General features: G+C 43.6%; 1 protein-coding gene across 1 annotated transcript; it reads right to left on the reverse strand.

Moving 5' to 3' along the window:
* Window positions 1-48,855: 48,855 nt before the first annotated feature.
* Window positions 48,856-90,031, reverse strand: LOC117438252 (uncharacterized protein C18orf25-like). The gene is made up of 4 exons (XM_034073771.1): window positions 89,235-90,031; window positions 71,312-71,494; window positions 61,300-61,426; window positions 48,856-49,568 (listed from the first exon to the last, which is right to left on the reverse strand). The coding sequence occupies exons 1-4, from the start codon at window positions 89,953-89,955 to the stop codon at window positions 49,382-49,384; spliced, it is 1,218 nt and encodes a 405-aa protein (XP_033929662.1). The 5' UTR covers window positions 89,956-90,031; the 3' UTR covers window positions 48,856-49,381.
* Window positions 90,032-144,179: the final 54,148 nt, after the last annotated feature.

Genomic DNA, 144,179 nt, shown 5'->3' on the forward strand with positions numbered 1-144,179 from the left:
ATAATTGCAAGGATTTTCCGTTGCTGTAATGTTGTAAAATGACAAGGGTGGAGCATGTGTAAACTGTTGATCTTTGTCAGTGTTGTGGTAATGATATTTTGACTTTGGTGTTGGGATTTTTTTTTAGAATCGTTCAGTTGGGACCTACAACAATCATTCCATGCAACTGCCAATGCACTTCAGGGCTAACCAAAATTGGAACAGTTTTGGTAGAAGGGGGGCTGTAGAGGTGGCTTCTGTGAGAGACGTCAGAAACTGCCCCCATGTCAGACAGAGCCAGTTCCAGCCAGCTCCAAAACTGACCCACCAGAGGCCAAAGCTGAGCCAATTAGCAATGTTAGGTAGCACCTCTGTGATAACATATTCAAGAAGAAGTAAAAAACACTACACAGCGGATGTAAGGTAGAAGAGTATGAAAAATGTGAGTGCAACAACTCTGCAGACACCAAAGTCAGTGAAGGAGAGGGAGAAGGCGCTCCAGGTGCTAGAGCTGATTCCTCTGCAGCCCATGGAGAAGACCATCGTGACACAGGTTGTCCCCATGCAGCCCATGGATGTGCATAGTGGAGTAGACATCTAGCCTGCAGCCCATAGCAGGAACTACAGCCCATGTTAGAGAATTTTGTGAAGGACTGCATACTATGAGAGGAATCCCATACTGGAGCAGGGGAAAAGTATGAGGAGAAAGGGGCAGTGGAGACAATGCTGTAGGAACTGACCAGAAGTCCCATACCCCATCCCCTTTATGCTGTTCAGAGTGGGAGGGAAGAGGCAGTACTACTGTAAAAGTCAGTCAGAGAAACTTCCTAAGACTCAATTTGGAGTTTTAGAAAGCAGGCATTCTTTACTGCAGCACTGGGAGCACATGCAAATCATTTTGCAAAGGTGACCACACCCGATACTTGCTATAGTGGCTATATATTGAAACAAGGGGGACACAAAACCACAAAATGGAATATATAAACCTTTAGAATTAGTTTTAAGCAATGTTAAGTTTGATGGCTTTGTAACAGTAGCAATGGAAAATTACTGAGGTGCATGGTACACAGAAAAAAAATAGAGTACAGCTAGAGAACATACTGGCACAAGATAAATCGTTATAGTTTATGTAGTTTTAAGAAAAACAGTCTAGAAGAACAGGACACAGGGATAAGGAGTATCTGGGAATGGCAGGTGTCCAGGATCAACTAACTGATAAGTAGGAGGATAGGAGGATTATTATGTCTCTGGTGCTAACGAACCAATTAGACTGGTATAAGCATCTACTGCGCATGCCTCAAAGGCTGCCAGAAGTGATGAAGATTGTTGGAAGAAGTAAACGACCCTCAGAGAACACCACCACATTTTTGTACGCATGCGGGGAACTTTCTGGAAAATAATGTAATCCATACATAGCTTCATGAATATGTATGTATGCCCAGGGACTACATAAGGATGGCTTGTGTAGCAATAGAGAGACACTCGTTAGGAGGAGCTATCCCCCGTGTCTCCCGGCACCACAATAAAGAATACCTGCTTGTCAGCTTGAAAACTTTGTTGGCACGTTTGTTCCTGGAGTTTTCTCCGAATCAATATTTAGCAGACTCATGCATACTCATAGCATCCTAATTACACATGCACTTTCTTGCTGAGTGGGGGTCTTTGGTGGTCTTCGATAGTCTTCCTCACTGTATTTACTGAATGACCTCAATGCCTGTACATGCTTGCAAGGTCCTAGTGCCATGTTTAGAAGCTGGTATGTCCTTGCTTCTATTCTGTTCCAGTTTTGCTCCATGCTGGGTGCCACCCTGCTATCTTGAAGGCTGGCATCCTTGGTCTTATTTACTATCTTCCCAGTTGTTATCAGTCCCATGATGTTCCTTCCATCAGACGAACATTCCTTTCTCTCTATGTGTTAGTAAGTTAGAACAGTTTGGCCTATTCTACTACGTTAAAGGCACACACACTATTGTTAGTTTAAGACTTCAGGTTACACCAGAAGAGCGGAGAGTGAAGTTGAGCTTGTAAGCTTCTCTTCCCTTGTTATTTCTCTTATCATTATTATTAGTCATAGCAGTAGTGAATTGTGTTATACCTTAGTTACTGGACCGTTCTTATCTCAACACATGGGAGTGACAGTGCCTTGTGACAGGCAGAAGCTAATGTGCTCACCCATGTGACCCAAGTTTCTGGGAAAATTCAGGAAAGCAGATAGTTCTCCACGGAAATTGAATGGTTCGTGGTATAAAAGCTTGTATGGAAGATTTTGAGTAGTCTGTAATCTGTCTCTTCTGAAAAACATAATTTTGCTGTTGGTTCAGAAGATTAAATGGCATATTTTAATGTCCTGGTTAGCTTAAATTCTGGCAAGTATTTTATAACCTAGTTAGGTGCTACCTGGACCTTAAGAAGTATGAAAAAGCACACTTTCTTAAGCATTAGGTTACAACTTGATCTTTCAATGTAGGGCCATGTATTTTTGAGTAGTGAAAGACTGTGCTGGTAAAGGAGCCATGATGATTTTTGTTTGCAATATGTTAATGTTAGTTTTAATACCTAAAGCTAAACTTAGTAAGTGGTGACACATGATAATTTGAAAGCAGATCAGGTCAATTGAGATCAATGGTATGTGATAGCACTTTGAGCATACCTGCATAATAATAATGGTGGAAGAAGAGTCTTCATTATAACATAGAGTTATAATGGAGATGAGGGTGTTTGGGTTTTTTTTTTTTGTTGTGTGGGGTTTTTTGTTGTTTCTTTTTGTTTGTTTAAATCTGAAATTTAATGTTGCATCTATTGACTGCTGTATGGCTGCAAAACTGCAGTTTGTTGAGAGCTATACTGGAATAAGTGCAAGTTTCCTTTGTAGAACTGAAACAAAAATATAAATAGTTGCAGTCTTGTGAGCACAAGCAGGCAAGCAGATTAATTTTACTCATTTCTCCTACTCTTGATTTATTTTGATCCCAGGAGTTTATATCATAGAATCATAGAAGAGTTAGGGTTGGAAAGGACCTTAAGATCATCTAGTTCCAACCCCCCTGCCATAGGCAGGGACACCATGTCACCCAAGGCTTCGTCCAACCTGGCCTTGAACACTGCCAGGGATGGAGCATTCACAGCCTCCCTGGGCAGCCCATTCCAGTACCTCACCACCCTAACAGTAAAGAATTTCTTCCTTATATCTAATCTAAACCTCCCCTGTTTAAGTTTTAAACCATTACCCCTTGTCCTGTCACTGCAGTCCCTAATGAATAGTCCCTCACCAGCATCCCTATAGGCTCTCTTCAGATACTGGAAGGCTGCTATGAGGTTTCCACACAGCCTTCTCTTCTCCCGGCTGAACAGCTCCAACTTTCTCAGCCTGTCTTCATAGGGGAGGTGCTCCAGTCCCCTGATCATCCTCGTGGCCCTCCTCTGGACTTGTTCTAACAGTTCCATGTCCTTTTTATGTTGAGGACACCAGAACTGCACACAATACTTCCAAGTGAGATCTCACAAGAGCAGAGTAGAGGGACAGGATCACCTCTTTTGACCTGCTGGTCACGCTTCTTTTGATGCAGCCCAGAATATGGTTGGCTTTCTGGACTGTAAGCGCACACTTCTGGCTCATGTTCATTTTCTCATCGACCAACACCCCCAAGTCCTTCTCCACAGGACTGCACTGAAATTCCTCTTTGCCCAACCTGTAGGTGTGCCTGGGATTGCTCCGACCCAGGTGTAGGACCTTGCACTTGTCATGGTTAAACTTCATGAGGTTGGCATCAGCCCACCTCACAAGTGTGTCAAGGTCCCTCTGGATGGCAAAAGATATGTAAGGAAGACAAATTCTGCTGTCAATTACAGTTGTCATAATGTTGAAATATATGTTTATGTCTTGTAGTGTGGCTTTAAGTTATAGAAAATATTTCTTTATATTAGGTTTAATTAGCATTTGTTGTGGTTTAAACCAAATCCTCACAGTACTCTCACTCACTCCCCCCCTTGCTCCCCCAGCTCCCGGAGAGTTAGGAAGGAGAATCCAAAGAATGTAGCCCCCACGGGTTGAGATAAGAACGGTTTAATTGCTAAGGCACAACACAAATCACTACTGCCATTACTACTACAAATAATAATGATAAAGCCAATAACAAGCTAAAAGAATACAACACCCCACCAGCCACCGACCCGTAACTCACTCCACCCTGCCCGGCCGAGCACCACGTGCTCCCTCCTCCATTTCCCTCCAGAGCTCCACCCTTCCAGCTCCCTCTTCCAGTTGCATCCTGGGCATCACGTGCTATGGTATGGAATACCTCATTGGCTAGCCTGGGTCAGGTGTCCTGTCTCTCCTTCCTCCCGGCCTCCCCTCCTCCCTGGCAGAGCACGTGCTCAGAAAAGGCCCTGAACAAAAACACCCTCAAATCATGCTCGCTATCAAGCAACTGTTCCCAACCCAAAAGTCAAAACACAGCACTGCACCAGCTACAAGGAGAAAAATGACTGCTACTGCTCAAACCATGACAGCATTTAGTGTATTTGAGTTCTCATGAGTATCAGTAGACAAATATCCCTTATTGTGGCTGCCCATAAAGAGGAAGTCAGTAATATAGAGTTTTCACTAAGATGTCTCCAAGTGCCATAGGCAGTACTTGACTAAATCTAAATTTTTGAAGAGCAAGCTTAATATTCTTGAGTGTCCTCAATTTGTAGTGGATAGATTGACTGCTGTATATCAGTTTTATTGCCATTGGGAACTAATGATTTGGTTACGTAGCTTTTTTTCTCCTAGCTGTGTTTTTCAGGGGTTGACTATCAGTGAAGGTAAATTATTTTTATTTTGAACTCTTGCAGTTGATGGCAGAGATGAGGATTAAAGTTACCTGGTTTTGGGAGGTGCAAATGTCTGTCTATATCTTTAAAACAAAAGAATAAACTGGCTTTTGAAAATATGTAGGATGTATAAATGAATGTATTCAACATTTTAAAATTTTATTTTTCTTGAAAGAGTATCATCTGGTCTAAGTTATTTCAGAAATGCTTTTTGATCATCTGTATTGAGGGCCTGTTGTACACATGCTGATGGCAGCTAATATTCAGCATTGGGCTTCATATGTAATTTAAGCAGAGTTAAAGATCATTTTAGGAGAAGTTTCTATAATAATATAAAATACAGTTTTAAAGTGACTGTTGCCCATAGTTCACTGATTTTTCTGTTCTGTTTAACAAATGTGTTGTGAAAGTATAAACTGCTACTATTAGCATTAGCATCAGAATGAATCGAGTTCAACATTATTGGAAAAAGTGGAGTAGTTCTTTTGGAGTCTGTAAAGATACAATATGCTAATTACTAGAGTTATTTAGTAGACCCAAACTTGGTCTTGTTTATTCTACCTATCTAGCTGTAGTTTTTGTGGTATGTTGTTGTTTTGAGGGCTTTTGTTTGGTTTTGGGGGTTGGGGTTTGTCCTGGGTTTAGCAGTAGCACTCAATTTTTCTTCTTAGTGGCTGGTGCAATGCTGTGTTTTGACTTTCAGACTGGGAACAACACTAATAACACCAATATTTTTAGTTGTTGCTAAGTAATAATTACTCTGATCAAGGACTTCCTCAGTCTCATGCTCTGCCAGGGAGAAGTGGAGGCTGGGGGGAAGCAAAGACAGAACACCTGACCCAAGCTAGCCAAACAGGTATTCCATACCACAGCATGTATTGCCCAGGGAGGTAACTGGCAGTTACCTGGAAGGGCATGCTCTCTTCTGGTGGTATCATATTCTCTTCCCTTGTTATTTCTCTTATCATTATTATTATTGGTCGTAGCAGTAGTGATTTGTGTTATACCTTAGTTACTGGACCGTTCTTATCTCAACACATGGGAGTTACATTTTACATTATTTCCATTCTCCTCCCCATCCCTCCGGGTCCAGGGTAGGGGGGGGTGGTGTGAGAGAGAGAGACTGTGTGCCTGTGTTTATACCTTGACAGGGTTGTTTTTATTTATTTATTTTTATTGTATACCCTTGTCGTAGTTTAAGCCCTGTCAGCAAGTCAGCCATGCAGTTGCTCTCTCACCATCCCCCACCCCCCCCCCCCCACGCTTCGTGTCCTCCACCTACTCCCAGAGGGATGGGGAGGGGAATCATAAGGATGCAACTCCCACGAGTTGAGATAAGAACAGTTTAGTCACTAAGGTATAACACAAATCACTACTGCTACCACCAGTAATAATAATGATAAAGGAAATAACAAGGGAAAAGAATACAACACCTCACTACCCACCGACTGATAACTAGCCTGACTGAGCACTGACCGATACCTCGTCCAACTCCCCCGTCTACTAGCCCTTCCGGGTAACTCTCAGTTATATCCTGGGCATGACGTCCTGTGGTATGGAATACTTCTTTATTCAGTTTGGGTCAGGTGTCCTGTCTCTGCTTCCTCCCAACTTTCCCTCCTCCCTGGCAGAGCATGAGGCTCAGAAAGTCCTTGGTCAGAGTAAACATGTGAGCAGTAACTAAAAACATCGGTGTTCTCAGCACTGTTCCCAAGCCGAAAGTCAAAAACCCAGCACTGCACCAGCTACTAAGAAGGAGAAAAATGACTGCTACTGCTGAACCCAGGACAACCCTATAAGTGCTTAGAGGTTGGTAATAAAGCTTTTGTTGTCCATTGAATTCAATTTGGTCATAAATTTAATTCATTTTCCCCTGGTGTCTCCTGCCCATGATAGTTCTTGGTGAGTGATTGCCATGTCCTCTCAACCCACAAGCTTTATATTTATGACAAAGGGGAGAGAGAGCAGCTTGGTGGGTACCTGGCAGCCAGCCAAGATTAGCCACAACAATCCCTTTTGCTAAAGGACTAAAAAAAAAAAACAAAACCAACCAAAAAAACCCAACAACAACAAAACAAACAATCCCCCTCCAAAAACAATTAAACCAAAACTTCAAGCAAAACAAAAAACCTAAACCAAAATAAAACCAAACAAAAAAAAAAAAACAACAAAAAATACCCACACCCAAACACTAGACCATCTTCATGAAAGGGAAAGAGCTCTACCCTACACAGTTCTGATATTTGCATTTCATGTAGAGGTACTATTGTAAATTGGAACAGGATCTCCCCTATGTGAAACACATTGGGAAAAGGCACAAGGCACTTCATATCTGCAACTGCATCAGGAAGTAACCCTTTTATTAAGGCATGTATGGAGAGGAAGAGAGAGAGACTGTGCTGAAATACTTATCCTAAGTAATAGTTATTTATTCATGGAGCAGACTTCCATATTCCCAACATCCTTACAGGACCTTCTTCAGCACGGCAAGATCCCATACCTGCTGCTTCTCCATCTGTAAGAAATGGGGAGGAGAATCCAAAGAATGTAGATCCCACGGGTTGAGATAGAAAAGTTTAATAACTAAGGTATAACACAAATCACTACTGCTACTACCAATAATAATAATAACGATAAAGGAAATAACAAGGGAAGAGAATACGACACCTCACCACCCGCCAACCAATAACTCACCCACCCCACATGACCAAGCACTAACCGATACCTCCTCCAATCCCCCAGAGCACTAGCCCTTACGGGTAACTCTCGGTTACATCCTGGGTATGACGTGCTATGGTATGGAATACCTCTTTGGCTAGTTTGGATCAGGTGTCCTGTCTCTGCTTCCTGCCCTCCTCCTCTCTGGCAGAGCATGAGACTCACAAAGTCCTTGCCCAGACCAAACCCTTGAGCAGTAACTACAAACATAGGTGCTTTCAGCACCATTCCCAGGCTGAATGTCAAAATACAGCACTGTCCCAGCTACCAAAACTGAGAAAAAATCTGCTACTGCTGAACCCAGGACACGGGCCAAAAATAATTTACCCATATGTTGCCAGTTTAAGTCCATCTGAGCCACTTCAATCTTAGCAGCTTTATCTACTTGTTGGTTGTTCTGGTGGTCCTCAGTGGCCCAGTTCTTGGGTACATGAGCATCTACATGGTGCACCTTCACCACTAGCTTCTGCACCCGGGCAGTTATATTTTGCCACAGTGCAGCAGCACAGATGGGTTTACCTCTGCGCTGCCAGTTGCTCTGCTTCCATTGCTGCAACCACCCCCACAGGGCATTTGCCACCATCCATGAGTCAGTATAAAGTACTGGACACTTTTCTTGTTCAGCAATGGCCAAGGCCAGCTGGATGGCTTTCAACTCTGCAAACTGACTCGATTCACCCTCTCCTTCAGCAGTTTCTCAATTTGTCATTGAGGACTCCATACAGCTTCCTTCTGTTCTTGATGCTTTCCCATAATACAGCAGGACCCATCAGTAAACTAGGAATATTGCTTTTCATTTTCTGACAATTTATTATATTGAGGGGCCACTTCAGCCCGAATCACCTCCTCCTCTGGTAACGTGCCAAAATCTTTGCCCTCTGGCCAGTCCATGATTACTTCTAGAATTCCTGGACGATTGGGATTTCCTGTTCTAGCTCGTTGTGTAACTAGTGCACCCCGTTAGTCCATGTAGCATCAGTTGCATGATGTGTAGAGGAGACCCTACCTTTGAACATCCAGCCCAGCACTGGCAAGCGGGGTGCCAAAAGGAGCTGTGCTTCAGTGCCAATCACTTCTAAAGCAGCTTGAACCCCTTCATAGGCTGTCAGTATCACTTTCTCTGTAGGAGTGTTGCTGGCCTTAGAGCCTCTGTATCCCTAAATCTAAAAGCCTAGGGGTCGACCTCCAATATCCCCTGGAGCTTTCTGCCAGAGGCTCTGGGTAGGACCATTCACCCCTGCTGGGGTGCAATGTATATCTTTGACATCTGGCCTGGTCTGGAATGGTCCATGTCCTACTCCAAGAACTATCTCTCGTTTAACTTACTCAAAGGCTTGTTGTTGTTCAGGGCCCCATTTAAAATAATTTTTCTTCTGGGTCACATGACAGAGAGTGCTTACAATCAAACAGTAATTCGGAATGTATATTATCCAGAACCCCACAGCACCCAAGAAAGCTTGTGTTTCTTTCTTTTTAGTTGGTGGAGACATTCCTGTTATCTTGCTGATCACATCTGTGGGGATCTGGTGACATCCATCTTGTCATTTTATTCCCCAAAATTGAATCTCCTGTTCAGGTCCCTTGACCTTACTCCGTTTTATGGCAAAATCGGCTTACAGCAGGATTTGGATTATTTTCCTCCATTTCTCAAAAACTTCTTCCACTGTATCACCCCACACAATAATGTCATCAATGTATTGCAGGTGTTCTGGAGCTTGCCCCTGTTCCAGTGCAGTCTAGATCAGTCCATGGCAGATGGTAGGGCTGTGTTTCCACCCCTGGGGCAGTCGGTTCCAAGTGTACTGGACACCCCTCCAAGCAAAAGTGAACTGTGGCCTGCACTCTGCTGCCAAAGGAATTGAGAAAAATGCATTGGCAATATCAGTTGTGGCATTCCACTTGGCTGCCTTTGACTCCAGTTCATACTGAAGGTCTACCATGTCCAGTATGGCAGCACTCAATGGTGGTGTGACGTTGCTTAGGCCATGATAGTCTACTGTTAAGCTCCACTCTCTGTTAGACTTTCTCACTGGCTGTATGGGGCTATTAAAGGCTGAGCGGGTCCTCCCAATCAATCCTTGATTCTCCAGTCTATGGATCTGCTTTTGGATGGGAATCAGGGAGTCTCGGTTTGTGCGATATTGCCGCTGGTGCACTGTTCTGTTTGCGATTGGCACTTGTTGTTCTTCTGCTTATTCTTCTTCTTCTTCCTCTGATTCACATAATAATAACTCCTGATCAGATGCTGTCCTGGACAGTGAATGCATTGCTTCTTCATCTCGCTTCTTCATCTTTCTCATCTCTTTTTTGCTTTTCCCCTTGCATACAGGGGAAACCGATATTGGCACGAATTGTTCCTCTGGTTTAGCTGCAATGATTATCACTGTGGTTGGACTGGCTGCAGTATCTGTTGTCAGGGTTTGGGTAGCTGCAGTACTTGTCGATGGGGATGGTGTAGCTGCTGTGCTTGGAACTGGATTAGCTGCTCTTTCTGTTGTAGTCAAGGTTTGAGTAGCTGCTGCACATGTCACTGGGTCTGGTGTAGCTGCTGTGCTTGGAGCTGGAGTAGCTGCACTGTCTGTTGTGGTTGGAGTTTGAGTAGCTACTGTACTTATCACTAGGGCTGGTGTAGTTGCTGTATTTGGAGTTGGAGTACCTCCGTTGTCTGTTGCTTTGCCATCAGATCCAGAGACATTTTTTTGCCCTTTGAAATTGCTGGATGGTGTTGAACAGAACTCTGTAAACATAGGCCAAGCCCCAGCATGTTGCCATGATTTGTCCCTCTCTGGTATTACCAGGATGACAACACACCTCATTTAAATGTTTTAGTAATTTTTCTGGATTTTGCACTTGTTCAGTGGTGAAGTTCCAAAGCACTGGAAGGGACCACTGGCCTAGATACCTGCCCAAACTATCTCACACCCCCTGCCACTCATGACTCTCCAACCTCGGGGAAAATCTCTTGGTCCTCCTATATCATTGTGTAAACCTAGACAAGACCCAAACCCAGACAATGAATGCTTACCACAAATACAATTAGACAAACTCTGATCATATCTGACGTTATCTCAACCCTTTGTGTCCAATGTGGGGCACCAAAAGGAACTGTTGTGGTTTAATCCCAGCCGGAAACCCAGAACTGCACAGCTGCTCTCTCACTCCCCCCATTCCTCCCCCCGCTCCCGGAGGGATGGGGAGGAGAATCGAAGGAACATAATTCCCACGGGCTGAGATAAGAACTGTCCAGTAAGTAAGGTATAACACAAACCTACAACTGCTACCACCATTAAAAATAATGATAAGGGAAATGACAAGGGAAGAGAATGCAACCCATCACCATCAGCCAACCAATACCCTGCCTGACCTGAGCAGTGTTCTCAGGCTGAAAGTGAAAACTGCAGCACTGCACCAGCTACTAAGCAGGAGAAAAATGGCTGTTACTGATGAACCCAGGACAGTGTGGCACTGTCGTGGTTTAAACCTAGCTGGTAACTAAATACAACTCAGCCACTTGCTCACCCTGCACCCTTTCCCCCCACTCTTGTCATTATTCTCAGACTAAAGCCAAAACACAGCACTGCACCAGCTACTAGGAAGTAAAATAACTGTTACAGCTGAAACCAGGACAGTATCCACCCCTTATTCCATACTATTTACATCATGCTCAGGTCCAACACTTTCCAACATACTGTCATGTATTCTGTGTGTGTGTATATATATACACACACACACATGCATGGATATCATTCATTAGTCAATGGACTTTCCCTATGAAGCTGTTGAATTAATTCAGCCCATGATGTTGGGCTTCATCAGGATTGCAACAGTCCCTCAGGGCAGGAGAAATGGTGTGTGCCATTGCATTGTTGACTGCTGATATCGGTTCTGATTTCATCACTGCTGAGCTTGTCTGGTTTCATCAAAATTCATTCTATGATAGGGTGACTCTCAAAAGGAAGTCGGGTTTAGTCAATGGTGGTATGAGGGCAGTACAAGGAGGCTCCCACTGCTGCTACTGGCTTTTTTTCACAACTTAATTCTCTGCTGATGATCATGACAGCAAGCATTTTCTTTTCAAACCCAGAGTGGCGATGATGGCCGTATAGATGATGGACTATAGAAGTGTTATATAGCAGGCAACAGCATATAATTGAGTTCATTGGCTGTTTTTGCTCAAAATTAAATCCCCTCGAGGCAAACATGGGACTTCCCCATCCTCTGGCATTACCCACTGTTGTGGTTTAAGCCCAGATGGTAACTCGCCCAACATGGGGCACAAAGGGTTAAGATAATGACAGATCTAACCAGAGTGTGTCTAATCGTATTTGTGATAAGCATTCATTGTTTCGGATTAATAATCACTAGTCACAATGCTGATTTATTTGCTCTCAGAGTTGTTGTGCTTGCTCTCAGTGTTTCAGCATGTCATACCTGTATGTACAGCCAGTATTTGCTGTGTTAGTGTTTATCGGCTGGGGGACCTGGGCTAAGGTTCTTGTTTCGCTGTACTTTATGGTAATGACTTATAGTACAATAGATCATGAAACTGGTCTGGCTTGCATTCCTAGTGCTGTCATCACCTCTATACTTGGGAGGTATATAATGGAATTGTTTAGCAGTTGCACATCTTTTTTTTCTCCTTGGGTGGTCAGCTTATGAAGGAGACATTCCCTCAACCCTCTGCTCCCCTACCAGGCTATTTAGAGTGGGAGTAGATTCTGGAAGAGTTAAGGATCCCAAATATGTTTCAATGCACTTGAAATCACCCTGCTCCTCTTGCTGTGAACCAGCTTGTTGCTGCATATGCTCGCTATGTTTTGCCTACGGCGTAACACCATGAGAATGCCCGATCATGTCTGATCATGGAAGCTAAGCAGTGTCCTGGTCGGGTCTTGTCTAGGGTTAAATGATGAGAGAGGACGCCTACAACACTGGAGCGGAGCAGGGGAAGATCAGCGTCCAGGAGCCTCACTTCAGAGCAACAAGAGCCACCGAGGAGGGAGCCTCAAGTCCTCGACTTGCCCAGGAGCCGGCAGCTTACGCGAGCAGCTGACTCACTGGGGGTGGAGCCAGGAGGAGTGGCACCAACTGTGAGTGGTTAAAAACCTGCCCAGGGAGTGCGGCAAACAGAGTGGGTAGAGGCAGGTCGCGTGGGCAGGTGAGCGGGATGGCTGCCTGATAAAGAGGACTCACCTGGAGTGCAGGAGGAGGAAGATCATGGTCACAACACGATCAAAAGATGTAGTAAGGAATAATGCGGGTATCCAGACTGAGCCTTCCTGCAGACATGCGGCAGTGCAGGGCTCTGGCTGCAGCGAATGCCTGAGCCTGACACTTGTATTGGAGGGAGTCAGTGACACCGCTTGTGTGCGCTGTGAGCAAATAAATGGTCTGCTCAGGCAGGTGGTTGAACGTAGGGAGGAGATAGAAAGGTTGAGAGCCATCAGAGAACATGAAAGTGAAATAGATTGGTGGAGCCACGCCATAAGACAAGGGCAGAGGGAAGTGGTTGAACAAGTGATGGATCCCCTTCCCTCCTACCATCAGAGAGAAGGAGAGAACTTAAGGGACAAGGATGTATGGAGGGAGGTCCCAGTTGCCCTTGAATAATAGGTATGAGGTCTTGGATCTACAGGGCCAGGTAAATGGAGATGGAGGGGTAAATATATCTAGTGAGTCACCTAGGGCTTTTCACTCACCCCCATGCCTTAGAACTTCCCCAACCAAGAAGAAAAGAAGAGTAATTCCCCCCTTCTGAGGGGAACAGAAAGGCCCATTTGTCGACCAGATCCATCTCACAGGGAAGTCTGCAGACTACCTGGGGCTCAGATTAGAGATGTTAAAAGGAAACTCTGATCTGGTGAAGCCCTCTGACTACTATCTGCTGTTGGTTTTTCAGGTTGGCAGTGATGAAATTATTACAAGGAGGGCAAGGGCAATGAAGAGAGACTTCAGGGCCTTGGACTGGCTGGTTAAAGGGTCTGGAGTGCAAGTGGTGTTTGCTTCCATACCTGTTACAAGCAAGGGTGAAGAGATAGAATCATAGAATCATAGAATAGTTAGGGTTGGAAAGAACCTCAAGATCATCTAGTTCCAACACACCTGCCATGGGCAGGGACACCTCACACTAGACCATATCACCCAAGGCTTCATCCAACCAGGTCTTGAACACTGACAGGGATGGAGCATTAATACCTCCCTGGGCAAACCATTCCAGTACCTCACCACCCTAACAGTAAAGAATTTCTTCCTTATATCCAATCTAAACTTCCCTGTTTAAGTTTCAACCCATTACCCCTTGTCCTATCACTACAGTCCCTAGTGAACAGTCCTTCCCCAGCATCCTTATAGGCCCCCTTCAGATACTGGAAAGCTGCTATGAGGTCTCCATGCAGCCTTCTCTTCAGGCTGAACAGCCCCAACTTCCTCAGCCTGTCTTCGTATGGGAGGTGCTCCAGTCCCCTGATCATCCTTGTGGCCCTCCTCTGGACTTGTTCTAATAGTTCCATGTCCTTTTTATGTGGAGGACATCAGAACTGCACACAATACTGCAAGTGAGGTCTACCAAGAGCAGAGTACAGGGGTAGGATCACCTCCTCTAACCTGCTGGTCACGCTTCTTTTGATGCAGCCCAGAATACGGTTGGCTTTCAGGGCTGTAAGCGCACGCTGCTGGCTCATGTTCATTTTCTCATTGACTAACACCCCCAAGTCCTTCTCCACAGGGCTGCTCTGAGTTTCCTTTTAGCCCAACCTGTAGCTGTGCCTGGGATTGCTCCGACCCAGGTGTAGGACATTACACTTGTCATGGTTAAACTTCATGAGGTTGGCATCAGCCCACCTCACAAGTATGTCAAGGTCCCTCTGGATGGCATTCCTTCCCTCTAGCGTATCAATCGAACCACACAGCTTGGTGTCATCGGCAAACTTGCTGAGGGCACACTCAATCCCATTGTCCATGTCAGCGACAAAGATATTAAACAAGAGCGGTCCCAACACCAATCCCTGAGGAACACCACTCGTCTCCAGCCGGACTTTGAACCCTTGACCACAACTCTCTGAGCGCCACCATCCAACCAGTTCTTTATCCACCGAGTGGACCACCTATCAAATTGATGTCTTCCCAATTTATAGACAAGGATGTCTTGTTGGACTGTGTCGAATGCTTTGCACAAGTCCAGGTAGATGACGGCAACTGCTCTATCCCTGTCCATAATTTTTGTAGCCCTGTCATAGAAGGCCACCAAATTGGTCAGGCAGGATTTCCTCCTAGTAAAGCCGTGCTGGCTGTCACCAAGCACCTTGTTGTTTTTCATGTGCCCTAGCATGCCTTCCAGGAGAATCTGCTCCCAGATTTTGCCAGGCACAGAGGTGAGACTGACTGGTCAGTAATTTCCCATGTCATCCATTTTCCCCTTCTTGAAAATGGGGGTTATATTTCCCTTTTTCCAGTCATCAGGAACTTCACTTGACTGCCATGTTTTTTCAAATATGATGGCCAGTGGCTTTGCAACTTCATGACAAGTTACAGAAACTGCTGAAGGAGAGGGTGATTCAAGTCAGTTTGCAGAGGTGAAAGCCACTTTCCTGAGTTCAGCAGTAGCAGTCATTTTTTTCTCCTTGGTAGCTGGTGCAGTGCTGTGTTCTTGACTTTCGGCCTGGGAAGGGTGCTGATAGCACCGATGTTTTTAGTTACTGCTCAAATGTTTGGTCTGGCCAAGGACTTTGCGAGTCTCATGCTCTGTCAGGGAGGAGGGAAGTTGAGAGGAAGCAAAGACAGAACACCTGACCCAAACTAGCCAAAGAGGTATTCCGTACCATAGCACGTCATGCCCAGGGTGTTACTGGCAGTTTCCCGGAAAGGCTAGTTCTCTGGGGCTTGGACTAGTTATCAGTTGGTGCTCGGTTGTGCAGAGTGGTGTGAGTTATAGGTTGGTGGGTGGTGAGATGCCTTGTTCTCTTCATTTGCCATTTTTTTTCATTATTATTATTATTATTATTATTGGTAGTAGCATTAGTGATTTGTGTTATACTTTAGTTATTAAGCTGTTCTTATCTCAACCCGTGGGAGCTACATTCTTTTGATTCTCCTTCCCAACTCTATGTGACTTAGGGGAGGAAGGGGGGAAGTGAGTGATCGAACTGCGTGGCTGGGTTTAAACCACGACAGCCTCCCAGCTGGCGTTGAACACTGCTGAATGAGAAAGTGGTCAGTACTTTATACTTACCCATGAATGGTGGCAAATTCCCTGTGGGGGTGGTTGCAGCAGTGGAAGCAGAGCAACTGGCAACTCAGGGGGAAACCCATCTGGGTTGCTGCACAGTGGCAAAATATAGCTACCCAGGACCTTGAGATTTTGCAATCCCACAAATGGATTGGGTTTTACCTGAAGCAGGAATAACCCAGTCTTTTTTCTGCAGCAGATTTTTTATGTGCACCACATGAACTTTATACCCCTCTACAGCATGTAAAAGTTCTGATTGGGCTGGGCCAACCCTGTTGGGAAATCCCCTAGTGTTGAATAATCAGGTAACTTTTGCTAAATGTGTATCCCAGTTTTTGAAATTCCCACTACCTATTGCTCTCAGTGTATTTTTTAAATGCCCAATTTGTACCGTTTGATTTTCCCAGAGGCTGGTGCATGACAGGGGATGTGATATACCCCCTCAATGCCATGTTTTTTTGCCCAAGTGTCTATGAGGTTATTCCAGAAATTAGTAGTGCTGAAAGAAAAAATTCTCTCTGTGGTGTCACGTTGCCGTAAGACTTGTTTCTCAAGGCCCAGGATAGTGTTCTGGGCAGTGGTGTGGGGCAAATCATATGTTTTCAGCCATCCAGTGGTTGCTTCCACCACACACTTGGTGCTTGCCTCTGCAGGTTGGTGGGTGGGTTATTGTCATAGGTTCAGCAGTAGCTCATGCTCTGCCAGGGAGGAGGGAGAGATAGGGCGCCTGGTCTGGGCTAGTCGGGGAGGTATTCCATACCACAGCACGTCCTGCTCGGGGAGGGGACTGGAAGCTGGCCAGGAGGGAAGGAGTTAACACGCCGGGCTGGGCTCGGGGAGGCAACTGGATGCTGGCTAGGAGGGGAGGGGGGAGCTCTCTCTCTCTTCCGGGCTGGCCTCGTGGCGGCGGGTGGTATCGTATTCTCTCCCCCTGTTTGTCTCTTCTAACATTGATTTGTTATTGGTACCGGTAGTTATTTCTGTTATACTTTGATTGCTGGACTGATTTTACCTCGATCCGTGGGAGTTGTATTCCTCAGGCTCTCCTTCCCATCCCTCCGGGAGTGGGAAAGTGAGGGGGAGAGGGGAAACAAAGGGGGAACTGTGCAGTTTTATTTTAAACCACGACAGTTTTTGGCGCCCAGCGTGGGGCACAAACCCACGAAATAACAACAAATCTGACAGGATTTATAGTCATTTGTCACAATGCTGTTTTATTGTCTCTCACAGTTTTTTCTCTTGATCTCACCGTTTCAGGATTTTACCAATTACTTTTCATATATATTAGCTGTGTTAGTGTTTATCAAGTATGGGGTTTGGGCTAAGGTTCTGGTCTCATTGTACTTTATGTTAATGACTTGTAATACTATAGAAGCATTGATCATGAAACGGATTTGGTTTATGCTCCCAGTATGGTCACCAACTTTATATTTTGGGAGGTATATAATAGAAGTGCTTAGGATTTTCACATCTTTTTTCTCCTTCTCGGGTGGTCAACCTGTGAAGGAGACATTCTGCTATCCTCCCAGTGTTCTCTCCAGATGGTCTACAACATCATTTGAGGGTTTTGAAGTTTTTGAATGGCCTTTTAATACTGTTGAGACTTGTATGCTGATTGTGATGGGGATCACCATAGTAGCACGCATACAGTGTGTTTTGCTCACAGTTATTTAATCTGATTTCAAGAGTTAAGCGGAGTCAGGTCTGATCCGGTACTGGGGTTAAACGACGAAATAGGAGGACCAGGAGATCTTCCCAGAGGCTGGACAGTCATGAGTGGCAGGGTATGTGGGATAGTTTGGGCAAGCATCTAGGTCAGTGGGCCCCTCCAGTACTTTGGAATTTTACTCCTGAACAAGTGAAGAATCCAGAAGAATTAGTAAAACAGCTAAATGAGGTGTGTTGTCGTCCTGGCCATACCAGAGGTGGACAAAATACAGCAACGTGCTGGGGCTTGGCCTATGCTTATAGGGCCTCAATCGACATTATCCAACACCTTCAAAGGGAAAAAAATGCCCCTGGATCTGAGAGCAACACAGAAGTCAGCGCAGCTGTTCCAACTCCAAGTACAGCAGCTACACCATCCCCAGCAGCAAGTACAGTTGCTACCCAAACTTCAGCTGTGACAGACAGTGCAGCTACCCCAGTAACGAGTACAGCGGCTATTCAGCCCTCGACTGTGACAGATAGTGCAGCTACCCCAGCAACAAGTACAGTTGCTACTCAAACTACAGTGATAATCACTGCAGCTGAACTAGAGGACCAATTCCTACCAATATCGGTTGCTCCTGTACACAAGAGAAAAACCAGAAAGGAGGCAAGAAGGAAGAGGCAGAATGAAGAAACTATGCATCCACTACCTGGTCTAGTATCTGATCAGGGGTCATTATCACACGACGAAGAAGAAGAGGTGACTTCTCACATTGGAAAACTGTCGTGGTTTAAACTAAATCTGCACAGTTCCCCCTTTGTTTCCCCTCCCCCCCCTCACTTTCCCACTCCCGGAGGGATGGGAAGGAGAGCCGGAGGAATACAACTCCCACGGATCGAGGTAAAATCAGTCCAGCAATCAAGGTATAACAGAAATAACTACCGGTACCAATAACAAATCAATGTTAGAGGAGACAAACAGGGGGAGAGAATACGATACCACCCGCCGCCACGAGGCCAGCCCGGAAGAGAGAGAGAGCTCCCCCCTCCCCTCCTAGCCAGCATCCAGTTCCCTCTCCAAGCCCAGCCCCGGAGGAGAGAGTTAACCCCTCCCCTCCCGGCCAGCTTCCAGTCCCCTCCCCGAGCAGGACGTGCTGTGGTATGGAATACCTCCCCGACTAGCCCAGACCAGGCGCCCTATCTCTCCCTCCTCCCTGGCAGAGCATGAGCTACTGCTGAACCCATGAAAGTTATTAATCTGCCAAGCCTCCCCATATTTGTACTTCAGCCATTGTCCTGTGTACCAGAGAGGCTTTAATTGCTTGGCTTGTCTAACTGCAATACACACTTCACATTTGTGAATAACCTGGGGAATAGTGTCCATGGTCAAGTCCACCCCTCGATCATGAGCCCATATATATGTCACATTTCCACCTTGATTACCTTGGGTACATGAGCATCTACGTGGCGTACCCTCACCACCACTTTCTGCACCTGAACAGTGATATCTTGGCACAGTGCAGCAGCCCAGAGGGGTTTACCTCTGCGTTGCCAGTTGCCCTGCTTCCACTGCTGCAACCACCCTCACAGGGCATTTGCCACCATCCACGAGCCTGTGTAAAGTACCGGCCATTTTTCTAGTTCAGCAATGGCCAAGGCCAGCTGGATGGCTTTCACCTCTGCAAACTGACTCAACTTGCCTTGTCCTTCAGCAGATTCTGTAACTTCTCGCTGGGGTCTCCATACATCTCTGATGCTTTCCCACAGTATGGCAGGACACATCAGTAAACACGGTGTATTGCTTCTCACTTTCCGACAGTTTATTATATGGTGAGGCTTCTTCAGCACGCATCAACCCCCCTTCTGGTGTCATTCTGAAATCTTTTCCCTCTGGCCAGTCCATGATGACTACTAGGATTCTTGGGCTACTGGCATTTCCTATTCACGTTCATTGTGTGATTAGTGCATCAATGATGAAAAGGCCAAGATTGTCTTCAAACTCCTGGAGTTGATGAATCACTTAATTCATTGTTGGTGATATAACACAAAACTACTGCTACTACTACCACCAATAATAATAATAATAATGGAAATAACAAAAGGAGATAATATAAAAATGAAAAGATGAAAATGAAAAGGAAACAATATATGCAAGTGATGCAGAATACAATTGCTCACCACCCACTGACATCAGGCCTGACCTGAGCAGTGATCCATCCCTTCCAGGTATCTCCCCCCCATTTATATACTGGGCATGATGTGCTGTGGTATGGAATACCCCATTGGCTAGTTTGGGTCAAGTATCCTGTCTCTGCTTCCTCCTGTCTTCTTGTACCCCTCCTCACTGGCAGAGCATGAGACTGAACAGACCTTGCTTGGGGTAAGCATTACTTAGCAACAACTAAAAACTTTGGTGTGTTATCAGCATTGTTCTCAGACTAAGGTCAAAAACACAACCCTGCACCAGCTACTAAGGAGAAAAAAACTGTTACAGCTGAACCCCGGAGAGACCACTATTGCAACTACTCAAACTTGAGATAATGGGAAGTGCTGACGCAGGAGTCTCGGACAACGCAGAGACGATCAATATGATCAAACAATTGCCAAACATTATTAGATATAGTGCTCTTCTTGTACCCTTACACCCTTATGTAACAGCATTGGATACTGAGCTATAATTGGTTAGTCTAGAGGTTACAATTGAAACAAGGGGAACACAAAATCACAAAATGGAATTTATAAACCTTTAGAATTAGTTTTAAGCAATGTTAAGTTCAATGGCTTTGTAACAGTAGCAGTGGAAAATTACTGAGGTGCATAATACATAGAAAAAATAGAGTACAGATAGAGAACATACTGGCACAAGATAAATCGTTATAGTTGATGTGGTCTTATGAAAAACAGTCTAGAAAAACAGGATGCAGGGATAAGGAGTATCTGGGAATAGCAGGTGTCCAGGATAGGCTACGGGTAAACTCACTGATAAGTAGGAGGATAGGAGGATTATTATGTCGCTGTTGCTAACGAACCAATTAAACTGGTATAAGCATCTACTGCGCGTGCTTCAAAGGCTGCCAGAAGTGATGAAGATTGTTGGAAGAACTAAACGACCCTCAGAGACCACCACCACAATTCTGTACGCATGCAGGGAGCTTTCTGAAAAATGATGTAATCCATACGTAGCCTCATGAATATGTATGTATGCCCAGGGACTATATAAGGATGGCTTGTGTAGCAATAGGGAGACACATGTTAGAAGGAGTTATCCCCTGTGTCTCCCGGCGCCGCAATAAGGAATACCTGCTTGTCAGCTTGAAAACTTTGTTGGCAAGTTTGTTCCTGGAGTTTTCTCCGAATCACTATCGTTTACAAAGCTAATGTTTACAGATTGTTATAATTGTGATTAAATACCTTACTCTAAAAATACAGTGGGAAACTACAACCTTGGCAGAGATCATTCTCTGCACGTTTTCAGTGGAAAATTACAGAGGCCTAACAAGACAATTGAAGTTGCTTATGCCTGCCAAAAATCTTCTTACTTTACAGTAATAAGGCTCAGGGTATCGGGATCACTCACTACATGGCCTTGGCTCTTTAAGAATTCCCACAAATCCCCCTTCTTGTTTTTGAGTGATCCAGATACCTTTTACAGCTTTTTCTATAATACGTTGTATACAAGGAATAATCATTAAAAGTAGGATTAAAAATGTTAGTAACATTAAAACATCTTTGATAATATCTTTAATGCAACACGTGATTCCTTAAAGCAGAAGCATTGTGATGCAAAAGGAATGTGAAACAGCTGCAGAAATTAACTGCTTAGGTGACAGCTAAAAACTTTCTTGCACAAAAGGTTAAACTGCTACCTGTTAAAACTTTTACATGAACCTGACAACAAAAAATATACAGAACACTGCCTGCCCTCATCGCACACACACACACACCTATGGGATCCCACGAGCACACTCCGCACAACTACAGTATTTGAAACACAAAATCCAGACAATCATTGCTCCCACTACATGGTCCCACATACAGAACGTGGCACAAGGACCCTGTAAAGACTATCAGGAAACCAGCTCAGAGAAGCATCATCGCAGTGTGAGGTGGCAGGCTCAACCTTAGCAGGTGTCCCCGCAGAGGCTCTGCCTCCCTCACATCGCATGAGGCTTGAGCTTTTATACTGACCAAAATGCACGCTTGTTCCAACACAGGTAGCCAGCCTATGTCAGAAGAAGTTGCCAGCAATATCTATATAGGTTTCCAAGGGTTGATAGAAACATGGACATACTTATATTTACCAACTTCTAGTACATGAGTGTCACAGGGACTGTATCAAAGGAGTTGTATATGGTGTCCCAAGTCCACGGTCTGACACATTCTGCCCAGTACCCCTGATAAGAGCATACAGGAGACCTTTCCATCCCGGGTGGGAAGCATACACACCAGCACACACACCATGGGAAACCATGCAATAAATCTGCATCCCCCACCCGTCTCACTTCTCCCTTTACAGTCGCCCATTTATCAGGAGGATCTGGGGGATATAAATTAGGCTTCTTTTCCGGATGAATAGGCTCCAGGTCAAAAGGACTATCCAGGTCCGAATCGGCATTATCAGGTGTCAGAATCTCAGTATCAACAACAGCAAACTGATGAACGTGCACAGGCTCCTTCACGGTGTCAACAGGACCCGGGTCAAAAGGATCATCTTCATCCCCATTCTCAGTCTTCACTGCTGCAGTGGCAACTGGCGGAGGTTCAGGGGGGGGGGGGGGGGGGGGGGGGGGTGTGTGCTGGTCTCCATGATGTCATTTTTTGACTTTAACATCTCTAAAACAGTTCTCCAAATGACTAACAAATTTTTCACAGTATCATTGCCTTCTGTGGCTGCATTCCACAGTTTAACTCCTGCCTCATTCCACAAAGAGATCTCAAGTCTGGTAGGCTCATCAGTCTCTGGGTAATGCATCTTCAACCATTTCAGCATTAACTTTAAGTCTGCCTCTTTAAAGGTTGCTCCCTTCACCTTAAGAAGGACTGAAAACATCCATAAATCAGAGGCTTCTTGCTTAGTAATTTTCTCCCAAGTCTCGAGATTAAAAGCTTTGCTGACTCCCACAATTAACTCCTTACTCCAGAGCAACAGCCTTTTTAGCATAGGCTCCATTCCGAGGCTTCTACCTCTGAGTACGTTCCCGTTACTGACCTTGTCCCACAGCATCTGTCCTATACATTCCCATTCAGAAACTTCAAAAGCTGCCTGCACAGTGAGCAGAAGACCACGGTCTCGGTACCATTTTAACAGCCTTTGTAAGCAGCACTATCGTATTCTAGTCCTCTCTTAGAGAGAAAATATTGGAGGAGCTCCATTACTGCCTGTTCATCTTTGGATAGCGAGTGCCCCATCTCCTTCCCGGCCGCTCACCTGATCAGGGCGAGATCGCAACTTAGCAGCTAGCTGACTTACGCAGAGCCGGGGCAGCACTGATTTTGGCTGGCTCCTACCCCCTTGTTCCTGATCGGACTTCTAACCCTCTGTGAAGTTTATTGATCTGAGGGTCCCTTGTTTGGGCGCCACTTGTCAACGCAGGAGTCCCGGACAACGCAGAGACGATCAATATGATCAAGCGATTGCCAAAGTTTATTCAGATACAGTGCTCTTCTTATACCATTACACCCTTATGTAATAGCCTTGGATACTGAGCTATAATTGGTTAGTCTAGAGGTTACTATCGTTTACAGAGCTAATGTTTACAGCCTGTTATAACTGTGATTAAATACCTTACTCTAAAAATACAGTGGGAAATTACAACCTTGGCAGAGATCATTCTCTGCTCGTTTTCAGTGGAAAATTACAGAGGCCTAACAAGACAATTGACCTGGCTTATGCCTGCCAAGAATCTTCTTACTTTACAGTAATAAGGCTCAGGGTATCGGGATCGCTCACTACATGGCCTTGGCTCTTTAAAAATTCCCACAGGGGAGCACAAAATTACAAAATGGAATATATAAACCTTTAGAATTAGTTTTAAGAAATGTTAAGTTCAATGGCTTTGTAACATTAACAACCGAAAATTACTGAGGTGCATGATACGCAGAAAAAAAAAGGTAGAGTACAGCTAGAGAACATACTGAGAATTCCTGTACAAGATAAATAGTTATAGTTGACATAGTTTTAAGAAAAACAGTATAGAAGAACAAGACACAGGGATAAGGAGTATCTGGGAATGGCAGGTGTCCAGGATGGGCTACAGTTAAACCAACTGATAAGTAGGAAGACAGGAGGATTATTATGTCTCTGGTCCTAACAAACCAATTAAGCTGGTATAAGCATTTAATGTGCATGCTTCAAGAGCTGCCAGAAGTGATGAAGATTGTTGGAAGAAGTAAACAACCCTCAGAGACCACCACCACAATTCTGTACGCATGTGGGGAGCTTTCTGGAAAGTGATGTAATCCATACGTAGCCTCATTAATATGTATGTATGCCCAGGGACTGTATGAGGATGGCTTGTGTAGCAATAGGGGGACACACATCAGGAAGAGTTATCCCCCGTGTCTCCCGGCGCCGCAATAAGGAATACCTGCTTGTCAGCTTGAAACTTTGTTGGCAAGTTTGTTCCTGGAGTTTTCTCCAAATCAAACCCCATCAAGCATGACAACCACTCACATCCCAGCAATGGGTGATATAACTGAACCAGAGAACCAACCCCTGTTGGTAAACAGTTGCCTCTATACACAAGAGGAAAGGCAAATGAAAAGAAAAGCATGTCAGTCAGGTGATGTTCCTGATGACTGGAAAAAGGGAAATATAACCCCCATTTACAAGAAGGGGAAAATGGATGACATGGGAAATTACTGACCAGTCAGTCTCACCTCTGTGCCTGACAAAATCTGGGAGCAAATTCTCCTGGAAGGCATGCTAGGGCACATGAAAAACAACAAGGTGCTTGGTGACAGCCAGCACGGCTTTACTAGGAGGAAATCCTGCCTGACCAATTTGGTGGCCTTCTATGACAGGGCTACAAAAATTATGGACAGGGATAGAGCAGTTGCCGTCATCTACTTGGACTTGTGCAAAGCATTCGACACAGTCCAACAAGACATCCTTGTCTATAAATTGGGAAGACATCAATTTGATAGGTGGTCCACTCGGTGGATAAAGAACTGGTTGGATGGTGGCGCTCAGAGAGTTGTGGTCAAGGGTTCAAAGTCCGGCTGGAGATGAGTGGTGTTCCTCAGGGATTGGTGTTGGGACCGCTCTTGTTTAACATCTTTGTCGCTGACATGGACAATGGGATTGAGTGTGCCCTCAGCAAGTTTGCTGATGGCACCAAGCTGTGTGGTTCGATTGATACGCTGGAGGGAAGGAATGCCATCCAGAGGGACCTTGACATACTTATGAGGTGGGCTGATGCCAACCTCATGAAGTTTAACCATGACAAGTGTAATGTCCTACACCTGGGTCGGAGCAATCCCAGGCACAGCTACAGGTTGGGCAAAAAGGAAACTCAGAGCAGCCCTGTGGAGAAGGACTTGGGGGTGTTAGTCAATGAGAAAATGAACATGAGCCAGCAGCGTGCGCTTACAGCCCTGAAAGCCAACCGTATTCTGGGCTGCATCAAAAGAAGCGTGACCAGCAGGTTAGAGGAGGTGATCCTACCCCTGTACTCTGCTCTTGGTAGACCTCACTTGCAGTATTGTGTGCAGTTCTGATGTCCTCCACATAAAAAGGACATGGAACTATTAGAACAAGTCCAGAGGAGGGCCACGAGGATGATCAGGGGACTGGAGCACCTCCCATACGAAGACGGGCTGAGGAAGTTGGGGCTGTTCAGCCTGGAGAAGAGAAGGCTGCGTGGAGACCTCATAGACATAATACTCAATTCCAGTATTTGAAGGGGGACTACAGGGATGCTGGTGAGGGACTGTTCATTGGGGCCTGTAGTGATAGGACAAATGGTAATGGGTTGAAACTTAAGCAGCAGAGGTTTAGATTGGATATAAGGAAGAAATTCTTTACTGTTAGGGTGGTGAGGTACTGAAATGGGTTGGCCAGGGAGGTAGTGAATGCTCCATCCCTGGCGGTGTTCAAGATCACGTTGGATGAAGCCTTGGGTGATATGGTCTAGTGTGATTTGTCCCTGCCCATGGCAGGTATCTTGGAACTAGACGATCTTAAGGTCCTTTCCAGCCCTAACTATTCTATGATTCTATGATTCTATGAAAACTCATTAAGTGAAGGAAGGTGAAGGGCCGTTACTCCAACTAGAGGAACTATTACAAGAAACAGGAAGAAGCCGTATAAGAGGTAACTTCTCAGTCCCTGTCTTTAACTGAGCTGTGGGATATGCGAAAACACTTTGCCCATCATCCAGGTGAGCAAATTATCACCTGGATGCTCCGAAGCTGGGACAACAGGCCAACAGTCTCTAATTAGAGGTTAGGGAAGCCAAGCAGAAGGGATCATTTGCTAGGGAAAGGGGAATATACAATGGGACTGCAAAAAAGTAATGAATCCTCAGCCTCAGGAAGCAGCCCCTGCTAGGTGTGAAGAAAATATATCCCATCAAAGAAGATGTTTTATGTCGCCCAGGCATGTTGACCATGATGGAGAAAGGCCTCCAGTACCTGAGGAAATTAGCTTTTCTAGAGATGATTTATTGTAAGTCAGACATGAAGCAGCCACCCATAAATCCAGACAAAGTCGAATGTACACAGCCCATGTGGTGGAAATTTACACAGAGTGCGCCATCATTATATGCACGCTCATTTACATAAATGACCTGGAGTGTGGGCAGCAGCACCAACAGTGGATGAAGGGAATTGTCAACTCTGAGAGTTCAAAGACATTGTCCTGGTTTGAGCAGTAGCAGTCGTTTTTCTCCTTCTTGGTAGCTGGTGCAGTGCTGTGTTTTGACTTTCGGGCTGAGAACGGTTGCTGATAGCAAGCATGTTTTGAGTTACTGCTCAAATGTTTGGTTTGTCCAAGGCCTTTTCTGAGTTCATGCACTGCCAGGGAGGAGGGGAGGCCAGGAGGAAGGAGAGACAGGGCACCTGACCCAGGCTAGCCAAAGAGGTATTCCATACCATAGCACGTCATACCCAGGATGTAACCGGGAGAAACCAGGAAGGGCTGGAGCTCTGGGGGGATGGAGGAGGTATCGGTCGGTGCTCGGTCGGGCAGGGTGGGGTAAGTTATGGGTCGGTGGCTGGTGAGGTGTTGTATTCTCTTCACTTCTTATTGGCTTTATCATTATTATTTGTAGTAGTAATGGCAGTAGTGATTTGTGTTGTGCCTTAGCTATTAAACTGTGCTTATCCAACCCATGGGGGCTACATTCTTTGGATTCTCCTTCCTAACTCTCTGGGAGTTGGGGGAGCAAGGGGGGGAGTGAGTGAACGAGCTGTGCTGACTTGGTTTAAACCACGACAGACATTCTCATCCCTTTCATCATTTCAGCTGTGGAAAAACTCCTGACTCAGGAATTCACAAAACTGAGAGACTATCTAACAGAATCACAGAATCCCAAGGGTTGGAAGGGACCTCAAAAGATCATCTAGTCCAATCCCCCTGCAAGAGCAGGGAAACCTAGAGTACATCCCACAGGAACTTGTCCAGGCGGGCCTCGAATATCTCCAATGTAGGAGACTCCACAACCCCCCTGGGCAACCTGTTCCAGTGCTCTGTCACTCTCACAGTAAAGAAGTTATTCCCGATGTTCACATGCAACCTCCCATGTTCCAGTTTACACACACTGCCCCTTGTGCTATCACTGGATATCATTGAAAAACACCTAGCTCCATCATCCTGACACCCACCCTCTATATTTTTGTAAACACTGATGAGGTCACCCCTCAGTCTCCTTTTCTCCAAGCTAAAGAGACCCAGCTTCCTCAGACTCTCCTCATAAAGGAGATGTTCCACTCCCTTAATCATCTTTGTGGCTCTGCGCTGGACTCTTTCAAGCAATTCCCTGTCCTTCTTGAACTGAGGGGCTCAGAACTGGATGCAATACTCCAGATGCGGCTTCGCCAAGGCAGAGTAGAGGGGGAGGAGAACCTCTCTTGCCCTACTAACCACAACCTTTCTAATACACCCTAGGATGCCATTGGCCTTCTTTGGCCACAAGGGCACATTGCTGGCTCATGGTTATCCTCCTCTCCACCAGGACCTGCAGGTCCCTTTCCCCTTCACTCCTTTCCAGCAGGTCAACCCCCAACCTGTACTGGTACATGGAGTTGTTCTTCCCCAGATGCAAGGCTCTACACTTGCCCTTGTTTAATTTCATCAAGTTTCTCCCCGCCCAACTCTCCAGCCTGTCCAGGTCTCACTGAATAGCAACACAGCCTTCTGGTGCATCAGCCACTCCTCCCAGTTTAGTGTCATCAGCAAACTTGCTGAGGGTACACTCAGTTTCCTCATCCAGGTCGTTGATGAAAATATTAAACAGCACCAGTATATCCAGCTCCCCATGTGTAATAACCCATGTCTCAACTCTTAACTGAAGGCGCCCTATTGCCTGAGAGAGAAGATAGAGGAGGTACACGCCATGGATTACCCTATGGTTTTACCTGAGGGATGATGAAGAAGACATGAGAAAGTGGGATGGAAAACCTATTTCAATTCCGGAGAAATGGGTGTATGATTTGGAGAACAACAGTCAAGTATGATCTTCCCAAGAAAGCTGCTACTTCAGTTTTAGGTGAGCAGCTTCCCATGTTGGGTGGAAATTATGATTTTACTCCACCTCCTGTGATCAGTGTACCCTAATGTATTTACACATTTACCAAACGCCACCTGGTTGGTCAACCCTAGGGGATCTGCCAACAGGGTTGACCCAGACAAATCAGAAATTTTACGTACTATAGAGGGGGATAAAGTTCCTACGGTGCACATAAAGAATTTGTTAGGGAAGACAGTTTGGGTTATTCCCGCTTCAGGTAAAGGCAAACCCACTCATGGGATTTCTTTTGCTCAGGGACCTGGATATACTTGGCGGGTAATGTGGTAGGGAAGTCTGGTGTGTACATCTAGGGGTTTTAATTTGGGGGAAAAACAGACAGTGAGCTCAAGTACATGCTGTTGCCTGCTATATAACACTTCTATAGCCCATCAGCTAGATGCCCATCTCCACCACTCTGGCCTTTGAAAAGAAAATATGTGCCGTCATGATCACTAGTGGAGAACAAACGCCTGTGAAAAGCCAGCAGCAGCAACAGAACTGTCCTCACGTCACCATTGACTCACCCTGATTTCCCTCTGATCATCACCTCCACAAAGAATGAACTTTGATGAAAGCAGACGAGCTCAGCAGTGACCAGACAAGATATGAAGGTTGCTCAGAATCCTCTAGGACTGTGGTGTGTGGGGAGATGGATGCTGTGCAAAAGCTGCATCCTTAGAAGGGATTCTGCAGAATGTGATAGACAGTGGCCACTCATTGCTGTGACCTGCACATCCCCTTGTTATAAATTGAGACCACAACGGATCATAATCCAATTAGAATTTTATTAATTATTGCAAGTAGAATATGAGCAAAGCCAGCGCTGGACGACAGGGGAGTCTGCGCTCCGCCAACTGCCATACTGAGCAGTTCAAACAGCCCTCCCTTATACATCTTTTACTTCCGTGTTCATGACGTAGTTGAGGTACTCTGCGCATGCTTCAGCTGTTGCTAGGGGGTCGACCTCTGCCTCCCGGTGGTCGGTGAGGCCGAAGTAAGAAGTCTTCCTCCTTTGTCCCATAGTTGACCCTTCATTTATGTCCTTATATGGAGTGGTTTGTCTTATTTCTGCCAGTTCCTGGAACATCTTGCAAGCCAGTTTCTGTAACATCTTGTGGTCATCTTATGTTTGCATAAACGGTTTCTGGTTTAATTGGTGTAAGCGATTGCAGTTATCTTATCTTGCATAAGCTGTGTCCGTTAACTGTGTGCATAAGCAATGTCATATCTTCTGTTGTCTAACATTTATATTGGGCTTAACATATATATACCTAACATATATCTTAATAAACAATACCTTATTCTTTAGTTTTTCACAATCCCCCCTTTTTCTTTTTATCCTATTATTGTTTATTAGATGCTGCTTTCATTCTCAGCACTGCAAATAAACCTTTTTCCACAGTCCCAACATTTATCAGAACACTCACAGGGTAATACCTCACAATTACAATCAGTGTAGCCCCTACGTGGCATAATACATTCACAACAATCTTCATCCTCATCAATAGATACACTTTTATAATTTGCCCCAGACCTCGTAGTTAAAATAAGCAGTTTAGCTATGTCAAATCGTTCCCTAATAAAGTGTAAAATATAGCATAATATACAAGGCCCAAATATAAGTCCCAAAATCAACATGATAAGTGGTCCTGCTAAAGTGGACAACAAAGTGGTTAGCCAAGGTGAAACATTAAATCAGTTTTCATACCATGACCTGCCCATCTCACGATCTTTCTTACGTTGATCTAACCTTTTCCGGAGTTCAGACATGGTGTCCTGGACTACTCCCGTATGGTCAGTAAAAGAACAACATTCTTCATTGAGAGCTACACATAACCCTCCTTCTTTTAAGAACAATAGATCTAATCCTAAACAGCAATCACTAAGATTAAATTTTCCACAGACCACTCCTTCTTGAGCCAACAGGTAACCTAAAACCACACAATTCTGATATATTGCAGTTTTCATTTTAGTATTTTTCTTTGCAATTAATCCTAATGCAGTTTCTGTTTTATTTACTACTATTTCTACCACAGCTTGTGACCTTATAATTCTATTCAACATACATATAGGAGTTCTGTATCCCCAGGATGCATCTTCGGTCCAAGTTGTCAAATCATAATAGATTATTCATTCAGATGGCCACTCATTGTCTTTCCATTTTGTAGCTCTCTTTTATATTGCTTCCTCCTTAATAAGAAAAAACTAGGTCTGATCATTCCTAATATACATGAACCTGTCAAATTTTGGGGTAAAAATGCAAAAGTTATTTTACCACAGATTCAATAATATCCATTTGGAGTAGGCCAACTGTTTGGTATGTTAGTTCCATTAGTCCAGTTACTGAATTGGTGATTTATTTCTATGGGATTTCCCCATCTTCCCCAGTCTTTCTTTGCTCTCTTCCACATATAACCCCCTTCACAAAGTAAATTTCCTATTGGTTTTACACCATTTTCTAAATTTTGCCAACAACTTTTTCAGATTATACCCGTTTGCAAGATCCATTGTTGTCTCCTTTTGTTTCCTTTTCGATTTTTCCAGATTGTAGGGTCGCTTATATTACTCTCCATTGCCTCCTAGGCCCATCTCTTTCCCTGGTTAGTTCCCCTACAAACATAGCAGTTAGTTACATTCAATGCTTTAGCTATATTTTCAGCAAGATTTACAAAGAGATTTTTAGCAACTGTGAGAATTTCATATTGGACTCCAGTTTTTTTGATCTCAATACTAATAATCACACCTGGGTCTTCCTCAGTTCCATATATTTTAAGTCCAATTTTAGTTACTTGCTTCTGTTTCCAATTTTTTTTTTTCAAATCTATGACAGTTAAATTTATTGGATTGCAGACATGGGTTGTACAGTTATTGTTTGTTTGTATTTTTGCTATTGAAGCTTGTAAAGTCTTACATTGATAATCACATCCCCAGCCTGCAGTATCCCAGCATACACAAGACCATCCTTTTCTTCCACAGAGGTGTGATGACTGATACCTAGCTGTTTGATTAGGTACATAATCAGGATTTATATGACATTGGTATCCACCTGGGTAAATATATTTTGGTTGGCTACTGTAGTACTGCCTCCATTCTAGACTTCCACAATTAGTATCTAAATCCTCATCTATAATATCACATGCATCAAAAATCATTGGCAGTGAGGTACTCAAATTGGTTATAACTTCACTTATTCCAATTAATCTCCCTTCTTCTGAATTTGTTCTCATTTCTACCCCAATACAAGGTTGGAAGTTCCTTTGGATCATAACACACAGTTTTGCTTGTTTTTCCTGACACAATTCATACTGGGTTTGATTATATATGAACCTGCCTATCTTTGTTCCTTTGCATTCATAAACAGTGTGATAGACCAAGGTTTTAGAGGTTATTCTCCCTCATCTAGTTGTGGTAATACATTCAACTACAGTTGTTGTGAATGTTTTTAAAAGCCACGGCACTTTCCCATATGGTTCCTATCAGAACCGACACCAAAAGAGGTCCAGTCAGGATCATAGTGCTCAGCGGTCACAGCCCGAGGGGTTGCAGCCCTCGGCAGACCTTTTCAGCTGCAGCACCGATTCCCTCCGGTCTTGCCCTCTCTGGTAGGTTAAAGGTATATTCCCCGTCGGCTACTATGGCAGTAGTATTTGACCCACAACAACTGTTCCAACGAAGTGGTAATTTCACACTGAATGCAAAAAGAACTGTAATTGATTTCTCAAAAATTGTTCATGGTCTCTCCTATGAGTAATAATATGCTTCAAACAATTGGGACACTTGGCTCTAATATACAGATTGCAGTGTTTGTATATAGGAGGGCATGGACTAATACTGGCCCTTATCCTATGTTTTTTTAAAATAATTTCAACTATATCTTCATTTCTCATATAAGATTTACAGGAGTCAATATGAATTCTCTCAGTTACTTATCCAAGTCCTCTAGAGGGTCAGCTTGGCGTCTCTGGGTTCACTCACAACTTTCCATTCTTTTATGGGTCCTTTTACTCGAGACCCGTGTGTCCACCTTTTTTTCAGCAGCTCTTATCGCCGTTTCTGTAGTTAAAAGAACAAGAAATGGTCCCTCCCAACGAGGGGATAAACTCTCTTCTTTTCAGCTTTTATGTCATTCTAGTTCTAATTCATTCACTGCAGCCGCCCCATTGTACTCCCCTCCAGGGCAGTCTCACTTCCAGGGTCCAGACTCCCCATAGCACACACACCAATCTGGTTCCACAGAAGAGCCTACTCCCCCACTTCTGCTCAACATTCCTTCTCCACCAGTTTTAAAGCAACCGCTTTCTTTTTATCCACTTCCCATGTTTCCTCCTTTACTCCCAGTCCACATTTATCCAAGAACCCTTCAGTCCCATCTATCAACATGTCTGTTTTCATTTGTTTGCCTATCCCGGCACCCATCCCATGCTCAAACACAGGAGCTGCTCGAGCTCCCTCCTTTTAACATCTTAACTTAACATCTTTCCCTAGTATCACAATCTGAACAACATCTCTTCAGCTTTTAGTTTTTCCTGTCCTTTTCCAAAGCTAAAATTAAGGGATCAGGAAGAGGTATATTAATTTTGCACTCTGTCATATTTGCATACATTACTTCATTCCATTTTCCTTGTCACCTCAAAAACAACATTAATTATAACAATGTATAATAATTCAAAGTTCCATTTTAGGTCATTTTTCCTGATCTTCTAAAGTGTATGAAGGTCAGCATTGGTTACAATATTTTACCAACGTTTTCTTGTTTACAGAGGCCCCAGAAGACCCTCTCAGTTCTTTCCAATGTGCCAAAATGTAACCCAATGGGCTTTTCTTCAGAATTTCCTTGTCTTGACCGGCTCCCATTTCAGCCAATCTTTTACAGATCTCTATAGCTTCTCTTTCCCAGTGCTCTGCAAATGCACTTATGAAAATGAGAGCACCTACACACAAGTTGTATGATATTCTTAAGGGGGTCAGTACAATAATATCTCTGGGTTCTGAAGATCAGCTCCCCTGTTGTTAGATCATAGTTTCGGTTACAGCAAAATTTCCTTTACAATCATGCCTCTTCAAATTTTCTTTGATACTTTTTTTTTTCTACAAACCCTTTCCCAGTTTTTCTTTTTAACCTCCCAGAGGATCCTCCAGAACTTTTGTGGCTTTTTCCACAAAATAATAATTTTATTTCTGTTCTCAGAGAATTACGGATTGGGTATCTATAATTTAATGGCTGTACACACACAAGAAGATGCACAGGACATAAAAAAAGCAGCGAGGGGCAGCCGGACACTCCCCCTCCGCCCTTTTCTAAGCTGCTCACAGACAGGACACACACAGGGTTACACGGAAAGGACAGCGGGAGGGCAGCCAGGCCCCCCGCTCACAGACAGGACACACAGGTCCAAAAAAATATAGACGCTTCGTCCGTCTCCGGCCGCTCTCCTCGCGGAGACACGGAACCGCGGATTGGGACTCCACACTCGCTTCGTAGCTATGCTACGTCTCAGTCACACAGAAACACAAAGTTACACATGGGATCCCCCACTCACACTATGGTTCCGCTTACTTTCCTCACGGTTCTCAGAATTTGAGATACAGCAGAAACCTGGTGGGTTCGCTTACCCTTCACCTGCCCGCCTAGCAGGTTCGTCCTGGCTCCCAAAACTTGGGATACAGTGAAAACCCGGGCTTACCCGATCTGCCTATACATATGTATTATCTATCCCCGCTTCGTATTATAATGAGCCAGAAGGTCCTTTGCACTTGCGCAGTGCCCCTTCTGATCATGGGCAGGGGTCTCAGGATGAAGTAAATGAGTCTCCCTCTTCTTAACCTTTACACCTTTTAATCTTCAGACATGGACTTAGGGTTAGTCCGCGCCCAGTCTGCTTCTCCAGCCGCTTATCAATAGGACCAAACATCTGTGCTTTTGTCATGGTCTTAAGGCTTGATCGCCCAGTCTGCCTCTCCCTGGCTTATCAGCAGGACCTTTCATCTGCTTTTGTCAGTAGAATTAGCATCTGCTTCTTCCCCTCCAGCAGTAATCAATGCCTTGGCAAGATGGCAATGGCAGTTATTTAGGACAGACAATACTTTTGTTTAAGCAAAGGAATTCCTTTAACTCCCTTGTACAATTTCTCTGTATTACCCCCCTGTACATTGGTTACCCGTGTATCAGTTCCCCCTTTTTTTATAAAGTGAGTAAATTCTTTTACTCTATTATTTATGACAGACCTATCCATGTTACCTGGAGAAGGCCTTGGTTAAGTATATCTCTGAACCATCCAGTAACTCCTTATCCAATCCACTTCCAACAATTTTAAGCTTTTGCATATTCTCCTGCAGTTTTCCCGGCTTAGTATGGATTGATTCAGAATGGTCAGATTACTTTCATGCAGCACATACCTTTGAAATCCTCAAAACCTTTTCTACAAGACACCCACTGCGTCTTGCAGGACCCTAACCACAAGATGCCCACTGCCTCCTGTGATTGTAAACCATAGGACGCCCGCTGCCTCTTGTGCATAAAACCTTTTTGTACAAGACACCCACTGTGTCTTGCAGGACCCAAATATCGGGTCGAATTTTTTTCTTTTGCCCATACTTCCATACAGTAATGGACCATTTTTTTTTCCTTACTTTTTTTTTTTTTCCTTCCTGGGACGGCTGAATGTCCCAGTACTTTATCATTAACCCCAGGGGACCGTCCGGTGGTGCATCCGGTGGGCTGCTCCCTGCTTTATTCTTAGGATCTCTCCTTGGATCCTTTCCTGGGTTATAATTACGACTCTTACTTTGACCCATTGTCTTACTCCGGGGACCTCTGTCTGGGCCCCGGGGACTGGGACCTCTACCTGGGACCCGTCTTCCCTCCCCATATCTTAGTACAATATTCTATCATTTTTTTGCTTATCTTTCCCTAGGGTTCCAGGGAAATCTCTCCAATTATCTAAGATATATGCCAGAAGGGTATTCATGTGAGTCGAAGGCTTGCTGCCCTTCGCCCCCCATCTTCTGGAATATCCACAAATATACACTCACTCGCTCCCCCTTGTTCCTGGCCCAGTCCCTCGCGGGAGATGGAAAACGCAGTACTTAAGGGTCCACACTCGGTTGGTTCAGTATATCGAACCTCTCATTCGTTATATTCCAGGAAACCCAATCCCGCCCGAACAGCAAACCTGCGAACAACTTCGCAATATACTTACGCGTCCTGAGTCTTCGTCCGGACTCCCGTGCACAGAATTTTTATGGGATTTTACCGGTTTTTCCTTTGCTCATTATTCTAGAATTTAGGTTCGTCAGTAAGGTTGAGGTAGGCTGTTGGTCGCGGGGCCGTGGACTGTCTCGGGGCGCCTCCCCGGAGGACCAAAGCCCACCGTTCCTTATCCGAGTCACGGCACCAGAAATTGTTATAAATTGAGACCACAACGGATCATAATCCAATTAGAATTTTATTAATTATTGCAAGTAGAATATGAGCAAAGCCAGCGCTGGACGACAGGGGAGTCTGCGCTCCGCCAACTGCCGTACTGAGCAGTTCAAACAGCCCTCCCTTATACATCTTTTACTTCCGTGTTCATGACGTAGTTGAGGTACTCTGCGCATGCTTCAGCTGTTGCTAGGGGGTCGACCTCTGCCTCCCGGTGGTCGGTGAGGCCGAAGTAAGAAGTCTTCCTCCTTTGTCCCATAGTTGACCCTTCATTTATGTCCTTATATGGAGTGGTTTGTCTTATTTCTGCCAGTTCCTGGAACATCTTGCAAGCCAGTTTCTGTAACACCTTGTGGTGATTCGGAGAAAACTCCAGGAACAAACTTGCCAACAAAGTTTTCAAGCTGACAAGCAGGTATTCTTTATTGCGGCGCCGGGAGACACGGGGGATAACTCCTCCTAACGTGTGTCTCCCTATTACTATACAAGCCATCCTTATATAGTCCCTGGGCATACATACATATTCATGAGGCTACGTATGGATTACATCATTTTCCAGAAAGCTCCCCGCATGCGTACAGAATTGTGGTGGTGGTCTCTGAGGGTCGTTTACTTCTTCCAACAATCTTCATCACTTCTGGCAGCCTTTGAAGCACGCGCAGTAGATGCTCATACCAGTTTAATTGGTTCACTAGCACCAGAGACATAATAATCCCCCTATCCTCCTACTTATCAGTTAGTTTACCCACAGCCTATCCTGGACACCTGCTATTCCCAGATACTCCTTATCCCTGTGTCCTGTTTTTCTAGACTGTTTTTCTTAAGACCACATCAACTATAACGATTTATCTTGTGCCAGTATGTTCTCTATCTGTACTCTATTTTTTCTATGTATTATGCACCTCAGTAATTTTCCACTGCTACTATTACAAAGCCATTGAACTTAACATTGCTTAAAACTAATTCTAAAGGTTTATAAATTCCATTTTGTGATTTTCTGTTCCCCTTGTTTCAATTCCCCCCTTTTTCTGTCCTTTTGCAAATTCTTTTGCAACTTCTTATATATTACCATTACCATCAAAAGTCCTTTGAAATAATTTCCCACTTCTACTCGGTGCTTGATTTCATTCCTTTTCCAATCTTCATAATTTATCATAGATAGGTTACAACACCAGAGGGAACATTGTATCATACCACAAGTAAACAATATTAAAATAATTAACATCCATATTCTTGCAATCAGTTGCCTCCACCAGGAGAGATTAGGTAACCATGTAGTTAACTTTTTCCATATTTCTTCAAAACCATAAGAGGTGTCATCCATGGCCGTCCCATGAAATATCTTAGTTTGTTTCCAAATTTCCTCCAGATATGTTTCAATTCTGCCACTTTGGTCTATGTAGGAACAACAACTTTCATTGATTATGGAACAAACTCCTCCTTGTGATGCCAATAACATGTCTGGAGCCATTCGGTTTTATACCACTTTAGATAGTCTCGTTATGTTTTGTTGTTCTGCCTGCATTATATCAATATCTTTACTTTCCATTTCCTCTATGGTTGCTGAGATATTTACAACTGCCTTCTCTAATTCACTTACTCCCAAAGATGGAATTAGCCCTCTCACAAAACTATGAAATGCAGTGTGCCGTTCAATAATAGGGTTAAACCTTTGCTTAATCTGTTTAACAAAACTTCTAATCCAGGTTCCGGAAGGATACCTGTTGATAATAGTAAAATTGGGTATTATAGCACCTAAGGTGCATGCCCCCTTCCAGTTGGGGGTAAAGTTTTATAAGCATTTTCTCCACATAACCAATACCATCCTTTCCCTTTAGGAACGGGCCACCACTGAACTACGATACCATCTATATTAATAGTGTAATTGCAAATTAAATGGTGACCTACATCTGTGGCATTTAAGCAAGTATAGTCTCCTACCCTGGTTCCTGGTGTAATACATCTTTGTGCACAGGTGTAATATTTATTACCTGGATTAGGATTAACTATTCCAAATTTTAACCTTTCACTTGAATACAAATTGCTAGTGTTCACCCACAGATTTGTCCATGAAACAGTGTTAGGAATTGGAACTCCAATTAATGGGAGTTCCAGGCTTTCTCTTGATTTAGGCAACTGTGCACACACCCGACAGTCACTACGATTAAAACTTCAGTAACATTTTGCATTAATTTCAGGTATAAATTCTGGTCTCAAGCTTATGCACCAGTTATCATATGAGTCCAAATTATCACTGACGCAATTTCATATGTAGGAGTACTGAAGGTTCCATCTGCCACGTCTTCTCTGGTTCTGGTGCTTTCTTTATTCTTGAATAATGTATCCAAGCAGGTTGTTCCTTTATCTTCACTGCTGTAAAGGTGGTCAGTAATATCTGGTACAGTCCACTCCAGCTGTCCTGTAGAGGATCTCCTGAAAAATTCTTAACATAAACCCAGTCTCCAGATCTGAAAGGGTGAATCGAATAATCCAAATCTCTTGCTCTTGTCCCTGCTACTCTCTTATTTATCTCCTCCAATTCCTTTCCCAGATTGACCAAAAACTGTCAGAGATAGCCTTCTGCCACTTCCTGATGACTTTCTCCTTTAAACTGGGACTGTTATGGTCTTCCACATAGAATTTCAAATGGGCTAACCTCTTCTTTCAATCAGATGGTTTATCTTTTCTATGTGCCCACTGGCCCGAAGCCTGTATGGAACATATACTTGCCAATCAATCTCCAATTTTTGCTAATTTCTTGTAACAAGTTTGCACTAAACTGCAAATCTCGGTTGGAAGAAATTGCTGCTGGTACTCCAAAGCAAGGTATTATCTCATTAAATAATGTTTTAATCAGTTGTCTTGCATTATTTATCCTACAAGGGAATGCTTCTGGCCAGCCAGAAAAAGTATCTGTTAACACCAACAAATATCGATAACCCCCTTTTCTTGATAATTCAGAAAAATCTATTTGCCACTGCTGTCCCAGGCAACTTCCTCTCACAATTGTCCCAATTTGATTTCTATTTTCAGTTTAATGCTTATTCTTAAGACATAGCTGACATTGTTTTGTCACTGATTGAACTGTGTTGTATAAATTTCTTCCTACAATGTGTTTGTCTAAATATTTATATAAAGAGTTGCTACCCCAATGAGTTTTATTATGTTCTCCCTGAACTAACTTCCAGAGTTGGTTATAGGAGATTACAATTTGCCCATCAGGTATCTGAACCCAGTCCTCTTTATTTTCCTGTCCTTTTAGATCCTCAATCAATTTTTATCCTCTTTTGAATACCTAGGTTTAGATTTTTCAATTGTTAGTTTGCCATCACGGATTAAGGACATGATTTGTGATTGTTCAACTGCTCGTTTGGCTTCAGAATTGGCCAAATTATTTCCAATTTCCTGATCAGAGTCACCTTGTTGATGTCCTTTACAGTATATAACAGCTACTTCTTCAGGTAGCTGAACAGCCTCCAGTAATTGTAGAATTTCTGCAGCACGTTTGTTCAAAAGTCCTCATTCTTTTCAGATAGCACCATGTACATAATCAGTTCAAATATTTATCCTTTTGTCTTTAGCCAATTCCAGGGCTCTCATTAATGCTATTATTTCTGCCTTCTGGGCAGAAGTGTTCGAGGGTAAAGGTTTAGCCCCTGTTACCTGTGAAGTGGTGTTAATGGCATATCCTGCCTTTCGTTTACCATTCTTCATGAAGCTACTACCATCAGTAAACGAAGAATCAGCATCTTCCAGAGGTTTTTCTTTCAAGTCTGGTTGGCTCAAATATACAGTCTCTATGGTGGCCAAGCAGTCTTGTGTTAGTGGTTCTGTCAATTGTTCCTGCAAAAGGATGCTGGATTGACAACGTTAGTGACCACACTTTCTATATCATCTTGTTCCACAAGGGTGGCCTGGTATTTAAAAAAAACATGGAGATAACCAGTGGGCTACTTTCCGTTCCAGGACTGCTGATACAACATGGGACATTAGCACAGTAATTTTTGTCCCAAGGTGAATTTGTGAGCTTCTTCAATATTCATGACAACGGCTGCCACAGCCCTTGGGCATCTGGGCCATCCTTTGCTCGCTTCATCCAGCTGTTTTGAAAAACATGTCACTGCCCTTCTGTAGGGTCCTAGTTTTCGAGCAAGGACCCCCCAAAGCTATTCCCTGTTCTTCATAGGAATATAGCCAAAGTTACATCCAGAAGTCACAGAGCTGCAGCTCTCATTAGCTCTGTTTTTAAATTTCTAAAAGTACCCTGTGCTGAATTAGTCCATTCTAAAGAGGGAGGGTTTCCCTTCAACAGTTCATATAGTGGTCTTACCAGAACACTGTAATCATGGATCCAAAGTCTGCACCATCCAGTCATTCCCAGTAATGTCCGGAGGTCCTTGGCGGTTGATGGTCGTGGAGTCTGACAGATGGCTTCTTTTCTAGAAGCCCCAAGTTCTCTCTGTCCTCCTGTTATTTCATATCCTAGGTAGGAAACTAGGGTTTGGATTAGTTGGGCCTTTTGTCTGGATACCCAATAACCATTCAGTCCCAGAAAAGTTAATAATTCCACTGTCCACTGGATACATTCTTCCTTTATTTCTGTAGCAATTAATAGGTCATCCACATATTGTAACAGAGTCCCCATCTGAGCAGGTGTCTTCCATGATCCTAGTTCTCGTGCTGATTTCCAGAAATGGCTGGACTGTTTTAAACCCTTTAGGTAATACTGTCCAAGTTAATTGAGTTTCCCTTCCTGTGTCAGTATTTTCCCATTCAAAAGCAAATAAATTTTATCTTTCTTTGGCCAATGGTAAGCAAAAGAAAGCATCCTTTAAATCCAAGATGGCAAAACATTTCTGATTATTATTCAATTTAGTCAATAAATCATACAAATTAGCTACTACTGGACAAATATCCTCTGCAGTTTTGTTGACTGCTCTGAGATCTTGAATCAATCTGCAACTTTTATCATCCTATTTCTTTACTGTCCAGAATATTATATTCCAATTCACATTCAATTAATAATATATATTTTAAAATTTATCAATGACTTTTTTTTAAATTCCCTTTGATCTTCTAATTTTCAGGGATATTGTTTTATTCTAATTGGGCAGGCCCCCCTTTTTATTTCCACTTTAACAGGCAAAGCATTTTTCACCTTACCTGGAATTTCAGATGCCCATACTCCCAGATATACCTGATTAAGGATTTCTTCTATTTCAGGGAGGTTCTCCTGTTTGCTTTTCTGTTTAATTAAAGATAAACTCAAAACTGCAATTAACTGTTTGTTTTTAACTCTAAATTCCATTCTGCCTTCTTTAAATGTTGCTTCTCACCCTAAGAAATATTTCAGAGAATTTGGCATGCATCAAAATTTATTCATTCCTATTTTTTTTCCCAATTTGTACTTTAAGGGTTTCAGAAAGAATGCCTCGGGTTGGTTGTGAGTTGTTTTTTTTTTTTCTGTTTCTCTTGGTGGCCAGTAGCTCCCACATATGTAACAAATTCATTTCTCTCAGATTTAACACCAAATCAGTTGCTCCTCTATCCACTAAAATTCCACTTTATTTCCTTTAGTTTCTACTTTTAATTTAACCAGTGGATCTGCTAGGGTAGATTCCCCAGGTCCCTGTCAGTCTGGTTCCAATTCAGTCGCTGGAGCCACACCATGGCACTACCCCCCCCCCAAGGGCAGTCTCGCTTCCAGCGTCCGAACTCTCCCCCCGCAGTTTCAAAGCAACCACCACAGCCGTGGCTATAGCACAACCCAGCTTTTTCTTTTCTACCTGTTCCCGATTCCTATACGCTCTCCATGCTTCCTCCTGTCCACATTTATTCAACAGCCCCTCAGTCCCCTCCGTAAACATGTCTTTTCCCACTTGTTTGCCTGCCCCAGCACCCATCCCACGCTCAAACACAGGAGCTGCGCGAGCTCCCCCCTCCTTTCCCCCTTGGTTTTCCTTTTTTTTCCTCACAGCTGCTCACCCTGCTCTGCAGATGCCTCTGCAACAGCACTGCTGCTTTAACCCTTTCTGAACTCGGAATGTGCAACTGCCGCTTGGTGCCAGGGACAGTGATCTCTCACTCCTTACGAATATCAGAGAGGAGAGATGCAGAGGGTGCTCCTCGGAGGTACCTGTGATAGATAATTTTACAGCCTATTTCCTGATTACTGTTTTTTAACTTCAAACATCTTTCCCCAGTATCACAGGCCGAACAACATCTCTCCATCTTAACTTTCAGTTTTTCCCTGTCCTTTTCCAAAGCCATATTAATTTTGCATTGCATCTGTCACTCCACGTGTTCTCTTAAAGTGAAAAACATACCGGCATACATTACTTCATGCTGTTTTCCTTGCAGCCTCAAAACAACATTAATTGTAACAATGTAATATAGTTCAGGTTCCATTTTTAGGCCATTTTTCCTGATCCTCCAAAGTATACAAAGGCCACCATCGGTTACAAAATTTTTCAAAACAGATGGACAACATTTTCTTATTTACTGAGCCCCCAGGAGACCCTCCCAGTTCTTTCCAGTGTGCCAAAATGCACCCTAAAGGACTCTTTTGCATGATCTCTTCACTCTGCTGATTTTCCATTATCGATCTCTCACTCACACACACTAGGGATCCCACAGACACACTCCACACAGTTACAACAATTGAAACAGACAGAGACTAAAATTCTACCAAACAAACACAGTTAATAACACAGTTATAATATCCTGTCACCAATACCAAAATCACAAGACCAAAATCCTTAATGTCACAAGACACAACAAGATCCAAAACCATTTCCACGAGACACACCCTGCATCTTGCAGGACCCAAACCACAAGAAGCCCCCTGCTTCTTGAGGGTGTATACCAGTAAAATCCAAAACCTTTTCTACAAGACGCCCACTGCATCTTGCAGGACCCAAACCACAAGAAGCCCCCTGCTTCTTGTGGGTGTATACCAAACGGACGCTAGCAGCCGGGTATACGCCTTTACCTACGAGATTTCTTATCTCGATTTACGGAAGGCTTCCAAACCTTGCGTACCCTTACCAAACCAACCCAATTACCAATGCAGTCTTTATGCAAGATGCCCCCTGCACCTTACAGACTATAGAAAAGAAAAGAATACCTTTTATGAAGATGGTCCTTGTCTGCTCCCACAGTGATCCGAATGAGTCGAGGGGTCCCTCCGGGAAAAACTCCCGAGGGCCCTAGGGAGCCCTGTCCTCAGCGGGTCCTGCAGCCGAGCAGAGAGAGTCCCATCTGGGGTGCCAGATTGATTCGGAGAAAACTCCAGGAACAAACTTGCCAACAAAGTTTTCAAGCTGACAAGCAGGTATTCTTTATTGCGGCGCCGGGAGACACGGGGGATAACTCCTCCTAACGTGTGTCTCCCTATTACTATACAAGCCATCCTTATATAGTCCCTGGGCATACATACATATTCATGAGGCTACGTATGGATTACATCATTTTCCAGAAAGCTCCCCGCATGCGTACAGAATTGTGGTGGTGGTCTCTGAGGGTCGTTTACTTCTTCCAACAATCTTCATCACTTCTGGCAGCCTTTGAAGCACGCGCAGTAGATGCTCATACCAGTTTAATTGGTTCACTAGCACCAGAGACATAATAATCCCCCTATCCTCCTACTTATCAGTTAGTTTACCCACAGCCTATCCTGGACACCTGCTATTCCCAGATACTCCTTATCCCTGTGTCCTGTTTTTCTAGACTGTTTTTCTTAAGACCACATCAACTATAACGATTTATCTTGTGCCAGTATGTTCTCTATCTGTACTCTATTTTTTCTATGTATTATGCACCTCAGTAATTTTCCACTGCTACTATTACAAAGCCATTGAACTTAACATTGCTTAAAACTAATTCTAAAGGTTTATAAATTCCATTTTGTGATTTTCTGTTCCCCTTGTTTCAGTGGTCATCTTATGTTTGCATAAACGGTTTCTGGTTTAATTGGTGTAAGCGATTGCGGTTATCTTATCTTGCATAAGCTGTGTCCGTTAACTGTGTGCATAAGCAATTTCATATCTTCTGTTGTCTAACCTTTATATTGGGCTTAACATATATATACCTAACATATATCTTAATAAACAATACCTTATTCTTTAGTTTTTCACACCCTCATATCACCTACCAGCTTTGCAGGGAGAAGTGGTGCTCCTGTCCTGGTCTGGGAGATAAAAGCAAGCTTTTGTGGTTAGGAAATCACATTAACATTCTGGACATTCATAATTAAACACATTTACAGCACAGAACAGTGCTGAATTTGAGCAGCTGTAACCCATTCCCAGAGCTTAAGGTTGTATTTTGGAGATGTGACAAACAACAGCACATTTAAAGAAAGTGGAAAAAAATTACAAACATATTGATATTGTTTAAATAACACACTATTTTATTTTGTCTTAAAATAGATTAACCTTTATGCTACAGACTTGTTTCAAAACAGAGAAGTTCTCATCTTGCACCAAAAATATATATATATTTATATAACATTCTTTTATTTTTATTTTTTCTCCAAAGATCATTAAATACTAAATGGAAAATAAGAACTAAGTACAGTGCCTAGAAGAAACATATTTTTTAACTAGATTAACACTTTTAAAACGTTCACATTCTAAGCAGTGTTTTATCTTCTCTTCAGAAGATTCCAAGTTCACACTCCAGCAATTTCAGGAAATGTTAAACTGTGAAGGGCTTGAGCCAATGCACACTGAAGCCAAGGGAAAGCCTGGCATCAACATCAATGGGCTCTGGATCAGCCAAGTGCATTGGTTCTTAGCCATACGATGGCTAACATTTCTTTCTTGCTGGGAAGAGCAAAAGTGTCCAGGCACCTTTTGTTCTCAACATGTAGCATTTTAAATAAAATAACCTGTATCGGACTACAGTACATGATTTTTTTTTAAACAAACACAGTGCACAACTGGAGGAAGTTTGGTTACAATGCAGTCATTTATATATATACATAGAAGTCACATCATATACAAACTAAAAAAGTTTTTCATAGGAGGAGTACAAATGGGTCCCTACAACTTTTTTCAAAACTGATCTTCGACAGAAATTATGAAACTGGAAAAAGCAGCCACACCAAGTAATTGTTCCAGTGTTACCTATACAGAATGTGTGCTAGCCCACTAAAACAAGCTGTGTGATTAAAACACAAGGAGAAAAGATCAACAGCTGCTACTGATACAGTGCCCCAATGGTACAGGACTTTTCCCTACTGCAATGTAAATGGGCTCCATCCACATGCCACTCCCTCCCTCCACCCCCAGAGCAAGAAATCAGACACTAAAAGCACGATATACATTTTCTGGCCATGCAATACATTTACATGTAATTACATGCAATTACATGCAATTACATGTTTTAGAAAGCTTGAAATTGGAATATTAATCCCTTACCTAGTTGTTCTTAAAGTGCAGCCATAGAATCACAGACTGGTTAGGGTTGGAAAGGACCTTAAGATAATCTAGTTCCAACACACCTGCCATGGGCAGGGAAACCTTACACTAAACCAAGACTGTCCAACCTGGCGCTGAACATTGCCAGGGATGGAGCATTCACAACTTCCTTTGTGAACCCATTCCAGTGCTTCACCAGCCTTACAGAAAAGAACTTCTTCCTTAAACGTAACGTGAATTTCCCCTGTTTAAGTTTGAATCCATTACCTCTTGTCATATCACGACAGTCCCTAATGAAGAGTCCCTCTCCAGCACCCTTAATAGGCCCCCTTCAGATACTGGAAGGCTGCTATGAGGTCTCCACGCAGCCTTCTCTTCTCCAGGCTGAACAGGCCCAACTTTCTCAGCCTGTTTTTGTATGGGAGGTGCTCCAGCCCCCTTATCATCCTTGTGGCCTGGACTTGCTTCAATAGCTCTATGTCCTTCTTATACTTGGGATGCTACAACTGTATACAGAACTCCAAGTGAAGTCACACAAGAATAGAGGTGCAGAATCACGTCCTTTGACCTGCTGGTCATGCTTTTTATGCAGCCTAGGACACAATTGGCTTTCTGAGCTATGAGCAAACACTGAAGCTGGCTCAGGTACAATTTCTCATCGATCAACACCCCTAAGTCCTTCTTCACAGGGATCCTCTAAATGTCTTCTACACACAACCTGTAGCTGTGCCTGGGATTGCGCCGACCCACGTGTAGGACCTTGCACTTGGCTTGGTTAAACTTCATAAGGCTGGCATCTGCCCATCTCACAAGGGTGTCAAGGTCCTGCTGGATGGCATTCCTTCCCTCCAGCATATCAACAGAACCACATAGTTTAGCAACATCAGCAAACTTGCTGAGGGCACACTCAATTCCACTGTCCGTGTCGCTGACAAAGATGTTGAGCAAGACCAGTCCCAACACTGATCCCTGAGGGATACAACTCATCACTGATCTCCAACTGGACATAGAGCCATTGACCACAACTCTTTGAGTGCAGCTATCCAGCTAATTCTTTATCCACCGAGTAGTCTATCCATCAAATTTATGTCTCTTCAATTTAGAGACAAGGATGTCATACAGGACAGTGTCGAACACTTTGCACAAGTCCAGGTAGATGACATTGACTGCTTTGCCCCTGTCTATCAGCTCTGTAGCCCAAACTACAGAGCTGCTAAAGTGCTTTACCAGCCAAGGGTTTTGGCAGTTTTTTGTGTTTTGGTTTTTTTTTTTTTGGGGGGGGGGGTTTGGGTTTTTTTTAGTTTGTTTTTTTTTTTTGTTGGGGTTTTTTTGTTTTGATTTTTACAAGCAAAATGTTTCTTCTCTTTCTTTCTCCTACTCCAGGCAAGACTCAGATATAGAATCATAGAATAGTTAGGGTTGGAAAAGACCTTAAGATCATCTAGTTCCAACCACCCTCACACTAAACCATATCACCCAAGGCTTCGTTCAACCTGGCCTTGAACACTGACAGGGATGGAGCATTCACAACCTCCCTGGGGAACCCATTCCAGTACCTCACCATCCTAACAGTAAAGAATATCTTCCTTATATCCAATCTAAACCTCTGTTGTTTAAGTTTCAACCCATTACCCCTTGTCCTATCACTACAGTCCCTAATGAATAGTCTCTCTCCAGCATCCCTATAGGTCCCCTTCAAATACTGGCAGGCTGCTATGAGGTCTCCACGCAGCCTTCTCTTCTCCAGGCTGAACAGCCCCAACTTTCACAGCCTGTTTTTGTATGGGAGGTGCTCCTGTCCCCCGACCATCCTTGTGGCCCTCCTCTGGACTTGTTCTAACAGTTCCATTTCCTTTTTATGTTGAGGGCACCAGAACTGTACACAATACTGCAAGTGAGGTCTACCAAGAGCAGAAGGGCAAGATCACCTCCTTTGACCTGCTGGTCACACTTCTTTTGATGCAGCCCAGAATACTGTTGGCTTTCTGGGCTGCAAGTGCACACTGCTAGCTCATGTTCATTTTCTCATCGACCAGCACCCCCAAGTCTTTCTCCAGAGGGCTGCTCTGAGTTTCCTTTTTGCCCAACCTGTAGGTGTGCCTGGGATTGCTCCAACCCAGGTGTAGGACCTTGCACTTGTCATGGTTAAACTTCATGAGGTTGGCATCAGCCCACCTCAAAAGCGTGTGAAGATCCCTCTGAAGGGCATTCCTTCCCTCTAGCGTATCAACAGAACCACACAGCTTGGTGTCATCGGCAAACTTGCTGAGGGCATGCTCAATCCCATTGTCCATGTCAGCAACAAAGATGTTAAACAAGACCAATCCCAACACCATTCCCTGAGGGACACCACTTGTTACTGGTTTCCAGCCGGATATTGAACCCGTGACCACAACACTTTGCGTGCAGCCATCCAGCCAGTTCTTTATCCACCAAGTGTTCCACCTATCAAATTGATGTCTCTCCAACTTATAGACAAGGATGTCATGTGGGACAGTGTTGAATGCTTTGCACAAGTCTGGGTAAATGACATCAACTGCTTTATCCCTGTCCATCAGTTCCGTAGCCCCATCATAGAAGGCCACCAAATTGGTCAGGCAGGATTTCCCCTTATTGAAGCCATGTTGGCTGTCACAAAGCACCTTGTTGTTTTTCATGTGCCCTAGCATGCCTTCCAAGAGAATCTGCTCCCAGATTTTGCCAGGCACAGAGTTGAGACTGACTGGTCTGTAATTCCCTGCTTCATCCATTTTCCCCTTCTTGAAAATGGGGGTTATATTTCCCTTTTCCCAGTTGTCGGGAACTTCACCGGACTGCCATGATTTTTCAAATATGATGGCCAGTGGCTTTGCAACTTCACTCACCAGCTCCTTCAGGACCCGCAGATGGATTTCATGTGGTCCCATGGACTTGTGTACATTTAGGTTCTTAAGATGGTCTCGAACCAGTTCCTCTCCTACTGTGGGCCCAAGGTCTAGATTTTCACAGTCCCTGTGTCTGCATTCCAAGACTTTGGTGGTGCAGTCAGAGCCTTTGCCAGTGAATACCGAGGCAAAGAAGTAATTTAGAACCTCAGCCTTCTCCAAGTCCAGGGTAGGCAGTTCTCCCAAAAGCTTCCAGAGGGGGCCTACGTTGTCCCTAGTCTGTTTTTTAGCCACTACATACCTATAAAATCCCTTCCTGTTATCTTTAACATCCCTAGCCAAGTTTAGCTCCAATTGGGCCTTAGCTTTCCTAACCTGGTCCCTAACATCCTGGACCACATCCCTGTATTCATCCCAGGCTGCTTGTCCTTGCTTCCACCTTTTATAAGCCTCTTTTTTCCTGTGAATTTTTCTCTGCAGATCCTTATCCATCCAAGGGGGTCTCCTGGCCCTCCTGCTGCACTTCCTTCTAGTTGGGATGCAACACTCCTGAGCTTGTAGCAGGTGATCCTTGAATGTTAACCAAGAGTCTTGGGCCCCCCTGCCTTCTAGGGCTATATCCCATGGAACCTTGCTAAGCAGGTTCCTGAAGAGGCGAAAGTCTCTTGACTGGACTCTTGAAGTCCAGGGCAGTGAGCTTGCTTCATGCTCTTCTCACTGTCCTGAGGACCTAGAATTCAACCATTCCGTGATCACTGCATCCAAGACTTCCCTGGAACGTCACATTTTTAGATAAAGTTGACCTATATTTAAAAAGGAGAGGGATGCTAGGCCTTTTTATTATTTTCCTGTGTTTTTTGTGATAATCAGCTGCTACTAAGTCACTACTACTATTATGTTAAACCATAACAAGCTTTAGGAAATGATCAGTGAAGCACAGTAGTTAAGTAGACAGAAGACTCAGCACTGAAGGACTGTAAGCTATAAATGATACTGAAAATTAAAATCCTTTAATTAAAAGCTGCTCAGTGCATATGTTATGGTCCATTTGCATTTAAGACAATTCTTCCTGCTGGTAACATAAACAATCAGCTTGGGTATGAATACTCTTGGCCCAGTTTTTGTAAGTGTGGAATACCCCCAGTTCCACTGAAATCAGTGAGGACACAGCTTTTCTCAAAATGCTCACACAGCAAAACACTAACTTCTAACAACAAACCCAATACTGATAAATATGTTCTTAAGTTGGAGGTGGGAAAGGGTGGGAAGACATAAATTTGCACAGTTATTTTTTACAGATTAACATGCATAAGTTAGTAAAACTGTAGATGTATTTTAAATTTGGTGCTATTGGGTTTTAATTCTAGGAGGAATCACTCTTTGAAAAGGAAAAACCATTTTAAATTATATTGAAATTATACTACATTCATATGGAAATTAAAAACTTCATGAGTTTGAGTTTTTAATACCAGGAGCAGGGCTTCTGAAGCTGAAGCTTAACAATGAACTTCTGTGCCACAAAGCAGAGGAGTAGACAGAAACACAGTGACACTGCATTACAGTAGATATTTGTATCTGGTATCCTCATCGAAAGTGAGATCTACTTCTGGGGGTGAAGACCAGTTCTGCTGGGGAGTCACAGCTGTCCATGATTGCGTTTGCTGAGTGTTAATGTACTCTGAGCCTGAGCCATGCTTCCAGGAAGATGCACTCTGAATCACACCTCCCCTGGGATGCACACACCTGCAGCAAGGAAAAAACCACAAAGGATTAAAGCTACGATTTAATTCAGGCACAAGAATCTTAGCTGCAGTGTTTTATCAGTTAGGCATCTTATTAACATGTCCCTCTCCAAAATGTAATCCTCATGGATTTTCCATTTGTAAAGTCCATGACATCTTAAATACCCAGTAAACAAAGCTGAAACTAAACTCAAACTTGGGGGTGGGGTGGTGGTGATTAAATTAATTTTTAAGTACTGAATGTTATCAGTGGGTGTAAAGTGATATGCCACACAAAATATGTGCATGGATCCCAAAGATCTTGAAGAAGTCTGCCCCATCATATGTAGTACTATGCATTATTCAGAAGCATGGTTTCCTGATAGCAGTTTTACCCATTGGACTTTAAAAAAGAAAAAAATTTTACGTGAGGCTTGATGAGATAAAGAGAAAAGCTATCTTTCTATATGAAATTAAACCACTGTTAAAATAAGGGTATAATGATACTTTCATTACAATAATTACAAAAGAGCTCTTGTAATTACATTATTATAGCCATTACATATGATTTTTCTTTGGTCTTAACTAAAAATTACAAACATGCTGGGAAATGCTCACTAATAATGAGTACAACCCCACTTCAGCTTTCAGTGATTATAGTCAATGAGACTAAATCATGATAAGCATGCATTTAAGTGCCTTGCTGGACTGAGGTACATACCTACTTATTTGCACGGTATTTTTACCTATTATGTTCATAATAGCTATGAGACAATTTAATTATAAGCTAATAATAACTATACAAAAAAATAAAGATAGATTAATCTTTTATATGATTTAGTGATAAGAATTTACTGGAGTCTTTCAAATGATCACTCCATTTCCAGCTGGTAAATCTTAAACAAGTGGTAGTAAAACCCTACTGCTCCAAAAATTATTTTGCTCTTGTAAGCACTGGTGGTGGCTGTAGCTGCTCCTGGCTCTATATATAAATATATGTTTGGGTGCTGGGATAACCTTTCCTTGTTTCTTTGTGAAGGCACATGTACTGTATTTCAGGAACGCAGGTTTTATGTAATGGTCAAACATCCTAGACATTTACATTTATTTGTTTTAATTTAAGATAGTGCAAATTATTTTCTCCAGATCTACATAGGTTACGCCCATCTCTCTTGGCTGTGGTTAGAGTTTCATGAAATAGTATTAAAAATCTCACACTCTGAGCTCTAACTTCTCTGAATATGTCTCATTTCCTTCTCAGATATGCTATTTAGTTTTGGATGTGATTGTTCAGAATGAACACCAACCCAGGTGTAGGACCTTGCACTTGGCATGGATAAACTTCATAAGGTTGGCATCGGCCCACCTCACAAGCGTGTCAAAGTCCCTCTGGATGGCATTCCTTCCCTCCTGCGTATCAACCGAACGACACAGCTTGGTGTCATTGGCAAATTTGCTGAGGGCACACTCAATCCCACTGTCCATGTTGCAGACAAAGAAGTTGAACAAGATCGGTCCCAACATTGATCCCTGAGGAACACCATTCATTACTGGTATCCAGCTGGATATTGAGCCATTGACCACAACTATTCGTGTGTGGCCATGCAGCCAGTTCCTCATCCACTGAGTGGTCCACCTATCAAATTGATGTCTCTCCAATTTATAGACAAGGATGCCGTGTGGGACAGTGTCAAACACCTTGCACAAGTCTGGGTAGATGACATTAACTGCTTTGCCCCTGTCCATCAGGTTCTATAGCCCCATCACAGAAGGCCAGCAAATTCGTCAGGCAGGATTTCCCCTTAGTGAAGGGCTGTCACAAAGCACCTTGTTGTTTTTCATGTGCCTTAGCATGCCTTCCAGGAGAATCTGCTCCCAGATTTTGCCAGGCACAGAGTTGAGACTGACTGGTCTGTAATTCCCTGCTTCATCCATTTTCCCCTTCTTGAAAATGGGGGTTATATTTCCCTTTTCCCAGTCATCAGGAACTTCACCTGACTGCCATGATTTTTCAAATATGATGGCCAGTGGATTGGCAACTTTATTTGCCAGCTCCTTCAGGACCCGCAGATGGATTTCATCAGGTCTCATGGACTTGTGTACATTCAGGTTCTTAATATGGTCTCTAACCAGATCCTCTCCTACAGTGGGCCCAAGATCTTCATTCTTGCAGTCCCTGCATATGCCTTCCAAGACTTGGGTGGTGTGGTCAGAGCATTTGCCAGTGAAGACTGAGACAATGAAGTCATGAAGAACCTAAGCCTTCTCCAAATCCAGGGTAGCCAGTTCTCCTAATAGCTTCCGGAGAGGGGCCACATTGTCCCTAGTCTGTCTTTTATTCGCAATGTACCTAAAATAAAAGTGTTTATCCTCAAACAAGTCACACAAGTAGCCAATAGCAACACATGCAATCAAGCATTAGCTTTAGGAACATGATTTGCAATCTGTAGCTAAGGGAAGATACCAAGTAAAAGCAATCAAAAAAAGAGGGGGGGACATCTAGGAAAAAACCAGAAGACTACTTTATACACATGCATGATTGATAAAAAAATAAAAAATCTATTGGAGAAAAAATTAAACAAACTGAAACACATTACTTGGTGTCCTAAGTAGATGCCAAGTAATATTCCAATGATGACAAACACAACCAATTCACCAGCAATCTGAAAAACTACAAATGATGGACAAACTCTTGTGTTACAACTCGCACCAGTCCAACAATGACATAGAATATGGAGCACAATAAAAACCAGTGTGAGCAAAAGAACAGGATCCAAACACTATACTAAGCATGCAAAAAATACTGATAAGAAACCTAAACCTTTTCCAAATGACAATCCTGTCAGAAGCCCATCAATACTTCATAACTGCAAGCCTACACCTGCAAGAGAAATAAAATTCTAAATAGGATTTGAATAACTGAAACAGGTGATTATTCAATGAAGCCAGTAAAAACTAGTCTTAGGGAGATAGTAACATGAACACAGGAAAGCACAAAAGTGTGCTTTCAGTCTGCCGTTGCTGAACTTAGTCCATATCTACTAAAACTGATTTTAAATAACAACTTTGCATTTACTTCACATTTCCATTATCATAGATGGCAAATATTATTGAGGACTTTTCATTAGGAACTGCAGTGATAGGACAATGGGTAATAGGTTAAAACTTAAACAGGGGAAGTTTAGATTGGATTTAAGGAAGAAGTTCTTTACTGTGAGGATGGTGAGGCACTGGAATGGGTTGCCCAGGGAAAATGTGAATGCTCTCTCGCTGCTGGTGTTCAAGGCCAGGTTGGACAGAGCATTGGGTGACATGGTTTAGGGTGAGGTGTACCCAACCATGGCAGGAAGGTTGTAACTAGATGATCTTAAGGTCCTTTCCAGCCCTAACTATTCTATGATTCTATTCTATGATTCTTTTCTCTGATTCTATGAACAGATTTCAGTAGGAGACTTCAAGCAGAGGGCTGTACATACACAGTGCTGGCAAGATTTACATAAACTAGTATTGGAGGATAAGTCCACAATGCTTATCATTAGGACAAAGATATTTATCCTGGGTTCAGCAGTAGAAGTCAATTTTCTCCTTCTCAGTAGTTGGCACAGTGCTGGGTTTTTGAGTTTCAGCCTGGGAACAATGTTGATAACACCGATGTTTTCAGTTGTTGCTAAGTAATTGCCGTGGTTTAAGTCCAGCTGGCAACCCAGAACCATGCAGCCACATGCTCACTCCTCCCTGTTCCTCTCCCTGCTCCCAGAGAGATGGGGAGGAGAATCAAGAGAATGTAGCTCCCATGGGTTGAAATGAGAACAGTCCAGTAACTAAGGTATAACAAAAAACCACTACTGCTGCCAACAATAATAATGATAAGAGAAATAACAAGGGAAGAGAATAAAACCGCTCACCAACCGCCGACCGACAGCCAGCCCCAGATGAGCAGTGATCATGCTCTTCTGGTTAACAGCCCCCAGTTTATATAGTCGGCTTGACATGCTGTGGTATGGAATACCTCTTTGGCTAGTTTTGGTCAGGTGTCTATCTCTACTTTCTCCCAGCTTCCCCTCCTCCCTGGCAGAGCATGAGACTCAGAAAGTCCTTGGTCAAAGTAAACATTGCTTAGCAACAACTAAAACCATTGGTGTTATCAGTGCTGTTCTCAAGCTGAAATTCAAAACCACAGCACTGCACCAGCCACTAAGAAGGAGAAAACTGACTTTTACTGCTGAACCCAGGACAGTATCCACCCCTTATTCCATACCATTCACGTCATACTCAGGTCACACATTTTTCAATATACCATCACTCTTGTCTCATATATATATGCATCCACACACACACAAAGTGAGAGATACCATTCCTTACCGCATGGATCAATCCCTATAAAGCTGCTGAGTTAATCCGGTCCACGATGTCTGTCTCCATCTCTTGTAACAGTCTTTCAGAGAAGGAGAGACCATGTGCAGTGTTTGATTGTTGCCTGTTGATGATATTGCAGAACTCGTCTGGTCACTGCTGAGCTTATCTGATTTCGTCAAAGTTCATTCTTTCTTGGAATGATGGTCAGAGGGATGTCAGTACCTGGTGACCTGAAGACAACTAGTTGATGGGCTATAAAAGTGCTACATAGCACGCAAGAGCATACAGTTGAGTTCATTGGCTGTTTTCCCCTAAAATCAAATCCCCTTGAGGCACATATAGGACTTCCCAATCTTCCTGCATTACCCAACAATTATATCAGGGTCCCTGAGCAAAAGCAATCCCACGAGTGGGTTTGCCTTTACCTGAAGCAGGAATAACCCATACTGTCTTCCCCAGCAAATCCTTTATGTGCACCACAGGAACTTTAATATACTGAAGAATGAGACGAAGTTCCGATTGGGCTGGGCAAGTCCTGTTGGCATATATATATATATATGAGACAAGAGTGATGGTATATTCAAAAATGTGTGACCTGAGTATGACGTGAATGGTATGGAATAAGGGGTGGATATTGTCCTGGGTTCAGCAGTAGCAGTCATTTTTCTCCTTCTTAGTAGCTGGTGCAGCGCTGGGGTTTTGACTTTCAGCCTGGGAACAGCACTGATAACACTCATGGTTTTAGTTGTTCCTAAGTAATGTTTACACCAACCAAGGACTTTGTCAGTCTCATGCTCTGCCAGGGAGGAGGGGAAGCTGGGAGAAAGTAGAGATAGACACCTGACCGAAACTAGCCAAAGAGGTATTCCATACCACAGCACATCATGCCTTGTATATAAACTGGGGACAGTTACCCAGAAAGGTATGATCACTGCTCGGGTGGGGCTGGGCATTGGTCAGCGGGTGGTGAGCGGTTGTGTTCTCTTCCCTTGTTATTTCTCTTATAATTTTTATTATTGGTGGTAGCAGTAGTGGTTTGTGTTATACCTTAGTTTCTGGACTGTTCTTATCTCAACCCACGGTAGTTACATTCTCTTGATTCTCCTCCCCATCCGTCCAGGAATGGTAGGGGGAGAGGGGGGGGAAGGGGGGGAGTGAGGCAGAGGCTTCGTGGTCTGATATACAGCTGTACTGTAAACCACAATAACAGTTTAGCTTGCGTAATTGCAACACATGTTTCACAGTCATGAATAACTTGGGAAATAGTGTCCATTGTTAAGGCCACCCCTTGATCACCAGCTCATCTGTATGTTGCATCTCTGCCCTCATGGCCTGAAGTGTCATGGGCTCACAGGGACAAAAATAATTTACACCTATGTTGCCAGTCTGAGTCCATCTGAGCCACTTCACTCTTAGCATCTTTATCCACTTGTTGGTTATTCTGGTGTTCCTCAGTGGCCCAACTCTTGGGTACATGAGCATCTACATGAAGAAGGCTGAGGTTCTGAATGACTTCCTTGCCTGAGACTTCACTGGCAAAGGCTCTGACCGCACCACCCAAGTCTTGGAAGGTGGACGCAGGGACTGTGAGAATGAAGACCTTGGGCCCAATGGACGAGAGGATCTGGTTCGAGACCATCTTAAGAACCTGAATGTACACAAGTCCATGGGACCTGATGAAAACCATCCGCGGGTCATGAAGGAGCTGGCGAATGAAGTTGCTAACTCACTTTCCATCATATATGAAAAATCATGGCAGTCAGGTGATGTTCCTAATGACTGGAAAAAGGGAAATATAACCCCCATTTTCAAGAAGGGGAAATGGATGACCCGGGGAATTACAGACCAGTCAGTCTCACCTCTGTGCCTGGCAAAATCTGGGAGCAGATTCTCTTGGAAGGCATGCTAAGGCACATGTAAAACAACAAGGTGCTTGGTGACAGCCAACATGGCTTCACTAAGGGGAAATCCTGCCTGACCAATTTGGTGGCCTTCTATAACGGGGCTACGGAAGTGATGGACGGGGTAGAGCAGTTGATGTCATCTACCTGGACTTGTGCAAAGCATTCGACACTGTCCCACACGACATCCTTGTCTCTAAATTGGAGAGACATCAATTTGAAGGCAATTCTGAAGAAAAGCCCATTGGGTTACCTTTTAGGCAAATTTAAAGGAACTGCGGGGGTCTTCTGGGGCCATCCCAAACTACAGTTTGATTGTAAGCCCTCTCTATCATGTGACCAGGAAGAAGATTGATTTTAAATGGGGCCCTGAGCAACAACAAGACTGAGAAAATTAAATGAGAGACAGTTCATGCAGTAGCCCTTGGACCAGGCCAGACCAGGCCAGATGCAGTAAATGTCTTGTACACTGCAGCTAGGGAGAATTGTCTTACCTGGAGCCTCTGTCAGAAAGCGCCAGGAGAGACTCAAGGTCAACTTTGTCAGTGACATGGACAGTGGAATTGAGTGTGCCCTCAGCAAGTTTGCTGATGACACCAAGCTGTGTGGTTTGGTTGATATGCTGGAGGGAAGGAATGGCATCTAGAGGGACCTTGACACGCTTGTGAGGTGGGCTGATGCCAGCCTCATGATGTTTAGCCATGCCAAGTGAAAGGTCCTACACCTGGGTAGGAGAAATCTCAGGCGCAGATACAGGTTGGGCTGAGAAGAGATTCAGAGCAGCCCTGTGTAGAAGGACCTGGGGGTTTTGGTTGATGAGAAAATGAACAAGAGCTGGCAGTGTGCTCTCGTAGCCCAGAAAGCCAACCGTATCCTGGGCTATATCAAAAGGAGTGCGATCAGCAGGTTGAAGGAGGTGATCCTGCCCCTCAACACTGCTCTCATGAGACTTCACTTGGAGTACTGTGTGCACATTTCTGGTGTCCTCAACATAAAAAGGACATGAAACTGTTGGAACAAGTCCAGAGGATGGACACAAGGATGATCAGGGGACTGCAGCACCTGTTCAGGTGTCCAGCCATAGACAGGCTGAGAAAGTTGGGGCTGTTCAGCCTGGAGAAGAGAAGGCTGCGTGGAGACCTCATAGCAGTCTTCCAGTATCTGAAGGGGGCCTACAAGGATGCTGGAGAGGGACTCTTCACGAGGGACTGCCGTAATATGACAAGGGGTAATGGGTTCAAACTTAAACAGGGAAGTTTAGATTGGATATGAGGAAGAAGTTCTTTAATTTAAAGGTGGTGAGGCACTGGAATGGGTTGGCAAAGGAAGTTGTGAATGCTCCATCCCTGGCATTGTTCAAGGCCAGGTTGGACAGAGCCTTGGGTGGTGTGTTTCAGTGGGAGGTGTCCCTGCCCATGGCAGGTGTGTTGGAACTAGATGATCTTAAGGTCCTTTCCAACCCTAACTATTCTATGACTCTATGATCCTTCCGATTTGTAGCTGGGGATACAGAGGATCTAAGGCCAGCTATACTCCTACAGAGAAGGTGGTACTGACAGCCTATGAAGAGGTTCAAGCTGCTTCAGAAGTGACTGGCACTGAAGCACAGCTCCTGGCAAACCAGTTGCCCGTGCTGGGCTCGATGTTCAAAGGCAGGGTCTCCCCCACTCATCATACATCCAAAGCTACGAGGAGTAAGTGGGCTGCACTAATTACAGAATGAGATTGAATTGTAATTCCTAGTCATCCAGGAATTCTAGAAGTCATCATGGACTGGCCAGAGGGCAAAGATTTTAAAATGTCACCGGAGGAGGAGGTGATATGTGCTGACGAGGCCTCACCATAAAATAGTCAGAAAGTGAAAAGCAATATGCCTTTTTTCCTGATGATTCCTGCTGTATTATAGGAAAGCATTGGAAATGGAAAGTGCCTTTTTTGTGTCTCTGAGCAGCTGTCGTCCCCGATGACAAATTGCAGAAACTGCTGAAGGAGAAGGTGAACTGAGTCAGTTTGCAGAGGTGAAAGCCATCCAGATGGCCCTGGACATTGCTGAACAAGAAAAGTGCCCAGTACTTTATCTCTATACTGACTCCTGGATGGTGGCAAATGCCCTGTGGGGGTGGTTGCAGCAATGGAAGCAAAGTAACTGGAAATGCAGAGGGAAACCCATCTGGACTGCTGCACTGTGCAAGATATCTCTGCCTGGGTGCAGAACCTTGTGGTGAAGATACGCCATGTAGATGCTCATGTACACAGGAGTCAGGTCACTGAGGAGCACCAGAACAACCAAGTGGATAGAGCTGCTAAGATGGAAGTGGCTCAAATGGACTTAGACTGGCAACAAAAGGGTGAATTATTTTTGGCCTGGTGGGCCCATGACACATCAGGCTATCAGGGCAGAGATGCAACATACAGATGGGCTTGTGATCGAGGGGTGGACTTAACAATGGACACTAGCCCAGGTTATTCACAACTGTGAAACGTGCTGCAGTTAAGCAAGCTAAACGGTTAACTCCTCTTTGGTATGGAGGACAATGGCTGAAGGACAAATGTGGGGAGGCCTGGCAGATTGATTATATCACACCCGCAGCAAAGGGCCAAGGCAAGTGCCATATGCTCTAACATGGTGAAAGCAACCACCATATGGCTGGAAACATACGCTGTGCCCCACACCACTGTGCCACCAGAACACTATCCTGGGCCTTGAGAAACAGATTTTGTGGCAACATGGCACCCCAGAGAGAACTGAGTCAGACAATGGGACTCATTTACTGAACAACCTTATAGACACTTAGACTCAGACCTATAGACTGCCAAAGAAGATGGCATTGAGTGGGTATATCACATTCCCTACCATGCACCAGCCTCTGGGAAAATCGAATGGTACAATGGGCTGTTAAAAACTACACTGAGAGCAGTGGGTGTTGGGACTTTAAAACATTGGGATACACATTTACCAAAAGCTACCTGCTTGGTCAACACCAGAGGATCTGCCAACAGGGCTGGCCCAGCCCAGTCAGAACTTTTACATATTGTAGAGGGGGATAAAGTTTCAGTGATGTACATGAAGAATTTGCTGGGGAAGGCAGTCTGGGTTATTCCTGCTTCAGGTAAAGCCAAACCCACTTGTTATTCTCTTTATCATTATTATCACTGGTGGTAGCAGCAGTGGTTTTGTGTTATACCTTAGTTACTGGACTGTTCTTATCTCAACCTGTGGGAGCTACATTCTTTCGATTCTCCTCCCCATCACTCTGGGAGCAAGGGGAGGAAGGGGGGGGGGGGGAGAGAGTGAGCGGCTGCATGGTTCTGGGTTTTCTGCTGGGCTTAAACCACAACAATCCTCCAAACCCTGGAACTGCTGGATAAACAGTCAGGAATTAGTATTTTCCAAAAGAATTAGCCATTCAAGGACTTTCATTATTCTAAAAGAAAAGACAGTCTTTCTTCCTTTGGCACCTTAAAATTTCCTTTTTCCACATCCAACAGCACAGGACTGTGCCCAGATTATTTGTACAGTTTCCTGCCCAGGAAACTGGGTCTTGCACACCTTCCTTTTTCCTTTCCTCAAGAAAGATGCAGTGAAAGGAAGAAGGCAGAGAATTGTGGTCAGTGGGGCAAAATCTAGCTGGATGTCTGTAACTAGTGGAGCCCCTCAGGGGCCGGTGCTGGGACTGGTGCTGTTTAATATTTTCATCAACGGCCTGGATGAGGAAACTGAGTGTACCCTCAGCAAGTTCGCTGATGACACTAAACTGGGAGGAGTGGTTGACACACCAGAAGGCTGTGTTGCCATTCAGCGAGACCTGGACAGGCTGGAGAGTTGGGCGGGGAGAAACTTGATGAAATTAAACAAGGGCAAGTGTAGAGCCTTGCATCTGGGGAAGAACAACTCCATGTACCAGTACAGGTTGGGGGTTGACCTGCTGGAAAGGAATGAAGGGGAAAGGGACCTGCAGGTCCTGGTGGAGAGGAGAATAATGACCATGAGCCAGCAATGTGCCCTTGTGGCCAAAGAAGGCCAATGGCATCCTAGGGTGTATTAGAAAGGTTGTGGTTAGTAGGGCAAGAGAGGTTCTCCTCCCCCTCTACTCTGCCTTGGTGAGGCTGCATCTGGAGTATTGTGTCCAGTTCTGAGCCCCTCAGTTCAAGAAGGACGGGATATTGCTTGAAAGAGTCCAGCGCAGAGCCACAAAGATGATTAAGGGAGTGGAACATCTCCCTTATGAGGAGAGGCTGAGAGAGCTGGGTCTCTTTAGCTTGGAGAAAAGGAGACTGAGGGGTGACCTCATCAATGTTTACAAATATGTAAAGGGTGGGTGTCAGGATGATGGAGCTAGGCTTTTTTCAGTGATATCCAGTGATAGCACAAGGGGCAGCGTGTGTAAACTGGAGCATGGGAGGTTACATGTGAACATCAGGAATAACTTCTTTACTGTAAGAGTGACAGAGCACTGGAACAGGTTGCCCAGGGGGGTTGTGGAGTCTCCTATGTTGGAGATATTCAAGGCCTGCCTGGACAAGTTCCTGTGTGATATACTCTAGGTTTCCCTGCTCTTGCAGGGGGATTGGACTAGATGATCTTTTGAGGTCCCTTTCTACCTTTGGGATTCTGTGGTTCTGTGAAGGGACAAGGAACAGCTCTCTTCCCTGTTCTTTGTCCCTCATACCCTTTTTCCACTTCCAATCATCTACCTGACAACAGACTAGTTTCAAAAGAGCTTATCTGTATACTGCTTTAACTTGCTTTTATTTTACCAAATTAACACTCCATACTATATGAAAATGCCAGTCTTGTTCAACTGCTTCATAATATCCTAAGCCAAGAAAAGATCATGGACTGAAGATGAAGAGTAACAGAAAAAAGTCCTATCAAAGAACAGCTGAAGCACAGCAGGATAGCTTTCTATCTGAGCTTGAGAGAAACCTCTGGCTTCCTCACCCTCATCTACTTTGAAGATTTGAACTCTCTCATATCTTGAAATAAAATCGATTCATAACCATACGATGTTTATTCAATTGAATATTTGATAGTATTTTTACATCTACTGATTAATTAAAGAAACTGGAATCTGATTAAATGCTTAAAGTGAATATTTGGAAAGGACACAAGAACCCACATAAATATTTTTGTTTATGTATTTGCACATCCACACTATGCCTTTAAAATCTCAATTCCTGATGTATGTAAATTTGGTATATCAATATTTGGCATTTTAATACTACTTATGTTTAGCCTGTTAATGTTTGATAGCACTTGCAAACTTAATCTGAATACTTATGACATTGGTAATGTTCTACAGAAAAACACATTTTGACATCACCATGGCCAGCAGAATAGAAAAAACAAGTGCAACGTTTGCTAGCTTTGGGGCATCAGTCATGGATGGATAACTACAGAAGTGGAAGTCAGCAGGTTTTCGCTTTATTAATATTGCAAGACACATATTCTGATAAAATGAAAGAAATATTGAAGCAATAAAAAGGAATTCATACCTGGCATGTTCCTCAACTCCAGTAATCTCTACTTCACTATCAGAAGAGGCAATATTTATTTTGTCACTGATCTGGGCATTACCAGAAGAGGTTTTGTTACTTTCAAGGTAGCCTGGATCCAAATGACCTACAGGTAAGGAAAATGCAAATACAGTTTGTAAAAATTTACACAACTCAAAAATCAGCAGGAACAGAAATTTCCCCAGCTAAGAGGAAAAAAAAACCAAAACCCAAAACTGAAACACTGAGAAATTTTATTAGATTAACTTATCCGACTTTCAGAAGGATGACCACTGGATTTATCCAGTCTCAGTAGCTCTAGTGATGGCATTATCACACAAATATGAACAAAGCCCAACTACTACATCAAGAACTCCACATAATTAGTATTTCCAGCTGTTATTTTATGACAATCACAGAATCACAAAGGGGTTTGGGTTGGAAAAGACCTTAAATATCATCTAGTTCCAACCTCCTGCCATGGGCAGGAGGGACACCTTCCACTAGACAATGTTGCTCCAAGCCCCATCCAACCTGGCATTGAACACTTCCAGGGACAGGGCAGCCACAGCTTCTCTGTGCAACCTGTTCCAGTGTCTCACCACCCTCACAGTGAAGAATTTCTTCCTAACATCTAATATAAATCTCCCCTCTTTCAGTTTAAAGCCATTCCCTTGTTCTAATACTACATTGTAAATAATACTCCTTGTAAAAAGTCTGCACCTGTTTGTAGCAATTCTTGGGATAATGGACAGCAATTCCTCACACCAATCTTCAAATTAATGGACAGAAGAGTCTTAGCTCAGCTCTTTCCCACTCATCTCTCAGGCATTGGATGGTGGAGTCCCATTTCAGCTCCTCACACCATTCTTCCAGGCAATGGACCTTGGGGTCTTATTTCAACTCCTCCCACCCATATCTGAGACAATGGACAGTGGAGTCTGATTTCAGATCAGTCTCTCATAGAAGCCCAACATATGGCTGGCTTTCTGGGCTGCAAGCACACACTGCTGGCTCATGTTGAGCTTCTCATGAACCAACACCCCCAAGTCCTCCTCAGGGCTGCTCTCAATCCAGTCTCTGCCCATCCTATAGCTGTGCTTGGGATTGCCCCAACCCAGGTGCAGGACCTTCCAATTGGCTTTGTTGAACTTCATGAGGCTTGCACTGGCCCACCTCTCAAGCATGTCCAGGTCCCTCTGGATGGCATCCCTTCCCTCCAGTGTGTTGACTGCACCATGCAGCTTGGTGTCATCAGCAAGCTTCCTGTGGGTGCACTCAATCCCACTGTTCATGTTGCTGACAAAGATGTTGAGCAGGATCGAACCCAACACCAAACCCTGAGGGACACCACTTGTCACTGGTCTCCACCTGAACATCAAGACATTAACCACAATCCTCTGATTGCAATCATCCAGCCAATTCCTTATCCACTAAGTGTTCCGTCCATCAAATCCATGCTTATTCATTTTAGAGTCAAGGATGTCGTGTGGGACAGTGTCAAATGCCCTGCATAAATCCAATGCTAAGTTAGACCATGCCTAAACCTCTTTGAAATAAAATACTAAGACAATCTACTGTCAGTAAAGCAAACTCAATGGTACTGTGGCAAGCAAAGCCTATAAGCTGAAAAGAAACATCACACATACCAAGGAAAAGGAATTTATTTTCTTAAAATCAATCAATCAGTTGGGGAACTGATTTGGAGAAAACTCCAGGAACAAACTTGCCAACAAAGTTTCAAGCTGACAAGCAGGTATTCTTTATTGCGGCGCCGGGAGACACAGGGGATAACTCCTCCTAACGTGTGTCTCTCTATTGCTACACAAGCCATCCTTATATAGTCCCTGGGCATACATACATATTCATGAGGTTACGTATGGATTGCATCATTTTCCAGAAAGCTCCCCGCATGCGTACAGAATTGTGGTGGTGGTCTCTGAGGGTCGTTTACTTCTTCCAACAATCTTCATCACTTCTGGCAGCCTTTGAAGCATGCGCAGTAGATGCTTGTACCAGTTTAATTGGCTCGTTAGCACCAGAGACATAATAACCCTCCTATCCTGTTACTTATCAGTTAGTTTACCTGTAGCCTATTCCAGACACCTGCTATTCCCAGATACTCCTTATCCCTGCATCCTGTTTTTCTAGACTGTTTTTCTTAAGACTACATCAACTATAACAATTTATCTTGTGCCAGTATGTTCTCTACCTGTACTCTATTTTTTTCTATGTATTATGCACCTCAGTAATTTTCCACTGCTACTGTTACAAAGCCATTGAACTTAACATTGCTTAAAACTAACTCTAAAGGTTTATAAATTCCATTTTGTGATTTTGTGTTCCCTTTGTTTCAGAAGCAAGTTAATGAATAAAACCTAACAAACCCGTCAGCTTTTGGTCACACTGCTTCACACATCTGCTCTAACATTATTACAGATTATTTATAAAAATAATCTGGTTTTCATAAATTCCATGTATAGCAGTGTTGTTTTATTATTACTGTTCCTCAGTGTTACCCAGTTCATCAGTTTGTCAAACAAGTCCTCCCTAAATACTCACAATGAGTTTTGCAAGTTTTGTCTTTTCTGCCAAGTACTGCTAAGAAGTTTCTTCACCACAATTAGTGAAGCTGTGTTGTGACATATTAAATAATACTTGCATGGAAAACACAAACCAGCCAAAACTATTATTTTACAGGAAATAATTTATTTTTTTAGTCAATTATATAATTGATATATATAAGAGAGATAATATCTACTTTTCTTTTTCTTTAAAAAGGAGATTACTTCTACTGTTTCTCTCTAGCAGTAAGCGGCGGGATGTTGGGCAGCCCTGAAGCAGATGACAATACCTACTTCTTGGGAACCACTCACTCAACTGTATTACACAGGGGAAGAATGATTTGTTGAGCAGGAAATTTGAAATTAGATTAATATGTTAATCTAGTTTGATTGGACACCTCTTCAAAGATGAGAGGAGGAGGACGTAATAACAATCCACAGAATTCCAAAGGTGTGCAAACATGCAGAACTGATTATACTTCCAAGTAGATCAAGAGGACACAGAGAGAAGAAATGAAACTTAAAACAAGTGCCAAGGAAACCTTCTAATGACTGCTTAAGGTACTTGGAAAAGATGCAAGCAAATAGAGAGGCAGAGAACATACTGTATGTACCAGTTTTGGAAAGTGAAGACCCTTAGTGCAACATCTGATCAGGGCTAGCAAGGGAAGTAAACCTGTATGCTGCCATGTACCTGAAGGAGGAGTTTCCACCTCATGAGACAAAAACTGCTTGTCAGCTGGACTTAAAATGAATTAATAGCCCAGGCTGACTTTTCCTAACATTACAGTTCAGCTGAACATGTCTTGGCAAATATCACTGACTGCCAGAAAGTACCAAAATGGGTCACAGATAATTCTTTAATAGAAGTGGCTGGGAACACTGTGAAATATGAAATGGAAGCACTCAGAGGCTTTGATTCATGTGGTGGTGATGCAAACAGGGAGCTTTCTTTATGTCATCACTGCCCCAGTGATTCACATCACCCTGCTCCTGAATGTCACTGCTGCTAGAGTACAGGCAGCAGAAGAGTAGAACAGTCCTTGGTCACCTTTTCATGCAAACTGGTATGAATAACATCCTACCTTAATATGTTTTATTAATGACATACCACCATTCTGCACCCTTTGCTAGACAGGATAATGTCTGACAGTGTCCTGGGTTCAGCAGCAGCAGTCATATTTTCTCCTTCTTGGTAGCTGGTGCAGTGCTGTGTTTTGACTTTTGGGCTGAGAACGGTTGCTGATAGCAAGTATGTTTTGAGTTACTGCTCAAATGTTTGGTTTGTCCAAGGCCTTTTCTGAGCTCATGCTCTGCCAGGAAAGGAGGGAGGCCAGGAGGAAGGAGAGACAGGGCACCTGACCCAGGCTAGCCAAAGAGGTATTACATACCATAGCACGTCATGCCCAGGATGTAACCGGGATAAACCCAGAAGGGCTGGAGACTCTGGGGAGATGGAGGAGGTATCGGTCGGTGCTCGGTTGGGCAGGGTGGGGTAAGTTATGGGTCGGTGGCTGGTGAGGTGTTGTATTCCCTTAACTTGTTATTGGCTTTATCATTATTATTTGTAGTAGTAGTAGCAGTAGTGATTTGTGTTGTGCCTGAGTTATTAAACAGTTCTTATCTCAACCCATGGCGGCTACATTCTTTGGATTCTCCTTCCTAACTCTCCAGGAGTCGGGGGAGCAAAGGGGGGGGGGGGGGAATGAGTAACAAGCTGTGCGGACTTGGTTTTAAACCATGACACAGAGGAGCAAAGCAGACCAGCTCTTAAATAGCCCCAAAATAAATCCCCAGAGGTATAAATGGAAGCCCCAAAAGAGCTTTCATATATTACCATAGCTTTAAGTACAGTGAACTTAACACCCTGATATCTGTTGGATGGATGGTACGGCCCAGCACAAGCAATCCAGGAGGTTCCTTGATTGTGTGGAAGACAACTACCTTCTGCAAGTAATAGAGGAGCTGACAAGGAGAGGTGCCATGCTTGACCTTGTGCTCACCAACAGGGAAGGCCTTGTTGGAAATGTGACTCTCCAGGGCAGCCTTGGTTGCAGCAATCATGAGACGGTTGAATTTGAGATCCTCAGGACAGTGAGAAGAGTGTGCAGCAAGCTCACTGCCCTGGACTTCAGGAGAGCAGACTTTGGCCTCTTCAGAAGACTGCTTAGTAAGGTTCCATGTGATATAGCCCTACAGGGCACGGGGGCTCAAGACTTCTGGATGATATTCAAGGATTACCAACTGCAAGCTCAGTAGTTAACGGCTCAGTGTCCGTCTAGAGACCAGTAACAAGTGGTGTCCCTCAGGGATTGGTGATGGGACTGCTGTTTTTCAACATCTTTGTCCGTGACATGGACAGTGGGACTGAGTGTGCCCTCAGCAAGTTTGCCGATGACACCAAGCTGTGTGGTTCAGTTGATATGCTGGAGGGAAGGAATGCCATCCAGAGGGACCTTGACACGCTTGTGAGGTGGGATGATGCCAACCTTATGAGGTTTAACATTGCCAAGTGCAAGGTCCTACACCTGGGTCAGAACAATCCCAGGCAAAGCTACAGGTTGGGCAGAGAAGAGATTCACAGCAGCCCTGTGGAGAAGGACTTGGGGGTGTTGATTGATGAGAAAATGTGGGAATTCTTAAAGGGCCAAGGCCACATAGTGAGTGATCCCGATACCCTGAGCCTTATTACTGTAAAGTAAGAAGATTCTTGGCAGGGATAAGCAATGTCAATTGTCTTGTTAGGCCTCTGTAATATTCCACTGAAAACATGCAGAGAATGATCTCTGCCAAGGTTGTAGTTTCCCACTGTATTTTTAGAGTAAGATATTTAATCACAACTATAACAAGTTATAAGCATTAGCTTTGTAAACAGTAGTAACCTCTAGACTAACCAATTAGAGCTCTGTATCCAAGGCTGTTACATAAGAAACGTAAGGGTGTAAGGGTATAAAAGGAGCACTGTATCTGAATAAACTTTGGCAATCGCTTGATCATATTGATCGTCTCTGCATTGTCCGGGACTCCTGCGTCAACAAGAAAATGAACATGAGGTGGCAGTGTGCGCTTGTAGACCAGAAAATCAACCGTATTCTGTGCTACATCAAGAGGAGCATGACCAGCAGGTTGAAGGACGTGATCCTGCCCCTCTGCTCTCGTGAGACTTCACTTGGTGTACTGTGTGCACAGTTCTGGTGTCCTCAACATAAAAAGGACATGGAACTGTTGGAACAATTCCAGAGGACGGACATGAGGATGATCAGGGGACTGGAGCACCTCCCGTATGAAGACAGGCTGAGAAAGTTGGGGCTGTTCAGCCGGGAGAAGAGAAGGCTGTGAGGAGACCTCATAGCAGCCTTCCAGTATCTGAAGGGGGCCTACAAGGATGCTGGAGAGGGACTCTTCACGAGGGACTGCCGTAATATGACAAGGGGTGATGGGTTCAAACTTAAACAAGGAAGTTTAGATTGGATATGAGGAAGAAGTTCTTTAATTTAAAGGTGGTGAGGCACTGGAATGGGTTGGCAAAGGAAGTTGTGAATGCTCCATCCCTAGCATTGTTCAAGGCCAGGTTGGACAGAGCCTTGGGTGGTGTGTTTCAGTGGGAGGTGTCCCTGCCCATGGCAGGTATGTTGGAACTAGATGATCTTAAGGTCCTTTCCAACCCTAACTATTCTATGATTCTATGAACAAAAATATAATTAGCAGTAGAGAAGCCATGATTAGCAGAGCAAATATTGCAAGAATAGCTGAGTGTAAATTGGGATTACAGCATACACATAGACTTACAGACTCTGGCAATACAAATTTCATGCCTAATAACATGCCTTTGCTTTTAATTTCTTTGCACAAACATTAGGATGATGTCCAAAGGAAATGTTTTGTTTGCCCTACAATATCAGTGCTTGCAAAAAAGCCCAAAATATTTGTCCATGCACAAAGATTTAATAGTGTCTTAATAAGATTTTTCACTTAGCTTATGTTGTTATTTTACCATGGGAACACATCATTTAATGTCTGTTGAAATAGATAATGGCTGAATATTATATTTGTGAATGAGATGCAGGATTTGAAAATTCTGCTTTCCAAATGCGCAATCCTGTACATGGTCAGAAAGGGCCAATATTGACAAACATGCAGTCAGAAGCGTACCGAGGCTGCAGGCTCAGGTGGTGAGCAGTTGCATTGTGCATCACTTGCATTTATTGTTTTCTTTCCCTTTTCCCCTTTTGGTTTTATATTCTCTCCCCTTGTTATTTCCCTTATCATTATTATTATTGGTGTTAGTAGTAGTAGTTTTTTATTATACTTTAATTACTGGACTGTTCTTAAATCAACCCGTGGGATTTAGATTCTTCGGATTCTCCTCCCCATCTGTCCTCGAGCGTGGGGGGGAAGAAGTGGAAGAGTAAGCAATTGGCTGTGTTGTTCTGAGTTTCAGAAGCTAAGCAGGGTCTGGCTTGGGTTTTGTCTAAGGATAAACAACTATTTAAGAATACCACCAAGAGATCTTCCCTGAGGCTGTACAGTCATGAGAGGCAGGATGTATGGGATCGTATGGGCAAGCTCCTAGGCCAGTGCTTTGGAATTTCACTCCTAAACAAATGCAGAATCTGGAAAAATTAGCAGATCACTTAGACAAGGTGTGCTTTTGTCCTGGCAATACCAGAGAGGGACAACTTATAGCAATGTGATGGGGTTTGGCTTACACCTACAGAGCCCTGTTCTGTAAAGAGCAGGAAAAAGATGCCTCTGGATCTCATGGCAAAGCAACAGAGAACAAAACTACTCAAATCCCAAGCACAGCAGTTCCCCCAACTCCAATGACAAGAACAGCAGCTACTCAAACACTGACAGCAACAGACAATGCAGATACTCCATCTCCAAGCACAGTACTTATCCCAACTCTAGCGACAAGTACAGCAGCTACTCAAACCTCAACAACAGACATTGCAGTCACTTCAACCTTAGTGAAAGACACTGCAGCCAGTACAGCTCCAATGACACTGCAACCACTACAACCCCAGCGACAGACACTGCAGACACTCCAACTCCAGTGAAAGACATTATAACTGAACTAAAGGATCAATCCATGCCAGTATCAGTCACCCGTATAAACAAGAAGAAAAGCAAATGAAAGGCATGAAAAACAACTTCTGTAGTGTAGTCGGGCTAGGTATCTGTCAGTGGGTGGTGAGCAATTGTATTGTCCATGACTTGTGTTTATTGTTTTCTTTTTCTTTTCCCCTTTTGGTTTTATATTCTCTCCCCTTGTTATTTCCCTTACCATTATTATTATTGGTGGTAGTAGTAGTAGTTTTGTATTATACCTTAGTTACTGGACTGTTCTGAAACAAGGGGAACACAAAATTACAAAATGGAATATATAAACCTTTAGAATTAGTTTTAAGCAATGTTAAGTTTGATGGCTTTGTAACAATAGCAATGGAAAATTCCTGAGGTGCATGGTACATAGAAGAAATAGAGTACAGTTAGAGAACGTACTGGCCCAAGATAAATCATTATAGTTGACATAGTTTTAAGAAAACAGTCTAGAAGAACAGGACACAGGGATAAGGAGTATCTGGGAATGGCAGGTGTCCAGCATGGGCTACAGTTAAACTAACTGATAAGTAGGAGGATAGGAGGATTATTATGTCTCTGGTGCTAACGAACCAATTAAACTGGTATAAGCATCTACTGCACGTGCTTCAAAGGCTGCCAGAAGTGATGAAGATTGTTGGAAGAAGTAAACGACCCTCAGAGAACACCACCACATTTCTGTACGCATGCAGGGAACTTTCTGGAAAATAACGTAATCCATACGTAGCCTCATGAATGTATGCCCAGGGTCTATATAAGGGTGGCTTGTGTAGCAATAGGGAGACATACGTTAGGAGGAGCTATCCCCTGTGTTTCCTGGCACCGCAATAAAGAATACCTGCTTGTCAGCTTGAAAACTTTGTTGGCAAGTTTGTTCCTGGAGTTTTCTCCAAATCAGTTCTTATCTCAACCCATGGGATTTACATTCTTTTGATTCTCCTCTCCATCCGCCTGGGAGCAGAGGGGAAGAAGGGAGGGGAGTGAGTGAGTGGCTGCATGGTTCTGAGTCACTGGCTGAGCTTGAAGCATGATGTACTCGTAAGCAGAAAGTGGAAGAAAGCTTGGCAAGAAACATTACTTTTTATTTTCTTACACTCCTTTGAAGTGCCAATCCATTAGACATATACAATAAAATTAATTTCAGCTGTTCTAATAATTTAATAAATCACTTAATAAAGGATTGGGCTTGTTATAAGTGAAACAGCTAACTGTCAGTCAGCTGATCTTCTGCAAACAGTCCCAGTGAGCTTGGAAAATACTGGCTAGCTTCAAAAAGGCTGAGAACATCCAGCCATAGACCACTGTGAAAATAATGCAACAGAGATTCTCATATTCAAACAAAATGGACCTGTCCACTCTATAATAATGGAACACCTTTTTCAAAATCAGCCACATATTTGCATTTCTTTAAGCTTTACAGACATTGAAAAGTAGCTCAGAGCCACTAGGCCACTTCCAATGCAGGTGCCCTTTGGCAGGCTTACATTTGGAAAACATAGCATGAAACAAAAAACTGCTATGCAAGGCAAGACTCCGTGTCTTACACAGCTAAAAGTCTTAACATGGGTATTAAAGAAATTAGTGGAAAGGAAGGCAGTATGTTGGCATAGAAGGCTATGAGATCAAGTTGATAGGAAGCATTCCCTGTTAGTTATCTGCATCCAGAACACAGTAGCATTTCATATTGTTTAACTCTTTTGTTAGCGAAGAGTTGCAAGCACTTACGAGCTACATGAACTTCTCTGAATTCTTCCACAGTATTCATGCTCTTGCTTTCTTGAAGGATTTTTTTTTGCTGTCTCCTGATGCTAAGCCTACTTACCACCCTTATCACCTTTTCACCCTTTATCTGATGGTCCAAATTTCTAAGTTATGTTAAAAATGCAGATAGAATATAGGAATAATTAATGCTTTTTTAAAAGAAATAGAAAATTACATTACTTAAAATGAGATTATGAATTGTTTAGTAGCTGGTGGCATGTGTTGTCATAATCAATCATTCAGTAGCAGGTTTATCTCACTTTAATTTAAAAAAAAACCTGCCACCAAAACCCCAGACCTAAGTTCCAAGTAATAATTACGAGGGAAAAGAAGGAGAAAAAAATATTAAGAAAACTGGTGTCAAAAATACATTGCAGGACTATTTGTCAATTTTTATCAGTTGTATTTTGGAATAAATGTCAGGCCTTTTCAATAAGCACCTGTACTGGTTTATTGCAAAATCCACACAGGGAGCATTTCAAGCTGCATAAACTACAAAAGTGCTGAAAGCAAGAAAGCAAGAAAAGGAGAGACACCAGCTGAGATGCTGGAACAAATGTTAGAGGAAGAGAATTTAAGCAAACCTGTATCAGCAACCAGTTCATCTAGCAGCCCTCTGGTTCTCCAGGCAGATCCTGAGTCTTGATTTCCTAAAGAATTACTGCACCCTTGAACTACTGCAGCTGCCAACAGATTGTCCACATTTACCACTTCTGGGTCTGAATTTGTGTCTGATATATCATAATGAGCTACAACTGGAGGTCCATCTGCAGAAGGAGAGTAAAGCAACATGGATTATAAGTCAGCATACTGTGAAAGACATCTTTAAAAGTACAAATAATATGTTTAAGGATTAATACTATCTATCTCCTACACAAAGCCCTTAAAGAACTATAAATTATATGAATTCTTAAACTTCAGTTAATGAACATAGTCTGAGATTAGAGACATTTTAACCTTTGCATACACAGAAAACACAAATATAAGAAAAACATGTTTATCAATGTATCAGTTGTGTATTATCTTTTACATTAACACATAAACATCTCCATATCTGACAATGTTACATTTATAATCTTAAAAGGATAAAACCTTCAGTTTAAAATAAAAAATAATAAGTTACAGGACATAAAATTTGTCAAGACATCTAGAAAATTTTACAAAACTCAAGTGACATTTTACATTGTGGTTGATTGAATAAAACTTTTTTATGTAATTGATCCAATGACAATAAATTTAACATAGAATCATAGAATTGTTAGGGTTGGAAAGGAACTGAAGATCATCTAGTTCCAACCCCCCTGCCATGGGCAGGGACACCTCACAATAGACCATGTCGCTCAAGACTCTGTCCAACCTGGCCTTGAACACTGCCAGGGATGGAACATTTACCACTTCTTTGGCAAACCTGTTCCAGTGCCTCACCATCCTCACAATAAAGAACTTCTTCCTTATACCTAACCTGAACTTCCCCTGTTTAACTTATCATCAGGCCACTTTCCTTTCATAACATTTACCCATCAAGGGCAGGGGAATTTTTAAAGATTAAACATTGTTTGGTGTTGTTTTTTTAAAGATCAAGAGTAACAAGAAATAAAACTATAATGTGCAGTGATAAATATGCTTTCAATTTGATATGATTACCATATGCATTTTTGGCCACCAAAGTGAAGGTGGAAAGAGGGAGAGAATGTCTTACTTGAAATCTATTCTTGAAGAATAACAAAAAGCTATTTTTGGTCTATTTTGTTAGGGCAGACTATTTTCTTTGTGGAGAATGGAAATTCTAACTGGAAAGCATACTAGAAACAGAAGAGACTCAGAAAAAAGTAAAAATTAAGACAAAGCAGCAGACAGAACAGATAAACATTGCAATTCTGAAAGAATGAACCTTTTAACTCAAATGCTTTGTCTCAGCTACAGCTTACCAATTAAGGGTGGATGAAAGTGGTTGGACTTTCCACTCCCCAAATGAGAGAATCAAAACTTCCTTTGGGCCAAGACTTCATCCACAAAAATGAGTATGAAATAGATAAACATCATTGCTACTGCAATTCATGAACTCCAAGAAAGTTCTGGCAGCTGAGGGTCTGCAGGACATTATAGTTATGGGTATGATACATAGAGGGTATAATTTGCATGGGATAATATAAAATAATCATAAACTAATAGCGCACTTAGTAACATAGGAACTTCAGAGTTTCAGAATGATTAAATAAGTCTTTAAAAGTCACAAAGAATAAAATGAAAAGACTTCTCAGTCTTTAGAATTATTTTCTTGCAAAGCCCTGCTTGTTCAAACTATGAGATAAAAATTTCTCTCCTGTTCCTTTCGTATTCCACAAAAAAAAAAGATTGAAAGCTGTCTTTCCAGAACTACATTTTTAAACAGTGACAGATTAATGCTTGAAAGTCTTGCAGAGATGGTGGGTCAGTTACATTTTTTCAAAGAGTAAAATTCAACTTCTGAAGTATGTCTTTAGAAAGATAAATAGGTTTATACCTATGAAATGCAATTTTAATTCCATAATCCCACAGACTTGGTAACAACTGATTGAGTAGTTACACAAGCTGTCTTTCTACCTTATTACCTTTGCTTTATTAGGGATAAGTGAAATTTGCCTTGACATATGTATTCACATGCTCCAGGAGAGTATGAAATAGCTTGAGCCCAAGGCACCACAGAGCCTGCACTTCGTTAGCTTTAAATTTTTTGAGTTAAGTAAAACCTTGTATGTCAGTTCTGTCTGAAGAAGAAAACTAAATTACTAGAAGATACATTGAAATTTAACTTTCTGAAGGATATTTAGACTTACACACCTGTCTTCCTTACCAAAAGAGAAATGGAGCAACATTACAGTGTTTCCCTAATAGGTTGTTCCCTTGAGGTTACCATGGTGAATCATGTTAGGGCATATCGCTTAAGTCATACTAAAGATCAGTTTTGCAAAAAGGTATGAAGAAATTCACGAAATATTTCTGATAAGATATGCCTCCAAAACAATTTCACAAACCAATGTTATATTACAAATTTAAACGAGACCCAACAAAAATAAATGGGTAAAAGCCAGTGTATTAAAGACAAAACTGTTCACAATGTGAAACACATGATTATGACTGAAAAAGAAGTCCTGATAATTAACTGAAAGGTAATCCTTGTCTTTTTAAAAGACAAAATAATGGAATACCAAGTTCAAAATTCAGCTGGCTGAAGTTCAGTTTGCGTCACGTGTGACAGCCGATAATTAAATTACATGCAGAAGTTACAACTACAATGAATCACAAGAGGGGTGTTTTCTTTCATTCTTATCATCAGAGTTCAGCATGAACATATAATGTGATCTATAAAAATAAACAGTTGAGTGCAGAAGATACGAGGGCCAAGTACAATATTGACTATTTGACCAGTTTTTCAACAGGTTATCTAAAATTTCAGGAGCTATGTACTGTTTCTTCAGGTCTTTGCTTCTCTCACTTCTTACCAAGATCTCCAAAAGCAGAAGTGATATTTGATTCCAGAAATGTCTACACAAGTAAAATTACAATTGGACAAAAGGCACCAACAGTCTCAAGTCAAAATTGTGCCACTCCTACATGTATAATCATGCAAAAATATATAATAAAAGTATATACATGTAGAGTGATATTCTCATCACCTACCCATAGCAACAACTTGTATGGAAATCTTCATCATTAGGAAATACAAGCATAAACTTGTTATCTGTAGTTCCATTCTTGTATCTTCCACACTTCCAAACAGCACACCTTATAACTTAGCTTAAATATAGTATACATCAGACTAAAATAAAATATTTTCAATATAATTTACATACTAATATTTTTCAGTGTAATAGCCACCAATTTAACAATCTGGAAAAAAACAAGCTGCCTATTTACAAAGCAATCACAGCAGAGATCTACTTTTGCTTTTCTCACCCTTGCCATTCAGGAACAGATTTGGAAGTGAAGGGCCTCTGACACCAGGGTTATCCATACCTGTCACCCGTAAATGACTGAGGCCAATATAATGGCTATGACACTGCAACAAATCCTAGGATTTCCATCATGTATCAAAAAGGAAATAAGCAAAAAATGCTTACATATGCTTAAAAATGTAAACAAACAATAATTAAGTTGTAGACAGCTACAACTAGATGAAAGTTGCAGTGAAGGCATATTTTAAAAACTCCAAGACCCTCCATTCCCCAAAGCCTGTTTCCTTTTCAGTGATACAAGGGTGGGACAGGAGGGGTTAAATTTGGAAATAAATAATACTTCCCCAGCCAACTATGTGATGTGATACAAAGTGAATATGTGATACCATGAAATAAGGAAAACTGGCTTCAGCTAGGAAATAAGTGAAAAAATGCTTTTAGGTTGAAAATGGATTAACTATGATCGTAGCTGTAATTTATCATCTTTTCTTTAAAATAGAGCCACTCCTCATAATTACTGACTAACATGATTTCAACAGATTAAAAAAAAAGACACAAAACAAACCATGCCAGAATCCAAATTTAATGTAACAAAATTAAGAGGTTCCCTGGTCAGTAATTTAAACAATCAGTTTAAGAAAAATTGCATATTTTGAGAAGCTAAGGTAGCTGGAAGACTTACATTTCCCTGGTGATAAGCTTTAATTCATTCCTAAAATAATAAATGCCTGGAAAATGCAAGGCTGAAAGTATCAGCGGCAAAATACAGCTTTAACAGGGGGAGGGAAAGACTGCTTTCTTTGCTTGCCTTTTTTTTTTAATAATTCAGAGGCATAAATCATCATGGGGACAGTGCTTCCAAGTGTCCAATTCCAATTCTCCCTTAATTTACACAGATCATCAAAATTAATTCCTCTCAGGACAACTGTATCAGAAGCCACATGCACAAAACCCCAGGTCTACACATACCAACTTTCATTTTAAGCTTTCAACATAGAAAATTAAATTATTTCTTATCAGGTAGCCACTCTCATGCTTTTCATAGAGCCACATCTCAATATTCAGCAGTCTAAACTGTTGTGAGATGCACACTCCTATTAAACCTTATTCATTATAATGGCAGCACAAGCAAAAAGTGGGAATCGACTGTAAAATTGCAGCTATAGGTTAAAAGCAGTGATCCAGCACCATATCTTTGCACTGCAACAGCTGTGTATCAATGCACAGCAGTACTTTATCACAGGAAAAAAAAAAAGATATTAGCTAGCAGAGCCTGAATGGGAATTTTAGTCTGTTAAGTCATTATTTCTCTTTAGCTTTCTTAAATTTAGGCATGTAGTGCAAAGCTCATCACTTAAACTCCCTCCCACTGTAGCCAAAGAGTCATTTCAGGGTTAAGTAATCCCAGCCTGGAAATTGCAGCCTGGAACATCATCATCTCTCCTCCTTCCCCAGTAAACAGAAAGAATTCAGACAACCACTTCTGACAAGGCACCTGACTATTACACTGCTGAAGTACAGCAAGATGAATTCTAGGATGGGATTTAAACTTCACTATATTTTCTCTACAAGCAGTGGAAAAATCTCCAGAGGATTATCCTGATTGAAATAATTTCCAAATTAAAAGCCTAACTTTGATGGTCATCAGTTTCTTTGCAATGAGGAGATGTGGAGCCTTATTTAGGTGTGAATAAGCTAAGCTTTAAAATATAAAAACAGGTATAATAATAATAATAATAATTAAAGCACTTTATTCTTACAAAAAGTTTTCCATTAGTGAATTTCAAAGAGCTCCAAGGTAGTTATTAACCTCCATTTCTAAATATTCTATGATTTGCCTATAGGGGAAACTGAGGCAAGCAGAAATTTGCAGCTTGCTCAGCACTAACAAGCAGAGGAATTCAGCTTTGCTGAAAACAATATTCCCCTCAAATTACTGAGCTATTTTTAACTGGTAAATTATTGAGTTTAGAAATAGTGTTTAGGAGTGCTTTTGAGAAACATGCAAAAGCTAAAAAGATAACACACTGAGGCCACCTGGGTAATTGCAAGCCCAAGGAGACATGACTGCTTCCAGCCTCACTTCTACATCTTTACTGTGAATGTAAGCACTTCTTTGTCTCAATCTCAGTACTCTAAGCTAAATAGCAATTATTTTTTATGTAACAAAAGAGAATACTGAGACATTTTAAAATAATACAAGATCTAAGAATGCCCTCAATTACACTGACATTTAAATTTAAGAGATGATAACTCAATTTACTTCACAATTAAGCAAATATAGAATGCACCTTAATACCTAGGTAAATTTTAAAATCAGATGATCACTACAGTAATTGAAATAATTTCTAGGTTTTGGCGCACAAAATATAATTCATCTTAAGTGACTTGCCAAAGTAGTTTTACAGTAGACACATGAGTAACTTTTGACCCAAATAGAAAGGCTTCATCATATATAAGACTCCAGGCTGAAGCGTCAGTCTTTTTCTTTTAGATAAGCACCACAAACCTGATGTTAAAACATGATCTAGAGCTGCTGCAGTTTCATAAAGTATGTGCAGTTCAAACAGAATAAACTAGCTGAATCCTAGAACAATTCTCAAAGGTGGGTGGGGGTGAAGGAGATTTTTTTATGTTTAGCAACATGAAACACTTCATTACTATTTATATTTATTTATTTCAAGTTACAGTAGTTACATTTCAAAATTTACAGGGTTAGACAAAGAATACATTGTAAATACAATAAAAACAATAGCAATGCAACAACATGCTCTCTAAAATCATAACTTTATCGATGAATCCACTTTCCTCACATTTTCCTTCATTTCACACAGTAAAGCTTTTGTGCTTGTTTTTTATCATAATAATAAAATCAAAACAACATGATCAAATGAGTACCTGTTCTCAGATGGGATCATTTTTAAACTATTGCATAAAAAAAATCTCAAAAATTCAAGTCTTGCTGATCAACATTCATTCTTTCAGGCTTTTTGATGACTAGATGGAAAATATCTTGGATTTGTTTTAACAAATTATATATAAAGACATAATAAAGTATTTTTTATTGTGCATTAAGCAAAGGTATGTGGAACATGGCTGTGTATTGAAAATATCAGGAAGTGGCATACACTTTATATCTCATGATAGGATTTATTTTCCCTGATGCCACCTAATGATTTATTAATTATGGAAGCAGATAGATTAGCCAGATCTCTTCCACAGATTTACTTGCAAAAGTGTATCAGAAGGGTTTTGGAAACCATCACACTCTACTCTGACATAGATAGGACAGTCAAAAAAAAACCCCAAAACGATTTCCTATGTAAATACAGCTTACATTAGGAAAAGGCAGGAAAACCTGCACCCCTCCAGAAAGCATCCCATTTTTGCATATACAAACTTCATCTCTTCTCATGGAATGAGTAATACAGTTTTGATGCAAAACTTGTGATGGTCCAGACTAACCCCTTGCTTGGTCAGTCTATGAGATTTCACAAAGCACTTCAATTCACTTCTAACTTCATAAGCCTATTTTCCATGTGTCTTCATTTTGCTGATCTAACACTATAAAACTAATAAAATTTGTGAGACTGATATCTAGCTTTATGTTTTGCAAGGTACTGTCCATCTCTATCAATCAGCCTGAATATTTTAGCTTCTACAGTACAAATTACACAGTGCATTTGTTCTAATACTTCCAAATGTGATTGTAGTAGTCACAGTGCAGGCCTCAATTATTTTAAAAACATCTACTTAACTGGCCAGATTTACACACACTCATGAGGTAGACTCCCCTTAAACTCAGCTGAAGGATTCTCTGACCAAAACCTGCAGAATAAATTCAATTTCTAATAAGTTGAAATGCTAGCCCAACTGAAATTAGTAGAAATTTTCTACTGTTTTTAATGGAGCTAGGATTGAATTTCTTAATACACTTGAAATATTTTTTTAATAAAAAATATTTACAGTATGTGGATAAAGGAAGAGACAAAAATATATTAACAAGAGAAGTCAGTGTTAATAAATATATTTCAATTTGTAAAATAACTGCCAAATATAATCCCATTTCATTGAAGTGAAGATTGATCCTCCAGTCTTAACTCTAGCAGCTCAGATAAAATAACATAACAATCCAGCAAAACCACTAAAAGACTCTGTGGACTTAAAAAGAGAGGTATATTTCTGACCAAATTATTTTTAACAGTATTAGGACAAAATAACACTGAAGAGCAGTATATCTTAAAGTTTTAGGAATTTTTTCCTTCCCTCCCCCCATCTTTTTTTTTTTTCAATAGAAACACCAAATAAAGTTTAACTGCCTTTATTTGAATGTGTTCTATATTACCTCCCCCCCCCCCCTCAAAACCTGAAAATTCAAATGCTTTATCAGAAGCATGAGAAGCAAACCCCCCAAACACTCAGACAAAACAATGTGTGAAGGGTGGGATTTCCTGCAGGCCCCATTTGAGGGAGGGAAGCAGCACAAATCCCTGAAGAAGAACTTGCAGCCTAAGCCTGCGAAAACACTGCACACTAAAGCCCCTGGAACTGCCAAGGTCTCCTACATATGGTCCAATTATAGGAACATATCCTTTAGTTTTTCATTTAGTGAATTGCCAGTTTGTACCTACTGATATTTGAAGATATTTCTTTTGCATTTGAAAAAAAAACACCTAACAAAGTAGCTGTGCTTTACCTACTACTAAATCCTGACTCCACAGTTATATGGGTGTTCAATTACAGAACAGAAACAGCTGCTGCATGGAAAACATAATTCAATATTAAAAATGGAAATATATATATGAACTTGGATAGGCCAGTTGGTTTTAAACTGGCACCATCTTCCAGCCTGCACCAGATGATCTGACTTGATACATTTACTTCTTCAAGCAATAAGTAAAATCCTTTAAAGAAACCTTCTAGTTTCTTTACTCCACTCTTAAGTATAAAAGCTAGGACAATTAGAGAAACTCTAAATTATCATCCGTGATTCTCCACATCTGTGGCAAAACTCCTACTGAATTCTTCTCTACTTGTTAAATTTGCTGGTGTTGAAGTAACTTGTTGAGATGTGAACATACATTCAAAATGTAACTCTTGTTTGGAAATTTGAAGTGTTTCCTTCTGATAACCAAAAAATAGTCTTAAGTAAGGCCAGACTACTTTAATGAAATACAGAATGGATGACATTATAATTTATCTCAAAATTTCAGCTGAAGAAATTTTAATTCCCTGAAAGTTTCTAGTCAAAGCCCTTTGAAAATAAGAGCTTATAATAGAAATCATGACAAACTTAACTGCAGCCATATAACAAAAATATTTCCAGGAAAAAAAAAATCTGAAATTACATATTGGGAATCTGTTTTCTCAGAGATGCCAAAGCCTGTGGCCACACAGGTTTAAAATACATTTAGCACTAGGATTGGTATATGAAGGCTTGTTTCTTCAATGCTCTGCATCTTTCAAATTCACATTACAAAGCAAGAAGAGAGATGCTCCTGTTTAATTGTGCAGCCTGCCAAATCCTTCATCCAGTAGGTCTTACTATACCTGAATAACAGAAAGGTGGGGTTCCACCTTTGTTGTGTAAATCAACACACAATTTTAATTTCAAAGGAGGTGATTTATGACAGCTGAAGATCTGGCTCCAGTTTTGGGGCAAGTGAAAAGAGCAACCCAACAAAGTAATATTTACCATTTACAAAACCATTTCCAACCATTGGTCTTGCACAGGTGTTATTGACACTAGGTAGCTTTTGTGGGGAAATTAAATTTAAATTATACGTAATATGAACTATTCCCTCAGTCTTCTGGGTGCCTTGGAATAATTTTATCCTAGAAAGAGTATAGCTTTAAAGTCTGTATGCTCAGCTGTTGTAATTCCCTGCTTGTTCTTTCACATTCACAGCTGCTTATAATTGAAAACAACAGTTAACAGTAATGAATTAAAATATTTGACAGTTTTTCCTTTTTCCTGTAGTAACCAAATCCAAATTTTTATCTATTAATACACTGATTTTTTTATTTTATTTTATTTTTAGGTTACCTAAACAAGGTATTGAAAATTGGCAGAAATTTCACTGAATACGTCCCTAACAAAATTATTAACCATTTATAAGATCTGCACATAAAGATGTTTCAGTCTGAGAGATAAGTAAGTTCAACCAGTCTCCTCACAATTTGTTTTGAAATATCCAATTGCTCCATATATACTGTTTTATAAAAAAGGTTAAGGGCATGCTTACAGACATACTGAGATAAGTGACTCTTACACATTAAAAAGAAACCAGTCACTGCAAAAAGCTGCTTCTGCATGCATGGGAAGACTTGAAAAATCATCATGCTTTAAAATATGCTGTTCTTACTACTGGCATAAAGGGGGGGGGCGGGGGTGTGTGTATATGTATATATATATATAAATCTATAAACACCAGAAGGATCCAATTTTTTTTCAATATCAGCACATAATCTTCCCTAAAGGATCTTAAATTTTAAACATATGAGGACAAGTTTATTAAATTGCAATTGAACATAAAATAACTCATTTAACTTTTACCTGAAATGCTCAATTTCAGATGAGGAAGTTTTCTTACAAGTTCATATCAAAATCTTTGTATCAAAATCTGTAAAGAATTTATTCCAGTACTTAAAAGTTATCTCCTGCATAGACTTTTAAACAGTTACTCTGAAATTAAAACAGCTCTCTAACCTCATAGGGTTTTTTGTTTTGGTTTGGGGATTTTTTTTGTTGTTTTCTTTCAGTTTTTCTTTTCCCAATGAAGGCATCACATAAAAAAAAAAAAGTAAGTCTGGGTCAAGAATAATGTTAACACACCAGTGTTAGTATTATACTGATAACAAAAAACATTTCTTGAGTTCCTGTTACAGGTTTGACCCAATCGCCCATATAAATTGATGGAAAAACTCCCACTAACTTCAGGGAAGGGGGAAGAGGAAAATAACACAAAAGAAAGAAAAAAACAAAGCCCAAACAAACCCCACCTAGCAAAAAAACCCCAAACCACACACACACGACCCCCCCAAAAAAACCCAAACAAACCAATCCAGATGTATAGAACATACAGTGGTTACTTCCAACAGGAAGAAAAGGAATTACACTAAAGTAATCAGGGGAAAAATCTGACTGTGGTTTAAATGGTAAAATAACAGCTAAGAGAGACCTACGGTGTTCTCTCTACTTACATTATGTCTATGCAGAATTTCAGTTGACTTTATTAGAATTTATATTTAATTTGCATTAGAAACTTTTAGCAAGTTCTAACTGATGATGAAGAAAGGCCTTAATGAAGTGACCAAAAAAATCCCTGTTTGTAGTGATAATAGTAAGAATTAAATAGAGATTTCTGATATATAGTTTAAATTAATCCTACTTTAAACATCACAGTTTCAAGTCAGCCTATTCAGAACACCAATCAATATAAAAAAATAAAATCCACACAATAATAATATTATTTTAACGAAATTAGTGTTCTGACATTCCCCATCACAAGTAAATAATGATTTCAGTGGCATTCAGACATAGTTCGGAACAAGCTCATGCTGTCTGATCCAGACCAGCAACTGTCCTGGGTTCAGCTGTAGCAGTCATTTTTCTCCTTCTTAGTAGTTGGTGCAGTGCTGTGTTTTTTACTTTAGCCCGAGAACAACGGTGATAACACCTTTGTTTTTAGTTATTGCTAAGTAATGTTTACTCCGATCAAGGACTTTCCAGTCTTTCATGCTCTGCCACTGTGGAGTGGCATGGGAAGCTGGGAAGAAACAAGAGACAAGACATCTGTGTGGTTCTGAGTGACTGGCTGGGCTTAAACCATGACAGCAACCCACCCCTTCAGACCACCACAATGCTTACTAATCCGACTGTCAAGCCTTACTTTAAATTCCTGTGCCAAGGCTCAATCCATCCACCAACAATTGCTTATTTTAGGACTGACACGACTATTTTTATGCCTTGTGTGCACAGCTCATGCATGCACATGTAGTTGGGTGTGATTCATCTCACTTCAGCCAAAAGTTATCTATCCTAAACTGTTTGTAAGGAAGGTTTAGAAAAAAAAACAGAAAAGAAAGACACTGCCGGAGGTATCCTCTCTAGGTGTTTACTTCTTCCCATTGACTCAGAAGGAGATCCACAGAACAGCAAACTAGACACCTAAAATTAGAGATGACTTCCACCCATACTGAACACATATATGTGTCTGTATTTACACACACAATGTAAGACAGATAGTGCCATAAATATGCCACGTGCGACACAGCAATGACATTAATAAAAACTCTGGACAGAAAATGAACTACTAAGTGGGAGACAAAAATCAGTTGTGCACATTTGTTATATATAGTTAAGGGTGAGCTTATTTATTGCTTCTGCCTAAAAAGGAAGAAAAAACCCTAATGCGTGACATGTTCAAGCAGCAAAACTTGGGAGTAAACAGATAGTTAAGTAAATGTCTGTATCTAGTAAAGGTCTGTATCTAGTCTGGTTCTCTAGGGTACTTTACATCTTTAAATATAAAGCTTATTTCCTTATATAAATGTTTTAACATGCAAAAAGAGCATTTGGATGAATACTCTGAATGCTCCTATTATAGCAAACATAGTTCTACTGATTTTGGGGTAGCTAATCAAGGATTTTAAGTTATGTTTTCCCATGTTTGGTGATGAAAGCTTAGGGTGGTTGTTCCCCCCCCCTTAAAGGTATGTGTGTGTTAGCACATGTATGTGGGCATACTGGGAGGGAGGGTTAACTACATATATAGTCTCTATAAAGTAAAGAAAACAATACCATGGTAATAAAACCCAAAAGAGAAAAACAAAACAAATACACATAAAAGCAAACCTTGTTTTTATCATAATCTGAAGTAACATCAGGATTGCAAAAATAATTTTTTAAAGTTTATGACTGATTCAGATCAGGCTCTGCAATATTCCCATTCTCTGGAAAGATAGGTGAAAAATTGTTATTAAAAGTCACTGGAAACTCTAGCATAGCATCAACATTTTGATAGCCCACATAAGAATTAAATGTCTGCTGTAGAAATACTTGGCTATCAGACGTCTGTATGAAAGCCCCTGACTGTGGTAGGGGGGATTTTTTGGTCAACTAGCTGAATTTTAGGTTCCCTGGGCTCCAGTTGTTTCTTGCTTTCTTCATTTGTTTCAAGTCAGGTTAGCTTTTCTATCCACATGTGAAATTTCTCCTCTGCTTCTGCATCTCGGCAAAGCAGTTCATGGCCTCTTCCAGGACGTTGCCTATGCAGTTCCTATCCCACACAGTACCCCTGTTGAGAAATCCTGGAATTTCCCTGGTCGCTCCTCCAGCAGGACTGAAGCCAGCTTTAAAGACATTGAGGCCATTTGATAAAACGTCATTAAGTAAGAACATAATAATGTTTATTAAGGAATGTTAACTCAGGAAAGCAACTTTTCTAATTGTTTCCCCTGGATATGATGGGGGGGGGGGGGGGCATGGAATTAGCAAATATTAACCAACAGTGTTATCATAAAAGAAAAGGAAAAAAAATTACACTCACTGAGGTTATAATGGGAATTTTGGCTTCAAAATTATTTTTATTCTAGAATTCTCAGACAATTCTGTCACAAAGGTAGGGTTTTTTCCCCCAATAAACCAAATTAGTCCAATTCTCTTAAAATTTCTGTTCTGAATTCAACTGAAGGTGTCAAAACCATTACACAATAACATGTTTAGTTCTGTTACACTGAGATACAAAATACTGTTTAACTAATAAACCTTAATAATTATGCTTATTTTGCTTACATACTTGAACCCTTTTATAATGGACTGTTAAACACGAAATTGTACATAATATAACAGAGATAAAGGCTGATATAGTGATTGCAGCATCTGAAGTAGCCAAGCCCAAAGCTCTTGGTCTAGTTTTGGAAAACACACTAAACACCAAGAGAATACATAACACAAACATATGCATGAGTATGAAAAGATATGCGAATGCTATCCTAGTATACAAGGTGAAAGCAACCTCTACTAGGTCTGATGGACACAGCTGCATCACAGGGATGATGCCCACAAGACATGTAGGAGTGATCAACCTCACACCAACTGGAAGTATGCCCTTCATTGCATGAGCCACTGGCTGCGCAGCATTTCTAGCACTAATTCTAGACAAGGCAGAAAACAGGATATAGTTGGAAGGAAATTGTTCTCCTTCCTTCTATCTATCAAAAAAAGAGTTAAAATGACCAGCTTTGGGATTATCATGAAGAACTTCAGCAGCAAGAAGAGAAGGAAATCCTTATTTTCTTACTCAATAAGAAAAGGCAGAGGTGTCTATATTTTTAAGTTTAGAGTTCATTCAGGAATCCTCTAGGAAGCAATAAGAAACCAAGAAAAAAAGGCTCTATACCTATTTGAGGAGCAATAAACAATATATGCATGCTGTCCAAACACACAAATTTTACCTATAGTAATTCTGAAACAAGACAAGCACCACATTAAACTATACAAAGCAACTGCAGAACCTGACAATTTAATATATAAATGTGAAACCTGTGGGAACCTCTAGTTTAAAAATAATAGAAACTATCTTGAGAATGAGAAAAATCATTGCACATCCTAAGCAAATATTTACTAATAAAAGCCATAAGGCACTAAATCTTTATTGTGATCTCACTGTGTACATGAAATTACAGTATTAAACAATACATTCTTCGTAGGAGCTATTTAAATGAGGTATACATATACCTCAGTAAGAGCTAAACAAAGCCCAGGATTATTCTCTTATTTCTGAAAAGTAGCAATGCTGCCTGTCAGGGGCTAAAACCATTGTATTAAAGCCCCTACTTTTTAAGTCTTCTCTCCCATCCGTTTACTTATGAGACAGGCTGAAAATTCAGCATTCAGGTACTCTGCTCAAAAATAAATTACTTTACAGCAACTAATTTATATCCAGTTGCATTTTAATTAAAATTAATTAAGTAAAATTGTACCTTTTTTCCTACAATGTGATTCCTTTTGTATATTCAATCTATTTTCCTCCCTGGAAAAAAAAAATCTTCTGTTCATATACTCCTAGTGCTGAACATCCAATGATTCTGCTTATTTGTTTTTATTCAGGGATCTTATCCTAAGATCAAGTAATTTAATCAGCAGCCTTTCTGATTTCCACAGGCTTACAATCTGACACCTTTAAGTAATAACTGCCCAAGGAAGTGGTGAATACTCCATCCCTAGCAGTGTTTAAGGTCAGGTTGGATGGGGCCTTTGGTGACATGGTTTAGTGTGAGGTATCCCTGCCCATGGCAGGGGGGTTGGAACTAGATGATCTTAAGGTCCATTCCAACCCTAATTATTCTATGATTTTATAATAATGAGTAAGTTTTAATTGCAATTTAAATAAAAACTATTGATGCTGATAGCTAGCTAAGCTTTCAAAGTTAAGAATGAACTAGCATGTTCAAAGCTGACCAAATTTTGTAAACTGAAAAAACTGTGTATTGAAATATATGTTACCATGCAATACTATTTTTTAAAGGCATCACTCATAGCATATTTATAATTTACAGCAGCAGCAAATCAGTGCTTCAAATGTTTCCCTTGCAGTTCTTAAAACAAGCCTTATTCAATCTTTATTGGTGGCCTTCAGGTTTAAAAAGAAAATCAAGCCTAAAAATGCAAGCATTTACCTAATTTGTCTCTCTATCTGTAAACTCACAGCTCAATAGTTTTGGAAGTTATGTCAAGTTAAAGGATGAAGAAATTTGCAAAGAGATCATGTCCTGGGTTCAGCTGTAGCAGTCATTTTTCTCCTTAGTAGCTGGTGCAGTGCTGTGTTTTTGACTTTAGCCTGAGAATAACACTGATAACACACCGATGTTTTAGTTGTTGCTCAGTAGTATGCACCCTGATCAAGGACTTTTCAGTCTCATGCTCTGCCACTGAGGAGGGGCACAAGAAGCCAGGAGGAAGCAGAGACAGTACACCTGACCCAGACTAGCCAAAGGGGTATTCCACAGCATGTCATGCCCAGTATATAAACTGGGGGGAGTCACCCAGAAGGCCCAGTTCGCTGCTCAGGTCAGGCTAGGTATCTGTCAGCAGGTGGTGAGTAATTGTATTGTGCATCATATATGTTTGTTTTCTTTCCCTTTTCCTCTTTTAGCTTTATATTCTCTCTCCTTATTATTTCCATTTTAAATATTATTATTAGTGGTAGTAGCAATAGTTTTGTATGGTACCTTACTTATTGGGCTGTTCTTATCTCAACCTGTGGGGTTTACATACTTTCAATTCTCCTCCCCATCCCTCTGGGAGTGGGGGGAGGGAAGAAGGGGGGGAGTGAGTGATCGGTTGTGTGGTTCTGAGTTATCAGCTGGGCTTAAACCTCGACAGTCTTCTTGCTTTCTGATACCCCGTATTATTTTCTAACTATGTGTTCATTCCCTAAATTTTGAGGATATTCATAGTGTAATGTTCAGTGCTCCATGCTCTAAAAAGGCTTTCTAGTAATAAAAAAAAAAGTTAAGTACTTTGCAAGTTCCAAGAAGAGGGATCGCAGATAGCATGTGAATCTACCACTGTGACAGAGAGCTGGGAGTCTTACTCAGATTCACAGTTCCACTGCATCTGTTAAGATCACAACATTTCATTAACCCACTAGTAGCACAGGATGCATTTTTGGCCAGCCTTGTCCTTATCTCTATGGAAATTATTTTTTACTTGTAGACTGTTTCCCACAAACCACAGTCATTTTTACTTAAAGGAAAAAGACAATGTGCAGGTACATATTACTCCTAATTCCAAAAGGACAACTCAAAAGTTTTAATGTTTTAAATGCAGTTTAGTATCAAGCAGATGACATGCGCTATGAAATAAGAATAAATGTAACTGTTCCTCAGGATGCTTTTTTCACTCCCACATCACAGGTAAAATTGGGCCTTGGTGTAATCATCACTAAATAAGTTCTTTTCTACACTGCAATAGGACCTTTTCACTGCAAGCATCTCACTGTTAAGACCAAGAGCTCAAACACAGAAAAGCCTAGTGATACAGAAAATGCACCCTAGAGTGGCTTCAGATCCCTAGAATGGAAGTCAGAAATCTACTAAGATCTGAAAATACCATGTGGTGCCTTTCTGGGTCACAAGGTATTTCATGGCTTAAAGAATATAACCTGGGGGATATATTGTGTGATTTGGGTTTTTCGAGGTCTGAGGAACCTGTCCCAGAACTCAATAAGTTTTCTTTGACAGGCTTTAAATCAGGCTTTAATTGCCCAACAAAGTGTAAGTATAGTAAAAAAAAAAGGCACAAAACTACAAAAGCTAGAACTTTGACTAACTACTAAATTGGTAAAAAAAATAAATTTAGATCTCTATTAAAAGTTTACTACACAATAATTACAGCAGGACTATGTTTTTCCCAGACTTACTAATAATACGCATTAAATTCTTTTCTAGCAATGTGGGGAAAATGCCACTTCTCATGGTGCCAGTATTCACCATAATGAAGTCAGTTAAAAGTTATTTGTAAAATCTGCTGCAAATTTTTTAAATAATTCATCTAGCAAAAAGTTCAGCAACTTAAGACTAATTATTGCAGTTTTTTTTAAAATGTTCTTGCCCTATGTAAGCTGATATCTCAAAAAAAACACACCTTCTAGCACAAAAGGCAGAAAGCCACATAACCCAGTAAAACTTGGCAAGCCAAAAAGTTTATTTTTATGTGACTTTATTTTTGATTGCCATGTAATAATATGCTGCAAGAATAATTCACACAAAATTCTGTCCATGACACTTGAGCTAATAAAATAACAAAGACTCAGCAGAAAAAAAAAATTGAAGTCATCTTTGTTTTGCTAATAAAATCATGAGAAGGCCTCTATAATTTGCTGCCTCCAATCTTAACATGGATGTTTCAGGATATTAAAAGTATAGAAATAATAGAACCTTATGATATAGGAAAATGGTAACAACTTTGTCTAAGATGCTGAAAATTTAGGGGTGGATATAGCTTGGGCACCTGTGTAAACAAATTCATATTTATGTCCTAAAATAGGTGACCAGCTGCAATCTGCAAGAACTTACAATAAGGCTAAGTAGCTTTGTCATGCACTGAAATGTATAGCTGAAAGCACATGGCAAGTGCAATAATCAACAGGGCCTTACTGTGACACAAGAGGTATGCCATGCTATTTCTAACACAGCTGCTGAGCTGTTATCTTAATGTATTAAAGCAAAGCTTGCCACTTATCTTAAGAATGTATTTACTAGAGTATCACCCTCTAATGGGATTTGACAGTACTGAGGATTTCATAGAACCTTACAAAGAAAAAGATCTGAAAATTCCAGAATTCAAAGATAGCCCTTCCTCCAATTTACCATTTCTATGCTTTGTTGGTGTGCAAAAGTGCACTGAAATCTCAGAACAGATTTTAAAATTTGCCCATGTCTTGTAAATATACTGCAGTCTTCACATTTACAGAGCTGCAGTTCTGTTCTTTCTCATCTAATTTAGCACAATAGCCAAGAAATGACATCAGATGTGTTACAGTTCAGTTTAAAAAACATCCTCTACCTGGTATCTCTGCAGTGATTGTCTTGCTGCTCCCTGAAACTTCGTCATCATCATCTGATGAGCTCATGCTCGAGTCACACGTCAGGTCACTATCACTGGTACTGCTGTCCTGTAGCAGGTTGTACTTCCTGCGAGCAGCTGCCTCCCTTTTCTGTCTTAAGAGCCGGATTCTTTCTTTGTGCTTTTTGCTTCGATGACCTTTTACCTTGATAACTCGACCATTCTGCTTATCACTAGACTGTCGGTTTTTCTTGGCAGCCATTGTTGAAGTTTCACTTTCGGACCTGGATCGCCTGGATTTCCTCCCAACTGCAGCCCCAGACACCACAGAAGAGTCTCCCTCTACAGCAGCTTCAGCCTGACAGGGCTCATTCTCTTCTGTGGAAGACAACGTATCTGAGTCAGCCAAATGCCCACTGGAAGAAGGAGAAAGCATGCAGTGATTAGAAGAGTCACTCTCATAAACTTGACCACCCGTTGGCTTATGGCTCTCCATAAATGCTAGCTGAGACTCCAAGGAGTCTCTCCTCAGTTCCATCAATAAGCAAGGCATTGAAGAGAGCACCACAGAGCCTGCTGCAGTAGGCATGTTGTCTTTCCGAGTTTGTGTCTTGAGTTCTATAGGTCTGTCTTCATCAGGAGCAGTCTCCTGCTTTTCAGAAGTCTTTGGTGGAACTTCTGAATCAAGCTGTTCTGCTTTTCCCACTGCTTCCATCTTCATTTCAGTACACCATGGTCTTCCTGGTCTCAAAGCATGGAGCACACTCTCTGGAAGACTGGGTGAACTAGATACGAACTTCAGCAATACAGCAGCCTGCACGAGAACAGTAAGAATAATTTACCCAAATAACTCACTCAGTCCTGGTCTTCACAGTATTACCTAAACAACTCAAAGCTTTCAATGACAGACAGTATGGTTCAGTATCTTAATGAACCCTGGTGGTATTCAAGGCCAGGTTGGATAGAGCCTTGGGTGACACGGTGTAGTGGGAGGTGACCTGGCCATGGCAGGGGGGCTGGAACTAAATGATCTTAAGGTCCTTTCCAACCCTAACTATTCTATGATTCTAATGGTTTTCTTCATTTACTTTTTCCTAGTGAATTCACCCTATTCCATAGAATCATACAATGGTTTGGGTTGGAAAGGACCTTAAGATCATCTAGTTCCAAATCCTCTGACGTGGGCAGGGATGCCTCCCACTAGATCAGGTTGCTCAAGATCTTGTCCAATATGGCCTTGAACACTTCCCGGGATGGATTCTGTGATTCGGTGATTCTTCGGGCAACCTGTTTCAGTGCCTCACCACTCACTGGCATACAAACCTGCCTAAGGCATATTTCTGGGAGTGGAGCTGGCTCTTTATCAGATTATTCATAAATCAGGCCTGATAGCAATCCTAAAGAATAGGACCCTTCACAAACCACATGGTACGAGAACTGTGGTGTGAAACAAAAGAAGAAAGGATCAAACTAATGCTGTGTTTCAGAGGTTTTGCATAAACAAAGGTTAAACATAGGCTCTACCTAGTGCTCAACAGGCTGCATACACAAATTATCCATAACTGAAAAAAATGTACAAGTATACGTGTTAAGATAAAGGTTTGCAGAATATCCTTTGCAATAAGAAAAGGAACATTTTTTCACCGTAAATAAGAAGCAGGACTTGACATTTAAACACAGGGTTTTGCATTGTAATTTTTAATGCACATATTCTGCCTCTTTCAAATGAAAAGTAACTACTAACTATGGGTTAGTTCATAAGCCTGCACATAGGCTTCTAGAAACATTCACCAGCTGCACTGGACTCACACACACACACAAAAAAAATCATCACAGTCCTCAAAAATAAATTAATTATCATACAGATAAAGGCACACAGAATTGGCTGCACATAGCCTTCTACAAAACAGAAAAAAATTCTTCTCACAGAGAACGCATTTTTCTTAAGTGTGCAACAATTTCAAGTCTACAACTCTCTTTAAAAATTAGAGGGGGCATATTTTTGTTACTGTCTGTTCCTAATAATTTAAGTGACTCACTAAGACTTTTCACTATTCTTTCAACATAACTAGTGGCACAAAATAATGCTAGGATAGTCATGCTTCATTTCTTTTTCCCTCAACCATAGATTAGCTTGCAGAAGATAAACCCAGTGAGGACAGTCATATGGATGTACCATCTTTTTCTAACATTTTGAGTTTAATAAATTCTCACACTTTACCTACATATTCCTATAACTCAGAGGAAATGTATTCTGTACAATTCTATATAAACATACCTCCGCGAGAATCAAAGAATCAGATCATACTTAGGGTTGGAAAGGACCATAAGATCATCTAGTTCCAACCCCCATGCCATGGGCAGGGACACCTCACACTAAACCATATCACCCAAGGCTTCGTCCAGCCTGGCCTCCAAGGATGGAGCATTCACAACCTCCCTGGGCAACCCATTCCAGTACCTCACCAGCCTTACAGTAAAGAACTTCTTCCTTATATCCAATCTAAACATCCCATTTCAGTTTTAACCCATTATCCCTTGGCCTGTCACTACAGTTCCCAATGAATAGTCCATGGAAGGCTGCTATGAGGTCTCCATGCAGCCTTCTCTTCTCCAGGCTGAACAGCCCCAACTTTTTCAGCCTGTCTTCATATGGGAGGTGCTCCACTCCCCTGCTCATCGTCGTGGCCACCCTCTGGACTTGTTTCAACAGTTCTATGTCCTTTCTATGTTGAGGACACCAAAACTGTACACAACAATCCAAGTCAGGTCTCACAAGAGCAGAGTAGAGGGGCAGGATCACCTCCATTGAACTGCTGGTCACACTTCTTTTGATGCAGCCCAGGATACGGCTGGCTTTCTGGGCTGCAAGCAAAGATGTCACACAAGGCTCCGTCCTACTTGGTCTTGAATACTGCCAGGGATAGAGCATTCCACTTCCTTGGGCAACCCGTTCCAGTACCTCACCACCCTGACAGTAAAGAACTTCCTCCTTATGTCTAATCTAAACTTCCCCTGTTTAAGTTTCAGCCCATTACCCCTTGTCATATCACTACAGACCCTCGTGAAGAGTCGCTTTCCAGCATCCTTATAGGCCCTCTTCAGATACTGGCAGGCTGCTATGAGGTCTCCACGCAGCCTTCTCTTCTCCAGGCTGAACAGCCCCAACTTTCACAGCCTATCTTCATACGGGATTTGCTCCAGTCCACTGATCATCCTCGTGGTACTCGTCTGGACTTGTTCCAACAGTTCCATGTACTTTCTATGTTGACGACACCAGAACTGTACACAGTACTCCAAGTAATGTCTCATGAGAGCAGAGTAGAAGGGCAGGATCACCTCCTTTGACCTGCTGGTCACACTCCTTTTGACGCAGCCCAGGATACGGTTGGCATTCTGGGCTATGAGCACACACTGCTGGCTCATGTTGAGTTTTCTGTCAATCAAGAACCCCATGTCCTTCTCAGCAGGGTTGCTCTGAATCTCTTCTCTGCCCAACCTGTAGCTGTTCCTGGGATTGCTCCAATACAGGTGTAGGACTGTAGGACCTTGCACCTGGCTTGGCTGAACTTCATGAGGATGGCATTGGTGCACCTCACAAGCATTTCAAGGTCCCTCTGGACCACACAGCTTGGTGTCATCAGCGAACTTGCTGAGGGCACACTCAATCCCAATGTCCATGTCACCGACAAAGATGTTGAATAAGACTGGTCCCAAAACCAATACCTGAGGGACACTACCCCTTATTTCTTCAGCTGGACATTGAGCCATTGACCACAACTCTTTGCATGAGGCCATCCAGCCAGTTCTTTATCCACAGAGTGTTCCATACATCAAATTGATGCCTCTCCAATTTAGAGACAAGGATGTCAAACGCTTTGCACTGCTCTGCCCCATCCATCAGTTCTGTAGCCCCATCATAGAAGGCCACCAAACATTTCAGGCAGGATTTCCCCGTAGTGAAGCCATACTGGCTGTCACCAAGCACTTCATTGTTTTTCATGTGCCTTAGCATGCCTTCCAGGAGAATCTCTTCCAAGATTTTGCCAGGCAGAGTTGTGAGACTGAGTGGCCTGTAGTTCCCTGGGTCATCCATTTTCCCCTTCTTGAAAATGGGGGTTATAGTTCCCTGTGGAGACAGTGTTCTCACAGGAGAATGGATACTTGGTACATGAATTCTGAAGAACCCCGAAAGATACAGCAAGGCCATGAGAGGCCAGAGGAAGCTTAAGCAAGCAAGGTAAGAATAAGCTGGAATTCACCAAGTTATGAGAACTGTGGACTGTTGTCAATCTTTCGAGGTCAAGTTCTGACACCTGTGCTTGACCAATTATATGTAAGTTGCTAAGGGTCTTCAAGACATGTATCCAACCATAATATGCCAAATCACTGTAAGTGTATGTAAGCAATAGTATATAAGGAGTTAATGCTTTGCAATAAATGGCTTTTGGTCTGGTCATATTGATCTCTGAGTCCATTCTGTGGCAGTTCCCTTTTTCCAGTCATCAGGAACTTCACCTGACTGCCATGATTTTTAAGATGTGATGCACAGCATCTTAGCAACTTCATTCTCCAGTTCCTTCATGACCCACAGACAGATTTCAACAGTTCCCATGGACTTGTGCATGGTCAGGTTCTTAAGATCATCTCGAACCTGATCCTCTCCTACAGTGGTCCTAAGGTCTTCATTCTTGCAGTCCCTGCATCTGCCTTCCAGGACTTGAATGGTGTGGTCAGAACCTTTGCCAGTGAAGACTGAGGCAAAGAAGTCATTAAGAACCTCAGTCTTCTCCAAATAGAGGGTAGCAAGTTCTCCCGAGAGCTTCCAGAGAGGGCCCATGTTGTCCCTAGTCTGTCTTTTATTTGCTACATAGCCATAGAATTCCTTCCTGTTGTCTTTCACATCTCTAGCCAAATTTAATTCTACCTGGCCCTTAGCTTTCTTAACCTGGACTACAACCCTGTATTTTTCCCAGTCCGCCTGTCCTTGATTCCACCTTTTATAAGCCTCTTTTTCCCCCTCAAAATTTCCTCAGCAGCTCCTTATCCATCCATGGAGGTATCCTGGCCCTCCTGCTGCACTTCCTTCTAGTTGGGATGCAACACTCCTGAGCCTGCAGGAAGTGATCCTTGAATATCAACCAGCTATCTTGTGTACCACTGCCCTCTAGGGCATTTTCCCATAGAACAGAAGCAGTTTTCTGAAGAGGCCAAAGTCTGCTCTCTTAAAGTCCATAGCAGTGAGCTTGCTGCACACTCTTCTCACTGTCCTGAGGATCTTGAACTCCACCATCTCATGATCGCTGCTACCAAGGCTGCCATGGAGCATCACATTTCCAGCAAGCCCTTCCCTGTTGGTGAGCACGAGGTCAAGCATGGCACCTCTCCTTGTTGGATCCTTTATTACTTGCAGAAGGAAGTTGTCTTCCACACAATCATGGAACCTCCTAGATTGCTTGGGCCAGACTGTACCTTCCCTCCAACAGATATCAGAATGGTTGAAGTCCCCCTTGAGGACAAGAGCCTGTGAATATGAGGATGCTCCTATCTGTCCATAGACCGCTTTCTCCACCACTGTTCTAACCATTTATTAATAGGTGTCATGGGTTCAGCTGTAGCAGTCATTTTTCTCCTTCTTGTAGCTGGTGCAGTGCTGTGTTTTGAGTTATGGGCTGGGAACAGTTGCTGATAGCAAGTATGTTTTGAGGGTGTTTTTGTTCAAGGTTTTTTCTGAGCATGTGCTCCAGCCAGGTGGAGGAGGGGAGGCTGGGAGGAAGGAGAGACAGGACACCTGACCCAGGCTAGCAAAAGAGGTATTCCATACCATAGCACGTGATGCCCAGGATGCAACTGGGAGAGAGAGAGCTGGAGGGGTGGAGCTCTAGAGGAAAATGCAGGAGGGAGCACGTGGTGCTCGGCTGGGCAGGGTGGAGTGAGTTATGGGTCGGTGGCTGGTGGGGTGTTGTATTCTTTTTGCTTGTTATTGGCTGTATCATTAGTATTGTGTTATGCCTTAGCTATTAAACCGTTCTTATCTCAACCCGTGGGGGCTACATTCTTTGGATTTTCCTTCCTAACTCTCCGGGAGTTGGGGGACTTGGTTTAAACCACGACAATAGGTCAAATCCTCCTAGCCTTTTTAAGGTCCTCCCCTTTATACTGGAAAATTGATGAAAAGAGTATCTGAGCTCCAGAGCCCCTAAACACCTCTGCCAGGGTTCTGTAGTCTTTCTTAATGTTCTCTGGGCTACTGCTATCTATATCACTAGCACCCACATGAACCACTACAATGGGTAATAGTCAGTAGAACTTCCTAGACCAGGCAGCCTCTCTGCGACATCACTGATTTAAGCCCCTGGTAGGCAACACACATCCCTTGAGACTGGATCAGGCCCGTAGATGGGTGCCTCTGTGCCCTTCAAAGTAGAGTCACCTGGTGGCACTACTAGTGATCCTCTTTACTGTTGCATCACCAGGTTGTTCATGTGATGAGGTGCATGTTTCCTCATTAGCCCCCTGCAGAACTATGAAGTTGTTCCAGGTGGGGATGTCAGATTTAGGACGAAGCCCCTTGCTGTTAATTGTCCCCTTCCTCCTTTTTTTTTGTTGTTTTGTTTTTTGGTTGGGTTTTTTTTTGTTACTAATTCCCAGCTTCCTGGGTTAATGCCCTCCTTCTTTCCTGTATGTGCTATGATGGCTGCTTGAGGCCCCTGCACAGTTTGGGCCTGGGGCAAGCAGTCCAGCTTCATCTCAGCTTCCCTGACATCTTTTAGCCTACTGTCAGTGTCCCGCAGCTCAGCCACCTGCTGCAGTACCTCCACCAGGGCACAACAAATGCAACCCTGTCAATTTCGTACCCTCTCCTCACATAAGTCTATCGCTCTACCATGGTCAATAAAGTAATGCTAACAGAAAAGCTACATTTTAAATTGCTTGAGCATAACAGCAACAAATTAATACTGATTTTCAGAACACAGATTTTCTTTCTATTAAAAAAAATTATCTGAAATACCCTGAAAGCAATCATGAGCTCACGTCACTGAACTACAAGCAGTATGGATTTATGACAGCCATTTAACAAAGATGAATTAAGGGATGTTAAGTGACTACAGTTTGTATGTATTTTATGATCAGAAGTTTTCATACAACTTTGCTACAGGAAATAAATAAAACCCACACTCAAGAACTTTAAAGCTTAAAATACCTGAAGCCAACACCAGTAGTGTATCTTTGGTTTAAGCCAGTACCTTCCTGGCACAAGGTAGTAACATACCCATTTTAACGTCTGACCAACTGAAGATGAGAAATCAGGTGACATGCCCAAATTCTACAGACAGGCTGGAAAGGAGCTGCAAGCCAACCAAACCCTAATCTCAAGTTATTTTCCAATCCACAAGCAACTAATATTAATTTGCTTCCTTAGTTATTAAGCTAGCAGCAAAAAATCTAAATATAGCAATATGAATTTGCAGGAGGTACATACTGAAAAATGTGTCGTGGCTTAAGCCCAGCTGGTAACTCAGAACCACACAGCCATTCGCTCACCCCCTCCTATTCTTCCTCGCCCCACTCCCAGAAGGACGGGGAGTGTCATGAGTTCAGCAGTAGCTCATGCTCTGCCAGGGAGGAGGGAGAGATAGGGCGCCTGGTCTGGGCTAGTCGGGGAGGTATTCCATACCACAGCACGTCCTGCTCGGGGAGGGGACTGGAAGCTGGCCAGGAGGGGAGGGGTTAGCTCTCTCCTCCGAGCAGGAAGCTGGGCAGGAGGGGAGGGGTGAGCGCTCTTCCGGGCTGGCCTCGTGGCGGTGGGTGGTATGGTATTCTCTCTCTCTGTTTGTCTCCTCTAACATTGATTTGTTATTGGTACCGGTAGTGATTTCTGTTATACCTTAATTGCTGGACTGATTTTACCTCAATCCGTGGGAGTCGTATTCCTCTGGCTCTCCTTCCCATTCCTCCGGGAGTGGGAAGGTGAGGGGGGGGGAGGGGAAACAAAGGGGGAACTGTGCAGATTTAGTTTAAACCACGACAGTTTTTGGCGCCCAACGTGGGGCACAAACCCACGAAATAACAACAAATCTGACAGGATTTATAGTCATTTGTCACAATGCTGTTTTATTGGCTCTCACAGGTTTTTCTCTTGATCTCACGGTTTCAGGATTTTACCAATTACTTTTCATATATATTAGCTGTGTTGGTGTTTATCAAGTATGGGGTTTGGGCTAAGTTTCTCGTCTCATTGTACTTTATGTTAATGACTTGTAATACAATAGAAGCATTGATCATGAAACTTATCTGGTTTATGCTCCTGGTATGGTCACCAACTTTATATTTTGGGAGGTATATAATAGAAGTGCTTAGGAATTTCACATCTTTTTTCTCCTTCTCGGGTGGTCAACCTGTGAAGGAGACATTCTTCTATCCTCCCAGTGCTCTCTCCAGATGGTCTACAACATCATTTGAGGGTTTTGAAGTTTTTGAATGGCCTTTTAATACTGTTGAGACTTGTATGCTGATTGCGATGGGGATCACCATAGTAGCACGCATACAGAGTGTGTTTTGCCCACAACTATTTCGTCTGATTTCAAGAGTTAAGCAGAGTCAGGTCTGGTCCTGTATTGGGGTTAAACGACGAAATAGGAGGACCAGGAGATTTTCCCAGAGGCTGGACAGCCATGAGTGGCAGGGTGTGTGGAATAGTATGGGCAAGCATCTAGGTCAGTGGGCCCCTCCAGTACTTTGGAATTTTACTTCCGAACAAGTGAAGAATCCGGAAGAATTAGTAAAACAGCTAAATGAGGTGTGTTGTCGTCCTGGCCATACCAGAGGTAGATAAATTACGGCAACGTGCTGGGGCTTGGCCTATGCCTATAGGGCCTTGTTCGACACTATCCAACACCTTTAAAAGGAAAAAAATGTCCCTGGATCTGAGAGCAACACAGAAGTCAGCGCAGCTGTTCCAACTCCAAGTACAGCAGCTACACCATCCCGAGCGGCAAGTACAGTTGCTACCCAAACTTCAGCTGTGACAGACAGTGCAGCTACCCCAGTAACGAGTACAGCGGCTATTCAACCCTCGACTGCGACAGACAGTGCAGCTACCCCAGCAACAAGTACAGTTGCTACTCAAACTACAGTGATAATCACTGCAGCTGAACTAGAGGACCAATTCGTACCAATATCGGTTGCTCCTGTACACAAGAGAAAAACCAGAAAGGAGGCAAGAAGGAAGAGGCAGAATGAAGAAACTATGCATCCACTACCTGGTCTAGTATCTGATCAGGGGTCATTATCACACGACGAAGAAGAAGAGGTGACTTCTCGATCTCGGACCTCAACTGAGCTGCAGAATATGCGAAAAGGTTTCACCCGTCAACCAGGGGAGCACATCATCACCTGGTTGCTCCGATGTTGGGATAATGGGGCCGATGGTCATGAACTAGCAGGTACGGAAGCCAAGCAGCTGGGGTCACTTGCTAGAGAAGGGGGAATTGACAAAGCAATTGCAAGAGAGAAAAAGTCCCTCAGTCTTTGGAGGCAGCTTTTGGCAGCTGTGAAAGAGAGGTTCCCATACAAGGATGATGTTATGAGTTGTTCGGCCAAGTGGACTACTATGGACAAAGGCATCCAGTCCCTGAGGGAATCAGCTATCGTAGAGATGATCTACCACACCAAGCCGAATAATGGGAATGTACCCATAGACCCAGATGAAGTCGAATGCACACGACCCATGTGGCGAAAACTTACACGAATCGCACCGTCGTCATATGCCCTTCCATTGGCAACGGTAACCTGGAATGACATAGCACCACTAACAGTGGATGAAATGGTTCATAAGCTCCAAGAATTCGAAAACAATCTTACCCCTTCCATCATCTCAGCTGTGGAAAAACTGTCTCATGATCTCAAACAGTTGAGGGACGATCTGTCTGATTTATCTAGCTCCTCACGTGTGCCAACACGCGTTTCAGCTATTAACAAAAGGCGTCCTTTTGCTCGAGAGAGAAAATATATAAGATACACACCACGGGCCACCCTATAGTTTTACCTGCGGGATCACGGAGAAGACATGACAAAGTGGGATGGAAAACCTACTTCAGCCTTGGAGGAACATGTGGGTGAATTGAAGAGAGGAGCAAGGGCCAAGACTGATCGCCCCATGAGAGCTGCAGCTTCAGTCTCTGGTGAACAGGTTCCCAGATGGAGCGGAAGAGCTGATTTTACTCCAGCTCCTGTGATAAAGAAGAATAATCCCTTTCAACATGACTTAGGTGTCCAAGATTGTGACGACGATGACTATTAGAGGGGCCCTGCCTCCAGCCAGGTGGAGGTAGGGGACAATCGTATTTACTGGACTGTGTGGATCAAATGGCCTGGCACATCAGCCCCACAGAAGTATAAGGCTCTAGTTGATACCGGTGCACAGTGTACCCTGATGCCATCGAACTGTCAAGGGGTGGAACCCATCTATATTTCTGGAGTGACAGGAGGGTCCCAAGAGTTGACTGTACTAGAGGCTGAAATTAGCCTGACTGGGAAGAAATGGCAGAAGCACTCCATTGTGACTGGTCCAGAGGCTCCATGCATCCTCGGCATGGACTACCTCAGGAGAGGGTACTTCAAAGACCCAAAAGGGTACCGGTGGGCTTTTGGTATTGCTGATTTGGAGACTGAGGAAATTGAGCAGCTGTCCACCTTGCCTGGTGCCGCGGCCAGGTGGAGGGGAGAAAACACCGATACGATGTAGGTTCACAAAAGCTCCGTTTATTGATTACAAGGCTGCTCTTAATATACTGTTTTAAGCTTCCTTACACGTGATCACGCATTACTTGATTGGCTGCCTCGCTTTGTCCACAAGGCATACACGCTCCCCTTTACCTTTCCTGATTGGTTTCAAACATTTGTGTCAGCTTAGCATTACATCATGCTTTTGCAATTACTGGCATCCTGTTATTGCGTTCCTGTTTTGCTGATCTTGACACTTCTTCTTCTTTTAACCTGGGGTCATAAGTTCACTTTCTCACAGCTTGCTGTAGGCCTGTTCAAGTGCCCATGCTCGACCCCCAACAGCCTGGTCTCTCAGAGGATCCTTCTGTTGTGGGGTTGCTGAAAGTTGAAGAACAACAAGTGCCAATTGCGACCACAACAGTGCACCGGCGGCAATATCGCACCAATCGAGACTCCCTGATTCCCATCCATAATCTGATCCATAGACTGGAGAGGCAGGGAGTGATCAGCAGGACCCGCTCACCTTTTAATAGCCCCATATGGCCAGTGCGAAAGTCTAACGGAGAGTGGAGACTAACAGTACACTATCGTGGCCTGAATGAAGTCACACCACCATTGAGTGCTGCCGTGCTGGACATGTTAGAGCTGCAGTATGAATTAGAGTCAAAGGCAGCCAAGTGGTATGCCACGATTGATATTGCCAATGCATTTTTCTCAATTCCTTTGTCAGCAGAGTGCAGGCCACAGTTCGCTTTTACTTGGAGGGGTGTCCAGTTCACTTGGAACCGACTGCCCCAGGGGTGGAAACACAGCCCCACCATCTGCCACGGACTGATCCAGACTGCACTGGAACAGGGGCAAGCTCCAGAACACTTGCAATACATCGATGACATTATTGTGTGGGGTGATACAGCAGAAGAAGATTTTGAGAAAGGGAGGGAAATAATCCAAATCCTGCTGAAAGCTGGTTTTGCCATAAAATGGAGTAATGTCAAGGGACCTGCATGGGAAATTTGGTTTTTGGGAATAAAATGGCAAGATGGACGTAGACATATCCCTACAGAAGTAATCAATAAGATAACAGCAATGTCTCCAGCAACTGATAAGAAAGAAACACAAGCTTTCTTGGGTGCTGTGGGGTTCTGGAGAATGCGCATTCCAAATTACAGTTCAATCGTAAGCCCTCTCTATCATGTGACCCGGAAAAAGAATGATTTCAAATGGGGTCCTGAGCAACAACAAGCCTTCGAGCAAATTAAACGCGAGATAGTTCAAGCAGTGGCCCTTGGACCAGTCCGGACCAGTCCAGATGTGAAAAATGAACTGTACACCGCAGCTGGGGAGAATGGTCCTACCTGGAGCCTCTGGCAGAAAACTCCAGGGAAGACTCGAGGTCGACCCCTTGGTTTTTGGAGTCTGGGATACAAAGGCTTGGAGGCCAGCTATACCCCAACGGAGAAAAAGATATTGGCAGCTTATGAAGGGGTTCGAGCTGCTTCGGATGTGATTGGCACTGAAGCACAGCTCCTTTTGGCACCCCGCTTGCCAGTGCTGGGCTGGATGTTCAAAGGCAGGGTCTCCTCTACACATCATGCAACTGATGCTACTTGAAGTAAATGGGCTGCACTACTTACACAACGAGCTCGGATAGGAAATCCCAGTCGTCCAGGCATTCTGGAAGTCATCATGGACTGGCCAGAGGGCAAAGATTTTGGAATGTCACCAGAGAAGGAGGTGATGCGTGCTGAAGAGGCACCACCATATAATAAATTGTCAGAAAGTGAAAAGCAGTATGCCTTGTTCACTGATGGGTCCTGCCGTATTGTGGGAAAGCATCGGAGATGGAAGGCAGCTGTATGGAGTCCTCAGCGACAAGTTGCTGAAACTGCTGAAGGAGAGGGTGAATCGAGTCAGTTTGCCGAGGTGAAAGCCATCCAGCTGGCCCTGGACATTGCTGAGCGAGAAAGGTGGCCAGTACTCTACCTTTATACTGACTCATGGATGGTGGCAAATGCCTTGTTGGGGTGGTTGCAGCAATGGAAACAGAGCAACTGGCAATGCAGAGGTAAACCCATCTGGGCTGCTGCATTATGGCAAGATATCGCTGCCTGGGTGCAGAAGCTGGTGGTGAGGGTACGCCATGTAGATGCCCACATACCTAAGAGTCGGGCCACTGAGGAACACCACAATAACCAACAAGTGGATAAAGCTGCTAAGATTGAAGTAGCTCAGATGGACTTAGATTGGCAACATAAAGGCGAATTATTTTTGGCCCGGTGGGCCCATGACACTTCAGGCCATCAGGGCAGAGATGCAACATATAGATGGGCTCGTGATCGAGGGGTGGACTTAACAATGGACACTATCGCCCAGGTTATTCATGAGTGTGAGACATGTGCTGCAATTAAACAAGCTAAACGGTTAAAACCTCTTTGGTATGGAGGACGATGGCTGAAGTATAAATATGGGGAGGCCTGGCAAATTGACTATATCACACTCCCCCCAACCCGCCAAGGCAAGCGCTATGTGCTTACCATGGTGGAAACAACCACAGGATGGCTGGAAACATATGCTGTGCCCCACGCCACTGCCCGGAACACTATCCTGGGCCTTGAGAAACAGATTTTGTGGCGACATGGCACCCCAGAGAGAATTGAGTCAGACAATGGGACTCATTTCCGGAACAACCTTATAGGCACTTGGGCCAAAGAACATGGCATTGAGTGGGTATATCACATCCCCTACCATGCACCAGCCTCTGGGAAAAATGAAGGGTACAATGTGCTGTTAAAAACTACACTGAGAGCAATGGGTGGGGGAACTTTCAAGCATTGGGATACACATTTACCAAAGGCCACCTGGTTGGTCAACACCAGAGGATCTGCTAACAGGGCTGGCCCAGCCCAGTCAGAACTGTTATATATTGTAGAGGGGGACAAGGTTCCTGTAGTGCACATGAGAAATTTGCTAGGGAAGACAGTCTGGGTTACTCCTGTTTCAGGTCAAGGCAAACCCACTCACGGGATTGCTTTTGCTCAAGGACCCGGATATACTTGGTGGGTAATGCAGGAAGATGGGGAAGTCCGATGTATACCTCAAGGGGATTTCATTTTAGGGGAAAACAGCCAATGAACTTAATTATACGTTGTTGCTTGCTGTGTAATATTTTTATAGTCCATCAACTAGATGTCTTCAGGTCACCAGCGACTGGCCCTGACTTCCCTCTAACCATCGTCCCAACAGAGAATGAACTTTGATAGAACCAGATGAGTTCTGCAGTAAAGGAATGATCAACATTGGCAGGCAACAATCCAGCACTGCACACAGACTTTCCTGCTACAAAAGACTATTACAAACTTAACATCATGGACCAAATGGACTCAATTGCATTATAGGGATTGGTCCATGTATTAAGAAATGATTTCTTTTTATCTGGGTGTACGCAGATGTATATATATATATATATATATGTATATCTATATGATGGTATATTGAAAATGTGGGATCTGAGCATGACGTGAATGGTATGGAATAAGGGGTGGATAATGTCATGGGTTCAGCAGTAGCTCATGCTCTGCCAGGGAGGAGGGAGAGATAGGGCGCCTGGTCTGGGCTAGTCGGGGAGGTATTCCATACCACAGCACGTCCTGCTCGGGGAGGGGACTGGAAGCTGGCCAGGAGGGGAGGGGTTAGCTCTCTCCTCCGGGGCTGGGCTCGGAGTGGGAACGGGAAGCTGGCTAGGAGGGGAGGGGTGAGCGCTCTTCCGGGCTGGCCTCGTATTCTCTCTCCCTGTTTGTCTCCTCTAACATAGATTTGTTATTGGTACCGGTAGTGATTTCTGTTATACCTTAATTGCTGGACTGATTTTACCTCAATCCGTGGGAGTTGTATTCCTCTGGCTCTCCTTCCCATCCCTCCGGGAGTGGGAAGGTGAGGGGGGGGAGGGGAAACAAAGGGGGAACTGTGCAGATTTAGTTTAAACCACGACAGGGAGGAGAATCAAAAGAATGTAACTCACAAGGGAAGAGTCCAGTAAACAAGGTATAATACAAAGCTACTACTGCTAAAACTAATAATAATAATTATAAGGGAAATAACAAGGGGAGAGAATATAATTGTTCACCACCCACCAATCAATACCCAGCCCAACCAAGCAGAGATCTGGGCCTTCTGGATAACTCCCCCCAGCTTATATACTGGGCATGACATACCGTGGTATGGAATAACCCTTTGGCTAGTTTGGGTCAGGTGTCCTGTCTCTGCTTCGTCCCAGCTTCCTGTGCCCCTCCTAACTGGCAGAGCATGAGAGACTGAAAAATCCTTGATAAGAGTGCTTGTTCCAGAGTTTGAGTATTCCAGGTGAGAGAAACGAGACACAAATAGAGAACTCACAACTAGTTTATTAATATAGGAAAATATAGAGATACTAACAGATACAGTAAAGGATACTTGTGAGGTTTGTTATCTTACCAACCCTAAAGACCATGTAATGACAATCAGGAAACCAGCTCCGAGAAACATCACAGTGCAAGGTAGCAGGCTCACCTTAGCGGGCATCCCCGCAGAGGCAACGTTGACCTGGGTGGCATGAGGTTCTGCCTCCCTGCATCGCACGAGGCTCAGGCTTTTATACTGACAAAAATGCACACTCATTCTGACACAGGAGGCGAGCCTACGTTGGAAGAAGTGGCCAGCAATATCTAGAAAGGTCTCCAAGGGTTGAGACTTTTCTGAGGAGTTCTAAAGCGGAACGTTCTGGGGAGGAAGCAAAGCTGGACTTTCCAGGGAGCAGCCAAAGCAGGACTCTCTGGGGAGGGGCCAAAGTGGGACCTTCTGGTGAGGAGCCAAAGCAGACAAAAAGTACTTTTCTACCATTATCTATTGTCCTTGACACATGCCACCCCATGGTCCATGGTTGGAACATGCAAATATTTTACCATCTGTGCTATAGTTTTATATAATATACTCTCTATAAGGGAACAGATTAGCTCTAAAAGACAAGGAATGCAACATAAAATACATAAAACCCCAATACCTATTACCACTAAGGTAGGTTTTAGCAGCTAGTCCCACCCCCCACGTCCACCTATGAAAGGGGTTCCACCTGGTGTTTTCTGCTAGCTGGTTAGCAAGGGTCTTCAATTTTTCCATTTATGCACGTACTGAACTGAAGTGGTCATTTAAATTCATGCAACATAACTCAAAGTCTTCATACCCATGCTTATGTACTAAAAGAAAAAAAAATAAATCGCTGTCCTATTTTGTTGTGCATGACCAAGGCAGCAAGCACTTTGGCTTCAGTTCTTGGCAAATTGGTAACAAGTCTCCAGATGACATGGAGGAAAAGTAAAGCAAAGCAGTGATATCCAGGCTCCAAAAACAAGGTTTCACCAATGCATTGGTCAGATATACTGGGAGTCTTGGGAACCTGGAAAAAAATGCTGTTACTTCCAGAGATACAGTCCTTGGCTTTCTTTATCCTGTTCTCTGCTTAAGGAATCTTAAATCACACAAGAGCAGCTTCTTGAGCTAATGCTAATGCCTCTGAGAATAGAAGATTCAAATACGATAGTTATTTATTATATTATTATTAGTTATAATACTTACCTATGCTAGTGATGAAACCTGCTTTAGATGACCCTGCTTGAGCAGGGGATTCGGACTAGATCATCTCTCGTGCCATCCACAGGCTGCTTGGCCTGCCCTTCCCTCCTGGATGACCCTCTTACAACAGAGGAGGCCAACCCTCACATCAAGATCTGGAATGGCATGGTTCTCCACTCAACGCCTGCTGGGTTGCAGCCAGCAGTGGAGCTAAAGTTTCTCCTTGGGGGCAAAAACAGAGGCCAACCCAGTCTTGTCCTTGACTGTGGTAGGAGGCATTTGGTCAACCTCAGTCCTTGCACCTCACTGTCAATGCAGAGTTTCACCTGCCTCATCCAGTAACAAGTTGCTACTATGGCAAAGCACACACAGATTTACATTAGCAGTATAACTACTACAGGGTGCAGCAGTGTGTTGAAGATGCTGGTGGCAGTGGAGGACCAGCCAAAGAATATTTCCCACCAGTGGGGTTCTCCCACCCTCTTAAGTTGTTCCATTACCTGCTTTATAACACTACCATCGTACTGGAATCTTTCTAGCTTCTGCCTTAGCATTTTCTAGCAGCTGCTGTAAATTTGCATTCTCTAACATTTTTTTTACAAGTGACAAATCCATATAATACAAGGTGTAGCTTATTAACAACTGGCTAGTAAATACAGATGGTTTATACACAAAATCACAGCCTCTAATAATAGCTACATTGCAAGCACACATATTCAAGTTGTTACTTTTCAGTTGCCCCCAAGTGATGTTTTGCAAATCATTCCTTTTTCTCTTCCTCTGTCTCATTCTGCTTGGAGTCTTCAAGGTCAGCTCCTGCAGCTAGGGCATTGGGTTCTTCAACTTGTCTGTCCAGCTCATGGTATGGCTTGACAAACTTTGCAAGTGAACACCACAGACCTGTAGGTAAGAGGACACAAACATACCCCGCCCCCCAGGTTATCAGTTCCACTGGCCCTTCCCATTTCTACAGGCCCAAAGGATCACAATACCACATTCACCTTTAAGACTCATGGATTTACGCCCATGGCAAATGAGGACTGATCTGTTGACTGACAGTCAGGGAAGACCTGGCAATTTGCTTTGCTTGGGAAGAAGACAGGTTAAACTCTTTCTTTTAACAATAAAAAGGCATTCTGATAGGAAAAGAAAAAGGAATGTGAAGCAGCTGCAGAAGTAAACTGCACAGTGTTAGCAGTCAAGGAGTCAGCTATGTCATTATCCACAGTTAAAGCACCAGGCAGGTTGGAATGTGACCTAATATGACCAATAAAACAAAATAATTAATACAGCAGCCAATACGGAAGCCCTACAAGCCTCTGCTCCAACATCCTAACAAGCCCCAACCAACTCGGCAATGTCTGTAAAATATTCCTCTGACAGGGGCTAACACAGCCCCACAATCCCCACCTGCGCCCTCATATGCTAGCCGAAATAAAAGTGCATGAGCAGCCCTGTGACCATCAATCTGCCTTTGTGTAGCATTGTCCAGTCAGTCTATACACATAGGGTCCCTGAGACCGCCCCCCCCCCCTTTGCGAACACCTGTGAAAGTAGTCTCCCCCCCCTCAATCCAGGCACTCACCTCCAGGCCTGAACAGCCACACAAGGGACCTGCTGGAATACCAGAGGGTTTCGATCTGAGCTATAAAGCCAAACAGAAACCACATCAACCACAGTGACTGTCTTCAGTCACTATAAATCCCATTCTATAAACAATCACTCAGGCTGTTTCCCAGCCCAACCTTGCATTCATGCACACAAATACTCCCTGGCCTGCTCCAGACCCAGGTGCACTATCAGCAATTATTCTTCTTCTGTAATTATCCACATTGCAGGAACAGGATGGCTTGCAGTTCCCACATCTCCCCCTTTCCTACTCTCTCCTGGTCCTGAGCTGCTTTGTCCAAGCCCAGTCCTGGTAAATCCCCTAACTGGCTTAGCTTTTCAATCACTTGTTCAACAGGGTTTCCTTGTTCTGATACTAGTATGGGGTTGGTTGTTTGGTTGGGTTTTTTCATCCACCCCATCTAGCAATACAGTATCTGCTCCTTGCTCCATGAGGCGAACTGGCCACTTATGGGGTTTATCCCCTGACCTCTTCTTGTATTTATCCAATAAATTCTTAATCTCCTCAGGACTACAGTCTGTCAATTTGTCTGTTATTTGGCTGTTTGCCTGAGTAATCACCTTACATTTAAACATAGGAGCTGCATAGGCTCCTTCCTTTTTCACATCTGCCTCTTCTCTGGTATTTGATTCTGACTCACTGGCACCCCAAATACCTCCATTCCATGTCTCTGAGTACCAACTGGGATCAGACACAAGGGCGCGGACACATGGCCTCACTGTCTTTGTATCCTTATTGCTCCGCTTTTTTTGATTTTTTTTTTATCTTTTCCCCCTCTAAGTCTCTCACCCTGCTCTGCATCAGCTACCAATGCCTGCTTCTACATCACCACTCCTGCTTTAACCCTTTCTAGCTCGGAATGTAAATCTGCTACTTGTTGCTCCAACTCTGTGTTCTTATCTACCATGCCTGTGTAGGCAAGCAGCAAGCAGCCTGTCATGAGTCCAGTATGACTCAGTCACTCCTTCTAGGGGGTATGGGGGGGTTTGTACCAACTCACCCCAATACTTCAACACATCCATGGGGTCCTTATCTCCCCACAGTTCAAATCTTACTTGCACTAATGTATCTATTTTATCCCACAATGTGCTCCACAGTTACTATGTCCACCTTGGCCACTCCACAGGAGGAGCCATGGCCTAAGGCTCTTTCCACATCTTTCTTCCGTTCATTCCATTCTCCTCACTATCCAATATACTCCAGATGTCTCCATCCCATGTTTTGGGATACCAATCTGGTTGGGTTACTACTGCCCATTCACGGGGCCCAATATCTGCACCAGGCTTTGGGCTTCTCCACCACTGCAATGAAGTCCACACAGCATACAATGTTGCTAATTTCTCTAGGTTTTTTTCCTGCCACCCTGATGCTGCTTGGGTGGTGGCTAATAAAGCTTGCGGTTGCACTATCCCTCTCGCCATTTTTTTTTCCCTTCAGTTAGCAGTTTTTGTTTCAACCGATCTGTTCCTCCAAGTCTTGGATTCACCCCACATGTTACTTTAAACACACTAAGCAGGGCTCTTCCCATGCACCCAGCATGTTGCAGACACTCTTTATGCTTTGTTTGTGGTGTCTACAAACTGCCCCCAATACTTCAACAGATCAAGAGGGCATTTTTCACTCTATAGCTCCTGCCCCACCTATCTCACAAAGTACTCCACAGCTCCGGTGTCCATCCTGGCCATTTCACCAGTGAAGCATCAGGAGCTGAATGGGAAGGCAGCTTCTTTTTGAACATGGTTACCCAACCCTATCAAATAATTAAAGGGGCCTCACTGCCTTCCAGGTGAGAGAAATGAGACACAAATAGAGAACTCACAACTAGTTTATTAATATAGGAAAATATAGAGATACTAACAGATACAGTAAAGGATACTTCTGAGGTTTGTTTATCTTACCAACTCCAAAGACCATGTAACGATGATCAGGAAACCAACTCTGAGAAACATCATCACAGTGCAAGGTGGCAGGCTCAGCTTTATTGGGCGCCCCTGTGGAGGCAATGTTGACCTGGGTGGCATGAAGTTCTGCCCCCCTACATCGCACGAGGCTCAGGCTTTTCTACTGACAAAAATGCACACTCATTCTGACACAGGAGGCGAGCCTACGTTGGAAGAAGTGGCCAGTAATATCTAGAAAGGTCTCCAAGGGTTGGGACTTTTCCAGGGTGTTCTAAAGCAGAACTTTCTGGGGAGGAAGCAAAGCTGGACTTTCCAGGGAGCAGCCAAAACAGAACTCTCTGGGGAGGGGCCAAAGTGGGACCTTCTAGAGAGGAGTGGAAGAGGACAAAAAGTACTTATCTATCTTTGTGTGTTTCACCACAGACCATTATCTATTGTCCCTGATGCAGTGATACTGAGCAACATCTAAAACATCAGTGTGTTATCAGCACTGTTCTCAGATTAAAGCAAAAACACAGCACTGCATCAGCTACTAGGAAGAAAATTAACTCTATCCCAGCAGAAACCAATACATTTGACACCAAACCCTTCACTATTTTTGACCAGTAATAAGAGGTGCCAATTGATTTCAGCATTCACCAGATTGCTAACAATTGATACCATATTCTTTCCATGTCCTAAGTGCTCCTGAAGAAGAAAGCACTTGTGACACTGGTCTGTCATGACCTAACAAGGAGTCAGTAGGCAAACATGCATAGCTCCACTAAAAACAACCCACCACCTTCTCACCAAGAAAGCTCACTCATGCCACTGAACCATTCTCAACAGCTCACCTAACTCAAGACAACAAACCTTAGAGTCTGTATTTATCTTCACAAATTCGAACACCCTCCTCCTAAGCTGAGCTTTCCTAAGAAACCAATGCAACAAAAAAAAGTAAAATCTTGTAGGACATTGCAGCCACAGACAAAATCTGTGAACACTGGCAGAATTAGAGGGACCATGCATGGGCTGTTATGGAAGGAGAACATTAAAAAAATACAGTGCAGGAGAGGATTAACTGAGAATATGCTTCTAACAAACAACAGAAGAAAAACCAGTATGAAGTAAACACAGGTTGCCTCTACAAATTATTAAAAGCTATTTTAAGTATTTTGACAAAAATAGAATTGACTGGTTCAAAAGCCATTTACATACGTGTAATGAATAAAATACCTCTAACATGGTGTCGTGGTTTAAACCAAGTCTGCACAGCTTGTGTACTCACTCTCCACCTTGCTCCCCCGACTCCCGGAGAGTTAGGAAGGAGAATCCAAAGAATGTAGCTCCCACGGGTTGAGATAAGAACAGTTTAATAGCTAAGGTATAACATAAATCACTACTGCCACTACTACTACAAATAATAATGATAAAGCCAATAACAAGTGAAGAGAATACAACACCTCACCAGCCGCTGACCCATAACTCACCCCACCCTGCCCGACCGAGCACCGACCGATACCTCCTCCATCCCCCCCAGAGCTCCAGCCCTTCCGGGTCTCTCCCAGTTACATCCTGGGTATAACGTGCTATGGTATGGAATACCTCTTTGGCTAGCCTGGGTCAGGTGTCCTGTCTCTCCTTCCTCCCGGCCTCCCCTCCTCCCTGGCAGAGCATGAGGGTCCAAAAAGGCCTTGGACAAACCAAACATTTGAGCAGTAACTCAAAACATACTTGCTATCAGCAACCGTTCTCAGCCCAAAAGTCAAAACACAGCACTGCACCAGCTACCAAGAAGGAGAAAAATGACTGCTACGGCTGAACCCAGGACACATGGGTTTTACCATCAGATAGTTCCTACAGTATTTACTACCAGCTGGCAGAGGTGAAGAAATTTTACCTCTACTTTGAAAGAGTAATAGACCAGGAAACACATTTCTCTCCCACAACATACAGAAGACTTGTTATATATTTGACTACAGAAGTTAAATAACATCATATAAGAAGACATCAAGTGACCAGCTATAAAAAGAGCAAAAGAAAATTGCCTTTTAATTTTCATCAGTACTGTGCAAGTACTGACAGGAGTGGAAAAAAAAAAACAAACCAAAAAAACAGCCAACAAAAAAACCCCAGCCCCCCAAAAAAATCCAACAAAAAAAAACACCCTAACCAAAACCACAAGACCACCTCCCAGAAAAAAACTGCAAAGAACCATTTACCCCAAAATTATTTTATCTTGATTTAGGAAAAAGAGTCTCACCTGGCAGAGCCTCCTTAAAAATAAAATAGTTATCAACAGGAGACATAAAAAATATACACAACTTCCCCAGCAAAAGAGGAGACAAGAAAAAAGCATCAAGTCTGGAGTATTAATTCAAACCCTTATACCCATTCTCCTCATTCAACACAGACTAATTCTTGCTGTAGCTTGATAAATTCCATACAAACAGCCTCCTTCTTCCCTCCATGAGCTGGACGCCTGAGGCCCCTGCACAGTTTGGGCCTGGAGCAAGCAGTCCTGCTTCCTCTTAGCTTCCCTGACATCTTTCAGCCTATTGACAGGGTCCTGCAGCTCAGCCACATGCTTCAGGAAGACCTCTACCAGGGAGCACCGAGTGCAGCCTTGGCCACTGTGCGCTCTCCCCTCACAAGACCTGTGCAGGCATTCTCCGAGCTCTGCACTGCAGCTTCCCCTCTCTTCAGCTCTGTCTGGGTGCCTACACTGGCCACCGCCAAAGCAGCCAGAGCAGAGCTCCCAGACCGGGCCCTGGTCATACAGCAAGCGCTCACCGTCCCACTCGCCTGCCAGAGAGTACTGCCGCGCGAACTGCCTCGTCTCACCCTAGTCGCTCACACTCCCTGGGGCATGTTTTTAACCAGTCAGGGCTGGTGCCACTCCTTCTGGTGCCACCCCCTGTGAGTCAGCTGCTCGCATCAACTGAGCTGCCAGCTCCTGGGCAAGTCCTGTTGAGGACTTGAGGCTCCCTCAGTGGCTCTTGCCACTCTGAGTTGAGGCTCCTGGATGCTGAGCTTCCCCCCGCTCAGGTGTTGAAGGCATCCTCTCTCGAACTACTCACCTCAGCAATTTCCCTTTTACTGAACATTTCTCCTCTACCTGTAACTGCTATTCCTTGTCCTCTGCTTCCCCTGCAGGTCCCTGTGTGACCTAAAGCAGCTACTATAGCAGTTGCTATCGTTCTTCCTAGCTTTTTCTCTTTTATTTGTTCACAATTTCTATAAACTTTCCATGACTCATTTACTAATTTTTCTATAATTTGACTGTCAGGTCCAGATAATTTCTGAAGTTTTCCTCTAATATCTTCTGTTGTCCGTCCTAGAAATAAGTTAGCTATTTGTAATTTCCCTTTGGTAGAAGGGTCTAAGGTACATTTTCACATTGCTTCTCTTAATTTGTCTAGGAATTCAGTCGATGTTTCTTTTGGTCCTCGTTTTAGTTCAAATAGAGCAGACCAATTTAAGGCTTTTGGTATTGCATTTTCTAGCCCAAAATTAATCAGATTCTGATATCTCTTTAAAGTGGCATAATCTGCCAGAACATCATAGTCCCAGTCTGCTCTGCTCTGCTCTCGTGAGACCTCACTTGGAGTATTGTGTACAGTTCTGGTGTCCTCAACATAAATAGGGCATGGCACTGTTGGAACAAGTCCAGAGGAGGGCCACGAGGATGATCAGGGGACTGGAGCACCTACTGTTTAAAGACAGGCTGAGAAAGTTGGGGCTGTTCAGCCTGAAGAAGAGAAGGCTGCATAGAGACCTCATAGCAGCCTTTCAGTATCTAAAGGGGAGTATAGGGATGCTGGGGAGGGACTATTCATTAGGGACTGTAGTGATAGGACAAGAGGTTAATGGGTTAAAACTTAAACAGGGGAAGTTTAGATTGGATATAAGGAAGAAGTTCTTTACTGTAAGGGTGGTGAGACACTGGAATGGGTTGCCCAAGGAAGTTGTGAATCCTCCATCTCTGGCGGTGTTCAAGGCCAGGTTGGACAGAGCCTTGGGTGGTGTGTTTTAGTGTGAGGTGTCCCTGCCCATGGCAGGGGGGGTGGAACTAGATGATCTTAAGGTCCTTTCCAACCCTAACTTTTTTATGATTCTATGGTTCTATTAACATGCTTTTCCATTCTTCCTGCTAATGCACCAGTGATTATTTGGGCATTAACCTGAGCACAAGCTGTTTTTATTACCAGCTGCTTTTCGGTTTCAGTTAATGCATCTAACATTAAGTCTATATCTCTCCAATCAGGATCCTGACTTTTGACAATCAATTCAAATTGTTTTGCTATTCTTATTGGATCATTTTGATATATTTTTTTTGCAATCTGTTTCCAAACATAGAATTCTCCCATTGAAAAATTTACTCTTATTCTGTTTCGTCCCTCCGGTCCCATTGCTTCCTTTAAAGGTGCCTGTGTCCCAGGTCCTGTTTTACTATGGACCCTAGCAGCAATTGGGGTACATTTAAATTCTTTTCTGCTATTATCATTACTGTTCATACCTTCCTCCTCATAAGAATCAGGAGGACTTGCAGCAGGGGCTACTAGATTTATTGGCTAGGAGGTTTGCCAGGCTGGTCAAGGATGCTTTAAAATAGATGTGTTGGAGGAGGGGGGGAATCATTCCCTTCCAGCACTCCCAGTCAGTTGCCAACATCTATAACAAATGCTTGGAGCAATGTAGAGATATTCCAGCTGCTCCAGCCAATGATCCAGCTTCATTTGGAGCTCGGCTCAGACGCCTACATATAAATGCCCGTAGCATGGGGAATAAAGAAGAGGAATTAGAGATGTGTGCACGTCTACAGGGGTATGATATAATAGGCATCACAGAACCATGGTGGGATGGCTCCTATGACTGGAGTGTTGGAATGGAAGGTTACAGGCGCTTTAGAAAAGACAGGCCTGGCAGGCGGGGAGGAACTGGCAGGGGGCTGGAACTGAGGTCAGGCTGACAGGCCTATAGTTCCTAGAGTCTTCCTTCCTACCCTTTTTGTAGAGAGGCGTCACATTGGCCAACCTCCAGTCCCCTGGGACCTGCCCACTAGATCAGGACTGCTGATAAATGATGGAGAGTGGCTTAGCAAGGTCCTCTGCCAACTCCTTCAGCACTCTTGGGTGGAACCCATCTGGCCCCATAGACTAGTATACGTCTAAGTGTAGCATAATTCTTCCCAAATTATGGGGACTTCAATCAGCTCCCCACCTCTTCCAGACCTGGGAAAACAAGGCAATAAAGTATTAAGCACTGATATTCTACTTTGTACAGCAGAACATCAAGGCACATGAAGTTTCTGTTGTACTACCATGACCTCTAGAGTCAGGAGTTCATAGTAGCAATCCAACTGCTATTAATAGCAAAATAGAAAACCTTAATGACCATCATTCTCATTTTCTCCCCTGTGCCTATGTCCAGCTCTGTCTGACAAAGTGTAAATCTAAGACCCAATTGGTTGAATTGAAGATGTTGATACTGTTTTTATGAGATAGGTCATGGTAAAGTTCAAGCTGATTCGGACAAAACTCCAGGAACAAACTTGCCAACAAAGTTTTCAAGCTGACAAGCAGGTGTTCTTTATTGCAGCGCCAGGAGACACAGGGGATAGCTCCTCCTAACGTGTGTCTCTCTATCGCTACACAAGCCATAGTCCCTGGGCATACATACATATTCATGAGGCTACGTATGGATTACGTTATTTTCCAGAAAGTTCCCTGCATGCATACAAAAATGTCGTAGTGGTCTCTGAGGGTCGTTTACTTCTTCCAACAATCTTCATCACTTCTGGCAGCCTTTGAAGCACGTGCAGTAGATGTTTATACCAGTTAAATTGGTTCGCTAACACCGGAAACATAATAATCCTCCTATCCTCCTACTTATCAGTTAGTTTAACTGTAGCCCATCCTGGACACCTGCCATTCCCAGATACTCCTTATCCCTGCCTCCTGTTCTTCTAGACTGTTTTTCTTAAAACTACATCAACTATAACAATTTGTCTTGTGCCAGTATGTTCTCTAGCTGTACTCTATTTTTTTTCTATGTACCATGCACCTCAGTAATTTTCCATTGCTACTGTTACAAAGCCATCAAACTTAACATTGCTTAAAACTAATTCTAAAGGTTTATATATTCCATTTTGTGATTTTTTGTTCCCCTTGTTTCAAAGCAAACAAAACAACCTGTAAGTTTAATTTACCCTTTTTATTTTTCATCATCTCTATAACAAAGCATGGACTTACTCCATATTCATTTAAATAAGATAAATAGAAGTTACAAGTCATCTAAGAAGCTTAAGTATTTCCTACTCCAGTATTGCAAAACAATATAACCTTTCACAGTGGCTATCATCCATCTCTTTGCAGAAGATTACTAGAGATCATCCAGCCAGTGATCCACAAGCTCACAAAGCCTACTTAGATTCATAGAGTCATAGAATGGTTTGGGTTGCAAGGGACCTTAATTATCATCTAGTTCCTACTCCCCTGCCATGGGCAGGAACACCTTGCACTAGACCAGGTTGCTCAAAGCTCCTTCCAACCTGGGCTTGAAGACTTCCAAGGATGGGGTAGCCACAGCTTCTCTGAGCAACCTGTTCCAATGTCTCACCACCCTCATAATGAAGTATTTCTTCCTAATCTCTAATATAAATCTCCCTTTTTTGGCTTGAAGCCATTCCCTCCTTGTCCTGTCACTACATGCCTTTGTAAAAAGTCCCTCTCCAGAGTTCTTGTAGGCCCCCTTTAGTTACTGGAAGACTGTTATAAGGTCTTCTCTTCTGCAGGCTTTAATAAGCCCAACTGTCTCAGCCTGTCTTCATAGGAGAGGTGCTCCAGCCCTCAGAGCACCTCTGTGGCCCTCCTCTGGACTTGCTTGAGCAGTTCAACATCACTCTTACATTTGGGGGCTCCAGAGCTGAACAGAGTACTCCAGGTAGGGTCTCACAAACAAGAGCAAAAGTGGGGTGGGGGGAAGAGAGAAAGACCAGAGGAAAGAGAAAACTGCTGCTTTTCTTTCCTTTGCTCTGAAAGGAAGCATTTTTCCATAGTTGCAAGTCTCTATCTACACTGTTCAGACTGGGAGAAATATTAGGAATTAGCTACTTTGCTAAGGTCATACAGCTTACTGGAGTTTTGCAGTTAAATCCCCATACACAAGAAGGTAAGAAGGTCAAGGAAACCTAAACAGGATAGATATCACCTGGAAGTATAGGGTCCAGGGTATTGAGTACAGAGTATGTCCTTCTGCCCACCTGTGATTATCTGAAATTTCTGCTTATATGATTTGCTCACACAAGAAACTCACATGAGCAGGGGGCTGCTAGGGGTGACCTCTCTTGGAAAGTGAGCCACCCCTGTGCCAGACAGAGCCAGTTCCATCCAGCTCAGCTGAAAGCAACAATGAAAACCAAAGTACAAGCTTATACTTTAGAATCATAGAATCATTGAGGTTGGAAGGGGGGAAGAAGGTGGGGGGGGAGTGAGCAAGTGGCTGTGTGGTTCTGAGTTGCCAGCTGGGCTTAAACCATGACAGTTTTTTTTTAGTAAGCAGCAATCTGGACATTTTATTCCCCAAAATTGAATCTCCTGTGCAGATCACTTGACCTCACTCCATTTTATGGCAAAACCAGCTTTCAGCAGGATTTGGATTATTTTCCTCCCTTTCTCAAAAACCTCTTCTATGGTATTACCCCACATGTGGCAAATGAATTTGCTAAGTCACTGTCCATCATATTTGAAAAATCATGGGAGTCAGGTGAAGTTCCCGAAAACTGGAAAAAAACTTTCAAGAACTGCACCAGCATGCGTCCTTTCTACAGGGTACAGTTTTTCAGGGAACAGACAATTACAGTGTGGGCTCCTCTCCATGGGCCACAGTTCCTGCCAGGAGCGTGCTTCTGTGTGGCCTCTCCCCGGGCTGCAGCTCTCTTCAGGGTATATCTACTTCCTCTGGTGTAGGGTCCTCCATGGGCTGCAGTGTGGATATCTGATCCACCATAGACCTTATTGGGCTGCAGGGGGACAACCTGCGTCACCTTGGTCTTCTCTGTGGGCTCAGGGGAAGAAATTTCTGCTCTGGCACCTGGAGTACCTCCTTCCCTTCCTTCTTCACTGACCTTGGTGTCTACACAGTTGTTTCACATTTTCTCACTCCTCTTTCCTAGCTGCTGCTGCACAGCCTGTTTTTACCTTTTCTTAAATATATTGTCACAGAGCCACCACCAGCATTGCAATCCCCATTGCTTATCCGTCCTGTGCATCTTGTAGGTGGAAGAGGTAGAAGATTTAGAAGTGAAGGTGAATCTGGGAAGTAGGAGTGAGGGGAATGTGGGTTTAGTTTTGGGGTTTTTGTTTTGTTTTATCACTATCCTACTCTATTTTTAATTGGCAGCAACTAATTAATTTTATTTCCCCAAGTTGAGTCTATTTTGTCTATGACAGTTACAGGTAAGAGATCTCCCTGTTCTTATCTTGACCCATGAGGTTTCTATTCTTATTTTCTCCCCTGTCCTGCTGAAGAGGGTGAGTGAAAAAGTGTCTTGGTGGGTACCTGGCAGCCAGCCAACCTTAACCCACCACCAACCCAACCCAACTGTGGTGTCAGCTACTAGAGTGGGTGGGGATCTTGGCCAACAGCCACTGGGGCAACATCAGGGCGAGTACTAAAAACCAGCTACTGGGAGGGATCAGTGTGTGTGAGGCAAGGGGCTCAAAACTGGCAACTAGATCATGATTGTAGGTCACAGCCCATGTACCTTCTGCAAGTTGCTGGGGTGGCAGAGTATCTGTATCTTCCCAAAATTGGGTATGCATGGGTGTGTGTGTGTAGGTGTGTGTGTGTAATACACTAGCAAGCTTCAGGCTGGACTAACTGGAGAGTAGGAAGCCCTGAGTCCAGTCAGGGGTATCACATGGATAGAGGGTCTGTGCTGGTATGCCCAGGGGGATTTGCAAATCTGAAGTGCCTATGGGATGAGCATGTGAGTGCATGCTTGCTTGTGTTTACTAGCAAGCATCAAGCTAGACTAGCCAGCAAGCAGGGAACACATGAAGCAGGTAAGAGGGCCTAGGATCAGGGCAGGAATGCAAGTATTAGAGGAATCAGCATGTGCCTGTGAATCTAGAGTGTCAGGTGCATGCCTTCACTAGTTGAATTTCTATCTCTACCAGCCATAGAGGAGAAGGAAGGGGACTTGGCTGTCTGTTTTATGCAAGTCCTGTACGTAAGGGCTATTGAAGGCAGCACCTTGCCTGTGACAGTCTATGTAGCCAGCTGTGTCAGTCCTGTGTATGTGTGTCTCTGGGATATATGCTCAACTTCACTACTGGTTGAGCTTGCAAATGGGAAAAAAGCAGCCTCATCTCTCAGCTTGGGCAAACCCCCCGAGTTCACTGGACTGGGCTCCAGCAGACAAGTGAGAGGGAGTCCTGGGCTGAAGAAGGCAGCTGCACTCATAACATCCTTTAACAATACTAACAACTGTTAAAAAAAAAAAACATCAACAATTTTCAAATTACCATTTACTTAAATAAAGGATTAAGTATAGGTAAAAAGCAATATTCAGTTCCTCCCAAATATCACCTCTTCCTCTTCACTATAGCAACATTTCTTGTTCCCATACCCGGCTGATGATTTACTCAAGCCCAAATGTCATCAAATGTCTCATCACAGAATGTCAGACTCACAGAATGATTGAGGTTGGAAGGGACCTCTGGAGGTCATCTGGTCCAAAACCCCTGCTCAAGCAGGGCCACCTAGAGCACATAGCCCAGGACCATGTCCAGATGGCTTTTGAATATATCCAAGGAGGGAGACTCCACAACCTCCCTAGGCAATTACTTCCAATGTTCAGTCACCCTCATAGTGAAAATGTTCCCTTATGTTCTGATTCAGAGAAAACTCCAGGAACAAACTTGCCAACAAAGTTTTCAAGCTGACAATCAGGTATTCTTTATTGCAGTGCCAGAAGACACAGGGGATAGCTCCTCCTAATGTGTGTCTCCGTATTCCAAGCCGTCCTTATATAGTCCCTGGGCATACATACATATTCATGAAGCTATGTATGGATAACATTATTTTCCAGAAAGTTCCCTGCATGCATACAAAAATGTCGTAGTGGTCTCTGAGGGCCGTTTACTTCTTCCAACAATCTTCATCACTTCTGGCAGCCTTTGAAGCATGCGCAGTAGATGCTTTTACCAGCTTAATTGGTTCTTTAGCACCACAGACGTAATAATCCTCCTATCCTGTTGGTTTAACTGTAGCCCATCCTGGACACCTGCCATTCCCAGATATTCCTTATCCCTGTGTCCTGTTCTTCTAGACTCTTTTTCTTAAAACTATGTCAACTATAACAATTTATCTTGGACAAGAATTCTCAGGATGTTTTCTAGCTGTACTCTACTTTTTTTTTCTGTGTATCATGCACCTCAGTAATTTTCCACTGCTACTGTTACAAAGCCATCAAACTTAACATTACTTAAAACTGATTCTAAAGGTTTATATATTCCATTTTGTAATTTTGTGCTCCCCCTTGTCTCAGTTCAGAGACAACCTCCTGTGTTTCAGTTGGTGCTCATTGCTTCTGGTCCTGTCACTGGGCACCACTGAAAAGAGCCTGGTTCCATCCCCTTTGCATCCTCCATTCAGGTATTTATACACACTGATGAGATTGCCTCATGGGCCTTCTCTAGACAAGGTCATCAATGAAGGTGTTGAACAGGACCAGACCCAGTATTAACCCCTAGGGTATGCCACTAGTTGTTGATCTCTAACTGGACTTTGTGCCACTGATTGCTACCCTCTGGGCCCAGCCATTCAGTCAGTTTTCAGTCCACCTCCCTGTCTGCTCATCCAGCACATACATCATCAGCTTCTCCATGAGAATCTTGTGGAAGATATTGTCAAAGGCCTTCCTGAAGTTCAGGTAGACAATAGTAACTGCTCTCTTCTCATCCATCAGGCCACTTAACTCATCGCAGAAGGTTATGGCTTTGCAACGACATTGGCCAGTGCTCTCCACTCGTGGGTGCATCCCATCAGGGCTCATGGACTTATGCATGTCTGATTTGCTTAAGTAGTTCGTGACCGGATCCTTGTCCGCCAAGAGTACATCTTCCTTGCTTCACATTTCTCCCGTGGTATCTGAGCCCTGGGATTCCTGAAGGCCAGTTCTGCCAGTAAAGCCTTTTCCATGTCCTGTGTCACTAGAGTCCCTGCCCCATTCAACAATGGACCCACATTTTCCCTCACCTTACTTTGTTGCTTATGTATGTCTTGTTGCCACTAACATCCCTGGTTAGATTCAATTCCATTTGGGCTTTACCTTCCCTAACCTCATCTCTGCAAGCTCAGAGAATGTTTCTGTATTGCTCTCAGTTTACTCATCCTTGCTTCCATCAACTTGCTTCCTTTTTGTGACAGGGTTTGTCCAAGAGCTCCTTGTTCATACACACAGGCCTCTGGGCATTTTTGTCTGCCTTGCTGCTCCTTGAGAAGGACCACTCTTGAGTTTGGAGGTGATCCTTGAATATTAACCAGATTTCATTGATCCCTCTTTCCTCCAGGGCCTTTTTGCACAGGACTCTTCCAAGCAGATATTTGAAGATGCCAAAGACTGTTCTCCTGAAATCCAGGGCTCTGATTCTGCTTTTTGCCCTCCTCACTCCTACCAGGATCCTGAACTCCACAATCTCATGATCACTGCAAACAAGGCTGCCTTCGACCTTCACATCCCAAATGAACTCCTCTTTGTTGGTGATTAGGAGGTCCAGCAGAACACCTGTCCTCATTGGCTCCTCTATCACTTGGGTCAGGAAGTTGTCACCTATGCAGTCCAGGAACCCCCCTGGATTGATTATCATAGAATCATAAAATGGTTAGGGTTAGAAAGGACCTTAAGATCATCAAGTTCCAACCCCCTGCCATGGGCAGGGACACCTCACACTAGACCACATCACCCAAGGCTCTGTCCAACCTGGCCTTAAAAACTGCCAGGGATGGAGCATTTAGCACTTTCTTGGGCAACCACACTCACAATAAAGAATTTTGTCCTATCTTTTCTGAACTTCCCCTGTTTAAGTTTAAATCCATCACCCCTTGTCCTATTGCTCCAGTTCCTAATGAAGAATCCCTCTCCAGCATCCCTGTAGGCCCCCTTCAGATACTGGAAGGCTGCTATGAGGTCACCATGCAGTCATCTCCAGGCTGAACAGCTCCAACTTTCTTAGCCTGTCTTCATAGGGGAGGTGCTTCAGCCCCCTTATCATCTTTGTGGCCCTCCTCTGGACTTGTTCTAACACTTCCATGTCCTTCTTATGTTGAGGACACCAGAACTGCACACAATACTCCAAGTGGGGTCTCATGAGAGCAGAGCAGAGGGGCAGGATCACCTCCTTCGACCTGCTGGTCATGCTCCGTCTGATGAAGCCCAGGATACCATTGACTTTCTGGGCTGCGAGCACACACTGCCGACTCATGTTCCATTTCTCAGTGACCAACACCCCCTAGTCCTTCTCTGCAGGGCTGCTCTGAATCTCTTCTCAGACCAGCCTGTAGCTGTGCCTGGGATTGCTCTGACCCAGGAGTAGGACCTTGCAATTGGCTTGGTTGAACTTCATTAGGCTAGCATCAGCCCACCTCACAAGCGTGTCAAGGTCCCTCTGGATGGCATTCCTTCCCTCCAGCACATCAAATAAACCACAGATCTTAATGTTGTTAGCAAACTTGTTGAGGGTGCATTGAATCCCACTGTTCAGGTCACCAGCAAAGATGTTGAAAAGAATCTGTCCCAATACCAGACCTTGAGGGACACCACTTGTTATCTGTTTCCAGTTGGACCTTGAGACATTGACTGCAACTATCTGTGTGCAACCATTCAGCCAATTACTTATTCATCAAGTGGTACATCCATCAAATTCATGTCTCTGCAGTTTAGAGAAAAGGACGCCGTGTTGGACAGAGTCAAACACTTTGCACAAGTCCAGATAGATGACATCAAATGCTTTGCCGCTATCCATCATTTCTGTAGCCCCATCATAGAAGGCCACCAAATTGGTCAAGCAGGATTTCCCCTTAGAGAAGCCATGCTGCCTGTCACCAATCACCTCGGTTTTATGGCCTTCTCTGTTGGCCCTCCAGCAGATATCAGGGTGGTTGAAGACTCCCATAAGGACCAGGGCCTCTGAACATGCAGCTTCTTCTAGCTGTCTGTAAAGAGCCCGGAAAAACTTAAGAATGTCCTTATCCTTTCCTTAGCCCCTATTTTTCCTTCCATATATGTGGTTGGAATATATTGTTCTGTGGAGGGAAACTTAACAGTAGTATGATGCCAACCTGATGAAGTTTATCCATGCCAAGTGCAAGGTCCTACACCTGGGTCAGAGCAATCCCAGGCACAGCTACAGGTTGGACAAAAAGGAAATTCAGTGCAGCCCTGCAGAGAAGGACTTGGGGGTGTTGGTCGATGAGAAAATGAACATGAGCTGGCAGTGTGCGCTTACAGCCCAGAAAGCCAGCCGTATTCTGGGCTGCCTCAAAAGGAGTGTGACCAGCAGGCCAGAGGAGGTGATCCTGCCCCTCTACTCTGCTCTCGTGAGACCTCACTTGGAGTATTGTGTGCAGTTCTGGTGTCCTCAGCATAAAAAGGACATGGAACTATTAGAACAAGTCCAGAGGAGGGCCACGAGGATGATAAGGGGACTGGAGCACCTCCCATATGAAGACAGGCTGAGGAAGCTGGGGCTGTTTAGCCTGGAGAAGGCTGTGTGGATACCTCATAGCAGCCTTCCAGTATTTAAAGGGGGTCTACAGGAATTCAGGTGAGGGACTATTCATTAGGGACTATACTGATAGGATAAGGGGTAATGTGTTGAAAATTAAACAGCAAAGGTTTAGCTTGGATATAAGGAAGAAATTCTTTACTGTTAGGGTGGTGAGATACTGGAATGGGTTGCCCAGGGAGGTTGTGAATGCTCCATCCCTGGCAGTTTTCATGGCAAGCGGGCTAACCGCTTCATCAAGAGGACTCGACTGGAGCGCAAGAGGGGAAGGAGTGCTTGTTTGTGTGGAGAGACGTAGACGGATCGATCGACCAATAGATCTTGGTTACAACACGATCAAAAGCGGTAGTGAGTAATAATGTGGATATCCAGACAGAGCCTTCCTGCAGACATGCGGCCGTGCAGGTCTCTGGGCTGCAGCGAATGCCTGAGCCCGGCACTTGTATTGGAGGGAGCCAGTGACATTGCTTGTGTTCACTGTGAGCAAATAACTGATCTGCTCAGGCAGGTGGTTGAACTGAGGGAGGAGGTAGATAGGTTGAGAGCCATCAGAGAATGCAAAAGTGAAATAGATTGGTGGAGCCACACCCTAAGGCAGGGGCAGAGGGAAGTGGTTGAACAAGTGATGGATCCCCTTCCCTCCTACCATCAGACAGAAGGAGAGAACTTAAGGGACAAGGATGTATGGAGGGAGGTCCCTCCTCGGAGAGGTAAGCGAAAACCCTCGCAATCCCTTCCTCCCTCCCAGTTGCCCTTGAATAACAGGTATGAGGTCTTGGAACTACAGAGCCAGGTAAATGGAGATGGACAGGTATATCTATCTAGTGAGTCACCTGGGGCTTGTCACTCACCCCCATGCCTTAGAACTTCCCCAACCAAGAAGAAAAGAAGAGTAATTGTGGTGGGTGACTCCCTTCTGAGAGGAACAGAAGGGCCCATTTGTCGACCGGATCCATCCCACAGGGAAGTCTGCTGCCTACCTGGGGCTCAGATTAGAGATGTTAAAAAGAAACTCTCTAATCTGGTGCAGCCCTCTGACTACTATCCGCTGCTGGTTTTTCAGGTTGGCAGTGATGAAATTATTACAAGGAGGGCAAGGGCAATGAAGAGAGACTTCAGGCCCCTGGGACGGCTGGTTAAAGGGTCTGGAGCACAAGTGGTGTTTGCCTCCGTACCTGTTACAAGCAAGGGTGAAGAGATAAATAGGAAGAGTCTGCAGATTAATGCATGGCTACGTGACTGGTGCTAAAGGCAGGGTTTTGGGTTTTTCAATCATGGGCTGCTGTATGAGACACCTGGTTTGCTGGTGGCAGGTGGGATACACCAGTCCCAGAGGGGGAAAAGGGTTTTGGGGCAGGGTTTAGCAGGGTTTATTGACAGGGCTTTAAACTAGATATGAAGGGGGAGGGGATTTAACTGGGCCTGTTAGGGACAAGCCCAAGAGAAACATGCTAGGGCTTGAAGGATGGCAGACTTGGGAGGACTATCAATTTATTGTTTCATTTGTGGGAAAGGATAGTTTAGACCCTGTCCCGCAGGTGAAAAAGGGGTACTAGGACAAGAGTTAGCAGAGCTAACTCACAGAGCTTCAGGTGAGATTCAAAGAGCGAGGGGGTCGTAGCGGAACTAGTGGGGCATTGTTCTACTATTAATGAAGACCAGAAGGCTTCCTGCCTTCCGAGAGTGCCATCAGCGTGCTCTGCTCGCTCCCTGAAATGCCTGTACACTTAGGTGGATCAGAGCAACCCAATGAGTAGGAAATCAAGTAAGGGATCTAGGAGACCAGCGTGGTTAAACAAGGAGCTGCTGGGCAAACTCAAGTGGAAAAGGAGAATCTATGGATTATGAAAAGAGGGGATGGCCCCTTGGGAGGAATATAGGACAGCTGTTAGAGGATGTAGGGAGGCAATTAGGGCAGCTAAGGCCTCCTGGGAACTTAATCTTGCTAGTCGGATTAAGGACAATAGAAAGGGCTTCTTCAAATTCATAGCAAATAAAACTAACACAAGAGGCAATATAGGCCCACTGCTGAACAAGGTGGGTGCCCTGGAGACAGGATATAAAGAAGGCAGAGGTGCTGAATGGCTTCTTTGCCTCTGTCTTTACTCCTGCAGACTCCCCCCAGGGGCCCCAGATTCCTATAGCCCCAGAAGGAGTCAGGACAAAGGAGGAGTTTGCTTTGGTAGATGAGGATTGGATTAGGGATCAGCTATGCAATCTGGATATCTATGAATCGATGGGTCCGGATGGAATGCACCCACGGGTGCTGAGGGAGCTGGCGGAGGTCATTGCTAGGCCACTCTCCATCATCTTTGGTAAATCGTGGGAAACGGGAGAGGTGCCTGAGGATTGGAAGATGGCAAATGTCACACCAGTCTATAAGAAAGGCAAGAAGGAGGACCCGGGTAATTATAGACCGGTCAGCCTTACCTCCGTCCCTGGAAAGGTGATGGAACAACTTATTCTTGATTCCATCTCTAGGCATATCAAGGATGAGGGGGTTATTAAGAACAGCCAACAAGGTTTTATGAGGGGGAAGTCATGTTTGACCAACCTTATAGCCTTCTATGAGGAAGTGGATAGGTGGAGGGATGATGGCAGTGGTAGATGTGGTTTTTCTTGATTTCAGTGCGGCATTTGATACTGTCTCCCACAGCATTCTCATAGATAAACTAAGGAAGTGTGGGCTTGACAATCAGGTAGTGAGGTGGATCAAGAACTGGTTGAAAGGAAGAAGGCAGAGAGTTGTGGTCAATGGGGCAGAATCTAGCTGGAGGTCTGTGACTAGTGGAGCCCCTCAGGGGTCGGTGCTGGGACCAGCGCTGTTTAATATTTTCATCAATGACCTGGATGAGGGAACTGAGTGTACTCTCAGCAAGTTCACTGATGACACTAAATTAGGAGGAGTGGCTGACACACCAGAAGGCTGTGTTGCCATTCAGCGAGACCTGGACAGGCTGGAGAGTTGGGCGGGGAGAAACTTGATGAAATTCAACAAGGGCAAGTGTAGAGTCTTGCATCTGGGGAAGTGTCGTGGTTTAAACTAAATCTGCACAGTTCCCCCTTTGTTTCCCCTCCCCCCCCTCACCTTCCCACTCCCGGAGGGATGGGAAGGAGAGCCGGAGGGATACAACTCCCACGGATTGAGGTAAAATCAGTCCAGCAATCAAGGAATAACAGAAATAACTACCGGTACCAATAACAAATCAATGTTAGAGGAGACAAACAGGGAGAGAGAATACGATACCACCCACCGCCACGAGGCCAGCCCCGGTAGTGAGAGAGAGCTTGCCCCCTGCCCTCCTACCCAAATTCCAGTTGCCTCCCGGAGCCCAGCCCGGCATGTTAAATCCTTCCCTCCTGGCCAGCTTCCAGTCCCCTCCCCGAGCAGGACGTGCTGTGGTACGGAATACCTCCCCGACTAGCCCAGACCAGGCGCCCTATCTCTCCCTCCTCCCTGGCAGAGCATGAGCTACTGCTGAACCCATGACATTATCCACCCCTTATTCCATACCATTCACGTCATGCTCAGATCCCAATTTTTCAATATACCATCATATAGATATACATATATATATATATATATATATATATATCTGCGTACACCCAGATAAAAAGAAATCATTTCTTAATACATGGACCAATCCCTATAATGCAATTGAGTCCATTTGGTCCATGATGTTAAGTTTGTAATAGTCTTTTGTAGCAGGAAAGTCTGTGTGCAGTGCTGGATTGTTGCCTGCCAATGTTGATCATTCCTTTACTGCAGAACTCATCTGGTTCTATCAAAGTTCATTCTCTGTTGGGACGATGGTTAGAGGGAAGTCAGGGCCAGTCGCTGGTGACCTGAAGACATCTAGTTGATGGACTATAAAAATATTACACAGCAAGCAACAACGTATAATTAAGTTCATTGGCTGTTTTCCCCTAAAATGAAATCCCCTTGAGGTATACATCGGACTTCCCCATCTTCCTGCATTACCCACCAAGTATATCCGGGTCCTTGAGCAAAAGCAATCCCGTGAGTGGGTTTGCCTTGACCTGAAACAGGAGTAACCCAGACTGTCTTCCCTAGCAAATTTCTCATGTGCACTACAGGAACCTTGTCCCCCTCTACAATATGTAAAAGTTCTGACTGGGCTGGGCCAGCCCTGTTAGCAGATCCTCTGGTGTTGACCAACCAGGTAGCCTTTGGTAAATGTGTATCCCAATGCTTGAAAGTTCCCCCACCCATTGCTCTCAGTGTAGTTTTTAACAGCACATTGTACCCTTCATTTTTCCCAGAGGCTGGTGCATGGTAGGGGATGTGATATACCCACTCAATGCCATGTTCTTTGGCCCAAGTGCCTATAAGGTTGTTCCGGAAATGAGTCCCATTGTCTGACTCAATTCTCTCTGGGGTGCCATGTCGCCACAAAATCTGGTTCTCAAGGCCCAGGATAGTGTTCCGGGCAGTGGCGTGGGGCACAGCATATGTTTCCAGCCATCCTGTGGTTGTTTCCACCATGGTAAGCACATAGCGCTTGCCTTGGCGAGTTGGGGGGAGTGTGATATAGTCAATTTGCCAGGCCTCCCCATATTTATACTTCAGCCATCGTCCTCCATACCAAAGAGGTTTTAACCGTTTAGCTTGTTTAATTGCAGCACATGTCTCACACTCACGAATAACCTGGGCGATAGTGTCCATTGTTAAGTCCACCCCTTGATCACGAGCCCATTTATACGTTGCGTCTCTGCCCTGATGGCCTGAAGTGTCGTGGGCCCACCAGGCCAAAAATAATTCGCCTTTATGTTAATAGCTGAAACGCGTATTGGCACACGTGAGGAGCTAGATAAATCAGACAGATCGTCCCTCAACTGTTTGAGATCATGAGACAGTTTTTCCACAGCTGAGATGATGGAAGGGGTAAGATTGTCTTCGAATTCTCAGAGTTTATGAACTATTTCATCCACTGTTAGTGGTGCTATGTCATTCCAGGTTACCGTTGCCAATGGAAGGGCATATGACGACGGTGCGATTCGTGTAAGTTTTCGCCACATGGGTCGTGTGCATTCGACTTCATCTGGGTCTATGGGTATATTCCCATTATTCAGCTTGGTGTGGTAGATAATCTCTACAATAGCTGATTCCCTCAGGGACTGGATGCCTTTGTCTATAGTAGTCCACTTGGCCGAACAACTCATAACATCATACTTGTATGGGAAACTTTCTTTCACAGCTGCCAAAAGCCACCTCCAAAGACTGAGGGACTTTTTCTCTCTTGCAATTGCTTTGTCAATTCCCCCTTCTCTAGCAAGTGACCCCAGCTGCTTGGCTTCTGTACCTGCTAGTTCGTGACCATCTGCCCCATTATCCCAACATCGGAGCAGCCAGGTGATGATGTGCTCCCGATTGACGGGTGAAATCTTTTCACATATTCTGCAGCTCAGTTGAGGTCCGAGATCGAGAAGTCACCTCTTCTTCTTCGTCGTGTGATAATGACCCCTGATCAGATACTAGACCAGGTAGTGGATGCATAGTTTCTTCATTCTGCCTCTTCCTTCTTGCCTCCTTTCTGGTTTTTCTCTTGTGTACAGGAGCAACCGATATTGGTACGAATTGGTCCTCTAGTTCAGCTGCAGTGATTATCACTGTAGTTTGAGTAGCAACTGTACTTGTTGCTGGGGTAGCTGCACTGTCTGTCGCAGTCGAGGGTTGAATAGCCGCTGTACTCGTTACTGGGGTAGCTGCACTGTCTGTCACACCTGAAGTTTGGGTAGCAACTGTACTTGCCGCTCGGGATGGTGTAGCTGCTGTACTTGGAGTTGGAACAGCTGCGCTGACTTCTGTGTTGCTCTCAGATCCAGGGGCATTTTTTTCCTTTTGAAGGTGCTGGATAATGTTGCAGCACGTTGCTGTAATTTGTCCACCTCTGGTATGGCCAGGACGACAACACACCTCATTTAGCTGTTTTACTAATTCTTCTGGATTCTTCACTTGTTCAGGAGTAAAATTCCAAAGTACTGGAGGGGCCCACTGACCTAGATGCTTGCCCAAACTATCCCACACACCCTGCCACTCATGACTGCCCAGCTTCTGGGAAGATCTCCTGGTCCTCCTATTTCGTCGTTTAACCCCAATACAGGACCAGACCTGACTCCGCTTAACTCTTGAAATCAGATGAAATAACTGTGAGCAAAACACACTCTGTATGCGTGCTACTATGGTGATCCCCATCACAATCAGCATACAAGTCTCAACAGTATTAAAAGGCCATTCAAAAACTTCAAAACCCTCAAATGATGTTGTAGACCATCTGGAGAGAGCACTGGGAGGATAGCAGAATGTCTCCTTCACAGGTTGACCACCCGAGAAGGAGAAAAAAGATGTGAAATTCCTAAGCACTTCTATTATATACCTCCCAAAATATAAAGTTGGTGACCATACCGGGAGCATAAACCAAATCGGTTTCATGATCAATGCTTCTATTGTATTACAAGTCATTAACATAAAGTACAATGATACCAGAACCTTAGCCCAAACCCCATACTTGATAAACACTAACACAGCTAATATATATGAAAAGTAATTGGTAAAATCCTGAAACGGTGAGATCAAGAGAAAAAACTGTGAGAGACAATAAAACAGCATTGTGACAAATGACTATAAATCCTGTCAGATTTGTTGTTATTTCGTGGGTTTGTGCCCCACGTTGGGCGCCAAAAACTGTTGTGGTTTAAACTAAATCTGCACAGTTCCCACTTTGTTTCCCCTCCCCCCCCTCACCTTCCCACTCCCGGAGGGATGGGAAGGAGAGCCGGAGGGATACAACTCCCACGGATCGAGGTAAAATCAGTCCAGCAATCAAGGTATAACAGAAATAACTACCAGTACCAATAACAAATCAATGTTAGAGGAGACAAACAGGGAGAGAGAATACGATACCACACGCCGCCACAAGGCCAGCCCCGGAAGTGAGAGAGAGCTTGCCCCCTCGCCTCCTAGCCAGCTTCCAGTTGCCTCCCCGAGCCCAGCCCAGCCGGCGTGTTAACTCCTTCCCTCCTGGCCAGCTTCCAGTCCCCTCCCCAAGCAGGATGTGCTGTGGTATGGAATACCTCCCCGACTAGCCCAGACCAGGCGCCCTATCTCTCCCTCCTCCCTGGCAGGGCATGAGCTACTGCTGAACCCATGACAGAAGAACAACCCCATGTACCAGTACATGTTGGGGGTTGACCTGCTGGAAAGGAGTGAAGGGGAAAGAGACCTGGGGGTCCTGGTGGATAGGAGGATGACCATGAGCCAGCAATGTGCCCTTGTGGCCAAGAAGGCACATGGCATCCTAGGGTGCATTAGAAAGGGTGTGGTTAGTAGGTCAAGTGAGGTTCTCCTCCCCCTCTACTCTGCCTTGGTGAGGCCGCATCTGGAATATTGCATCCAGTTCTGGGCCCCTCAGTTCAAGAAGGAAAGGAATTGCTTGAAAGAGTGCAGCACAGAGCCACAAAGATGATTAAGGGAGTGGAACATCTCCCTTATGAGGAGAGGCTGAGGGAGCTGAGTCTGTTTAGCTTGGAGAAGAGGAGACTGAGGGGTGACCTCATCAGTGTTTAGAAATATGTAAAGGGTGGGTGTCAGGATGATGGAGCTAGGTTTTTTTTCAGTGATATCCAGTGGTAGGACAAGGGACAATGGGTGTAAACTGGAGCATAGGAGGTTCCATGTGAACATCAGTAAGAACTTCTTTACTGTGAGAGTGACAGAGCACTGGAACAGGTTGCCCAGGGAGTTTGTGGAGTCTCCTACGTTGGAGATATTCAAGGCCCGCCTGGACAAGTTCCTGTTTGATGTACTCCAGGTTACCCTGCTCTTGCAGGGGGGTTGGACTAGATGATCTTTCGAGGTCCCTTCCAACCCTCGGGATTCTGTGATTCTGTTCAGACTAGGGAAGAGAAGGCTGCATGGAGACCTCATAGCAGCTTTCCAGTATCTGAAGGGGGCCTCTAAGGGTGCTGAGGAGGGACTTTTCATTAGGGACTGTAGTGACAGGACAAGAGGTAACAGGTTCAAACTTAAACAGGAAAAGGTTAGGTTAGATATAAGGAGGAAGTTCTTTACTGTTAGGGTGGCGAAGCACTGGAACAGGTTGCCCAAGGAAGTTGTGAATGCTCCATCCCTGTCAGTGTTCAAGTCCAGGTTGGACAAAATCTTGGGTGTACATGGCTTAGTGTGAGGTGTCCTTACCCCTGGCAGGGGGTTAGAACTGTATGATCTTAAGATCCTTTCCAACCCTGACTATTCTATGATTCTTGGATACCAAATATCACAAGGCAGAACCTGGATGAAGCCTATACACTATTTGATACTTAAATAAATTTCTGAGTATCCAAGAAACAGATGACATGGTCAAATTGATATACAACTCTAAATTCCTTCTTAAATAAAAAGGGATATTATGCTGGGTCATGCCGAGTCTAGAGCCGTCTCGCCCCATGCCGCAGACAAGTTACTTGATGTAATGTAATATATCTGAAATGGTATAACAGCAAAGCCTCGGTGTCTGAGCAGCATCCCATTTTCAGTCCTGAATGAGTAATCATTTTGTGTCCAAACTGCACAAAGGCAGTCATATCTGTGGAGAAATTGCTATACTGTACAGGCTCTATTCACACTGATCAGACACATGAAGAGGGAACACTAACAAGTAGGAGTAGGCAACCACAAATTTAAATTCTAACTCTTAGCAGCAACACTGATAAATGACAAAGTATCAGTGACTCCAGTCAGAGATGTTATGAGAAAGCAACTGCAGAGACTAGTATTTACACTATGTGCACATTTTCATTTATAGTCTCTTTCAACAACTTTTCCTTTTGCTCAGAATTGCACATTTGTAGATGTTGCATTCCATACCTCAAGTGGCAGACTCAACACTGCATTATGCATTAAAAACCTGGAACAAAGATATAACAGAAAGACCATACAAATTGCCAGAAAAAATATACTGTTCCCTGCAATAATATTTGCAGCCATAGGTTTTGGTGTCATAATAGTTTAGCTGCTCCCCAGTTACAGAACTAAAGTTAAAGGCACGAGTGTCAGTTCTCTGCTGAAATTTGATTAATGTACTGGAAAAATGAGACAAAAGTGGTTTCCTTGCCATGCAAGCCTCAAGTTATCTCAGAGCTAGAACTGTGCAGCAACTCTCACTGTACCATGCTTTATCCCAGAGCTCTCTCCCAGCACTACACCTGTCCTTTCCCACTGCAGATTCATTGTTGGTTCCCCATTGCTACTGTTATGGGTAGCAATGCATTCAAGCCAGCAAAAATTTTCAAGTTTTAATATTTCTTTTCCAGAGCATTTGCTCAGAGGAGCGAGTTAAATGCTTGCAACTATAGTATTTAAATTTTTCACTCTGATCTAGTAAAGGTATTATTAAATCTGCTGCTCAGTTTCTGTCAATGTTTACAGTTTTCTAAGTCATTTAGTCAACTGCAGATAAAACCACAGAAGCTGAGATCGACCACAGACCCAATTCTGTTAAAAAATACCATCAACCACACTAACTCTGAAATGTTACAGAAAATTAAGGGAAGGTTGCTTGATACTATTACCTCATTTGAAAAGTTTCCAAAGCTTTAACATATCCAGTGGTGACATTCAGTCAGAGGGTAACCTTACAGTTGTGTATGCTCAGTCTGCAGTCGCTTTTGTAATGTGGTACAAACCCCCATCTCATTAACAAATAAATGTTTAAGTGAGATGTTGATATACAGGTGGGTCATAGATGGTACATACATACATCCTTGGTGGAGCAGAGAGTTCACGTAATAATATACAAGGGAAAGCAAAGAAAGTAAACAAAGTCAAGGCAAAGCAAATAAGCAAGCATTTTAAAGGTAAATACACAGCATGGAAATGGAGGGTCAGGACAACCAAGGCAATTATTTCTTGTTGCTCGGACCAAGTTACACCAACTTATATCTGATGTTTAAGCCTTCAAACCCCTCATGATTCTCCATATCTATTCTTTATTCATCCAATCTTATTTTACCTCATTAAGCCCCACCGGGCACCCACGCGTTCCTGAAGCCCTTCGGCCGGAGCGGAGGATGCGCGGCAGAGGTAAGGACACGTCCCCAGCCCTGGTGGGTCCGGGCCCGCACACTCCGGGCAGCGCCGGGCTGCACGCTCCCGCCACCGCCGGCCCCGGGGAAGGGGGAATAGGGGGGAGACCGTTAGCCACACCCCGGTGGCGCCCTGCCGCCTGCACACAGCAAGGCTGACAGCCACGGTTCTGCCACCCGTCCAGCGCGGCTGCGGCGAGGCAACGTGGCCTGGCCCCACCGGAGGGTAAGCCCAGGCCCCCCCGACCCCACTCACCTGAACAGCACAGGAGCCCTCCTGGCCTCTCGCCGGAGATCAGCAGCTGGAGCATGGGCAACCAGAAGGAGAGAATGTCACCGAGGCTGCAGTGTTCCACTGCGCAGCGTCACTTCCTCCTTCCGCCGCCGGAAGGACAGAGTGCCACGCAGAGTGGCCATCGCACGCACCAGCACCACCCCGCGGCGCGGGGCAGTGCCGGGGCCGGCAGTTTCTACCCCCTCTGTTTCCCCGATCCCCTTCACATCGCGGGTGTCACGCACCTCCCACACGCTCCAGGTGTGGCCCCCCGTGAGGCGCACACACCCGAGGGAGAGCCCCCCCGTAACGAGCACACACCCGCGGGAGAAGAGACTGATCCCACCTCGCTACAACATCCTTTCAGGTAGTAGAATCATTTCAGTGTAGTCCCTAAATCCTGATCAGGGCCTACAGATGCCTGCGAAATTCAAGTGTTTGACGTGCATCACAGAGCAGAGGCACCCTGGAGGATCCCAGTCCTCCACAGTCACTGCTTGTGGCACGGAATCGGTTATAGGGTTGATAGTATAAAAGCGTGTGTTTGCATCTACCCCACCCCTCCAAATCGCATACATGGACTTGGGAAACAAAGACAGACATTACATACTACCTCAGTATAATTTGTCAAACTGAGAAGAAATAAGAGAGAGATTTGAGTAGAAATAGACCTATGTATTCATGAATTCAGAATTCTCTTTCAAAACAGTATTTTGCAAAATATTTTTCACCAAATATGTAAAAATCTTCCTCTGCAAGAGCACCAGCCTTGTTGGTGCATCTGATATTGTCAGTGTCAGCATAAGAGGGAACAAGTAGGGTGCTACTAAAATTACACTTAAGAAAAGATAAAACCTGCCCTGTATGGAGCTGCTGGAGGCTTTAATCCAGAGTATGCACTGATTTCCTATTTTTAGCCATGCCCTGACACCAAATAAAATCAACCTCAACAACCTGGACAGCTACACCTAGGAAACAAATACCAAAACTGTGGTCCTAGTTAAGAATTAGCAGTCATTTTCCTCCTTCTTAGTACCTGGTGCAGTGCTGTGATTTTGACTTTCAGCCTGGGAACAGCGCTGCTAACACCAATGTTTTTAGTTGTTGCTCAGTAATGTTTACTCTGCTCGAAGACTTTCTGAGTCTCATACTCTGCCAGGGAGGACAGGAAGAAGGAAGGAAGAAGAAACAGGACACCTGATCCATACTAATCAAAGAGATATTCCATACCACAGCATGTCATGCCCAGTATATAAACTGGGGGGCAGATACCTGGAAAGGCTAGATCGCTTCTCGGGACAGGCTGGGTATCGGTCGGCGGGTGGTGACTGGTTCTATTCTCTCCCCTTGTTATTTCCCTTATAATTATTATTAATGGTGGTAGCAGTAGTGGTTTTGTGTTATACCTTAAGTACTAGACTGTTCCCATCTCAGCCCATGGGAGTTACATTCTTTCAATTCTCCTCCCCATCCCTCCAGGAGTGGGGGGAGGAAGGGGGGAGAAGTGAGCAAGCGGCTGCGTGGTTTTGAGTTACCAGCTGGGCTTAAAACACGACAGTTCTTTTTGGCACCTAATTTGGGCCACGAAGGATTGAGATAATGACAGATCTGACCAGAGTGTGTCTAATCGTATTTGTGATGAGCATTTATTGTTTTGGATTAATAGTCACTCATCACAATGCTGATTTATTGGCTCTAAAAGTTCGTTCTTGATCTCAGAGTTTCAACATGTCATACCTCACTTAAAGCCAGTATTTGCTGTTTTAGTGTTTATTGGCTGAGGAGCCTGGGCTAAGGTTCTTGTTTCACTGTACTTTATGGTAATGACTTGTAATACAATAGACTCATTGATCATGAAACTTCTCTGGCTTGCGTTCCAGTGTGGTCATCACCTCTATACATTGAGAGGCATATAATAGAAGTGTTTAGCAATTGCATTTCCTTTACGTTCTCTTTGTGTGGTCAATCTATGAAGGAGACATTTCCTTATGTTCCCAGCTCCCCCACCAGACTATTTACAGCATCGTTTGAGAGTTCTGAAGGATATGAATGGCCTTTGCGTACACTTGAGAGCTGCCTGCTGATTGTGATGGGGATCAGCATGTTGGCACACATACAGAGTGTGTTTTACACACGACCTTTTCATCTGATCTCAAAAGTTAAGCAGAGTTGGGTTTGGGTCTTGTCTTGGATTAGACAACAATATAGGAGGGCCGAGAGGTTTTCCCCAAGGCTGGACAGTCATGAGTGGCAGGGTGTTTGGGATAGTATGGGCAAGTATCTAGGCCAGTGGGCCTCTCCAGTGCTTTGGAACTTCACCACTGAACAAGTGCAAAATCCAGACAAATTAGTAAAACATTTAAATGAGGTGTGCTGTCATCCTGGTCATACCAGAGAGGGACAAATCATGGCAACGTGCTAGGGCTTGGCCTATGCTTGCAGAGACCTGTTCAAGACTATCCAGCACCTTCAAAGGGAAAAAGATGTCTCTGGATCTGATGGCAAAGCAACAGACAATGCAGGTACTCCAACTTCAAAAACACCAGCTACATCTACCCCAGTGACAACTACAGCAGCTACTCAAACTGTGACTACAATGCAGCTAATACAATACCAAGCACAGCAGCGGCACCAACCCAAACAACAAGTACTGCAGCCACTCTAACCAGAGACATAATCACTGCAGCTAAAACAGAGTACCAATTCGTGCCAATATTGGCTGCCCCATACACAAGGGGAAAAGGAAACAAGAGGCACAAAGAGCAACCCGTACAATGAAGAAAGATGAACCAATGCACTTTCTGCACAGGACAGCATCTGAACAGGAGTTATTGTTACATGAATCAGAGGAAGAAGAAGAGGTGACTCCTCGACCGCGTACGTCAACCAAGCTATGGAATATGCAAAAAGATTTTACCCATCATCCAGAGGAGCACATCATCACCTGGTTGCTCCGATGCTGGGACAATGGAGCCGATAGTCACGAACTAGAAGGCAGGGAAGATAAGCAGCTGGGATCACTTGCTAGAGAAGAGGGAACTGACAAAGCAATTGCAGAAGAGACACAGTCCCTCAGCCTTTGGTGGAGGCTCTTGGCAGCTGTGAAGGAAAGGTTTCCCAACAAGGATGATATTATGAGCCATTTGACCAAGTGGACTACACTAGAGAAAGGCATCCAGTCTCTGAGGAAATCAGCCATTGTAGATGTGGTCTATCACAGGCTGGATGCTGGGAATGCATCTGTAGATCCAGTTGAAGTCGAATGTACCTGACCAATGTGGCAGAAATTTGCACAGAGTGCACCATCATCATATGCCCACTCATTGGCATCAATAACCTGGCATGACGTCGCACCACCAACAATGGATGAAGTGATTCATCAGCTCTGAGAATTTGAAGACAATCTTGCCCCTTCCATCAGATCAGCTGTGGAAAAAATGTCCCAGGAGTTCAAACAATTGAGATATGATCTATCTGATCTATCCAGCTTCCCAAGTGTACCAATCCATGTCTCAGCTATTAACAAAGGCATCCTATTGCTCAAGAGAGAAGATATAGAAGGTATACGCCACAGGCCACCCTATGGTTTTGCCTGCAGGATCATGGAGAAGACATGAGGAAGTGGTATGGAAAACCTACCTCAGCTTGGGAGAAACGGATGCATGATTTGAAGATAACAAATATCAAGGATGATCAGCCCATGAAAGCTGTGGCTTCAGTCTCTGGTGAGCAGGTTCCCAGATGAAGTGGAAGAGATGATTTTACTCCAGCTCCTGTGATAAAGAAGACTAATCCCTTTCTACAAGACATAAGTGAACAATGTTGTGACCACTATTAGAGGGGCCCTGCTTCTAGCCAGGTGGATGTAGGGGACAATCGGATTTACTGGATAGTGTGGATCAGATGGCCTGGTGCATCAGTCCCACAGAAGTATAAGGCTCTAGTAGATACCAGTGCACAGTGTACCCTGATGCTATCAAGCTCTCAAGGGGTGGAACCCATTTACATTTCTGGAGTGACAGGAGGATCCTAAGAGTCCAGCGCAGAGCCACAAAGATGATTAAGGGAGTGGAACACCTCCCTTATGAGGAGAGGCTGAGGGAGCTGGGTCTCTTTAGCTTGGAGAAGAGGAGACTGAGGGGTGACCTCATCAATGTTTACAAATATGTAAAGGGTGGGTATCAGGATGATGGAGCTAGGTTTTTTTCAGTGATGTCCAGTGACAGGACAAGGGACAATGGGTGTAAACGGGAGCATTGGAGATTGCGTGTGAACATCAGGAAGAACTTCTTTACTATGAGAGTGACAGAGCACTGGAACAGGTTGCCCAGGGGGGTTGTGGAGTCTCCTACATTGGAGATATTCAAGGCCCGCCTGGACAAGTTCCTGTGTGATGTATTCTAGGTTACCTTGCTCTTGCAGGGGGGTTGGACTAGATGACCTTTCAAGGTCCCTTCCAGCCCTTGGGATTCTGTGATTCTGTGATCTGCTAGGGTAGATTCCTCAGGTCCCTGTCATTCTAGTTCCAATTCAGTCACCGGAAGCACACCATGGCGCTCTCCCCCCCCCCCCCCCCCCCCCCCCCCCGGGCATTCTCACTTCCGAAGTTCCAACTCCCTAAAGCAACCACACGGATCCGCTTCCACAGAAGAAGAGCCCACACCCCCACCACCGCCCAACATCCCTCCTCACATGCTTTGAGCTACTCGAGCTCCCCTCCTTTCTGCCTTGGTTTTCCCTTTTTTTTTTTTTTCCTCACGGTTGCTCACCCTGCTCTGCAGCGGCTCCAGATTCCTGCCTCTGCAACAGCACTTCTGGTTTAACCCTTTCTTAACTCTGAATGTGCATCTGCTACTTAGGAAGGGATTTTATAGGTATGTAGTGGCTAAAAAACAGACTAAGGACAATGTAGGCCCCCTCCAGAAGCTTTCGGGAGAACTGGCTACACAGGACTTGGAGAAGGCTGAGGTTCTGAATGGCTTCTTTGCCTTAGTCTTCACTGGCAAAGGCTCTGACCACAGCACCCAAGTCTTGGAGGGCAGACGCAGGGACTTTGAAAACTTAGACCTTGGGCCCACTGTAGGAGAGGATCTGGTTCGAGACCATCTTAAGAACCTGAATGTACACAAGTCCATGGGACCTGATGAAATCCATCCGCGGGTCCTGAAGGAGCTGGCGAATGAAGTTGCAAAACCACTGGCCATCATATTTGAAAAATCATGGCAGACAGGTGAAGTTCCTGACGACTGGAAAAAGGGAAATATAACCCCCGTTTTCAAGAAGGGGAAAATGGATGAAGCAGGGAATTACAGACCAGTCAGTCTCAACTCTGTGCCTGGCAAAATCTGGGAACAGATTCTTTTGGAAGGCATGCTAGGGCACATGAAAAACAACAAGGTGCTTGGTGACAGCCAGCATGGCTTTACTAGGGGAAAATCCTGCCTGACCAATCTGGTGGCCTTCTATGATGGGGCTACAAAAGTGATGGACAGGGGTGGAGCAGTTGACGTCATCTATCTGGACTTCTGCAAAGCGTTCGACACTGTCCCACATGACATCCTTGTCTCTAAATTGGAGTGTCATCAATTTGATAGGTTGACCACTCGGTGGATAAAGAACTGGCTGGATGGTCACACTCAAAGAGCTGTGGTCAACAGTTCAATATCTGGCTGGAGACCAGTAACGAGTGGTGTCCCTCAGGGATCGGTGTTGGGACCTGTCCTGTTTAAGATCTTTGTCGAAGACATGGGCAATGGAATTGAGTGTGCCCTCAGCAAGTTTGCCGATGACACCAAGCTGTGTGGTTCGGTTGATATGCTAGAGGTAAGGAATACCATCCAGAGGGACCCTGACACACTTGTGAGGTGGGCTGATGCCAACCTCATGAAGTTTATACATGCCAAGTGCAAGGTCCTACACCTGGGTCAGAGCAATCCTAGGCACAGCTACAGGCTGAGCAAAAAGGAAATTCATTGTGGTCCTGTGGAGAAGGACTTGGGGGTGTTAGTCAATGAGAAAATGAACATGAGCCAGCAGTGTGCACTCACAGCCCAGAAAGCCAACTGTATCCTGGGCTGCATCAAGAGGAGAGTGACCAGCAGGTCGAAGGAGGTGATCCTGCCCCTCTACCCTGCTCTCATGAGACCTCACTTGGAGTATTGTGTGCAGTTCTGGTATCCTCAACATAAAAAGGACATGGAACTGTTAGAACAAGTCCAGAGGAGGGCCACGAGGATGATCAGGGGACTGGAGCACCTCCCATATGAAGACAGGCTGAGAAAGTTGGAGCTGTTCAGCCTGGAGAAGAGAAGGCTGGGTGGATACCTCATAGCAGCCTTCCAGTATCTGAAGGGAGTCTACAGGGATGCTGGTGAGGGACTATGCATTAGGGACTGTAGTGACAGGACAAGGGGTAACGGGTTGAAACTTAAACAGCAGGGGTTTAGACTGGATATAAGGAAGAAATTCTTTACTGTTAGGGTGGTGAGGTACTGGAATGGGTTGCCCAGGGAGGTAGTGAATGCTCCATCCCTAGCAGTGTTCAAGATCAGGTTGGATGAAGCCTTGAGTGATATGGTTTAGTGTGAGGTGTCCCTGCCCAAGGCAGGGGGGTTGGAACTAGATGATCTTGAGGTCCTTTCCAATCCTAACTATTCTATGATTCTATGACAGCAATGTCTTCCTCCTTATGAATATCAGATAGGACAGATGCAGAGGGTGCTCCTCTCAGAGTACCGCTGATACATAATTTTTCAATCTATCTTCCTGATTATTATTTTTTAACTTTAAACATCTTTTCCAGTATTGCAAGCTGAACAACATCTCTCCATCTTACCTTTCAGTTTTTCCTTGTCCTTTTCCAAAGCCAAAATTAAGGGATCTGGCGGAGCTATATTAACTTTGCATTGCGTCTGTCACTCCAAGTGGTTTCTTAAAGTGAAAAACATATCTGCATACATTACTTCATACCATTTTCCTTGCAGCCTCAAAAAACATTAATTGTAACAGTGTATTATAGTTCAGAGTTCCATTTTAGGCCATTTTTCCTGATCTTCCAAAGTATACAAAGGCCACCATCGGTTACAATATTTTACCAACATTTTCTTATTTACCGAGCCCCCAGGAGATCATCCCAGTCCTTTCCAATGTGCCAAAATGCACCCTAAAGTACTCTTTTTCAAGATCTCTCCACTATGCTGATTTTCCATTATCAATCTCACATACACACACACACACACATGATCCCACAGACACACTCCACACAGTTAAAACACTTGAGACAAAGACAGAGACTAAAATTAAATCAAACAACAGTTAATAACACAGTTATAACATCTTGTCATGAATGCTAAAATCACAAGACCAAAATCATTACTGTAGCAAGCCACAAAATAAGACAAATACCAGTAGAATCAAAAGCCATACTTCCTAACCCCTATGGCTCAGACCATATTGTAACATTAATAGGGGGATTTCCTTGAACCCTTTATGTTTGACCAACCTGTCAGTGTCCCAAGAAGGATGAGACCTTTGTGTCTTACCAGCCTGTCTGCTTCCCACTGTGGGAACCATACTGGACAGCCCACTGTATCAGAATGTGATTTGACTAACCTATTCAGGGACCCACGCTGACTGCATCACTGAATCAAATCCCTTATGGGCTGTTGATAGCACCCTGGACCCAAAACCATTTCCACAAGTCACCCCCTGTGTCTTGTAGGACCCAAACCACAAGGTGCTCCCTGCTTCTTGTGGGTGTATACCAGTAAAATCCAAAACCTTTTCTACAAGACTCCCACTGCGTCTTGCAGGACCCAAACGACAAGAAGCCCCCTGCTTCTTGTAGGTGTATACCAGTAAAATCCAAATCCTTCTCTACAGGACGCCCACTGTGTCTTGCAGGACCCAAACCACAAGAACCCCCCTGCTTCTTGTGGGTGTATACCAAACGGATGCTAGCAACTATGCCTTTACCTATGAAATTTCCTATCTTGATTTACAGAAGGCTTCCAAACCTTGCGTACGCTTACCAAACTAACCTAATTGCCAATGTAGTCCTTATACAAGATGCCCCCTGCACCTTAGAGACTATACAAAAGAAAAGAATACCTTTTATGAAGATGGTATGTTCTCAGAATGTTCTCTAGCTGTACTCTATTTTTTTTCCTATGTATCATGCACCTCAGTAATTTTCCATTGCTACTGTTACAAAGCCATCAAACTTAACATTACTTAAAACTGATTCTAAAGGTTTATATATTCCATTTTGTAATTTTGTGCCCCCCCCCCCCTCCTTGTCTCAGTTGCAGAGAGGCTACCTGGTCTAATAAGTCCCACTGACTATTAGCCACTTCTAGTTGTAAATGTGGGTGCTAGTGATATAGACAGCAGTAGCCTGGAGAACATTAAGAAGGACTACAGCCCCCTGTGAGAGGTGGTTAGGGGCTCTGAAGCTCAGATTGTCTTTTCATCAATTCTCCAGTATAAAGGACAGGACCTTAAAAAGGCTAGGAGGATTGGCCAGGTTAATAAATGGTTAAGAATGGTGCCATAGTCAGGGATTCAGGTATTTAGAACATGGGTCTCAGTTTAGGAGGCCAGGTCTAGTGGAGGCTGACGTCTGTCTCTTTAAAGTCTGTCTCTTTAAAGGTTGCACCCTTCACCTTACGAAGGACTGAAAACATCCATAAATCAGAGGCTTCTTTCTTAGTACTTTTTTCCCAAGTCACGAGATTAAAGGCTTCGCCGACTCCCACAATTAACTCCTTCTTACTCCAGAGTAACAAACTTTTTAGCATAGCTTCATCATAATCTGTCCCTCTCACAGAGAGGATATCTTGGAAAAACTTAAGCATTACTTCTTTACTTAACTTGTTTCCCATCCTTAAGCTCCCTTCCAACCGTCCAGCTGCTCACCTTACTTGCACTGTGCAGTGTCTTCCGGGCTCACAAGGCTCGGATTCGAGGATTTCACCTCTGAGGCTTCTGCCTCCCAATCTTGGTCCAGTCACATCGATTCCAGCCTATTTCTTCGCTGCCCAGCGATTTACACCCTCTTCCGTTTCAATGTGAATTTATAGAGGGTCCCTGTTCGGGCGCCATTTGCTGCGGGATGGACTCAGTCAGAGATCAATATGATCAGACAAAAAGACATTTATTGCAAAGCATTAACTCCTTATATACTATTGCTTACACACACCTACAGCAATTTGGCATATCATCATTGGATAATTGTCTTGAAGACCCTTAGTGACTAACATAGAATTGGTTAAGCAGAGGTGTGAGAACTTGACCTCGAAAGCTTGCCAACAGTCCACAGTTCTCATCACTCGGTGAATTCCAGCTTCTTATCTTGCTTGCTTAAGCTTCCTCGGGCCTCCCACGGCCTTGCTGTATCTTTCAGAGTTATTCAGAGCTCATGTACCAAATATTCATTCTCCTGTGAGAACACTGTCTCTACAAGGTGCCAGGCTGGACATCGTGCTCACCAACAGGGAAGAGCTGGTTGGAAATGTGACGCTCCATGGCAGCCTTGGTTGCAGCGATCATGAGATGGTTGAGTTCAAGATCCTCAGGACAGTGAGAAGAGTGTGCAGCAAGCTCACTGCCCTGGACTTCAAGAGAGCAGACTTTGGCCTCTTTAGGAACGTACTCAGTAAGGTTCCATGGGATATAGCCCTAGAGGGCAGGGGGGCCGAAGACTGTTGGTTGATTTCAAGGATCACCTGCTACAAGCTAAGAGTGTTGTTGCATCCCAACTAAAAGGAAGTGCAGCAGAAGGGCCAGGAGAGCTCCTTGGATGGATAAGGAGCTGCTGAGAAAAATTCAAATGAAAAAAGAGGCTTATAAAATGTGGAAGCAAGGACAGGCAGCCTAGGAAGAATACAGGGATGCTGTTCAGGAAGCTAGGGACCAGGTTAGGAAAGCTAAGGCCCAGTTAGAATTAAACTTGGCTGGGGATGGGAAAGATAACAGGAAGGGATTCTATAGGTACATTGCAAATAAAAGACAGACTAGGGACAATGCGGGCCCTCTCCAGAAGCTATCAGGAGAACTGGCAACCCTGGATTTGGAGAAGGCTGGGGTTCTGAATGGCTTCCTTGCCTCAGTCTTCACTGGCAAGGGTTCTGATGACACCACCCAAGTCTTTGAAGGCAGATGCAGGAACTGTGACAATGAAGACCCTAGGTTTGAGACCATCTTAAGGACCGGAATGTGCACAAGTACATGGGACCTGATGAAATCTATCTGCGGGTCCTGAAGGAGCTGGCGAATCAAGTTGCTAAGCCACTGTCCATTATATTTGAAAAATCATGGCAGTCAGGTGAAGTTCCCGATGACTGGAAAAAGGGAAACATAACCCGCGTTTTCAAGAAGGGGAAAATGGATGACCCGGGGAATTACAGACCAGTCATTCTCACCTCTGTGCCTGGCAAAATCTGGGAGCAGATTCTCCTGGAAGGCATGCTGGGGCACATGAAAGACAACAAGATGCTTGGTGACAGCCAGCATGGCTTCACTAAGGGGAGATCCTTCCTGACCAATTTGGTGGCCTTCTATGATGGGGCTACGGAACTGATGGACATGGGTAGAGCAGTTGATGTCCTCTACCTGGACTTGTGCAAAGCGTTTGACACTGTCCCACATGACATCCTTGTCTCTAAGTTGGAGAGACATCAATTTGATAGATGGATCACTCAGTGGATAAAGAACTGGCTGGATGGCCACATGCAAAAAGCTGTAGTCAATGGCTCAGTGTCCAGCTAGAGAGCAGTAACAAGTGGTATCCCTCAGGGATTGGTGTTGGGGCCGAACTTCTTTGCTGATGACACCAAGCTGTATGGTTCAATCAATATGCTGGAGCGAAGGAATGCCATCCAGAGGGACCTTGACACACTTGTGAGGTGGGCTGATGCCAACCTTATGAAGTTT

Source organism: Melopsittacus undulatus (assembly GCF_012275295.1).
Source record: "Melopsittacus undulatus isolate bMelUnd1 chromosome W unlocalized genomic scaffold, bMelUnd1.mat.Z SUPER_W_unloc_3, whole genome shotgun sequence".
NCBI lineage: Eukaryota > Metazoa > Chordata > Aves > Psittaciformes > Psittaculidae > Melopsittacus > Melopsittacus undulatus.

Excerpts from the sequence above, each read along its gene's own strand:
- LOC117438252 (XM_034073771.1), bottom strand. The coding sequence starts at position 89,955 with ATGAAGATGGAAGCAGTGGGAAAAGCAGAACAGCTTGATTCAGAAGTT. Across the intron at positions 71,495-89,234 it reads AATCACTGCAGAGATACCAG|ATGGACCTCCAGTTGTAGCT; the intron begins GTAGAGGATGTT and ends CTCCTTCTGCAG. Across the intron at positions 61,427-71,311 it reads TGAACTGGTTGCTGATACAG|GTCATTTGGATCCAGGCTAC; the intron begins GTTTGCTTAAAT and ends CCTTACCTGTAG.